The sequence below is a fragment of the Felis catus genome, chromosome B3, assembly GCF_018350175.1.
Source record: "Felis catus isolate Fca126 chromosome B3, F.catus_Fca126_mat1.0, whole genome shotgun sequence".
In the NCBI taxonomy this organism is placed as follows: Eukaryota; Metazoa; Chordata; class Mammalia; order Carnivora; family Felidae; genus Felis; species Felis catus.
This window is the reverse complement of record NC_058373.1, coordinates 72,237,769-72,381,947: the sequence shown is the minus strand read 5'-3', so window position 1 is coordinate 72,381,947 and position 144,179 is coordinate 72,237,769. Positions and strand designations below refer to the sequence as shown.

Below are 144,179 nucleotides of genomic sequence, written 5' to 3'. Positions count from 1 at the left end.
TTTATTTCATTCTCTTCCCACTTTCCCCTTTGGGTAATAATGCCTCTGATGGTTTACAAGTGAGCTGGAAAAGAATCCGTAGGAAGACTAGTTGTTGATGGTTTAAACACTAGAATCAAGGGGCGCCTGGGTGGTTCAGTCGGTTAAGCTTCCGACTCTTGATTTCAGCTCAGGTCATGATCTCACAGTTTATGAGTTCAAGTCCCAAATCAGGCTCTGCACTGACAGCATGGAGTCTGCTTGGAATTCTGTCTCCCTCTCTCTCTGCCCCTACCCCACTTGTGCTCTCTCTCTCTCAAAATATGGAAGTATATAACTTTTAAAAACTAAAAAAAAAACAAACAATAGAGTCAAAACACCAATATAAAAGGTAGGGTTTTCAATACACCACACATATACTCTTCAGTGAACTGAAAAGAACCTCCTATATGACCAAAGGGAATTTTCTGTCTCTTTCCTGTTTGCCAAAGCAATGACAGGGCTATACACTTATTCACTATTTCTTGAGCAACAACAGTATACATGGCACTGTGCAGGACTCTTAAGAACACATGGTTCTTCTTCCCAAATATTTTGTTTGGTTAAAAACATAAGACAACACCCTTTTAAACAAGCAATCACTGAAAATAGAATATGCCTAAAGAAGTGTTACTAACAATATGTTAGTAACAATGTGCCAATTCATATTTGTACCCAATGGCGATATTTAGGTGTCATTAAATTTTGGGGTTCAGATCCAAGCTATTTAAGACATCTTGGTAAAACTTTATGATATTTCGGGGCACCTGGGTGGCTCAGTCGGTTGAGCATCCGACTTCGGCTCAGGTCATGATCTCACAGTCTGTGAGTTCAAGCCCCGCATCGAGCTCTGTGCTGATGGCTCAGAGCCTGGAGCCTGCTCCGGATTCTGTGTCTCCCTCTCTCTCTGCCCCTTCCCTGCTCATGCTCTGTCTCTCTCTGTCTCAAAAATAAAATAAAAACATTAAAAAAAAAAAAAAAAAGAAAGACTATGCCACTAAAAAAAAAAAACAAAACTTTATGATATTTTCTATTACTAGAATGTTCCTTTCTTCTGTGGTCAGCAATCTGCCCTTTACTTTTTGTTCCATATAATATTCTGGTTTCTCTTCAAATCATATATCTTTCACTTTTTACTTTTTGTTCCATATGTAAACACCTGCTGAACACCTACTATGTAGGCAAACACTGGCACTGTAGGGACCACTTCCTGAAACACTTCCTTATTAATATAATTCCAAGTGCAAGGAAGTAGAGAATAGTGGTTAAAACCTCAAGACCTGGGGTCCAGAGTCCAGGATTCCCAGATCAAACTTGACTGAGCAGCGGAATTACCAGAGAGATCTTTATGGAAAATACAGTCTCTGGGCCCCAGCCCTGAAAACAGATTCAATTAATCTGGAAAACAGCAACCCCCCCCCCCCGCTTTCCAAAAGTACAGATACTTCTGATGAAAAGGTTTAGAAAACACTGGCCTACCCTCAGGCATCAGTCTATAAAGTGAGAGGGTCATATCTGGGGTAGTAAGACTAAGATAATTTAACAAGGATATGGGAAGAATAAATTACAACTTCCATTCATATCTATTTTTACATTAAATATCAGGAAAGAGATTGAGTTTTACAAATAGTGTATACACTGGGGCACCTGGGTGGCTCAGTCGGTTAAGCGTCTGACTCTTGGTTTCAGCTTAGGTCATAATCTCACAGTTCCATGAGTTTGAATCACGCATCTGGCTCTGCACTGACAGCATGGAGCCTGCTTGGGATTCTCTCTCTCTCTCTCTCTCTCTCTCTCTCTCTCTCTCTCTCTCTCTCTCCTTCTTCCCCACTTGCATGCTCTCTCGGTCAAACTTATAAAAAATAAAACTTAAAAAAGAGATAGTTTATACACTGATCGACACTGGCATCCTCACTGTGTCTGTATGTTAGATTCTAAGCAAGATACCCAGATGGCTGGATTAAGGTTCCACACTCCGGCCTGTTGGTAGAAACTACTCACTCATTTATTCCATTTCCACTTCTTATGATATTATCCAGTGTCAACTAAACTATTCTTTTTTCTTTTTAATGTTTATTTATCTTTGAGAGAGAGAGAGGGAGAGAGACAGAGAGCATGAGTCGGGGAGGAACAGAGAAGAGACACAGAATCTCAAGCAGGCTCCAGGCTCCGAGCTGTCAGCACAGAGCCCAATGCGGGGATCAAACTCACGAACTGTGAGATCATGGCCTGAGCTGAAGTCAGATGCTTAACTGAGCCACCCAGGCGCCCCTCAACTAAACTATTCTTTACAAGATGGACATATGTCTTAAAAATATTCCTGCAAAGAAGCAGAAGCTGGCAGATAACATTTAAAGGCAAAAATAATCTAGTGAGATCTCAAAAGAAAATCCTCACAAGTGTTTCAGTTATCCAGAAAACTGTTTGAAATATGGATCTGCAGCACCATTATTGAATCACCCCCCACAAGCATATCTTCCCATGTCCATCTGCTCTCACATAGTGTGTCTGCACTCAAAATGTTTTCTGATAGTGCCAAGTGGACATGCTTGGGGCACGCTGAATCAGGGAGGAAAGCAGTTATGGCTCCCCTCTTTTCCGCCTCCTGCAAAGGCTGTGCCCCTTCCTGTTTCTGCTCAGCTCTTCAGAGGCTCCCTGCCTCTGTGCCCTCCAGAGCACAATAGTAAGTGGCAGCATCTTCCACCTGCACCTGGGGGATGAGCAGCAGTGAGGAGAATCGCTCATTTGTCATGTTGTAGCGTCCCTGCTGAGAAGACCTGGAACCCCGAACCAGGAGTCTCGGAGCGTGTCCTGGGATGTGAAGGTACCAGAAGAAGGTGTAAGCATTGGATATAGAGTGATTGCAGGAGATTTCCACCACAGCGCCCTCTGGAGAAGCCATGCCAGGAGGCTGAAACACTTGGTCCTTGCTCTCTGCAACTGCAGGAAACAAATAAAGAAGGGTTGTGATTTTTGTGCTGCTATCGGGCTTGCTGATTGCCCCTGTGGCGCAGTGAGTATTAACAAAGCTGGTTTTTCTGTTTTCTTTTTTAAGCGAACCCAAATTGGGGCACCTGGGTGGCTCAGTCGGTTAAGTGCCTGACTCTTGGTTTCAGCTCAGGTCATGATCTCACGGTTTCATGAGTTCAAGCCCCACATCGAGCTCTGCTCTGACAGTGTGGAGCCTGCTTTGGATTCTCTCCCACCCCCACCCCACCCCCGCCCCACCCCTCCCACATCTGCATCTCTGTTGAAAATAAATAAAAACTTAAAAAAAAAAAAAAGTGAGCCCAAATTTAAAACAGTGGCATATGTTTTCCCAAGACCAGCTGGGGAAGGAGCCTACTCACGCTTCCAAGGAGAGCTGAGGAGGACCCCCAGCCACACTGCCTCCAGAGCACTCTGCAAAACCATGGCCAGAGTGCGGCTGGTCTCACGCCCCAGCTGGAAGTGTGATCCTCGCCAGGAAGCTGATGTAAGGCTGCCTATTTTGCATTTTCTTCTTTGTGTCAGTGACATCATCAGCTAGAATCTGCCAAGTGTAGAAGAGTGATTCCAGCTGTAAGGCTACCTAATAGCGACTTGAACGGAGCTCTTTTCTGAGACAGTGGTCTTATAGGGAAGGTATCCTTCTGGAGGTCACCATAGTTGGGCATATTCATTCTAGAACCTTGCTTTCCTTCTCTCAGGGTGTCAGAAGGACTCCCATAGTTGATGAAAGATGGCTTCATCATTCAAATTAAAGTGAAAGGGGTGCTTGGGCAGCTCATTCAGTTAAGCATCCAAATTTTGATTTCGGCTCAGGTCATGATATCGCCATTCATGGATTTGAGCCCTATGTTGGGCTCTGTGCTAAGGGAGCAGAGCCTGCTTGGGATTCTCTGTCTCTCTCTGCCCCTCCCCTGCTCATGGGCTCACTCTCTCTCACTCGCTCTCTCTCTCAAAATAAATAAACATTTAAAAGACAAAACACAAATTAAAGTCATGTATTCCCACAACAAGTATGCTGAACTTATCACATGGGGTACAATGACATGCGAGCATATTAAAATAATGATCAGGAGGGGTACCTGGGTGGCTCATCAGTTAAGCAGCTGACTTTGGCTCAGGTCATGATCTCACGGCTTGTGAGTTCCGGCCCCACATCAGGCTCTGTGCTGACAGCTCAGAGCCTGGAGCCTGCTTCAGATTCTGTGTCTCCCTTTCTCTCTCTGCCCCTCCTCCACTCTCTCTCTCTCTCTTTCTCTCTTTCTCTCTCAAAAAATAAATAAACATTAAAATTTTTTTTAATTTTGATCAGGAATTTTTTTAAATAATTTTAAATATTAAATTTAAATATTAAATTTAAAATTAAATTTAAAATTAAATATTAAATTTTAAATATTTTTTAAATAATGATCAGGAAATCCTAGTAACTGTGATGGATGAGAATTGAGTTTTTTAAGGCACAAAAATTCCTGTGCAAACATATTCATCAAAACATGATTTTGTGCATCCAAGGTTGTCTCTAAAAAAGTATGGAAAGAAATGCTCAGTTATACATTTCTGTAACCAAAAGAAATTGGATCAAGGAAACTCCAAAAGCTGCATTTCGAGATGACTCTTTCGGATGGTACCTATTCTCATTTTGTAGCGTGAGACTGTGTCCTCTGTGATGAATGCAAGACTTAATAGCTCTCCCCCTGGTTTTTATTGTTTTATACAGATTTTCTTGGAGTTTTATTTTTAAAAGAAGAGTAAACAAGGTTTGTGGCAATACGAGTTTATACAGTAAAGAGTTTTATGTGCACAACCACCACCTAGTGGATGATGTGGGAACTGATAAAACATCATTTCCCACCCTGCGGCCTGTCTTTGTAGCTTCTCACATCTTGAGGTGATTTCATGCCCTTTGTTTTGTTCAAATTCTTCATCTTTATTCAATTTCCATAAAGATATAAAGGTTGACCAGAGGAAATACCTACATCCTGGGAAGCTTTCTGGTTATTAAAAGATGTTCTCCATTCAGGTGAGTAGTTATTTAACACATACTTCCATGGAATGAAATATGTCTCTAAAGATGGTTGCTTTATTCATTTCCTTTTTTCTTTTTTTTATAGTCTCCCTTTCAGGTCAGGGGAATCTGTTCCTTCCTTAATAGTATCTCATTTTTATACTGGGAGATTCTTTAATAATGATAAGATAATTATTTAGGCCCAACAGAGAAAATTTATTAATATTTTTGACCCCAAAAGGTTTCCAAATAAAACACAGAATTCCAATATGACTGTAGAATTAAGATGGGAAAATAAAACATAAGTGCAAGGACTAATATAGCTACTGGGTTTAATTTGAGCTCTGAAATTCCTGACAAGTGAAACATAAAAGGAAACACAAAGGGAATACAATTCTACAAAGAAACGAATTAAGTGTTCAAGCAGCTTTTTCCTGAAGCCAAGTGACATATAGATATAGATAACTTAAAATTCTTTTTCAGTTACTGATTACATACTCCCAGTTCAAAGTTTCCCACAACTGCACAGTATTTTTGTGTGTGCTTCCTCCACATTTACTTATACAGTCCCTTAGTGGTGGACTCATAGGCTGCCTCCAAGTTCCACCAACATAGCAATGAACATATTTTGATATTTCCCCCTACGAAAGATGCAAGAATTTCTTTGGGGCATGTAACCAGCATGGATTGTGCAAACATATTATATACACACGCTCAATTTCAGTAATTAATCATCCAAAGCAAGGGCACCCCGGTGGCTCAGTTGGCTAAGCATCCAACATTTGATTTTGGCTTGGGTCATGATCTCACCTTTCGTGGGTTTGGGCCCCATGTCAGGCTCTGCGCTGACAGTGTGGAGCCTGCTTGGGATTCTCTCTCTCCCTCTCTCTCTGCCTCTTGCCAGCTTGCTCTCTCTTTCAAAATAAATAAAATAAACTATTGAAAAAAATCATTCAAAGCAGCGATAGCCATTTATACTTCCACCAGCAGTGCATGAGCATTCCAGTCTCTCTACATCCTCAACAGCATTTGGTATTTTTAAAATTATGAAAAAATTTCATAAAACTGTCTAAATTTTGCCAATATGCTGAGTGTGGAGTTTCATTTTAATTACCATCACCCTTTACTAGTGAAACTAAGCCATTGGTCTTTTCCTTTCCAATATTTCCTATTCAAATGGTTTGCCCATTTTTAAATTAAGTCTGTAGTTTTTTCCCAGTAAATTATAGGAGTTCCTCATAGATGAGTACCTTGACGTGTTCAACATCCCAAATACTTTCTTCTAATATACCCCTAATCTATTAACTTTGTGTATGATGTCCTTTTTTTAATGGAAATCCTTAACCTTGATGAAGTCAAAGTTATCACTTTTTTTCACTTATGATTTGAGGTTTAGGGACTTTGACTTAGAAATCATTCTCCACCCTAAGGCCACAAATGTATTTTCCTCCATTTTGTTTTACCATCATACACACACACACACACACACACACACACACACACACACACACATATATACACACACACACACACACACACACACACACACATAGGTTATTTTATATTTTGGTTTTAATTCATCTGAAATTTTCATGTATATATAGTGTAAGAGGAAAGGCAACTTCATTTTTCTCCATAGAGCAAGTTTTCCCAACACTATCTACTAAATAATGCACCTTTCCCCCTCAGATTTGTGGTACCATCTTTATTAAATATTAAAGTTATCTATTAACTTGGTTTCTTCCTGAGGTTTATATTCTGTTTCATTAATCTAGTTGTTTCTTCAGCAACACTACCATACTGTGTTTATTATCTTAGCTTTATCAAGCAATGTGCTTTGTCAAGATTCCCCTTTCATCAGTCAGAATTCTAGATACATTTCAGTGAGATCCGCTCTAGCCATTTGAAACAGAAAAAGAATATATTAAGAGATATTACATAGATCACAGGCTCTCCAGAAGAGGCAGAGTGTGAAATAGGGTTCAATGTTATACAGCCAGAAACAGTGCTCACACACACCACAGGGAACACTCTAATCAAGCAATCAAGCAATCAGATATCATCACTGCTCAACACCAATACTACAGACTCACTCAACCAGCTACGAAGGCACTCAGTACTGAATATACGAAGCTCTTAGATTGCTACCCTGCTAGGCACAGTCCCTGCTGCACACACCAAAGGATACATCTGCGCACCTAATACTAGAGGATGATAATGAACAGAGGTAGTAGTGGCCCATCCCTGTCTTGCTTGTGACATAAAGAGAATGCATTTAAATATCCCCATGAGAGAGACTTCTTTCGTAGTTTAGGATATGCTCAATTTTGAGACTGTTCCATGTGGATTGGAAAAGAGTGCACTTTCTGCACATCTCACAAAGTTCCCTTTGAATATACCTCTATCAGCTTCTACTTCTAAATGCCTATCTCTACAGGGAGCTTAAAATCAGTACAAGAAGACTAGCGGAGGACAGATGCTATGCTTTCCCCCTCCACTCTTCTCTTTACTTTAGCCCCTTTACTCAGTAAAATTTTCTCTTTCCTCTCAAAACTAAAAAAAAAAAAAAAAAAAAAAAAAAGTCTCATGTTTATGAATGGAAAAAGAGGAATTCAGGTGTGGAAAGGAAGGAAAAAGAAAGGAGGAATAGGGAGATAGTGTTGATTTCATGGATAGTAGCCAGCCAGAATGCCTTGGTATAGACTGAACAGATATTATGAAATGATCTATATATATATCTCATCTAAGAATAACTTAAATATAATATTTATAACAAGATAAAATTATAGTCCTTTTGAATTCTTTCTAAGAGAATTTCAAGTGTTTAGGGTAGTGATTAAAGAAAACAAATAACACTAAGCAGGTTACAAAGAGGAAAGAATGTGCTTATTAGTTACAGAGAAGGGCACATGATGGTGGAGTGAGAGATAATAACTAAAGGGAAAAAGAGAAGGAAATAATGGTGAAGTCTTCAGATTGCAAAAGGCAGCATGCATGCAATGTGACCTTATCTGTGAATTCTTCAGATTCTTCAAATAGATTTTTATAAAGTCTATTAAAAATTAATTACTTATTGTAATTTTGTTTGGTAGAAAGTGCTGAAGAGACTGTGCTCTGTGACCCAGGTTGACTGAGTCACAACAAAACAGCATGAGTGAGGTTGGTGGAAATGGCAGGGTAAAGACCTCCAGAAAGTCACTCCTTAAACAATGAGAACATCGGTGAAAAAAAAAAAAATTGTCAAATTGAATTTTTTTGAACTCCGGAAGTAACCTAAGCCTGGCAACCATTGAAGGAGCATTTGTTAAAGAAAACTGGCTGACCTTTGGTAAGAACAGGGAAAAATTTAACAGCACTTCAACTTACCCTTCTCCCCAGCTCTGCAGTAGCCTTGAAAACCAAAAACCTCCCAACGTGGTGAAAAACAGCAGCCTAAAAGTCAGTGGAGAAATTAACTGAAACTGGTTTGGAACTCTCCAAAAATGTATTCTCAGAGAATTGTCATTATTTGACCTGTTTGGCACATCCCTAAACTTCTAGTGGTAGGACTTGCATTTACTTGACCTGACTCAGAGTTCATTCATTTCAGGCAAGTTTTTTCCCAGGGGCACTTATTGAAAATAATCAGTTCCAATTGCTTAATATTGCCATTGTCTGAGAAAATGACAACAGGGGGACAAACAAGAAGCTGACCAAAACACTTACAGAGAAAAAGTGAGAAATAAGATGTCTATGGGGGCCCTGAAAACTCCAACATAGTCCTGGAAATCTACAAGGCCACACACAAGCATGGAGAAGCCCGTGTGAGTGCCAAGAACCATGTGAAGTCCCATGAAAGACCTAAGGAGGCCCTAATCTTTCACCTAGCACTGATCCGAAAGCTCCGTAAAAGCTAAAAGTGAAGGCTAAGAAAGAGTTGTACGCTACCCAAATATTGAAAGAGTACCCAACCGGCACACAAAGCCCATTGGCAAAGGGTAGGAAGCCTACTGGTTCCAGGCATTTAAGAATCTCTGTCCAGTCATTAGCTGACGCTTAAGCTTAATTGGGCAGAAACGTCAGCAGCCACATATGACAAAAAATACAGACTTCACAAATTAGTTCAGAACAGTGAATAAACAAACCCATAACAAACACAAAAAATAACAACAAAATCTGATTTCCAGTGTTGCTATATTACATTATTTTAAATGTCCTGTTTTCAATTTTAAAAAGTGATAGCACATGCAAAGAAACAAGGAGGTATGATTCATACAGAGAAAAAGAGGAGTCAAAGAAAAAAAGAGCTAGAGGAGGTTACACAGTAGACTTCCCAGACAAAGACTTTAAGTTAGCTACTTTAAATATCTTCAAAGAATTAGGAAAACCACGTACAAATAATTAAAGAAAACTCTAAGAATTATGCCACACCAAATAGAGAATATCACTTAAAGAGAGGGAAATTGTAACAAAAGAACCAAAAAAAAACCCCTAATAAATTTAAAAGGATTAAAATCATACAATTTCCTTTTATCACAATGGAATGAAATTAGAAATCAATAAGAGAAGGAAATTTGGGATATTCACAAATATGTCAATATTAAACAAGACACTGTGAAGTTAAACTGTCAAAAAAAATCACAAGGGAAATCAGAAAATAATTTGAGGGGCATGTGGGTGGCTCAGTTGGTTAAGCATCTGACTTCAGCTCAGGTCACAATCTTATGGTTCATGAGTTTGAGATTCCACATCAGATGAGCTCAAGCCCCACTTCAAATGAGCCCTGCTTCTCTCTCTGTCCCTCTCCCTCTGCCCCTCATGGGATTCTCTCTCTCTCTCTCTCTCTCTCTCTCTCTCTCTCTCTCCCTCCCTCCTTCCTCTCCCCCTCGCTCTTCCCCTCACTCACTTGCACTCTCTCTCTCAAAAAAGAGAAAGAAAGAAAGAAAGAAAGAAAGAAAGAAAGAAAGAAAGAAAGAAAAAAGAATTTGAGATGAGTAAAAATAAAAACATAATAAAATCCCACAACAAGAGGTGCTGGGGTTGCTCAGTTGGGTAAGCAACTGACTCTTGATTTCAGCTTAGGTCATGATCTCACAGTTCATGAGTTCAAGCCCCAAATCAGCACTGTCAGCACAGAGCCTATTTGGGATTTTCTCTCTCCCCCTCTCTCTCTACCCATCCCCCAGTCAAATTATCTCTCAATAAATAAATAAATAAATAAACAAACAAGGTTTTTTTAATCCCACGACAAAACGTGTGGGATACAACTGAAGCAGAGTTGAGAAAAACTTATAACTAGAAACACCTATATTATAAAAAGAAAAAATCTCAACAATAACCTAACTTTCCACCATAAAAAAAAAAACTAGAAAAAGAAGGGCAGACTAACCTTAAAACAAGCATAAGGGGGAAAAAACAAGTATAAGGAAGGAAATAATAGAGTATATAAATGAAATAGAGAATATAAAACAAAAGAGATTAACATACAAAACCAAAAGTTGGTTCTTTGTAAAAATGACCAAGAAAAAAGCAAAAGAACATTACAATTATTAAATTTTGGAATGGGAGCATTACTACCAACCTTACAAATGTAAAAAGGACTATAAAGGAATGTTATGAACAATCATATGCCAGTAAATAACCTATATGAAATGGACAAATTCCTAGGAAGATACAAACTACCAAAAACAACTCAAGCAGAAATAGAAAATCTGAGTAGACCTATAACAAGTGAAAAGATCAAGTTAGTGGGGCTCCTGGGTGGCTCAGTCAGTTAAGCATCTGACTCTTGATTTCTGTTCAGTCATGATCTCACAGTTGGCGGGATCAAGCACTGCGTCAGGCTCTCTGCTGACAGCGTGGAGCCTGCTTAGGATTCTCTCTCTCCCTTGTGTGCTTGCTCTATCTCTCTCTCTCTTTCTCTCTCTCTCAAAATAAATAAACTTAAAAAAAATAAAAGATCAAGTTAGCAATAAAAAAATATATCCCAGAAATAAAAACCCCAACCCAGATGGCTACTTAAAGAATCAATTCCAATCCCGCACAAACTCTTCTAAAAAACAAAACAGAAGGGAATGCTTTTTTCCACGTCATGATTATGAAGGAACAATGCTGAGCACTCTCATGATGTTGCCCAAAGCTAATTCTCCTAAAACTTCACAGACTATTCCTTTTTAGTCTCTTTCCCTGACTTTTCTTTCTTTTCCTGGGCATCTGATAAGATCCCATTCCCAGACCTTTACCTCCTGCCTTTATCTCTTAGCAGTATCTGTATCTCTGGTAGTTATTTCAAAGACAAAACTTTGGGGAAGTAGGTAAACTATTTTTTTTAATGTTTATTTGTTTTTGAGAGAGAGAGAGAGAGACAGAGCAAAAGCAGGGGAGGGGCAGAGAGAGAGGGAGACACAGAATCTGAAGCAAGCTTCAGGCTCTGAGCTGTCAGCACAGAGCCCCACGTGGGGCTCGAACTCATGAACTGTGAGCTCATGACCTGAGCCGAATTCAGACGATTAACTGACTGAGCAAGCCAGGCGACCCTATTTTATTTTTTTAATTGTTTAAATGTTTATTTATTTTGAGAGAGAGAACAAGCACACACAAGTGGGTAAGGGCAGAGAGAGAGGGAGAGAGGGAATCCCAAGCAGGCTACACACTGTCAGTGCACATCCCAAATAGTGAGATCATGACCTGAGCTGAAATCAAGAGTCGGACACTTAACAGAATGAGCCACCCAGGTGCCCCGATTTTTAAATAACTGTCTAATCTGACAGGGCTCTGTATATGATCATGTAAGTGTGCACGGCCAACCCCCAGGAGAACTATTCACATCACAGACCTAGAGATGTGTGTCTCCATTACAATTTTTCAGCAAATGGGAGTAAAGCAGCTTGATTTCACAAAAATCAGTAATCTCAACCACCTTATAACTAATTGTAATTCACATGCAAAGGCCATGATGACCCTGATTTTGATATTCCTAGTGAGTAAGGACCACAAAGGAAACTAATTATCTTTTTTTTTTAATTTTTTTTAACGTTTATTTATTTTTGAGACAGAGAGAGACAGAGCATGAACGGGGGAGGGTCAGAGAGAGAGGGAGAGACAGAATCTGAAACAGGCTCCAGGCTCTGAGCAGTCAGCACAGAGCCCGATGCGGGGCTCGAACCCACGTACCGCGAGATCGTGACCTGAGCCGAAGACGGCCGCTTAACCGACTGAGCCACCCAGGCGCCCCATGAAACTAATTATCTTTTAACAGAAAAACTTGATTCTCTTTACTTAAGACACATTATTATTTTTTTAATTAATTTATTTTGTAATTGACATCCAGGTTAGTTACCACATAGTGCAACAATGATTTCAGGAGTAGATTCCTTAACGCCCCTTACCCAAGACACAGGACTATTACTAAACAAGCCAAAATCTAACATCCTTTTCACGCAAAATCTGACTCCTTTCTGGACTTTCAATTTCTGTAATGGTTTCCTGAGCTGACCAGCCTCCCCTCACAGCAAGGAGTTTTACTTTTGCCCCAGTAATCTATTCTAAAGCATCACGTACAAATTCTACAAAGAGATTTTAATTGTCTGTCATTTCGTGTTGAGTGTTTTTGAAATCAAAGAAATAATTCTCAGGGTTCTTTTTTCATTTTTCTCCTGGAATTCATCTTTACACACTAACGGGTGTTCTCCTCAGTGTGACGAGGCTTTATGATTCTCTGCCTCCTGCATACATTCCGTGTGCATAGCTTGGTTCATTGGCCACACTGATTCATTTACATAAGTTAATCACCTTATAACCGCAACAGTTTTAATAAGGTCCACTGGGGAATCCAGCATGCCTTTGTTAACTACTTAGTCTTACCACAGAGAAACATTTAGAGACAGAGAGTAATCAGTGAGACAAGTGTTATAATGAATCGCCAGAGGCATCCTCTAGTCTTATCTGTGATATTGGCAGAAGCCATAGGAACACAGGAGATTAATTAAAAAGTTGGATTTTCCTCTGGGTCATCTTAAGAAGTGGTCCCTATTGACCTGTAATTTGTCAAAAAGTAACCAAACTCTAGGCTTCTCCCTTGCCTGAACTTTGCGCGTGTTTGGATTATAAATGCCTAACCTCCTGAGTGCCATTTGACCCAGCAGAGCAGAAGCAAATTAGTACCCTACAACCATATTCCTTTGTGCACACCTCCCTTCATTATGAAGAGAAAACACAGTGTGCATAGAGAATTGTCCATCTCGATTAGAGTTGAATACTTCACCAGGGCCCTGTGTGGGTAGTTAGTCCATGCAATTCACTTACTCTTGTCATTTCCAGCTGAAATGATCTCTTGCCTTAGGTCCAGTGAGGGAGGAAATTCAAGATAATAAATTCTTATCATCTAAGAAATGTAGAACTGGAAGAAGTCATAGTACCTGCTTTGTCCATTCGTTTTACAGGAGAGAAAGCAGATGCTGCAGAAGTTTGTGATTGAACCAGGTCTAGACCTCAAGGTTTCTAGGTCAGCGTTCTCCCAATGAAAATTGTAAGAGTGTCTGCTTCCTGAAGACAAGTCTGGAAAAGAATTAAGAGATTGCTTTAACTGAACTGTGGTTAGGAAAATATGATGCCGTATTATTTCTTCCTTTGAAATTTTGAAATCTACTTCATAGTTTCCCTTTCTGTTCTATTCTTATTGCCATTGTTCTTATTAACTCATTCTCCTAATGCTACCACAGGCTCCTGCTTTGGCTTCTATATGGGAGTCATTCCTATTTCTAATCTAGCCTGCATATAACTGCCAAATAATCTTCCTAAAAATAGATCATGTCCCAATCTATTTAATAAAATAAACTGTCTAAGAGTGCCTGGGGTGGCTCAGTCGGTTAAGCATCCGACTTGGTTTCAGGTCAGGTCATGATCTCACAGTGTGAGTTCAAGTCCCACATGGGACTCTGCATTGTCCCTGTGGAGCCTGCTTGGGATTCTTTCATTCTTTCTCTCTCTCTCTCTCTCTCTCTCTCTCAAAATAAATAATAAAAATAAAGTGAAATAAAATAAAGTGTATAATCTTAAAGTCTTTGCTCTTTTTTCTGCTTCATTAATTTCCATAAGTTTGTCCCTATATCACTGATTTTTCTGCTCTGCCTCATCCATCCTTGCCTCTGCGGCATCCATTCGAGATTGCAGCTCAGTTATAGCGTTTTTTATTTCATCCTGACTAGCTTTTACTTCTTTTATCTCCACAGAAAGGGATTCTAATCCATTTTTGACCCTAGCTAGTGTTCTTATTATCATGAATCTAAATTCTGGTTCAGACATCTTGCTTGTATCTGTGTTGATTAAGTCCCTGGCTGTCGTTTCTTCCTACTCATTCTTTTGGGGTGAATTCCTTCATTTCATCATTTTGAAGGAAGAAAAGGAATTAATAAGGTAAAAAAAATAAAATTAAAAAATTAAAAACACACACACACACAAATCAAATAAATGATGCTAGATTCTAGGTGTGTTTTTGTCTGGGTGTTGAAAGGGGTTTGATAAATTAGAGAAAAAAGGGAAAAAAGAAAAAAAAGAAAAACGTTTGAAAATTTGAAAAAAAAATGAATACAATGAAAATGAATAAAATGAAATGATGGAAGTAAAATAGAACTTGAAAAATTTACAAAAAAGTAAAATATATAGTAGGAAAAAATTTTAATATTTTTAATAAAAATTGAAAATGAAAATAATTTTTTTCTCTTTCTGTAATCAAGAAGAAATGAAAAAGAAAAGAAAAAGAAAATTGAATAGATGGACCAACAAACAGACTGAAATACGATTGAAATTACATCATTTTCCCCTAGAAGTCAAACTATGAAGCACTTTGTAGTCTGTAAACTAAGCAGGCCGAGAGTCTTGTGCTCCTGAAGAGCAAGGTTGGCCCAGTTGGGCAGGACTTAGTGTAATGGCTGTGTTCTCCACTAGATGGCGCTGCTTAGCTTACTGGGGTGGATTGTTGCTGTGCTTGTAGGTGCGTGTGCGTATGCGCATGCGCAGGAGTGGGGAAAATGGCGTCACGCAGCTACATGTTCTCTAGTATTGCAACTGTGCTCTCCCCAACCAGCAACCGAGCACCCGTCCTTTGTCTTCGGCTTCGGTCCACTCCCTGCTTTTACACAGTCCGTAACCAAGCCCCAGGCAGCACCTCCCTCCTGAGTTTTGTCTCAGATGCAGCTGTTTTCCCGGCCCCTTATTTCTGAGGGACTGCAGTTTTGACCCGTTCTGCCTCTGCAGGAGGGTCGCACCGAGAAATGGCCAGTTGCTTGCCACACCCAGGAACGTTCATGGGATTGTGCTGCTGCCGGTGCCCAGAGACTACAGCTGGGGGCCAGCCTGCCCAGAAAAATTTCATGCGATTCTGTAGCAGAAGGATTTCAGGGATTATGAAAAATCACGACACCCATCTGGCACCAGGCTTCATCCTTAACGACCTTGTTCCAGCACCAGCAAATGTGGTTCTTCTCTGGGGCCTGCTGGGGTGGCCATGGAGACTCTACCAAATGTCCCCCAGCAGGAGAACCGCCTCTCCCCATGTGGTCTGAGGACCTCCCCAGACTCCATTCTGCTCCTGGGGATTCACCCTTCCCACCAGAGCACCACCAGGTATTGGGCTGCAGAGTTTCAGACTCTGTGCTCTCCATTTATAGAGTCTTAATAGAATTTAAACCCCCTCCTTTCTCCTTTCTCCCTTTTTTGTTCAGTCCTTGCGGCTGTTTCCACTTTTCCACTTTCTCTCCAGGTGCTTTGGGGTGGTAGGTGCTTTTCCCGTACTCTACCCTCCCCCCATCTCCATCCTCTCTTCACAAGCAGAAACAACCCCCTGCCCTCCGCAGCTTCTCTCTCCCCCAGTTCACCTCTCTGTTCCGTGTACCTGCTGACTTCTGTGGTTCAGGTTGTGCAGATTCTTGTGTTAATCTTCAAATCAGTTTTCTAGGTGTGCAGGATGGTTTAGTGTTTGTCTGGCTGCAGTTCATGGATGCAAGATGCAAAAAAACTTCCATGCTGTTCCATCATCTTGGCTCCTCCTGCAATGAAGTTTTTCATAACTGTTGCCATGAATGAAGTATCTTTTAATATATTTAAAAACCATTTTTATTTCTTTTCTTGAACTATTTAAACTTTCTCACTTCCCTTTATTCATTTGTACCTCAGTTTCCTCAGAGGACCACTGTAAAGATAGCTTATCTGCATACAATGTCAAATACAGTGCCTGGAATGGAACCAGCATGATATATAAGTGGTCATCATCGTCATCATCATTTGTTTGTTTATATCCTCTACCCATGTCTCTACTGGGCTGTTGACCTGTCTTATTGCTTTTGAAAGAACTATTGAAGTGTAAGAAGGGTGAACATACACCCCACTTTGTTTGAAAAGTCCTAGAGTATGCCTATTACCCTATCATAATAGTGCCCCTTTGCACTTCAAGTAGGTTGTGGTTTGAATGATATGTTCACTATCAGTTTGCCATTTGGTTCTCAGACTTTGTGGTGGTTTAGGCCATGAAGAACTTATTCTGTTTAAATGTCATTGAATTTGTCACTCTTTTCTTGCATAGCTTCTGAACTATGGGTCTTTTCTAGAAAAGCTTTAGGCTTCCAAGATTACAAAGATGGGTACTAAGGAGAGCACTTGTTGGGATGAGCACTGGGTGTTATATGTAAGTGATGGATCACTAAATTCTACTCCTGAAACCAATATTGTGCTGTATGTTAACTAACTAGAATTTAAATAAGAATTTGAAAAAAATAGTAATAATTGCAAAAATGGTCAGAACCAACTTTTTCAGAACTCCAGATATTAAACAAAGACTTGTAGTAACCCTAGGAGAAAAAAATATTACAAAGCAATTCTTCCATGTTTTCTTCCTGTATTTTTGAGGTTTAATTACCCACATTCTTTTATTCATTTGGGAATTTTTAATTAACAGTTTTATTGAGGTATGATTCACATGCTATACAGTTCACCCTTATAAGGTCTAAAATGTGGTAGTTTTTACCATATTCACAGAATGATGCAACCATCATCACTTTCTAATTTAAGAACATTTCATCACCCCCTCAAAAAAACCCTGAACTCATTAGCAATCACTCCTCATTCTCTGCTTTCCCCAGATTCTGACAACCACTAATCTACTTCCTGTTTCTCTCATTTGTTTGTTTCGGATGTGTTCATTGCTAGGGCTGTCATAACAAAGTACCACAGACTGAGTAGCTTAAACAACAGAAATTTATTTTCTCACTATTCAGGAGGCTAGAAGTCCAAGATTAAGGTGTTATCAGGGTTAGTTTCTTTTGAGGCTTGTTTCCTTGTCTTATAGATGGCTGTATTCTCCCCATGCCTTCACCTGGTCTTCTTTCTGTGCATGAGTGTGTCCTATGCTCCTCTTCTTATAAGGACAACAGCCATAAGAGGCAAACCATAAGAGTCTCTTAAATACAGAAAACAAACATGGTTGCTGGAGAGGAGGTGGGTGGGGGAGATGGGCTAAATGGGTGATGGGTACTAAGGAGGGCACTTATTGGGATGAGCACTGGGTGTTACATGTAAGTGACGAATCACTGAATTCTACTACCGAAGCCATTACAACGCTATATGTTAACGAACTTGGATTTAAATAAAATGTAAAAAAAAAAAAAAAAAGGACACCAGTCATATTGGATTAGGGTTCACACTACTGGCCTCATTTTAACTTAGTTGCTGCTTCAAAGACTCTGTCTCCAAAGACAGCACTGGGAATTAGGACTTCAACATGTGAATTTTGAGAAGAGACAATTTAGCCCACAACATTGTACAATTCATTTAAATGAGATTGTACCATAAGTAACATTTCGTATGACTTCTTTCGCTTAGCATGATGTTTTCAAGGTTCATCTGTGCGGTAGCATATATCAGTACTTCACTCTTTTTTTTGTATTTCATTATATGAGATATATTCCATTGTATGATATACTACATTTTGTGTATCTGTTCATCAGTTGATGGGCATTTGTGTTATTTCCACTGTTTGGCTATTATCCATAATACCACTATGAATGTTTTACTTATAGGTTTTTGTTTAGACACATGATCTCAATTCTCGAGGACTAGAATTTCTGGATCATATAGTAATCCAATGTTTAAGTTTCTGAGGACTGCCAAATTATTTTCCAAAGTGGCTGCACCATTTTACATTCCCTCCAACAATGTATAAGAGTTCCAATTTCTCCACATCCTTGTCAATGCTATTACTGTCTGTCCTTTCTATTATAGCCATCCTAGTGAGTGTGAAGTGTTATCTTATGGTTTTCAAATGCATTTCTCTGATAACTAAATATGATGAGCATGTTTTATGTGCTTATTTGCCATTTGTATATCTTTGCTACAGAGCTGTCTATTCAGATTTAAAAAACTTTTAATTAGGTTGTCTTTTATTGCTGTGTTGTAAGAGTTCCTTATATACCCTGAGATACCAATTCCATACCATATATATGACTTGCAAATATTTTCTCCCATTCTGTGGGTTGTCTTTTTACTTTATTGGTGGTGTCTTTTGAAACAAAAAGTTTTTGATCTTGAAGAAGTCCAAGGTATCTATTTTTTTTCCTTGTGCTTTTTGGTGTCCTAAGAATCCATTGCCAAATCCAAAACTATAACGATTTATTCCTATATTTTCTTCTAGGAGTTTTATGGTTTCACCTCTTTCATTTGGGTCTTTGATCCATTTTGAGTTAATTTTATATTTATGGTATGAGGCTGCGGTCCAACAGCATTCTTTTTTTTTTAAAGTAGGCTTTACACCAAGTTCAGCGCCCAATGTAGGGCTTGAACTCACCACCCTGAAATCAAGACCTATGCTAAAATCAAGAGTCGGATGCTGAACCAATTCAGCCACCCAGGTGTCCCCAACAGCATTCTTTTGTATATGGATATCCAATTGTTTCAGAACCATTTGCCAAAAAGACTATTCTTTTCCTCATTGAAAGACTCTGGCACCTTTGCTGGAAATTAGTTTACTAAGGATGAATCGGCTTCTTTCTGGACTCTCAATTGTATTCTGTTGATCTTCATGTCTGTCTTTATGCCACCACCCCACCCCACTGTTTGGATTACTATAACTTTGTAGTAGGTTTTTAAATCTGATAGTCTTCCAACTTTATTTTTCTTTTTCAAGGTTTGTTGGTCCTTCTGAGTCCCTTGAAATTCCATATAAATTTTAGGATCAGTTTTTCCATTTATTCATGAAAGGTTGTTGGGATTTTAACAGAGATAGCTTTGAGTCTGTGAACCATTTTGAATAACATGGCCACCTTATGAATATTAAGTCTTTTAATCCATGAACATAAGATATCTTCACATTTATTGAGATGCTGTCTAATTTCCTTCAGTGATGTTTTGTAGTTTTCTATGGTCAAGTCTTATACCTCTTGGGCTAAATATTTTCCTAAGTAATTTTTATGCTATTGTAAATGGAATTATTTTGTTAATTTCATTTTCAGATTGAAGTGTTTTGTATAAATCCTGTGTTGATTCCTTTTTAATATTTATTTTTTTATTTTTATTTTTTTAATATGAAATTTATTGACAAATTGGTTTCCATACAACACCCAGTGCTCATCCCAAAAGGTGCCCTCCTCGATACCAATCACCCACCCTCTCCTCCCTCCCACCCCCCATCAACCCTCAGTTCTCAGTTTTTAACAGTCTCTTATGCTTTGGCTCTCTCGCACTCTAACCTTTTTTTTTTTTTCCTTCCCCTCCCCCATGGGTTCCTGTTAAGTTTCTCAGGATCCACATAAGAGTGAAACCATATGGTATCTGTCTTTCTCTGTATGGCTTATTTCACTTAGCATCACACTCTCCAGTTCCATCCACGTTGCTACAAAAGGCCATATTTCATTTTTTCTCATTGCCACGTAGTACTCCATTGTGTATATAAACCACAATTTCTTTATCCATTCATCAGTTGATGGACATTTAGGCTCTTTCCATAATTTGGCTATTGTTGAGAGTGCTGCTATGAACATTGGGGTACAAGTGGCCCTATGCATCAGTACTCCTGTATCCCTTGGATAAATTCCTAGCAGTGCTATTGCTGGGTCATAGGGTAGGTCTATTTTTAATTTTCTGAGGAACCTCCACACTGCTTTCCAGAGCGGCTGCACCAATTTGCATTCCCACCAACAGTGCAAGAGGGTTCCCGTTTCTCCACATCCTCTCCAGCATCTATAGTCTCCTGATTTGTTCATTTTGGCCACTCTGACTGGCGTGCAGTGATACCTGAGTGTAGTTTTGATTTGTATTTCCCTGATAAGGAGCGACGCTGAACATCTTTTCATGTGCCTGTTGGCCATCCGGATGTCTTCTTTAGAGAAGTGTCTATTCATGTTTTCTGCCCATTTCTTCACTGGGTTATTTGTTTTTCGGGTGTGGAGTTTGGTGAGCTCTTTATAGATTTTGGATACTAGCCCTTTGTCCGATATGTCATTTGCGAATATCTTTTCCCATTCCGTTGGTTGCCTTTTAGTTTTGTTGGTTGTTTCCTTTGCTGTGCAGAAGCTTTTTATCTTCATAAGGTCCCAGTAATTCACTTTTGCTTTTAATTCCCTTGCCTTTGGGGATGTGTCAAGTAAGAGATTGCCACGGCTGAGGTCAGAGAGGTCTTTTCCTGCTTTCTCCTCTACGGTTTTGATGGTTTCCTGCCTCACATTTAGGTCCTTTATCCATTTTGAGTTTATTTTTGTGAATGGTGTGAGAAAGTGGTCTAGTTTCAACCTTCTGCATGTTGCTGTCCAGTTCTCCCAGCACCATTTGTTAAAGAGGCTGTCTTTTTTCCATTGGATGTTCTTTCCTGCTTTGTCAAAGATGAGTTGGCCATACGTTTGTGGGTCTAGTTCTGGAGTTTCTATTCTATTCCATTGGTCTATGTGTCTGTTTTTGTGCCAATGCCATGCTGTCTTGATGATGACAGCTTTGTAGTAGAGGCTAAAGTCTGGGATTGTGATGCCTCCTGCTTTGGTCTTCTTCTTCAAAATTCCTTTGGCTATTCGGAGCCTTTTGTGGTTCCATATGAATTTTAGGATTGCTTGTTCTAGTTTCGAGAAGAATGCTGGTGCAATTTTGATTGGGATTGCATTGAATGTGTAGATAGCTTTGGGTAGTATTGACATTTTGACAATATTTATTTTTCCAATCCATGAGCAGGGAATGTCTTTCCATTTCTTTAAATCTTCTTCAATTACCTTCATAAGCTTTCTACAGTTTTCAGCATACAGATCCTTTACATCTTTGGTTAGATTTATTCCTAGGTATTTTATGCTTCTTGGTGCAATTGTGAATGGGATCAGTTTCTTTATTTGTCTTTCTGTTGCTTCATTGTTAGTGTATAAGAATGCAACTGATTTCTGTACATTGATTTTGTATCCTGCAACTTTGCTGAATTCATGTATCAGTTCTAGCAGACTTTTGGTCGAGTCTACGGATTTTCCATGTATAATATCATGTCATCTGCAAAAAGTGAAAGCTTGACTTCATCTTTGCCAATTTTGATGCCTTTGATTTCCTTTTGTTGTCTGATTGCTGATGCTAGAACTTCCAGCACTATGTTAAACAACAGCGGTGAGAGTGGGCATCCCTGTCGTGTTCCTGATCTCAGGGAAAAAGCTCTCAGTTTTTCCCCGTTGAGGATGATGTTAGCTGTGGGCTTTTCATAAATGGCTTTTATGATCTTTAAGTATGTTCCTTCTATCCCGACTTTCTCAAGGGTTTTTATTAAGAAAGGGTGCTGCATTTTGTCAAAGGCCTTTTCTGCATCGATTGACAGGATCATATGGTTCTTCTCTTTTTTTTGTTAATGTGATGTATCACGTTGATTGATTTGCGAATGTTGAACCAGCCCTGCATCCCAGGAATGAATCCCACTTGATCATGGTGAATAATTCTTTTTATATGTCGTTGAATTCGATTTGCTAGTATCTTATTGAGAATTTTTGCATCCATATTCATCAGGGATATTGGCCTGTAGTTCTCTTTTTTGACTGGGTCTCTGTCTGGTTTAGGAATCAAAGTAATACTGGCTTCATAGAATGAGTCTGGCAGTTTTCCTTCCCTTTCTATTTCTTGGAATAGCTTGAGAAGGATAGGTATTATCTCTGCTTTAAACGTTTGGTAGAACTCCCCTGGGAAGCCATCTGGTCCTGGACTCTTATTTGTTGGGAGATTTTTGATAACCGATTCAATTTCTTCACTGGTTATGGGTCTGTTCAAGCTTTCTATTTCCTCCTGATTGAGTTTGGGAAGAGTGTGGGTGTTCAGGAATTTGTCCATTTCTTCCAGGTTGTCCAATTTGTTGGCATATAATTTTTCATAGTATTCCCTGATAATTGTTTGTATCTCTGAGGGATTGGTTGTAATCATTCCATTTTCATTCATGATTTTATCTATTTGGGTCATCTCCCTTTTCTTTTTGAGAAGCCTGGCTAGAGGTTTGTCAATTTTGTTTATTTTTTCAAAAAACCAACTCTTGGTTTCGTTGATCTGCTCTACAGTTTTTTTAGATTCTATATTGTTTATTTCTGCTCTGATCTTTATTATTTCTCTTCTTCTGCTGGGTTTAGGCTGCCTTTGCTGTTCTGCTTCTAGTTCCTTTAGGTGTGCTGTTAGATTTTGTATTTGGGATTTTTCTTGTTTCTTGAGATAGGCCTGGATTGCAATGTATTTTCCTCTCAGGACTGCCTTCACTGCGTCCCAAAGCGTTTGGATTGTTGTATTTTCATTTTCGTTTGTTTCCATATATTTTTAATGTCTTCTCTAATTGCCTGGCTGACCCACTCATTCGTTAGTAGGGTGTTCTTTAACCTCCATGCTTTTGGAGGTTTTCCAGACTTTTTTCTGTGGTTGATTTCAAGCTTCGTAGCATTGTGGTCTGAAAGTATGCATGGTATAATTTCAATTCTTGTATACTTATGAAGAGCTGTTTTGTGACCCAGTATATGATCTATCTTGGAGAATGTTCCATGTGCACTCGAGAAGAAAGTATATTCTGTTGCTTTGGGATGCAGAGTTCTAAATATATCTGTCAAGTCCATCTGATCCAATGTCTCATTCAGGGCCCTTGTTTCTTTATTGACCATGTGTCTAGATGATCTATCCATTTCTGTAAGTGGGGTGTTAAAGTCCCCTGCAATTACCACATTCTTATCCATAAGGTTGCTTATGTTTATGAGTAATTGTTTTATATATTTGGGGGCTCCGGTATTCGGTGCATAGACAATTATAATTGTTAGCTCTTCCTGATGGATAGACCCTGTAACTATTATATAATATCCTTCTTCATCTCTTGTGACAGCCTTTAATTTAAAGTCTAGTTTGTCTGATATAAGTATGGCTACTCCAGCTTTCTTTTGGCTTCCAGTCGCATGATAAATAGTTCTCCATCCCCTCACTCTCAATCTAAAGGTGTCCTCAGGTCTAAAATGAGTCTCTTGTAGACAGCAAATAGATGGGTCTTGTTTTTTTATCCATTCTGATACCCTATGTCTTTTGGTTGGCGCATTTAATCCATTTACATTCAGTGTTATTATAGAAAGATATGGGTTTAGAGTCATTGTGATGTCTGTACGTTTTATGCTTGTAGTGATGCCTCTGGTACTTTGTCTCACAGGGTCCCCCTTAGGATCTCTTGTAGGGCTGGTTTAGTGGTGACAAATTCCTTCAGTTTTTGTTTGTTTGGGAAGACCTTTATCTCTCCTTCTATTCTAAATGACAGACTTGCTGGATAAAGGATTCTCGGCTGCATATTTTTTCTGTCTAGCACCCTGAAAATCTCGTGCCAATTCTTTCTGGCCTGCCAAGTTTCAAAAGAGAGATCAGTCACGAGTCTTATAGGTCTCCCTTTATATGTGAGGGCACGTTTACCCCTTGCTGCTTTCAGAATTTTCTCTTTATCCTTGTATTTTGCCAGTTTCACTATGATATGTCGTGCAGAAGATCGATTCAAGTTACGTCTGAAGGGAGTTCTCTGTGCCTCTTGGATTTCAGTGCCTTTTTCCTTCCCCAGTTCAGGGAAGTTCTCAGCTATTATTTCTTCAAGTACCCCTTCAGCACCTTTCCCTCTCTCTTCCTCCTCTGGGATACCAATTATGCGTATATTATTTCTTTTTAGTGTATCACTTAGTTCTCTAATTTTCCCCTCATACTCCTGGATTTTTTTGTCTCTCTTTTTCTCAGCTTCCTCTTTTTCCATAACTTTATCTTCTAGTTCACCTATTCTCTCCTCTGCCTCTTCAATCCGAGCCGTGGTGGTTTCCATTTTGTTTTGCATTTCATTTAAAGCGTTTTTCAGCTCCTCGTGACTGTTCCTTGGTCCCTTGATCTCTGTAGCAAGAGATTCTCTGCTGTCCTCTATACTGTTTTCAAGCCCAGCGATTAATTTTATGACTATTATTCTAAATTCACTTTCTGTTATATTATTTAAATCCTTTTTGATCAGCTCATTAGCTGTTGTTATTTCCTGGAGATTTTTCTGAGGGGAATTCTTCTGCTTGGTCATTTTGGATAGTCCCTGGCATGGTGAGGACCTGCACGGCACTTCCCCTGTGTTGTGGTGTATAACTGCAGTTGGTGGGCGGAGCCGCAGTCAGACCTGATGTCTGCCCCCAGCCCACCGCTGGGGCCACAGTCGGACTGGTGTGTGCCTTCTCTTCCCCTCTCCTAGGGGCGGGATTCACTGTGGGGTGGCCTGGCCCATCTGGGCTACTTGCACACTGCCAGGCTTGTGGTGCTGGGGATCTGGCGTATTAGCTGGGGTGGGTAGGCAAGGTGCACGGGGGCAGGAGGGGCAGGCTTAGCTCGCTTCTCCTTAGGTGATCCACTTCAGGAGGGGCCCTGTGGCAGCGGGAGGGAGTCAGATCCGCTGCCGGAGGGGTGGCTCCGCAAAAGCACAGAGTTGGGTGTTTGCGCAGAGCGAGCAAGTTCCCTGGCAGGAACTAGTTCCCTTTGGGATTTTGGCTGGGGGATGGGCGGGGGGAGATGGCGCTGGCGAGCGCCCTTGTTCCCCACCAAACAGAGCTCTGTCGTCAGGGGGCTCAGCAGCTCTCCCTCCCTTTGTCCTCCAGCCTTCCCACTTTCCAAGCAGAGCTGCTAACTTATGTCCTCCCAGACGCTAAGTCGCGCTTGCTGTCGGAACACAGTCCGTCAGGCCCCTCCGCTTTTGCCAGCCAGACTGGGGGGCTCTGCTTGGCCGGCGAGCCGCCCCTCCACCCCGGCTCCCTCCCGCCAGTCCGTGGAGCGCGCACCGCCTCGCCGCCCTTCCTACCCTCTTCCGCGGGCCTCTCGTCTGCGTTTGGCTCTGGCGACTCCGTTCTGCTAATCCTCTGGCAGTTTTCTGGGTTATTTAGGCAGATGTAGGTGGAATCTAAGTGATCAACAGGACGTGGTGAGCCCAGCGTCCTCCTACGCTGCCATCTTGACTAGAATCTAGAATATTTATTTATTTTTGAGAGACATAGTGCAAGCAGGGGAGGAGCAGAGAGAGAAACAGAGACACAGAATCCAATATAGGCTCCAGGTTCTGAGGTGTCAGCACAGAGCTCAATGCGGGGCTCAAACTCACAAACCATGAGATCATGACCTGAGCCAAAGTCAGATGCTTAACCAACTGAGCCACCTAGGCACCCCTGTGTTGATTCCTTTTTAAATAATATTCCTCTTTAAATTAAGGGAGTTCTTGTTAGTCAAGCCATTTTTTGGAAGCTAGTGTGGGAAAAGCCTCCAAGAGTATTCTAAGCCATCAACACACAGTGCTGCCACAGTGATGCCATGGGTAGCACATACTTTGTGTCAGTAAAACTGCAAGGTGATCTGACCTTCCCTTGTGATTGGTTAATAAAGGAATAGCTGTAGAGCTGCTCGCCACACAAGATTCTCCTCCACAGGTGGCATGGTTGCAAAGATAGTACTTTAAGTTTTCTCATTCAACTCTGACTCTTCTGTCACATTGTGATGCCAACCAAGTAGGTTACAGAGATTCTTACAGCCATTTCTCATCATGTTCCCAAAGAGCAGGCAATTGTTAGCCTCTGTGGAGAAGTTTATGCCTTGCTGCCTCTGCCCCAACTCTGTAATGCTGTCATCCTGGCATCGTCCCTTACCCTGATCCAATTTCAGATGCACTGATTAGCATTTCTCTGTATGTTTTTGCATTTTGAGCATTCCTTTTTTAATTAAAACAGATGACGTTCCCCCTTTTTTCTAATTGTCCTTGTACTCAGTTGATCTCAGAGAGAAAGACAATGAGCAAATAAGCCTTTAGCCTTCATCTTCCATTTCTAATTTTTGAAAGCTAACATTTGTTGAATGCATAAATATGTTCTATGGCTGTGCTAAGATTTTACATGCATTATTTATTGATCCTAATTACAACTCCATGAAATAGGCATTGTTATTACACCAACTTGGCAGATGAGGAAACTAAAGCTGAAAGACATTAAACAATTTGCTCAAGGTCACACTGATAGGAAATGGTGGAGTCAGGGCTTGACCCTGGATGCATTGAACTCCAAAGACGTTCTTAATTACCATGTTTTTTACTCCCACATGTTGTTATCATCTCCCTCCTATGTCTGCCTTCTGGAGTTATCACTGAGGAAATCCAAATCCTACTTAGCAAGCTGTAGGACCAAAGGTCAGATTAAAACTACAGATGACTATTGCTTTCCTCAAACAATGGGTTTTAAATGCTTTTAATCAATTAACAATATTTTTTAACTGGGCTATTTTTCAAGCAACTCAGGATTTCCACTCTTCGAAAAATCAGAAGATCTAGTAGGACAGGAACTATATATTCACAGAGCAACAGTTAGTTTGTCCTATGTAGTACCCATCCTTTTTAGAAGGTGCATTCACTGTCTGGTGAGCCATAGCCCCCACCCAGTTCCCTTGACTCATTTGTACTATCTGCCTGGCACCTGGCTCATCTGAGTTTGTGACCTTTTGTCTCATTCCTCTTCCACAAGAGAAACCTCAAAATGTTTTTGAATCTCAAATTCTTCTCATCTTTGTAGGAAATGTCCCCTCTTCCTACAATCATTTTTCACATTGCCTCACTTCCAGACCCTTCATCTTGCTCATTTCCATCTACTGGAATTTCAAAATTTGTGAATATACTGGAGGCAAACTCATGGGGACAGAGTAACAGAATTTCTATCTCTCGTTGGACTACGAAAGAAGACCATGCACATTCTCCACCAGAATTAGTTAAGCCCAACTCTGCCAAAACATCTTCCCAAAGAGACTTCCAGAAGCTTTGGACAAATCGAAATTCAAATTCTACATTCTAACAAAATTCTTCTGAACCAATTGTTCTAAAAGCGTGGTTCCCAGACCGGCATGAACATTACTTGGGAACTTGTTAGATATACGAATTCTCAGGCCCCACCTTAGACCTACTAAATCAGAACTTGGTGTTTTAACAGGTCCTCCAAGCGATTCCAATGCATGCTAAAGTTTGGGAGCCACTGTTCCGGACTGCTGCTTTTGTTGTTGTTGTTTTTCTATTTTTTTTTAAATCTTTTTTTTCAACGTTTATTTATTTTTGGTATTTTTTAACATTTATTCATTTTTTGAGAGAGAGAGCACAAATGGGGAAGGGGCAGAGAGAAAGAGGGAGACACAGAACCCAAAGCAGGCTCCAGGCTTTGAGCTCTCAGCACAGAGCCCAATGCAGGGCTCGAACCCACAAACCGTGAGATCACCACCCGAGCTGAAGTCGGACGGACGCTTAACCAACTGAGGCACCCAGGTGCCCCCTGGACTGCTGTTGTTTGAAGAAGCTGGTAACTAACAAAGCAAAGATTTGAACTCAGCTCCAGCATGAGCCCTGACCACAAACTTGCCTTCTCCTTTCCACTACTCCTTGGCAGCAGTCACTACTTTCTTATTAAATATCATAAGTCCTCATCTAGTGGATCCATATAGAAATGCAAAAGGGACTGATATCAAACCATGTGTGACTTTCTCATTAAAACTTCTGACATTTTTGAGTTTTGAGATATGTTTCCAATTCAAATCTTCTCACATTTCTCTTATTCTCCAGGATTTTTCAAAGATAAAAACAAAAGCCTCTTCCTCCTCAGAATCTCCCTTAGGCCTCCAGCGGCATGACCATCTGTCACCTGGCTCAGGAAGCTGACCAGCCACCAGACGGGCCACCGGCCCAGCAAAGCCAATGCCAGACACCATCCTGAGTGGCTACCACCAGCTACCACACTTCCGAAGGTGTTCAGGCTCTTCAGAGACCCTTCCCTCCCCACCCTACTGTGTCCCACCCCTTGGACTAGGAAGCTGCAAGGAGCAGAAGCGCTTGTGTTCTTTTATGTCAAAACAGCCAAACACCAAAAAGGAAATTGAGAGAACCCTGTTCTTTACTATCCAAGCCACAGATGAGCTTTCCTGATGTCCAGTTAACCATGTGCCTTGCATCAAATGGGAAATGAACTGTCAGCCAGGAAAACAAAAAACAAAAAACAAAAACAAAAACAAAAAAAACCCAAAAAAACAAAAAAGCAAAAACAAGCCAGAACAAAACAAATGTGCTTCTCTGCAAGCAAGCCCAGTACTCTGGGATCTATTTAATCTAGGCCTGGTGACATAGAACAATTTTCTCTTTTTTGTTGTTTATTTATTTTAAGAGAGACAGAGCATAAGCAGGGGAGGGTCAAGGATGGGGGGCGGGGGGGGAGCGGACAGAGGATCTGAAGGGGGTTCTGTAATGACAGCAGCAAGCCCCATGCAGGGCTGGAACTCAGGAACTGTGAGATCATGACCCAAGCTAAAGTCAGATGCTTAACCAACTGAGCCACCCAGGCGTTGCAGGGCAATTTTCAATGGATAGGCAGTCTTAGAGTATCTCTCAACACAAGTGCCCTCCTTAACACCCATTCCCCACCCACGTCCCTCCATCAAACCTTACTTGTTCTCTATAGTTAAGAGTCTCTTATGGTTTGTTTCCCTCTTTTTCCCCCCTTCCTATATGTTCATCTGTTTTGTTTCTTAAAGTCCACAAATGAGTGAAATCATATGATATTTGTCTTTCTCTGGTTGACTTATTTCGCATAGCATAATACACTGTAACTCCATCCACATTGTTGCAAATGGAAAGATTTCATTCCTTTTGGTGGCTTAGTAATATTCCACTGTATATATAGACCACATCTTTATCCATTCATCAGTCCATGGACACTTGGCTCTTTCCATAGTTTGGCTATTATTGATAATGCTACTATAAACATGCATGAAGGGTGCATGTGCCCCTTTGAATCTGTATTTTTGTACCCTTTGGGTAAATACCTAGTAGTGCAATTGCTGGGTTGTAACATTTTACAATTTTCAGTTTTAGAAGGATACTCCTGAGTTAGAGAAGTGTTTCCTAAATTTTTGTACATCATGTACATGGAGAAAATTATATTTGCACAGTGCACAGGAACAAACAGATACAACCAGGAATACCTGGTACAAGGATTCCAGCCAGCCTGGACCTCACCCAGCTGCCCCTATGGCAAAGGGATCAATATTTCAGAACCTTTACAACACATTGAGGTACTTCATGTGGGAGGGCACCTCAGGAGTACAGCTCTGACATAGAAGATGGAGCTCAGGCAAGATTAATAAATTATGCCAAAGCTTATCTCTTCTTATCTGTAATGAGTTTTACTTTGGTTTATTCTATATTAAACTTATTCTCTTTTCACAGCTTCAGGAAATAACCCCATAGATACATTCTTGGTTACCTGTGACATCCTTCAAGTACACACACACATACACACACACACACACACACATTTTGCCTTTTAAAACCTGATCTTAACAGGGGCTCAGTTAACCTGATCCTGGGTGGCTCAGTCAGTTAAGCATCCTACTTCAGCTCAGGTCATGGTCTCATGATTTGTGAGTTCAAGCCCCACATTGGGCTCTGGGCTGACAGCTCAGAGCCTGGGGCCTGCTTTGGATTCTGTCTCTGTCTGTCTGTCTGTCTGTCTCTCTCTCTCTCTCTCTCTCTCTCTCTCTGCCCTTTCCCTGCTTGTGCTCTCTCTCTCTCTCAAAAAATAAATAATATAAAAAAATCTTTTTAAAATAAAAAAATAAAAAATAAAATAAAATAAAACCTGATCTTAAAAGAGAAGCACTTACGCAATCATATGGTTGATATCTTTAGGTGTTTCTGCCTTTTCTTCCTTTATAAGACTGTCAAATTCCCATAATTTCTTACTACTTTCTTAATTTTTCAATTAGCTTTCCTCATTCCCAGGAAACTGTATCAACACCATAGGGGCCAAAGGCAGACTGCCCCAAAATGTGTGGCTTCTTTGGCATATTGATTATTTATTTTTATGATTTTTTCATTTTTTTTAATGTTTATTTATTTTTGAGAGAGCGCAAGCAGGGAGGGGCAGAGAGAGGGGGACAGAAGATCCAAAGCAGACTCTGTACTGACAGGTGACAGCAGCAAGCTTGATGAGGGGCTCAAACTCATGAACCACAAGGTCATGATCTGAGGCAAAGTTGGACACTCAACCGAGTCACCCAGGGCCCCTCGCATATTGATTCTTTAAAATAAGTTACTTAAGAGACAGTCTATTCAGGAAGAACAAACAGACCCTCCTCTGTTCCCTGGAAAGCAGGAAATACACCTCCCATGTGAAAGGCACCCTCTCTGTTCCAGGACGTAAGGAAACATCCTTATCACCAGAGATAAGAAATTAAGAGCCAAGAAGGCTGCATAAACAACCCTTGTTCCTTTTTACTAATCTACTACCCCAGCCCAAGTTCTGTTTAGAATTCCTTACTAACTGAAGCTCCCAAAGTTAAGTTTTCTATGCCTTACCAATTCCTCACAGATTTATTGTCTTTTTGCCTAAAAAGTATAAAAACTGCCTGCCTTGGTCATTTCTTTAGGTCTCAATTTCGCAATTTGGCCTCCATGTACTCCTAATAAAACTTTGCTTTTTTTTCCTCCGGCCAATCTGTTTCATGTAAATTTAATTCTAAATCCAGCCGGAAGACCTTGGGGGTAGAGGAAGAATTTTTCCTTCGCTTCAACACATGATCTCTTCTAAGATTCTGACACTTTCCATAATGTGTAAGCTTCTGATTGCTGCTATAGCAAATTACCTTGGTTAGTGGCTTAAAGCCATACAAATTTATTATCTTATAATTCTGTAGATCAGAAGTCAAAAACAGGTTTCATGAGGCTAAAATCAAGATGTCAATAGAACTATATTACTTCTGGAGACTCTAGGAGAAAATCTGCTTGAGTTTTCCAACTTCTAGAATGTACGTACCCTACATTCCTTGGCTTGTGGCCCCTAACCAGCAATCTTGTCATTCCTACCTCTGCTTCTGTCCTCACATCTCCTTCTCAGACTCTGCTACTCCTGCCTCCCTCTTTCCCTCGGGAAGACCCTTGTGATCACATTGGGCCCACCCCACTATTCCGGGACAATCTCCCCACCTCCAGGTCTGTTACCTAATCACATCTGCAAAGTCACTTTTGCTGTGTAAGCTAGCATATTCACATGTTTCCCAGATTACAACATGAACATCTTTGGGGAGATTATTTTGCCCACTATACAAGACATTAAGTTCTTTCTTATCTACAAGAATTAAACCCAGAGTAGCTTCTGGGTTTAATTTATTCTTCACTGTCTCTAAGACATTCTTGACAATAAAATGGTCAGTGAGTCAAAATTTATCAAATGTTTTATCACTCAGGATGATTTCAGTTATGGGGAACAGAAATCTTAACTCAGATTGAGGGAGATTTATTGTCAAAACTTAACATGGCTGCTGCAAGAGGAGTAGGGCTTTCAGGGAAAGCGTAATGCAACAAAAGTCAATGACTGCACTTACTGACGTAGGTCAATTAGGCCTGTTACTGGAGCTGCGGAATGAGAGCAATCACTCAGTTCATTTATCCAAGCTTCATGATATAGCACAATAGCCCCAGACACCCTCCACCCCTCACCCAAGAGAAGCCTATGACTGCTTGCCTCTATTAGGGAACAAACTAGCCGTACCTTCACAGAGCTAGTGACTCCCTTGGATAATCTTGATTCAAAACTATTTTTTAAGGGGTGCCTGGGTGGCTCAGTCGATTGAGGCTCCGGCTTCAGCTCAAGTCAGGATCTTGTGGGTTTGTGAGTTTGAGCCCTGCATAAGGGTCTCTGCCCACTATCACGTGAAGTCTGCTTTGCATCATCTGTCTGTCTCTCTCTCTTTCTGCCTCTCCCATGTGCTCTCTCTCTCTCTCTCACTCAAAAATAAATATTTAACAAATATATTCATTAATACTTCCTACTGTTTTTAAAAAACAATTGTTAAAGGTTGTGCTATTTCAGCCTTGAATTTACTCTTAAAATATCAACTTCTCCCAGAAATCAAATCATTTTTTAAAATGTTTATTTATTTTTGAGAGAGAGTGAGGTAGAGAGAGGGAGAGAGCAGGGTAGGGGCAGAGAGCAAGGGAGTCTGGGGATCCGAAGCCCAAAGCAGGCTCCACTCTGAGAGCTGAGAGCCCGACATGGGACTCAAACCCAAAAGCCAAGAGATCACAACCTGGGCCCAAGTCAGAGGCCCAACTGACTAAGACACCCAGGCGCCCCTCACCACTTGCTTTTAATTCTAGCCTTCTAAAGTAAAACAACTAAAGTTAATAGTTTCCCTCCTCTTTCCATTTCTTTCTCTAGATTCATACATACATACAGATTAACATATTATATTCCTTTAGATTAAATAAAAATATCTGATTGCTGGTAGTAAAATTATCCCATCTCTTCCACAGTGCTACAAACACCACCATCACCATCCCTACCCCCTCTCCCCCCCAACACACACACAATGTGCATAACCCATGTCTGATCACACCCCTGTTTCCATATTCTCCTGCCTTGGGAGAAGAGAAACTCTTATTATGGAGAAATGGACCACTTCTGCCTCTCCCTGTGTTATTCTTCCCACTTGTCATCTCTGTTCTTTACACAACATTCTACTGTTCAATGTTCACAGAATCTCCTGGACTACAACCTATGGATTCACCAGTAGAAAATGTTCCTGTGAGGACACTGCTCTAAGGGAACCCACAACTGCTTAAAGGAAGCTTAAAGTCACCTGTCAAGAAAGGAGCTTCCCACCCTGGTGTTTCTTCTGGGTTTTGCATCCAAATTGGGTTTTCCTCCCTCACCCCTAGGGACCTTCTGCTGCCGGTTCCAGTGGCTCGGGCACCTGGGATGCGAGTACACACACACACACACACACACACACACACACACACACACGTGCAAGCAGGGGAGGGGCAGAGAGAGTAGGAGACAGAGGACCCAACGCTGGCTCTGCATTGACAGCAGAGAGCCCAACGCAGGGCTGGAACTAACGAACCCTCAAGATCGTGACCTGAGTCAAAGTCAGAGGGGCTCAACCAACTGAGCCACCCAAGCGCCCCCAGAAATCAAATCATTTTTAATGACTAGATTCATTGCCTTTGCCTGGACCTGCCAAATGACAAATGATAAAAGAATAAATGTTTATAATGATAGTAGGTATGATTTTGACTTAGTATATGATTTCAAAATAATTTTAAAATGAAGAGATTCTTTGGCCACTATCAAATAAACAGAGAGGTGCCTGGATGGCTCAGTCATTAAGCTTCTGACTTTGGCTCGGGTCATTATCTCACAGTTGGTGGGTTCAAGCCCCCCGTCGGGCTCTGTGCTGACAGTTCAGAGGCTGGAGCCTGCTTCAGATTCTGTGTCTCCCTCTCTCTCTGCCCCTTCCTTGCTCACGGTCTCTGCCTCTGTCTCTGTCTCTCTCTTCTTTTCTCAAAAAGGAAAAAAAAAAAACATTAAAAAAAACTTTTAAGTGAACAGAGAGATATATGTTGCTATTTTATAAGAAGAGAGATGTAATAAAAGTGCATTTAGCAAAAATGCTTCACTATATTGTCCAAATAACAGGTAAATTGGCAAGGATATTTAACCAACATAGTGGAATACCTTTAAGGGTATAGCTAAAGATATTTCCTATGCATGTTCTATATTGCAATGACATCATTCTGGCAAGATTATAAAAATAGGATGTGGAAAGAGTATGAACCAAGGCCTCAAGTTCCCTTTTGAACACCTTCAAATATTTTTTATATAAATGCCTACACATTTTATATAGATGGCCTATCAATATGTTCTGCTTATCGTTGTTTGTTCTCAGGATGAGTTGATGCTTTCCTTGCCATGTTAAAGAGATGTGGTCCCAATTGTTGCCAAAGTTGCTTGGTTTTCTTTTCTCCTATCTGGGAAATTCCAACTTATCTTCCTAGTAACATAGTCACCTATTTCACTGGTACCATTATCAAAAAATTGTAATGCTTTAACTTTTACTCAAAACTCCACTACCCTTATCAACCACAAACTTCAGGAAAAGTAAAGAGAACCAATGAAATTATAAAACTAAAATTTGCACAGCTCTCAAAAACACTGGAACTTCCATTAGTCTTGACAGCAATGAGATTGACCTCTACCTTCTCTGGTCACCTCCTGCTGAGCGAATAACAGGCTACTCCATTCATTTGAAAATCTTCCTTCTACACCTAGATGTTACCCTATTTCAGATTCATGTGACTAAAAGCCACAAAATATTCACTGAACAGGTTCTACCTGCATTCCTGAAACCCCCACTACAAGATCTGAAATCTGGAGATATAGTCTTCTGGAAAAGATATCAGAGAAAACTGCCCTGGATCTTCGATGAAAAAAACCTTTGGCAGAGAATGTTAACTGACACAAGAGCAAAATGTTAAGGTGTTGGAGTCGTGCTTCCTAATGAAAAAAGACACATCTGTTTCTCGTGACCCTAGAAATACATTCAATTGAATGACCTCAAACTGAGGATTCTTATAAATGCTCCAGAAGCTGATTGCTATAGAAGTGGATAGCTGCTTCCCAAAACTAGGGAACAAGCCAGAAGTAAATAGTTTCCACCAAAGACAACAAAAATCAGGTTAATTTTCTGATTCTTCACGCTTTTTCTTTCCCTTTCATCTACCATTAATCTTGCCTATTATTGTATTCTCACGCCCTCTATCAGCTGACTAAAAGCTTCAATACGATCTCTCCTATCTTCACGGGATGGTCTTCTATCACTTAGGAAAAACAAATAAAATTCTTTGGTGTGTTTTTCTTAGACTATAGCTATCGCTCTGATTCAACTGATTGTCAGATTTATAATCCCTCACCTAATCCTACTGACAAAAATGTGTAAAGTGTGCCTTTAGACACCTCAGAGAGTAAATTTCCTTCTACATCTTTGCTCTGGTATAAGTTTTTCTCACACAAGTAACCTCAAATTTCAGCCTTGTAAAAATTGTAAAAATTGGATTTTGATATTGTGTCAACAAAACGGTTCTTCTGAGGTCATTACAACAACAAAACTCAAACCAACAGAGATGGAAACTAATATTGGGGCTCTCTTTGCTACAATACTTGGTTTGTTCTCCTTAGAGACCTTCCAGCCTACTTTGCAGGAACTGTTTAACCACATTTTAAAAAATCTTCCTACCTGACGATAATACCAATGATTGTCTCATTCCTGTTGAGTTAAATAATACTTATATTCTCAACAGAGCCTGTGCTCCTCTAAATCAATACTGTTTATGAAAACATGACCTATGTTCTGGAATCCCAAAAGGCAGTTTCAATTTATATTCATTAGCCAGAGTTTTCATTCATAAACACATAACTCAACTTCCTCTTGGCTACACAAGGAAAATTTTATACTATAGCAAACACTTTTCATGCATCTATATAAATAGTACAAGTCAAGCAAAACAACTTGTGGCTATGCTAAAAGGAAAAACCACTGGTTCTCTGGAAAAGACCAACTGGACTTTAAGTTATGTTCTCACTGCCTGAGTTTGAGCAGCTTCTGTCTTCAGGATTTATTACAAGTACTAATAACCATTTTGTTCTACGTAATTGGTTGCATTGCCATTAACCAGTGCACACTGTCTATATCCTTACATGCTACTGCAAATCCATTGTCATGTCAATGAAGTCAACAACTTAGTATGCAACAGGAGTAAGAGAAACTAATCCTAGTCCAACTACAGAAAATATTCTCTGGACAACCTCTTGATGAACAAAACAACAACTTCTTAGTGTGGCTAGTAAGCCATAGTGATTTCATGTTAAGCATAAACAATTTCCCAAGACATCAATAGCCGTTGAGGCCACTCTGCACCATAATGGAGTGAGATAAAAACAAGACCATTCCATAATCATGTCTGAACACAGACAAAAATGAAAATACATACCAACCACAAAATAACTAAATATTCCTCTACCTTGACTATATGAATAACTGTTGATTTTTAAACAATTAAAATTTTAGGTTTTCTCCATTCCTCCTGCTTTCTAGATGAGAATGATCAAGACACCCAATTAGAGAATTATCCCCATGTCCTGACAGCATTCATTTCCAAGGAAAGCCCTGCTTCCTTGAACCCTTCCCATTATCATCTAACCAAGGCCAAATCCTATAGTAAGTCCTTTCTAATCTCCTCTTACTCAGACTCCCCATGTTACCTATAGTGTGTAGTCTCTCTCACTGAAAGGAATCAGTAAACCCAGCTTTGTTTGGTGGTCATCAGCTGAAGGCCATTGATGGCAGAATTAAGATTTGGAGAGTATTCCTTTTTGGCAATGTGATCAAAGAAGTCTTCTCTCAAGAGCTGATTTTTTTTTTTTTTAATTGAAGGCTAACAAAAATGAAGCAGAGAGCCACAGAGGTAGAAAAGCATTCTAGGCAGAATGAATAGCTAACACAAAGGCCATGAGAAAAGATGTTTCTTGTGCTCAAGGAACACCAGGGAAGCCAGTGTAGCTAGAGTTGAGAGAGTATGAAAGAAGTATAGGGGTGGAGCACCTGGGTGGTTCAGTTGGTTGGGTGTCCGACTTTGGCTCAGGTCATGATCTCATGGTTCGTAAGTTTGAATCCCGCATCGGGTTCTGCGCTGACAGCACAGAGCCTGCTTTGGATCCTCTGTCCCCTTCCCTGTCTACCCCTCCCCCAGTCTCTCTTGCATGTGCGCACTCTTTCTCTCTTTCCATCTCTCAAAAAGAAACATTAAAAAATAAAAGGAATGCAGGAGTGGCTCAGTCTATTAAGCATCTGACTTCCATCTAGGTCATAATCTCACAATTCGTGAGTTAGAACCCCAATCAGGCTCTTTGCTTTCAGAGCCTCTCTCTCTCTGATCCTCCCCTGCTCATTCTCTCTCTCTCTCTCTCTCTCCCTCTCTCTCTCTTTCTCTCTCCCTCCCTCTCTTTCAAAAATAAATAAACATTTTTTTTTAATTTTTTTTTCAACGTTTTTTATTTATTTTTGGGACAGAGAGAGACAGAGCATGAACGGGGGAGGGGCAGAGAGAGAGAGGGAGACACAGAATCGGAAACAGGCTCCAGGCTCTGAGCCATCAGCCCAGAGCCCGACGCGGGGCTCGAACTCACGGACCGCGAGATCGTGACCTGGCTGAAGTCGGACGCTTAACCGACTGCGCCACCCAGGCGCCCCTAAACATTTTTTTAAAAAGAAAGAAGAGTAGAGGTAAGCAATGACCTTAGGGAGAAAACATATATAATCTAAAACAAAGACTTTTTTTAACTTTTATTATGATGAAAGGAGGGTTTTGAGCAAAAGAGAAATGTGCTTTTAAATTTTTTTTTCAACGTTTTTATTTATTTTTGGGACAGAAAGAGACAGAGCATGAATGGGGGAGGGGCAGAGAGAGAGGGAGACACAGAATCGGAAACAGGCTCCAGGCTCCGAGCCATCAGCCCAGAGCCTGACGCGGGGCTCGAACTCACGGGCCCCAAGATCGTGACCCGGACCGCGAGATCATGACCTGGCTGAAGTCGGACGCTTAACCAACCGACTGCGCCACCCAGGCCACCGAGAAATGTGCTTTTAAAGAATGAATCTGGCTGCTGTGTGGAGAACAGGTTGTAGTGGGGCAAGAGTGGAAAAGAGATATAAATTAAGATGCAATCACAGTAATTATAGAGAGAAATGATGGTGTCTTACACTACAGCTGAGTAGTGATGTTCAGAATATGTTTGGAAGGCAGAAAGCATCTGTGTTTGCTCATGAATGAGTGGATGTGGGATATGAGAGAAAGAAAGAAGACAAGAACATATACAAAGTTAATTGCTTAAGCATTTGGGTGAAAGGTAATGCCAAGTTACTTAAAATGAAGAAAGATAATGACTGTATCACGTTGGAGTAGCATGAAATTAAGACTTTGGGTTTATGGTCTAGTTTTGTTTTGTTTTTAATTTTGGACACTCATTAAAAATCCCAGTAGACCACCGGGTATATAAAACTATAGCTCAAAGAAGTTGAGGCTACAAATAAACATTTGAGTTTTCAGCATAAATATGGTATTAAAACAATAAACTTGAATGAAGTCAATTAAAGCATAATCAGAGAAAAACAAAAGTCCAAGAACTGAGCTTGGGGCACTTTATTTACAGGTCAGAAAGGAAGGGGGTCCAGCAAAGGACATTTAGAAGGAGCAACTAGGAAGACAGCAGAAAAAATAGGAGAGTGTGGTGTCTTCTTTGGAAAAGAAGAAAGTAATTGACTATGTTAAATAATGCTGAAAGGTTAAATGAGACAAAGACCTAGAACTGCCCATTGAATTGGCAATATGAACATCGCTGCTAAAAGCGGTTTTAGTGGAGCGATGGAGGCACAAAGACAGACTGGAGTAGGTTCAATAAAGAAATGATAAGGGGTGGAGTGGAGACAGTGAGTATAGGTTATGCCTCTGAGGAATTTTATTATAAAGAACAGAGAAATCAGGTGGTGGTTGGAGAGGAATGTGGAGTCGAGGAAGGGCTCGTCAATACTGGAATCATTATTGCATGTTCGTGTGCTGTCGGGAATGATCCAACAATGGCAAAATTTTGATGATGCAGGAGACAGAGAACTGCAGAAGCAAAGTCCTAGAGAGACATAAAGAGTGGCATCCAAAATCCAAATGGTGGGGCTGGCCTTGGGAAGAAGAGGATATCCATTATAAGAGTGGGCAGAGTTTACAAGTTCAGATGCAAATCAGTGGATGGCTTTAGCAGTGGAATGGGGTGAAAGTTCTCTCTGCTTACTTCTATCTCTCACTGAAATAATAAGGTGAAATAATTACAGGTGAAATAATAAGCAAGTCTTTAGCTAAGATTAAAAAAGTAGAAGGGGTTATTAAAGACAGTGTAAAATAGTCACCATGGAGTAAAAAAAAGTAACTTGACTCTGGAAAATGTAGTAAAATTGCCTATTTGAGGTAGTGGTCCAAACTTTAAGGTGAGACCATCTATACTGTCGTGTGGTTGAGGTGAGGTGGAGATCAAAGAACCGGGACAAGAGTACTGTATGGACCATCTCTGTACAAGATGACAAGTGCCAAAATGTTTGGAAAGACAGAGGAATGGCCAAGATGGAAATTGAGGATACAACAAGAAAAAGTTACAGGTGGAATAGTCTGAAAAAATTTTCTTCAATGGATATGAATTGTTGCAAGGGAGAAAAGACAAATTATCTGAATCAACAACTGTAAAAAAAAAAAAGGGGGGGTGGGCACCTACTAAAACTTGAGGCCTGGCATAGGAGAAAAAATGTGCACTACTTAAGAAGGCTTAGAGCAGGAATACAAAGGTCATGTACAGAAAAGAGGTTGAGGATTCTACTTGTAAAATGCTAGCTAGAGAGCATAATGAAGTGTTTGCAGGGTCAGAGAAGGATATGAGCTTGATTCAGAAAAGTACCAAGTCCTAAAGAGATAAGGGTATGTAGGGTCGAGCAGAAGGTTCCAACATGCTGTGAATTGAAATGAGTAGGTAGACAAGAACTGATGAGATTAGACTGGCTGGTCTCTTTTGAGAGGGGGTAGAGAGGTGATGAGTAGCTTCCTTCCAGGGTCTGATTTCTGCACAGTTGTGTGAAGGACAGAATGATGGTCTCACTCGGAATATGCACGTTCTGTTGATTTGAAGGTTGAGAAAGAAGTTCACTTTAGGAGCACCTGGGTGGCTCAGTTGGTTAAGCGTCCAACTTTGGCTCAGGTCCTGATCTTACAGTTCATGGGTTCAAGCCCCACATCAGCTCTGTGCTGACAGCTCGGAGCAAGGAGCCTGCTTCAGATTCTGTGTCTCCTTCTCTTGTGCTCTGTCTCTCTCTCTCTTTCAAAAATAAATTTTAAAACATTAAAAAAAAAAGTTCACTTTACATCACTAATTTTTATTTCATTTACTGACATCACTTCAAAGTTTTTTTCAGTGGGTTTCTTTGAATCCTAGGATAGAAGTCATCTTAATTCACTATATATATATAGTAAGTTCCTTATAGGAACAAATCATTGTTCTTATGGATCTTTTTATCTCATACTATTATAAGTATGATATTACATATACCCTGGGTTATTGACTGCTTATTGATTGCTTTTAGCAGAGAGTCAGTGATCTTTTATAAGTGAGGACCATATCACTTTTCAAATGATCTTTTCCTTTTTTTTTAATTTTTTTTAATGTTTTTATTTATTTTTGAGACAGAGAGAGACAGAGCATGAGCAAGGGAGGAGCAGAGAGAGAGGGAGACACAGAATCCGAAGCAGGCTCCAGGCTCTGAGCTGTCAGCACAGAGCCCGACACAGGGCTCGAACTCACGGACTGTAAGATCATGACCTGAGCTGAAGTCAGATTCTCAACCGACTGAGACACCCAGGCGCCCCTCAAATGATCTTTTCAAATGAAGAGAATAAATAGAATGGGAAGAAGGAAAGAATCAGTAAGATCAAAGAATACCAAATAGTCCTCTTTCCCCTACACTGATGAAAAATCTCTATGTGATTCAACAAGCACATCTTTTAAGTGTTGCTGCTCTATGAGGTACAGTATCCAAGTGAGGTAATAGAGTAAGTTATCAAATTCAACAGCAGAAGACCTGAGCTCAAGCCCTGGTTCAGGTGCTTACCTAACATGTAAACTCTGTGAAAATCACTCAGTGCCAAGTCTAATTTTTCTATAACGCTCTTACCTCATGGGGATATTGTGAAGATCAAATGAATGAGTGCAAAAGAGATTTGCAAGCTCTATAGTGCTAGGCAAGTGTAAACAATTCTTTTCATTTATTCTGCAGAGAGAATGGGAACACACAGTGTTGGAGCATTGAGGGACTTCCAGGGAGGAAAAGCCTGGGAGGGACACTTAAGTGGCAGAGAGGGAAATAGTGGGCCAGGGAGACAGGACTACCAAGAAGGGGGAAAATACAGAAACTGTATGTTAGGAGGTCAAAAATGAATTTCTTAACCTTGCATGTTATCAATGACAGTGGCTAAAGTAATTGCCCTATAATCAATTGAACATCATTTTCTGTATTATCCTTGGTATATTTTACCTATGATAAAGTATCTCAGTTCCAAAAATACTTGAGAATTAGTACGGTAAGTATATCCCTCTTCCTAATGCATATCATAATTGTCAAAGTGACAGTATAATACAAGCCCCTCACTGACAAAGTAGCAATATCTGTAAGTTCTGGAAGCTCTGGGTTTTTCGATGCAGTCAAGTCTGGCCTCTGATCAATGGCAACAAATTCAACAAGAAAACTGGGGAAAAGTAGCCCAAGCCACAAGTCCTTAGGAATAAGAATTTTTGGTAATTTCTGACACTGTTCCTCCTATTCCCATCGTCTGTTCTACACACTGTTACATGAAGAGTCCACTATAAGGCTTACTTCTAACTCCACACCCTGGATTTCATACATCCTAACCATCCCAGAAAAACTATACAATCCTGAAATTCAAACTCAAAGTATGGGGACACCTGGCTGGCTCAGTCAGAGGAGTGTGTGGCTCTTGATCCCACGGTTGTGAGTTTGAGCCCCATGACGGGTGTAGAGATTACTTAAATAAATAAAACTTTAAAAAAAAAAGACTCCAACTATGATCTTCATTCTTCTTCTTTGGATTCTTCTTTCACCAACTTAAACTACCAAGCTCTTATATCTAAACAGAGAAAGCCAAAGGGTAATTAGAGCAAGAGGTTCTACATTTTCATTGTATACAAAACAATGAATAAATGTTGCCAAAAGAGTTGGCTGTTAGTCAGTGGTGGCTTTTTTGTTTGATTGTTTGAATTGCATATTGCATAATTGTATTAACATAGGCAACATATTTGCCAAGTGCCAGGTGCTTTGCAAAAACTTCAAGAGTTCTAAAAAAAAATTACCATTGCTATTCATGTTTTATGGATAAGACACTGAGGCCCAGAGAGGTTAAATAACTTGCCCAAATGCATACATCTAGGACATTGGAATCTGCACTCAGACAATCTGACTCTGAAGTTCAAACACTTGACCTCTCTGGCAGAGAGCCGATTAAAATCTTAACTCCATGGCCCATCCCTCATTTCTGTGTTTTTATATGGAGTAAATAAGAAAACACAAGAGCCCCTCACCTAATACTTAGCACATAGAAAGCAATCACTAAATAGTAGTTCATTTAATCATGTATAAACACATCCTAAAAATTTAGAGGTAGAAGTCTTGCTTTCCCATTAAATTCCCATAGTGACAATTGCAAGGTCTGTAACTTTTGTCCCCACAGAATTAACTTTTTCTAACTAGTGACTATAGCAGGCTGATGTCATTGCTTTAAAGGTCCCAAGGACATAAAACCTAAATAATTCAGTTTAAAAAAAACACCAACACTGCAGCTGCCAGCCCCAGCTGTTTTCTTCCTGGACAGATTTCCCTTCAGTCCTTGGTGGAATAATCCATCTGACGCTAGCAATATAAAACTTACACATAGAGCATGTGCTGCAAAGGAAACAGAATGCCTCAGTCACACTAGTTCTGAATAATTAGGTCCAGTTCTGTGTTAGAGGTCTCCTGGTAAATTAGCACGGCCCGCAAAAGTGGTTGGTAGCTACTTTTAATCATTCTGCCATCAATATTATCTGAAAAAGTGCAAAAAACATACCATGCTTACATCACATCTTCAGTTGACCAGAAACCAATTCTAGAAAATCTTAGGGCAGAGTTACATGCTCTACTTACTGAAAAATATGATAATAATATAGGTACGAAGGGATGATTTTTGCAGAAATATATTTACTGTGACTTACTAGCACTGAACAAAGCCCGAGGGAACTTTAAGGATTCTGGCCATCCTCATGGAAAAATCAGAGTAAATGGGGTTATTTGATTTGTCCAACTTTAAATTTGTGCTATTTCTACTAGAAAATAATTTGATATTGAAATTACAAGACCGTGACGATTCAGTTCTCTTTGGAGATGCTGGGAGCCTCGGAAACAACCCAGGGTGAGTGTTTATAGACATTTTTGTGTTATTCTGTTTTTGCTCTTAATTGTTTTCCTCCATGTTTCTGAAACGTATGCAATAGACATTAGATTTTCCTTCTGTGCACTGTATTCTCGACCTAAACCAACACCAAATTTCTACTGCAGTTGGGCACATCTCCATTTTTCAAAGCATTTTTTTCCTATGGCTCCAAAGAAATAGAAAAACGATGATGATGATGATGATGAAACAAATGTCTTTAAGGCTCTCAATCTGCACACCCTTTGCTATCTGTGCAGGTGAAATTCTCCATGTTGATTTTTTTTTTATGTATGAGCTTTAAATTTTTTTAATGTTTATTTATTTTTGTGAGAGAGAGACAGAGCTCAAGCAGGGGAGGGACAGAGAGAGAGGAAACACAGAATCTGAAGCAGGCTCCAGGCTCCGAGCTGTCAGCACAGAGCCCAACGCAGGGCTCAAACCCACAGACCGTGAAATCATGACCCGAGCCGAAGTCAGAGACTTAACCGACATAGCCACCCCAGCGCCCCTCCATGTTGATTTAAAATAAACTCCTGGCTCCATTCTTGCTCAGTTCTTCAGCTTTCAATTTACAATCCTCCTTTTGGAACTTAATAAATTAAAAAGATAACAGATGTAAATCATTCAACGTAGCTTTCTGGAGCAGAAGCTTTAAGTGAACACTCTAAGAAAAATTTCTAAATAGTAAAGTTAATCCATAACTACATTAAGATGTTACTATAAATATTACTCTAACTTCTAGACACCACGAATTTAATTTAAATGTTACCTGAAATACTTCTCCTGCCCCAAAAATGCTTTCTTTTCCCATGGCTCTACTTCGCTAGTTCCCTAATTTGATACTACCACAGTCTTTCCTCTGATATAGACAATGAAAAGGGCCACTGTCAGCAGACCAGCAGGATGAGTAATAGGAAATAATTGAGAAGAAAGATAATTAGAAGCAGAAGAGAAAGCGTTCTCTAGTCTTTTTTCATAAGCAATGTGGAGTTGATTTATTTGTCTGGCAGAGAGCCTGGCCTTGAGGAATGAGGTAAAGCACCAGCAGTGATCAGTGATGGGAATAAGGTAGCACAGGATTACAGGGCCTAAGGAACCATGAGGGCGGCTTGCGTGGGTGGGCACCCTCGGCAGGCCATGCATGGAGGCAGCAGCATGAAGACAAGGGAGAGAAGAGAGACTCCCCACAGATGCCCAACCAAGCTGCCCTAGGGCACCAGAGAGAGGAAGAGGCAGGTCACCAAGACACATTCCACTTAGCATCCTAATTATCACATAAAGGAGTCAGGTCAGAGTAGGGGCAGAGAGAGCCTGAGCTCCAGGCACAGCTCTTACTACAGTTCTCTGTGAACTTGGGCCAGTTGTTTTACCTCTCTGTGCCTCATTTTCTCTACCTGAAAAATGAAAAAAAAAAAGAAAAAGAAAAAGTGTCCATCGATTGATGAATGGATAAAGGAGATGTGGTATATATACACAGTGGACTGTTATTCAGCCACGAAAAAGAATGGAATTGTGCCATTTGCAACAACATTGGTAGAGCTGGAGAATATAAAGCTAAGTGAAAAGTCAGAGACAGACAATTACCATATGATTTCACTCATATGTGGAATTTAAGAAACAAAACAAAGGACCAAAGGGGGGAAGAAGAGAGGGGGGAGACACCAACCAAGAAACAGACTCTTAACTATGGACAACAAACTGATGGTTATTGTGGGGCAGGGGGGCGGGGGGAATGGCGAAATAGGTGATGGGGATGAAGGAGTGCACTTTTTGTGATAAGCACAGGATGATTAAATTTTTAAAAATTCTAATGTTTATTTTTGAGAGAGAGAGACAGAGCACAAGCAGGGGAGGGGTACAGAGAGAGGGAGACACAGAATCCAAAGTAGGCCCAGGCTCCCAGCTGTCAGCACAGAGCCCAACGCGGGGCTCAAACCCACGAACTGTGAGATCATGACCTGAGCCAAAGTCGGATGCTCAGCCTACTGAGCTACCCAGGCACTGCCCTAAATTTTTTTAAATAGTGAGGCCTGGGTCAAAGGGAAACTAATTTAAAAGAATATAAAAGAACCACGTTTTACTTGTGGGTCAGACAACGGAATTGAACTTTAAGAAGAGCTGAGGATAATCTAGTGAGGACGGTGAGGCTATTGGTCCCGGACCTTGATCTGCAGCTGAAGAATGAGCAAGTCTGCCCTCATCTGAGGGGTGGAGCAAAAGCAAGCCTCCATCACTCTCTCCAGATTCTCCAAGGTTTCCTGGGTTTTATCCAGCCTCCCCTAAAGAAATTGCCATATTGCTGCTTGTCCATCAGCTTGGTGAAAAGCCTCTGCCTTCTGAAAACCAGATCATTCCCATTACAGTCCCAGGGCATCACGGCAGAAGCCAACAGAGGAGCAAGTATTTTGCGGGAGTGAAGAATGCAGGCAACGGGCAATAAAGAAAACTGCTCAAAGCCAGGATTTGTATGAATTTGAGCAAGTTATTCTCTTGGGGTAGAAAAATCTTAATTTTTTCTCCTATAAAGATTTATAACTAAACATAAGTCCTCCCCTCTCCAAGGTTGTTTTATATCTCTTGGTGAATCATGATTCTACACACTATTATTCCAAAAACGTGTGGACCTACTATGTGTCCAGCATGATTTAAGGTGCTGAATAGGGATTTTAAAATAAGATACTGATGGAGGAAAAAGTCAAACAAAGAAGAAATTAAGTGACCAAATGATTGATGCAGATGCTAAGTGTTAATTTTTTTTCCTAATTCTTGACAGAGTGTCCAACAAAGAGAATGGAAGAGGCCGGCCTACTCAATCAAACCTCTTCCATCACATATATACGACTTAGAGGCTTATCTGTAAATCAGAAGGTGCAGATGGCTGTGTTTGCCATGTTCCTCACTTTCTATGTCCTGACACTGATTGGGAACATCCTCATTGTCATAACTATTACCTATGACCGCCGGCTCCATACCCCTATGTATTTCTTCCTCAGCAACCTGTCTTTTATCGATGTCTGCCACTCCACTGTCACAGTCCCCAAGATGCTGATAGATACATGGTCAGAAGAGAAGCTCATCTCCTTTGATGCCTGTGTCACTCAGATGTTTTTCCTGCACCTCTTTGCCTGCACAGAGATCTTTCTCCTCACCATCATGGCCTATGATCGGTATGTGGCCATTTGCAAACCCCTGCAGTACATGACAGTTATGAACTGGAAAGTATGTGTGCTTCTTGCTGTGGCCCTCTGGACAGGAGGAACCATCCACTCCGTCGCACTGACCTCCCTCACCATCAAGCTGCCCTACTGTGGTCCCGATGAGATCGACAACTTCTTCTGCGATGTACCTCAGGTGATCAAATTGGCCTGCACGGATACCCACATCATTGAAATCCTCATCATCTCCAACAGTGGGCTGATCTCTGTGGTCTGTTTCGTGGTCCTTGTGGTGTCCTATGCAGTCATCCTGGTTAGCCTGCGGCAGCAGCTGTCCGAAGGCAGGCGGAAGGCCTTATCCACCTGTGCAGCCCACCTCACCGTGGTCACATTATTCCTGGGCCACTGCATCTTCATCTATTCCCGTCCATCCACCAGCCTCCCTGAGGACAAGGTGGTGGCTGTGTTTTTCACCGCTGTCACCCCCCTGCTGAACCCCATCATCTATACTCTTAGGAATGAAGACATGAAAAACGCCTTGAACAAGTTAATGGGAAGGTTGGAGGGGAGAGGGAGAGAGAAAAAATAACTATTTTTTTAAGTTTATTTATTTATTTTGAGAGAGATCAAGCAGAGGAGGGACAGAGAGAGAGGGAAAGAGAGAATCCCAAGCAGGCTCTGCACTGTGAGCCCAGAGCCCGACATGGGGCTCAAACACACGAACCGTGAGATCATGACCTGAGCAAAAACCAAGAGTCAGACGCTTAACCAACTGAGCCTCCCAGACGCCCTTCAGTGTCTAAGCTCTTAATATGCCCGGTGTTCCTAATCAAAGAAATGCCTTGCAAAGAATAAGGTACCTAACGTTCATCAGGCTAGATGACTTATGAAATTGTCTTCTGGCCCAATATCTGACAGCCATAACAGTAGTTAGGATTTTTAATATCTTCCATATCCTGGAAATTGTTCTAGGCACTCTGCATTTACTCCATTCTCAGAACAACTTATGAGGTAGGTGTTATGCCTGTTTGCAGTGATGAAACTAAAGCTCAAAGAGAGCAGACAGCATGCCCAAGGTCACCCAGCTAGGAAATTATGGAAGCAGAATGGTAAGTCAAGTGTATCAACATGAACTCATGCTATTTTCATTACACCATGCCACCTTTTCCTGCTTTTGTCTTGGGGTGATAAACAAAGTTTAAACAAACCTTCAGATTGCTGAGTAGCACTTGACCACATCATTCACTCAGAAGCTTGCCTCAATAGCTTGGCAAACACTAGTGAATCAGGCAAAGTGAGTTTCCTTATGACTTAGTGATGTAGAAAGAAGACTTGAGCCATTGAAGTTATTGATATCCTCAGGTGTTCAGGAAAAATCTGCCATCAGAGCAATTGAATGGGGATATCTTATTTATTCATTTGATAAATATTTACCAAGCACCTGGAAATGCAAGCTGGTGCAGCCACTCTGGAAAACAGGATGGAGATTCCTCAAAAAGCTAAAAATAGAACTACCCTACGACCCAGCAATTGCACAACTAGGCATTTATCCACGGGATACAGGTGTGCTGTTTTGAAGGGATACATGCACCCCCATGTTTACAGCAGCACTATCAACAATAGCCAAAGTATGGAAAGAGCCCAAATATCCATCGATGGATGAATGGATAAAGATGTGGTATATATATACAATGGAGTATTACTCGGCAATCAAAAAGAATGAAATCTTGCCATTTGCAACTATGTGGCTGGAACTAGAGAGTATTATGCTAAGTGAAATTAGTCAGTCAGAGAAAGACAAAAATCATATGACTTCACTCATATGAGGACTTTAAGGGACAAAACAGATGAACGTAAGGGAAGGGAAACAAAAATAATATAAAAACAGGGAAGGGGCAAAACAGAAGAGACTCATAAATATGGAGAACAAACTGAGGGTTACACGAGGGGTTATGGGAGGGGGGATGGGCTACATGGGTAAGGGGCATTAAGGAATCTACTCCTGAAATCATTGTTGCACTATATGCTAACTAATTTGGATGTAAATTCAAAAAAATAAAAAGTAAAACAAGTTAAAAAAAATATTTACCAAGCACCTATTATGTGCTAAGGGCCTCTTTGACAAAATGACATTGAAGCTAAGATCTGAAAGATGAAAAAAAGCCAAGCATGAAAAAAAGAGAGTGATGAACATTCTAGGCAGAAGAAATGGCAGGTGTAAAGACATATGTTGGAAAAAACTCTGGCGTGGTCCAAGAAATGATAGACCAATGTGGTTATAGTTTAGACTCTAAGGCAGAGAATGGTGACAGATGATAGTGAAGAGGTGAAAAGAATACTTTTATGTCCTCTCAAGGCTCAACTGACTTAAAAAGGTAACACAATGGGGAAACAAGTCTTTTTAAACGTACTGTATCAACTAGGTTGGTGGGAAAACAAATCTCAACCCTTATCTTGCATGATATATCAAAGTAAACTTACAGTGGACCACAAACCTAAAGTTTAAAGCTGAACTATAAAATTTCTAAAAGAAAACAGGAGAAAATCTTTGAGACTTTGGAGTAGGTGAAGATTTCTTAGGACACAAAAGGCATCAATCTTAAAAGTAAAAAATTGATAAATAAGAACTTAATCAAAATGTAAACTTCTGCTCTTCAAAATATATCATTTAGAAAATAAAACAGCAAGCCACGGAGTGAGAAAAAATATTGCCAGGACAAATGCAACAAAGGTCTTATATCCAGACTATACAAAAAATACTGTTGTATACTCTTACAGTGACAAGAAGACAAAAAAATAATAAATGATCAAATATCTGAAGAGACACATCACAACAAAGATATATTAAAGGATAATAAGCAAATTGAAAGGTTCTCAGCATCATCAGTCATTAGGGAAATGACAAGTAAACCACACACTCATGAGAATGCCTAAAATTAAATACCAATTTGTTGGATGTTAAACTCATATACTTCTGATGAGAGTATCAAATGATACAATCACTTTGGGGGCACCTGGGTGGTTCAGTTTGTTAAGCATCTGACTCTGGATTTTGGCTCAGGTCATGATCTCACATTTTGAGATCAAGCTCCGCATGGGGCTCCTCTCTGAGCATAGAGCCTGCTTGAGATTCTCTCCCTCCATCTCTCTCTGCCCCTCCCCTGACTCAAAAAAAATTTTTTTAATTAAAAAAATAAAAATTAAAAAATTCATACAACCACTTTGGGGGCACCTGGCTGGTACAGTCAGTGGAGCATGAGACTCTTGATCTCGGGGTCATGAGTTCAAGCCCCACAGTGGGGATAGTGTTTACTTAAAAATACATAAATAAAGAGGTGTCTGGGTGGCTCAGTTGGGCGTCTAACTTTGGCTCAGGTCATGATCTCACATTTGGGAAGTTCAGGCCCCATGTCAGGCTCTGTGCTGACAGCTTGGATCCTAGAGCCTGCTTCAGATTCTGTGTCTCCTTCTCTCTCTGCCCCTCCCCCGCTCATGCTCTGTCTATCTGTCTGTCTCTCTCTCTCTCTCTCTCAAAAAGTAAATACACATAGGGGTGCCTGGGTGGTTCAGTTGGTTAAGCGTCCCACTTCAGCTCAGGTCATGATCTCACAGTCTGTGAGTTCAAGCCCCACATCGGACTTTGTGCTGACAGCTCAGAGCCTGGAGCCTGCTTCAGATTCTGTGTCTCCCTCTCTCTCTGCCCCTCCCCTGCTCATGCTCTGTCTCCCTCTGTCTCAAAAATAAATAAAAACATTACAAATTTTTAAAAATAAAAACAAAATAAATAAAAATTAAAAATTAAAAACAAGCAAATAAATACATAAATACTAAAAATATTTTTATTTTTTTAAGTTTATTTATTTTGAGAGTGTGTATGCACATACATGAGCAGGGGGAGGGGCAGAGAGAGAGAGAGAGAGAATCCTAAGCAGGCTCCATACTCAGCACAGAGTCCAAAGTGGGGCTCATCTCACAACCATGAGATCATGACCTGAGCTGAAATCAAGAGTCGTTCACTTAACCGACTGAGTCACCCTGATGGCCCCTAAAATACTTTTAAAAGATCATACAACATCTGTGGAAAACAGCGTTGTAGTTTCTTACAAGTTAAACATACACTTACTATATGATCCAATTACTCTACTCCTAGGTATTAACCCAGGAGAAACAAAGACACGAGGCCAAAGTAACTCGTAACTAAACATTTATATCTACTTTATTCACAATTGTCAGAAACAGACAACATCCAAATGTCCATCAATAAGTGAATGAATAAACAAAGTATGGTATACCATAAGGTATTACTCAACAATAATAAAACATAAGCTACTAACACCCACAAAGACATAGGTTAATCTCAGAAACAGCATGCGGAGCAAAAGAAGTCAGGCACAGAAAAAGTTCATACTGTATGAATCAATTTATATGAAGCTCTAGGAAAGACAAATCTAATTTATAGTGACAAAAATCAGATCTTTGGATGCTTGGGTGGGGATAGAAGGATTGGCTGGGAAGGGACTGCGGAAACTTTCTGAAGTGATGGAAATGTTCTACATCTTGATTGGAAAGATGGTTACATGGGTATATATATATATATATATATATATATATATATATATATATATATACCTTTGTCAAAATTTCTCAAACTGTACATTGAAAATGCATGCATTTTATGTAATTAAATTTCACCTCAAGAAAGCTTATTTTAAAATAAGTTCTTTATACATTTCCACCTTGATTTTATCAAATAAAAGTCCTATGAAAAATACAAAATAGATCCAGGAATAATGAGAGAATCACTTTCAAAGTAACAACTCAATTCAATATAAATCAGTGAAGGCTTAAATAAACACACTGAAAATAAATCTGAAAGCAAGCTTGAAACCACTATAATTTATAAAACATAGGTGTGATATATATTGCTTCCCAGAGGCAATAGCCCACAGAATCCACAAATCAAGAAAATGTGTTCTCTCACTACTGTACTTGTTCCTGAAACTGAATCCATGCCCCAACTTGTGTTCTTTTACTAGTGAAATCAGAAGCCTTCTTGGAACTTTTCCAGATTCTTTTTCCTTACCTGTTCCACCATCATCTTTTCCTTTATTTAAGTAATAGTTAATAAATCCTTCTCTTTAATACAGAAGTCTGCCCTTCTCTGTGCCATTTTATTTATTTTTTAAAGCTATCATCATAAAACTTTGACACTTTCTTTTTTGTTGTTGTTGCTGTTGTTTATTTATTTATTTGCGGGGGGGGGGGGGGCAGAGACAGAGGTAGAGAGAGAAAATCCCAATCAGGCTCTGCACTGCCAGAGAAGAGCCCAATGTGGGGCTCAACCCACGACTGTGAGATCATAATCTGAGCCGAAACCAAGAGTCCAATGCTTAACTGATTGAGCCACCTAGCCACCCCAACGTGTCATTTTACCTATTAATTTTGTTCTTTACTTTTACTGTTAAAGATATGGCCATAATCATATTTGTAATTCCAAACCCATCATGTACCTGACTTCATGAAAAAACCTGTCTGTCTGAGATGCTTCATGGCACTTTTTACCTCCTCATTTCTCAAGGTGTAAATGAGAGGATTCAGCAAAGGAGTGACCACTGTGTAGAAGACAGATACCACCTTGTCAATGGAGAAGCTAGTGTCTGGCCGAGTGTAGATGAAGATACATGGTCCAAAAAAGAAGGCTACAACCATGAAGTGGGCTGAACAGGTAGACAAGGCTTTCCGGCGCCCTTCAGCTGACTGTTTTCTAAGAGAAACCAGGATGACCGTGTAAGAGGTGACCAAAGCCAGGAAACAGGTGAGGGAGATGGTTCCACTATTAGACACAATTAGCATTCCCGTGAGGTATGTATCTGTGCAAGCCAGCTTGATGACAGGGGGCACATCGCAGAAGTAGCTATCAATAATGTTGGGGCCACAGTAAGGTAGACGAATGGTCAAGAAGGTCTGCACCAGAGAGTGAACAGTAGCCCCCAACCAGAGAGCAAAGACAAGCTGTACACAGACCCTCATGTTCATCACATTAGAATAGTGCAATGGAGCACAGATGGCTACATAACGATCATAAGCCATAATGGTCAGCAGAAAGATCTCAGCACAAGCAAACAGATGTAGGAAGAAGAGCTGTGCAATGCAATTATCAAAGGAAATAGTCTTTATCTCTAAAAGCAAGCCCTCTAGCATCTTGGGCACAGTGACAGATGAGTGGCAGATGTCAATAAAGGACAGATTGCTCAGGAAGAAATACATGGGGGTATGGAGGCGTGGAGTAAAGACTATAGTAACTATAATGAGAGTGTTTCCCAAAAGGGTTAATACATATGTGATGGAGAATGCCAGAAAAAATAGTATCTCCAGCACCCACTTATCAGTGAGTCCCAAGAAGACAAATTCAGTCACTCTTGTTTGATTTAGAGCATCCATCCAATGAGTTTCAAAAGGACCTTGCAAGGGAAAAAAAAAGACATGAAAGCTAATTTAGCTTTAATAGTATACAAGTAGAATTAATTGAAGTGACTACATTCCCATATGAGTTGTTTATTTATTATCAAGGCATATAAAATATAAGACCAACTTAAAAGCAATTGTTACAATATACCCATGATATATCAGGAGTCATTCCAGGCACTTTATATACACCATTCTATTTAATCACAACTGCACCATGGCATAGGCATTATTGTTTCCGGCTTGCAAACGAGATAAATGAACCTTACAGGAATAAACAAGTTGCCCAAAACGCTTAGCCAGTAGTTAGCTGGCTTTTTCCATTTCAGTCTAATCCACAGATAATGCCAAATTAATCTTCCAAAATACGACTCCCAACTAAAATCTTTCACCATTTCCCCCTTCCTATCAAATTAAATGTACATGCAAAGCCTGCAACAGTCTGCTACCTATTTATTTTTCCAGTCTGGGATCCTCCTTTTTCCCCCTATGTATTCATCTCTCCAGGCAAGCAGGTTATTACGCTTCGGCCATGCTACCTCCTCCTTTAAGAAAACTTTGCTGATACAACCAAATCCTATCTCTTCTCTTTCATACCTATTTGATGGTACTGAGCTGTAAAAGAAAAGAAAATAATACATTTGTTTCTGTTCCCCCATTAAATTGAAATTTTCTTAAAAAGCAATAACTACATAAGAATCATCCTTTGCGGCACTTGGTACAGCTTCTTGCACACAGCAGGTGTTCGAAAAAAACACTTTTATTTGAACTGAACCTACCTTCTTAGATAACCTGGAAAAAAATATAATTCTTCCTTCACCATAAAGCTAAAAAATGACTTAAGAAACTTAATTTTTTTAATTCTGTAATATGATTTGTCCTCTAGGAGATATTGTTGTCTAAATACTAAAGCTATTTTGCCCCTAATTTTCTATATTGATTGGCCAGCCAAAAACTGTAACAGAGTTTAAGAAATAATTACCACAACCATAAAAAATATTTATATTCTTGATCCAACTACTTCACTTGTAGGAGTCTCCTAAGCATCCAAACTGTCAAAAAAGGTAAATGCAAGAAAATATTAATTACAGCATTATTTAAAATAACAGTCACTGGATTTTTTTTTTGAAGCTTAAATGAGTAGAGTGGAAGTTGAATAGAATTACACGCAGCCATTAAGAATGGTAGTAACAACAGATTGCCAATATGAAAAATTTTGAAATATTATGAAGAATAAGACATGAGATAAAATTTGTTTATGCATTCTCAACAGTTTAAAATATATACAGCCTGGGTGGCTCAGTCGGTTAAGCATCCGCCTCTTGATTTTGGTTCAGGTCATGATCTAACAGTCATGAGATCAAACCCCAAGCTGCCTGGCAGGGAGCCTATTTAAGATTCTCTCTCCCTCTCTCCCTTCCTCTCCCTTGCTTCAGTGTGTGTGTGTGTGTGTGTGTGTGTGTGTGTGTGTGTGTGTGTGTTCTCTCATATGAGTGTCAGGCCACAGGGCACCTGGGTAGCTCAGTCGGTTAAGCATCCAACTCTTGATCTCAGTTCAGGTCTTAATCTCAGGATCATGAGTTCAAGCCCTGTGTTGGGCTCCACACTGGGTGTGAAGCCTACTTAAAAAAATTTTTTTTTTTGCTAAAATATACCAATGCCATATAAATTATCAAAATTCAAAGAGTAGATTAGAAGAAAATATTGTAACATATATGACCAAAAAAGGATAATATTCCTATTATTTAAAGAGCTCTTAAAATATGACAAGACAGAACAAATGACAATTAAATATGGGCAAAAAGTATGAAAGGGCACATCACAGAAAGAGAAATGCAAATGGCAAATAAGTATGAATAAGAAAATACTCAACTTCAGCAGTGAGTTAAAAAAATGCTTTCTGTCTCTCTTCAGATTGGCAAAGGAATAAGAAGCTGAGTATGCTATAGACTGCTATTAGAAGTAGATATTATCAAGACCTTTTTGGAAAATGACCTGCCAGTACCTATCAAAATTCTAAATGCCCATACCTCTAACCAAGAAGCCCACTGCTAGGATTGTATTTCATGGAAATAAAGGAATAAGTAATTAAGGATAAATGTTAATTGAAGCATTTTTAGCAAAACAAGGAACTGGAAACAAATTGAATATTTATTAACAGAGATATAAGTAAATAAATTTTAGTACAGCCACAATTTGGAATATTATCTAGCCATTAAAAAGAAAGAATGAGTTGCATTGAGCACACTGACTTAAAGCGGTGGTTGTCGATATGGCCATACATTAGAACCACCTGAGGCGGGTGGAGCGGTGGGGGAGGAGGGGGGTGGAGCTTGAATTTTGCTGCACAGGCCTCACCTGAGACAATTAACGCAGGCTTTTTTAAGGGTTGGACCTGTCAGTACTTTTAAAGCTCTTTGGCATTTCCAACATATAACCGAGATCACAAACTATTAACTTCAAGGTATGTCAACAATATATTTTTAAGTAAAATGGGTGCATTATGAATATAATATGAACCAGGAGGAGAGGGAGGGAGGGAGAGAAGGAGGAAGGGAGAGAAAAAGGAAAGAAGGAGCAAACAAAGGAACAGAGGAAGGAGGGAATCAAGGGATGTGTGTGTGTGCGCATAGGCTCAAACGTATATACACACACACATACACTTACATATTCATGAATTATGTGTGCGTGTATTTATTCTTAAAAGAATAGAAAATAGGTGTGGAAGAATACACAGTTATTTTAACATTAGTTACTTGTGGAAGTATCAAATTGAAAGGAATAGTAAGATTTTATTAATTTTTATATTATACTCTATACCTGTTTAGGTTTGTGTAATAAGCACGGATTACTTTGTTGAAAAAGCAAAGTGGTAGAATCATGTGTCTGGGAAAAAAGGAAAGGAAATGAAAATGCTCACTTCATGGGATCATGAGCACATTTCTCCTTCTCCACGTCTAAGAGTTTATAATCTGGTTATGTGTTTTCTAAGACAGTATTCTTAAAATGGGGAGGATCTTTCCCATAAACTCCTGGTCAGCAATGCCCTAGCAGCAGAGAACCAAGAGCTGTTCTGCTTTCCGCGAGGAAAAAGAGGAAAGAGGCTTGTCACAACAGCACATTCAACGAATTCAAATAACTGTGACCTTTGGCCTTCACCTCCCTAAACCTCAGTTTTCTGAGCTATAAAATAGGAACTAGGTGCATCTCTTATACATGATTAGATGTAGCAAATATGCAGGTCTCCTGTTGAAAAGACTAAAAGAGAAGCAAGGAGATGGGAAGAATCTCTAGCTTCATTAGGGGCTCTGTAGCACAGAAAATGGTCGTTAAAAATTGAAGCTCATAGGTACATTTTACTTTAGAAGAATCTAATGAGAGGCACTGAATCTTGGGATTGGCTGAAATTCGCAAAGCCAGGATAATTCCCTTGATGGCCTTAGTCTGTTTCCAGGGGCAACAGATGGTAGCTGCTGCATTTTCAGACCAGAGGAATCTACACTGTGCTCGGAAAAAGAGTTTTTGCTGTTTTTTTTTTTTTTTAAGGTGGGATAATGGGGTCCCTGGATGGCTCAGTTGGTAGAGCTTGTGACTCCTGATCTCAGGGTTGTGAATTCAAGCTCCATGTTAGGTGTGGAGATTACTTAAAAATAAAATCTGGGGCGCCTAGGTGGCTCAGTCAGTTGAGCGTCCGACTTCGGCTTGAGTCATGATCTCACAGCCTGTGGGTTCAAGTCCCACATCAGGCTCTGTGCTGACAGCTTAGAGCCTGGAGCCTGTTTCAGATTCTGTGTCTTCCGCTCTCTCTGACCCTCCCCTGTTCATGCTCTGTCTCTTTCTGTCTCAAAAATAAATAAAACGTAAAAAAAAAATTTTTAAACAAATAAAATAAAATCTTTTTTAAAAATTAAGTAAATAAAAAGAGGTGGGTTGAGGTTTTAACTCTGGGATTAAGTCTCTTTAGAAAAATTAGCCTCCCTGAGCTTCAATTTTCTCATTTGTGCAAACTCAAATTATGAACCTATTTCACAGAACTGTTACAAAAGTGTTACTACATATTGCCTGGCACTTAAAATGTATATATAAAAAGTCCATTCTTTCCACTGATACCTACCAATCTCTGTGAGAAAATATCCCAAAAAGACCAGAGAAAATGTAGGTCATGTGTTTACACAACCTAAAACAAAGACCACAAAAAAGTTGATGAAAGAAAGCGAGGAGTCACTGATCAATCAAACACTATTTAGTGAATGCCCCAGCAGGATCTGTACCCAAGGAACATTCTTCCCTCAGACCTTGTCATGGCTTTTTCTGTCTCATTTTAAGTTTGTTTGTTTGTTTGTTTATCTATTTATTTTTTAGTAATCTTTACATCCAATGTGGGGCTTGAACTCACCACCTCCAGATCAAGAGTCACATGTTCCACTGACTGAGCCAGCCAGGCACCCTTATTATTCATTAATAAGGTCTTATCTCAAATATCACTCCCATGTGGAGGCTCTCCTGATGCTTATACCTAAAAGAACACTCTCTAATTACACAGTCTCCTAGTGCATCTCCTTTGTAGCACTTATAAATACCTGAAATCACCTGAATTATTTACATCTCTGTTTATCGTCTGCCTTTCCAAATATAAACCCCTTGAGGGCAAGGACTAGATCTGCCTTGTTTACTGCTACATACCCAAAACTTGTGCTCAACAATGAATGAGATCCCAAAACCCAACCCACACTATGTTGAGCCATGAGACTAAGACTTCCACGCTCCAAAACAACAGAGTCCCTCAAGAAATGCTAGGCAGTTTCTGCCCTAAAGGGTCCATAAAAACAAAAACATATGTGATTAAAACTAATAAGTATATTAAAAATAATAGTCATAAGTAATAATAATTAACTTTGAAAAGAAAAAGTATACAGTGCCTACTGGAAGTAGGAGATTTAGCTCTCTCCTGATTTTTAAAGATTCCATTCTTTTTTCCTTCTGAAAAGAAGCAGAGGACCTCCCTCAACCTTCTCAATATGTCTTTCTCTACTCCTCTCAAGCCTTTCCCACTCCTTGCCCACCATCATGCTGGTCTATTGTGTCATATCTCTTTTCTTCTCTTTTTCCCATTCCCAAAAGGAAGAGGGAAAAAGTCTGGAGAGCTTAGGAAGCATAAGAAACAATGTGGACAAGTGAGGCACATTGTAATGGCCCAATAAACCTGAAGGAAAGAAATGTACACACAGAGATGTTATGAGTGATACCTGTGCAGTGCTCATTTGCTATAAGCCCACCAAATTTCACTCATTCCCTGAATAATCCAGTAAACTCACAGATGGACTGATCCATGAATAATTTGGCAGATGGGGACTTTCAAGTGCAGAAAAAAGGACTCACGGCTTGCAAACTAAAGATGTCAAGTAGAAAATACTGAATTCAAATTATAGAGGTCAAATGAAAATTAGTTTTTAAATGCGTCTTTTATCGACTTAGTAGTGGGCTTTTTTAAAAAGAAAATTTCTTGAAAAAAGAGCTTTTTTATCTGTCGAAAGTATCAAGATTTAAGGCTTGAGGTAAACTTTTATTTCTAATTCAAAGCTTTCATCATTTACTTTTTTTTTAAGTGGGCTCCATGCCCAATGTGGGGCTTGAACTCAGGACCCTGACATCAAGAGCCACATGCTCCACCAACTGACCCATCCAGGTGTCCCCAGGGCTTTCATCGTTTAGTCTACTAATAGATCAAAAGACTAGTTTTTTAATAAATGGAGTGTTGAGAAATTAATCACAGAGATAAGGTGGCAGTAAAGTGCCCACATTCTGTGAACACCAAAGAAAATTAGAGAAGAATGTCTACTTCCTCTGACATGATTACAGGTCCTTTTAGGGGTACATGCAACCTTTAACAAGAAGTACAGTGGTGGGAATAATTGTTTTCAGGCATCCCTTCTATACAAGCCCTGGACCCAAACCTCCACACAACCAGGAAGTTATGATGGTTGTACTTCTTTCTTACGCCAACACTGATTTGTCATGGAGTCTTTCCTAGAATTACAGAGATTTGATGGGATATTAGAAAGAGAAGTGTGGAAACCCACAAAGAAACCGAAATGATACCTCTCTGACCTTATCTACTACCACCCTCCCCTTCATTCACTCAGCTCCAATTACATGGACTCCTTGCTATTCCTCAAACGCTTGGAGCACATTCGCACCTGATAGCCTTTGCACTGGTTGCTTCCTCAGCTGGGAACCTCTTCCCCTAGATACCGTAGTCAATTCTCCCATTCCCTTAGTGCCTTTCCTCAAATATCACCTTCTCACTAAGGCTTATGCTGATGACCCTACAGAAAACTGGAACTCACCCAGAATCCCCAGCATGCCTGATCCCATTTACTCTGATCTACTTTTTTATTTTTTGAAAGCATTGATCAACTTCTAACATACTATATGAATGATCTACTTAATTAGTCTATTGTTTCTTATTGTCCATCTCCTGCTCCTAGAATGTCAACTCCATGAGGGCAGGAACTTTTGTATGTTTTGTTCAATGAAGTATCCAAAGTATCTGGAAAATTACATAGGACATAGTATTAGTTCAATAAATACTTTTGAGCGATTATAACCTCTCCAATATTTTAACTTAGTCCTTTAGGAATTGATCATTAGAAATGAACTTACTGGGGTACACGGGTAACTTAGTTGGTTAAGCAGCCAACTCTTGATTTTAGCTCAGGTCATGATCTCACAGTTCATGAGTTCAAGCCCCATGTTGGGCTCTGTGTTCACTGTGTGGAGCCTACTCCAAATCTCCCTCATTCTGGCCCTCCCCCCACTCTGTCTTTCAAAAATAAATAAATATTAACAAAAACGTTTTTTAAAAAAGAAACGAATTTGCTAGCTTAAAGATTATGACTCAAAATAGTGTTGCCAAACTGCTTTCCGTAATGTTTGCAGGGTTAAGTAATTCACTCATGGTCACTCGGTTAGCAGTTGGTTGAAATGGGATTTGAACCTTTCAAGGCCTACACTCTCAACCACTGTGTCATGCTACGTAGAAGAGATTGAACCAATAAACATCAAGTGGTCTTTAAAGAACAAGAAGTTACAACTATGCACCCCTTGAAGGGAGGGAAATATCTCATTCATTTTTGTATCCACATAGCAAAGTACCTGGCACAAAAGAGGAACTCACTAAATACTTGTTGAATCAATTGACAAAAAAATACTTTTAAAAAGCAACATTGCACATAATAAACATGAAAAGTCTCAAAACTTAGGGGGAAGTTGATCTGTGCATTAAAATCATTGCCCAGGTTTTTATTTTTTATTTTTTTTCCAGTTTTTATTTTTTTTTATTTTTTTTTAATATATGAAATTTATTGACAAATTGGTTTCCGTACAACACCCAGTGCTCATCCCAAAATGTGCCCTCCTCAATACCCATCACCCACCCTCTCCTCCCTCCCACCCCCCATCAGTTTGTTCTCAGTTTGTTCTCAGTTTTTAACAGTCTCTTATGCTTTGGCTCTCTCCCACTCTAACCTCTTTTTTTTTTTTTCCTTCCCCTCCCCCATGGGTTCCTGTTAAGTTTCTCAGGATCCACATAAGAGTGAAACCATATGGTATCTGTCTTTCTCTGTATGGCTTATTTCACTTAGCATCACACTCTCCAGTTCCATCCACGTGGCTACAAAAGGCCATATTTCATTTTTTCTCATTGCCACGTAGTACTCCATTGTGTATATAAACCACAATTTCTTTATCCATTCATCAGTTGATGGACATTTAGGCTCTTTCCATAATTTGGCTATTGTTGAGAGTGCTGCTATGAACATTGGGGTACAAGTGGCCCTATGCATCAGTACTCCTATATCCCTTGGATAAATTCCTAGCAGTGCTATTGCTGGGTCATAGGGTAGGTCTATTTTTAATTTTCTGAGGAACCTCCACACTGCTTTCCAGAGCGGCTGCACCAATTTGCATTCCCACCAACAGTGCAAGAGGGTTCCCGTTTCTCCACATCCTCTCCAGCATCTATAGTCTCCTGATTTGTTCATTTTGGCCACTCTGACTGGCGTGAGGTGATACCTGAGTGTGGTTTTGATTTGTATTTCCCTGATAAGGAGCGACGCTGAACATCTTTTCATGTGCCTGTTGGCCATCCGGATGTCTTCTTTAGAGAAGTGTCTATTCATGTTTTCTGCCCATTTCTTCACTGGGTTATTTGTTTCTCGGGTGTGGAGTTTGGTGAGCTCTTTATAGATTTTGGATACTAGCCCTTTGTCCAATATGTCATTTGCGAATATCTTTTCCCATTCCGTTGGTTGCCTTTTAGTTTTGTTGGTTGTTTCCTTTGCTGTGCAGAAGCTTTTTATCTTCATAAGGTTCCAGTAATTCACTTTAGCTTTTAATTCCCTTGCCTTTGGGGATGTGTCGAGTAAGAGATTGCTACGGCTGAGGTCAGAGAGGTCTTTTCCTGCTTTCTCCTCTACGGTTTTGATGGTTTCCTGTCTCACATTTAGGTCCTTTATCCATTTTGAGTTTATTTTTGTGAATGGTGTGAGAAAGTGGTCTAGTTTCAACCTTCTGCATGTTGCTGTCCAGTTCTCCCAGCACCATTTGTTAAAGAGGCTGTCTTTTTTCCATTGGATGTTCTTTCCTGCTTTGTCAAAGATGAGTTGGCCATACGTTTGTGGGTCTAGTTCTGGGGTTTCTATTCTATTCCATTGGTCTATGTGTCTGTTTTTGTGCCAGCCCAGGTTTTTAAAGAAGTCAGTAGAAACCTTATCAACAAAGGGACAATTGAACTAAAAGGATCAGAATCCCCACTGGACATCAATAGTGTGTACATTAATGTGTGTTGTGTACACTGGGATTCTTCATGAAAGACTAAAGGACATTGAAAATCTGTGCCTTTCTGCCCTTTGCTCTTTCCTCATACCTTTCACTCAAGGGCTGGGCAATGCCCACAGCAGCTTCACAAAGTAGATAGTAACAACTTGCCCCTTTTTGAAATCACTGCTCTGAAGAGTATAGTGATTTGCTGGGGATCCAACGTGATGAGCAGCAGAGTTGAATCCTTTACCTCCTAACTCCTTAATTTCGGCCTCGTCATCTCTGCCATTTCCTCAGAGACACCCCAAGTCTTTTCTCTCTGTTTCCATCTGACTGCTATTTCAGGACTGCAGGCTCAGACCTTGGCAAAGACACGCTTAGAGAAGGCTCCTTTCGCTGAGAGGAACCTGAGTTTTCATCTTACTAGACCATCACCATTTCAGCCTCAAATGGATTTGATCTTGAGCTACCAAAATCTTTTTTTTAATGTTAATTTATTTTTGATAGAAAGAGCATGAGCAGGGAGGGGCAGAGAGAAAGAGGGAGACACAGAATCCGTAGCAGGCTCTAGGCTCTGCACTGTCAGCACAGAGCCCAATGCAGGGCTAAAACTCATGAACCATGAGATCATGACCTGAACCGAAGTTGGACACTTAACTGACTGAGCCACCCAGGTGCCCCCGAGCTGCCAAAATCTTGCTTAGAGGGATCTTGTAGGAGGGAACTCCTTGGCTGTGTCAACTGAATGCCAGGGGCTTAAACCCTAAAGAAGAGACAAGGTAGAAGCTCTTGGAACACACTGAAGTATGACAGCTTTATTTCTCTAATAAAATGGAATATGGTTAAGTTTCAGAGATACCTTATGGCTCGCCCTACCTTCGCATGGCAGATCGGAATTCTGTCCCAAGTCTCCTGCCCTTAGATTTTTCCACTACTCGGCAGTTGCCTCTAGAGAGCTGAGGTAGATTAACTCCTAAATCTCTTTCAGTACATTGTACTTAGTTTTTATTTTTAAGATTTTGTTCTTTGGAGTTTATCATAGTATTTATTTTTTTTTTAAGATTTGATTCTTCATAGTATATTATGATCTTATCTACTTGGTTGCCAACCAAAACAGGAAAGAACCCTCTGAGAAAAAAAGTTGCTCTGAGGTTTTTAAAGGTGGAGAACCAAATGGTGTCTTCTCTGCATACAGAGAAAGCACTCGACAGCGCTTCCCCCATAGGTTACAGGTTTACACAATCTGCACACAGAGTTACGTCCCAGTGAGTGGCACTGGATTGGGAAGCCGAAGGGGAGCAGAGCTCTCATGCTTCAGCTGTACTCTTCCATTTCTTCTCCAGAACAGCCCAAATCTAATATGTATGCTGACTTTCAGAGCACCAGAAAGATAGGCTTTCTCTGGTGGTAATGAGGACTCTGTTGCTTACACAAACAAGCAAAGACTGAATGACCATCTGCCAGTAGAAGAGACTCATTCTTTCTTTGAAAGATTGTATCATATTCAACATTCATTCCACAAACATTTGTGAATGCCTAGCAGGCACTGTGCTAGGCAGAGGGAAGTGATGGTCTAAATCCCTCTCAATCCCAATGGCTTTTTGATGACTAGAAAGAAGGAACAGGTGCTGTGGCAAAATCTAAAAGGTGACAAGTCATAATCCTAGACATTTTGAAGAACCTTGGAGGGTGTATGTATTTGTGGCGTTGAGGGTGCCTTTGTAGAAAGCAACACAATGAAAAAGTATACTGAGTCCTGAGACTGAAGAGAGATTAAAATAATTGTCATAAATTAAGAGTCCTTCTACTAGATGTATAAATACCACACCAAGTAAAGAGGTGGTAAAACTCACCAATTCTCTCCAATTACACAGGGGTGATTTGGCTGGCTCTTAAAATGTTCTTTCTTCCATTTCTTCCATAATCCCTTCTGAAATGAAACAGAAAGAAAACAAACTGATTTGGTCATTAGCAGCTGGTTATCTGTTTAAATAGTCTCACCCTTTTAATGTTGGTCTCTGGATTTTTTTTAATCTCTTTCCTTCTCTGTAAATTTTGCATTTGTCCTTTTCAATACTTCTTCTAACCAAGTATGGTAGAACTAAGCCTACTTGACCTTTCCACTTTAATCAGTAACTACCATGGGCACCATTAGAACTATATTTGAACAGGTTCTAAAATCTTCCACTCAGGAGCGCCTGGGTGGCGCAGTCGGTTAAGCGTCCGACTTCAGCCAGGTCACGATCTCGCGGTCCGTGAGTTCGAGCCCCGTCGGGCTCTGGGCTGACGGCTCGGAGCCTGGAGCCTGTTTCCGATTCTGTGTCTCCCTCTCTCTCTGCCCCTCCCCCGTTCATGCTCTGTCTCTCTCTGTCCCAAAAATAAATAAACGTTGAAAAAAAAAAATTTTTTTTAATAAAAAAAAAATAAAACCTGCCACTCAAAACCATTCCGTCATTCAACAAACAGTTTTATGGAAGGAAAGTACTTATTTTTTGTTAATATAAATAAATTGTATACTTTATGAGATATAAGCTAATATGAATTTAAAGCTTAAAATTTTTTATCAAGAAAATATAAATGTTTTGATCATGGTACTCATGTCACAATGTACACATATATCAAATCATCACATTGTCACTTCAAGTGTATGTAATCTTTACTTGTCTGTCAATTACACCTCAATAAACCTGGGGGGCAGGGGACAGAAAATAGAAAAGTTTCTGTGGAGTTGTGTCAAGTCAAAACCAGTTAGTCTTAGGTTCTATTGTTGTCCTGCTGAACTAACAAGCATTATTGAGTAAAGACCTATTTTGTGAAATAATATATCTAAAAATTTGAATTCTGGGGTGCCTGGCTGCCTCAGTCAGTAAGAGTATGTGACTCTTGATGTCACGATCATGAATTCAAGCCCCGTGTTCCTCATGAAGCCTAAGAAAAAGAAAGGAAGAAAGAGAGAGAGAGAGAGAGAGAGAGAGAGAGAGAGAGAGAGAGAGAAAGAAAGAAAGAAAAAAAGAAAGAAAGAAAGAAAGAAAGAAAACTAATAATAATTTTAAAAATTAGAATTCTGCTCTTTTTTTTCACTCCTTTAACAAACTGATCTATCATAATCCTGGGTACACTTACACAGGTCACTTGACTTTATTTTCGTTATCTGGAACATAGGTACTAATTTGATCTCTTTAATTATTGCGATAGTTAATTTTATATGTCAACTTGGCTAAACCATGGTACCCACTGTATGATCAAATACAGGTCTAGATGTTATTGAGACGGCATGTTTCAAATGCGGTTACCATTTAAATCAGTAGACTTTAAGTAGATTACCTTCCATAATTGGGTGTGCCTCATGCAATCAGTGGAAACCCTTTAAAGAAAAGACTGAAATCCCCAGAAAAAGGAATTCTGCTTCCAGACTCAAGACTGCAAGACTGACGCCTGCCATTTTCCAACCTGCTGATCTGCCATGCACACTTCAGATTTGCCAGGTCCCACAATCTCATGAGCCAATTCCTTAAAATAAATCTCTGTCTCTGTCTCTCTCTCATTCTCTCTCTCTCTCTCTCTCTCTCTCTCTCTCTCTCTATATATATATATATATATATATATATATACATACAATTTAGTTTGATGATAGATGATAGATCAATTGATCGATAGATAAATAGGTAGGTAGGTAGATAGATAGATATGCTATTAGTTATGTTTTTCTGGACAACCCTGACTAATACAATGACCTCCCTTGTAATTGTCTTAAAGATGAGAATGTGGTTTAGGTTTAGGAAAGGTTACATATATAGGAAGACCATTATACCTTTGTCACTCCCAGGAGATAAACTTCTCCTGAAGATCTTATTATATTCTCTCTCCCTCCCTCAACATCTATCTTACCTAAACAACAATAGTCATTATTACTTTACAAAGATGAGACAGATAGAGGGTAGGAAAACTCAGGGTCATCAAACCAAATCAATCAACCCACTTACTTTATGAAACTCTGACTCTCTTTAAAAGACCAAAGCAATATTCCTCAACGTATAATCAGTAACATTCATTCATAGTCTTATCTTGCTTGTTTGAAACAGATTTTCCACTGACATGAAACACTTACCACCTACTCCAAAACCTCCTCATTATTCAGTTGTCCTCTTATACCCTGTTACAGAAGCCCAGGATGGAAAATCCTAGAGCACAAAATTTTACACAGGGTGGATTTCAGGCTTGAAAGCTTTGGGATTTTTATCTGTCAGACATAGGATTTTGAGGTGCTCATTGGATGACTATAATTGAACTTGCCATCAATGAATACTCAGGGGAACTATTATAAGTTTTCCATTTCAATGAATTTCTTGTTATTAGTCTCATTCATTTAGCAGTTTAATAAGTGGACAATAAAACCAGCAGCCTCCAAATGTTGAAGAGTGCCAAACTTTTGGCAATTAGTATGACATCAGTTTGTTTAGCCACCGTACTAATGATTGCAATACACATCAGAGATTCAAAGTCCATTGACAAATGAACCTCACCCATGAATACTAAACAAATTAGTATCAATCCATGGGCTCCCAAAATACCCACTATGCAGCCTGGAACTCACTTAGTTTCCAGAAATAACTGACTCAACACCTCCTCATTTGTCTTTTCTATTGCTTGAGTAAAAAAGTCAAAGCAAAAAAAATACAATCTGCTCTGTACAGATTATCCACATAAGATAACCTCTTTATGTAAGGCAAAAATATCAAGATGTTTGGAACCAGCTAGTTTTTAAATCTCCTTAAAAGATTTTTGACTACCTAAAGGAAAAACAATAATGCATGGTGGAATTTATAATACGCAGAAATAAAATATACAAATATAATAAAAAAGGCTGGGAGGAGGAAAATGGAAGCTTGGAAGGTTCTTATGTTATACAGGCAGTGGTATAATATTATTTTATAATATACTGCTTTAAAGAGTATTCTCTCAATGCTAGAGAAACAGTAAAATAAAGTGGTATCGTTAATAATGTAATAGTAGAGATGAAATAAAATATTTTTAAAAACTGAGTTAATCCAGGGCACCCGGGTGGCTCAGTCAGTTAAGCATCCGACTTCGGCTCAGGGCATGATCTCGCTGTTCATGAGTTCGAGCCCCATGTTGGGCTCTGTGCTGACGACTCAGAGCCTGGAGCCTGCTTCAGATTCTGTGTCCCCCTCGGTCTCCACCCCACTCCTGCTTGTTCTCTGTCTCTGTCTTTCAAAAATGAATAACCATTAAAAAAAAAATCTCACTTAATCTAAATGATAAAAAGAAAAAGAACATAAGAAAAATTAGGTTGGAAAACAAATAGCAAAACGGTAGATTTAAACCAAACCCCATCAATAATCACATTAAATGTAAATGGTCTACCTTATATCTAGAATATGTAAACAACTCTTACAACTCAACAATAAAAAGACAAATAACCAACCTGAGAATGGGCAAAGGATTTAAATTGACATTTTCCCAAAGAAGATACACAAATGGCCAATAAGCCCATGAAAAATTTTTCAACATTATTATCCTTCGGGGAAATGCAAATCAAAGCCACAAGATACCACTTCACATGCACTAGGATGACTATAGTCAAGAGACAGAAAATGACAAGTGTCACAAAGGATGTGGAGAAATTAGAACGCCCAGTAATAATTGGTAGGACTATAAAATGATGCAGGCCTTTTGGAAAATAATTCGGCAGCTCTTCAAAATGTTAAAGACAGGGGCGCCTAGGTGGTGCAGTCGGTTAAGCGTCCGACTTCAGCCAGGTCACGATCTCGCGGTCCGTGAGTTCGAGCCCCGCGTCGGGCTCTGGGCTGATGGCTCAGAGCCTGGAGCCTGTTTCCGATTCTGTGTCTCCCTCTCTCTCTGCCCCTCCCCCGTTCATGCTCTGTCTCTCTCTGTCCCAAAAATAAATAAACGTTGAAAAAAAAAAATGTTAAAGACAGACCTATCATAACCCAGCAGATCCACTCCTACACCCAAGAGAACTGAAAACATATGTCCACACAAAAATTTGTACGTATTCATTGCAGCATCATTCATGCTATCCAAAAAGTGGAAACAACTAAAATGTCTATCAATTGACAGAAGGTTAAAAAAATGCGGTATGTTCATAAAATGGAATATTATTCAGTAATAAGAAAGGAATGAGGTACTGATAGGTGATACAACATGTATCCACCTTTTGCAGTGTAGGAGATGAAGAGACTATGAAGTTTGATGACGTTGAGGAGAAAAGAATACCGAGGCAACAAATGTCACGGGCCCTGGCAGAGTTCCATCATCGCAAAGTCAGTAAACACACAGCAGGCTCTAACCATTTACAGATGCTTCGCCATTACCAGAATCACCAGAACAGTGAGAGTAGGAAAAAGAACAAGGGATGGGTGAGTGCTCCCGAAGTCCAGGCCCAGAAGCACCACCCCTACCTCAGGCCATGGGTGTCACCTTACTATATGTGTAGATTCCATGGGCCTTGACCGGACGATTCCAACGCTCTGGTGCAGGAAGTGATGGAGGATACTGACAACCAGGGTGCAGGACAGCAACGTGGACCAGTAAGACAGAATGTGAATCAGACCTATAGACCATAATGCTTCAGGGCCCCTCTTCACCAAACACAGCCTAGTGAGGACAGCACCGAAAGGGAGATGAGAGCCAAGGTCAGCAGCCATATCGGGGTCAGTACCACAACTTCAGTTACCTCCTCAGATGCCCAGAAAACCCTAAACCACAACATGGCAAAGAGACAAAAGCAGTTGATCCACCAGCTGGAAATTCATCTGTTCCTGAGGCTGAGCAAGGTAGCGCTGAGTAAAAGCCAGCTTAGGACCTCTGCCAAAATCTAGTTTACTCATCCAACCAAAAGAAATGAATATAAAATTCCAGTAAGAAGAAATTTATAAAATATTGGAGCTGATGCTGTAAGTGCTTGCTTTTTTGTCCATGGACCAGATAACTAGAACTATCTGCATTATCTGTGCAGCTTGGGGTTTTTAATATTTTTACCTAAAGCCCTTTACCCTATCTTTTGGGTAATGACAAACAAGTTTTTTTGTATTTGTTGTTTTTTTTTTTTAATGCCTGGTTTTTCTCAATACATCTTTAAAGGTTTTTAAATTGTGGGGTGCCTGGGTGGCTCAGTCAGTTAAGCATCTGACTTCGGCTTGGGTCATGATCTCACCGCTTGTGGGTTCGAGCCCCGTGTTAGGCTCTGTGCTGACAGCTCAGAGCCTGGAGCCTGCTTCGGATTCTGTGTCTCCCTCTCTCTCTCTCTGCCCCTCCCCTGCTTGCACTCTGTTTCTCTCTCTCTCTCTCTCTCTCTCTCTCTCTCTCTCTCTCTCTCTCTCTCAAAAAATAAACATTAAAAAAAAATTTAAAGATTTTTAAATTGTTTCTTATCTGGCCAAGTTGAAATGACTAGGAATCTCACTTTGACTCTGTAACAAAAGTTTGTAACTTGATTTTTTAAGTTAATTGTAATATTGTGATTTATATTAAGAAATACATATTTGGTCTTCATCCCCTTTCCAAGCACAGAGCTCCAAAAATCCTAGGAATTTCCTAAGTGATGAGAACGATAAAGGTGTCTTTTGTATGTTACTAAGGTAACTTTGAAAGCACCGAAGGAGAGGGGAGCTGGTTGCCAGGAGAACCAACCTCGGTTTTTTTGTTTGTTTGTTTCTTAAAGTTTATTTATTTATTTTTGAGAGAGAGAGAGAGAGAGAGGGAGAGGGAGAGCATGAGCTGGGGAGGGACAGAGAGAGAAGGAGAGAAAGAATCCCAAGCAGACTCCATACCGTCAGTGCAGAGCCTGACTCCAGGCTCAATCCCATAAGATCGGGCCCTGAGCCAAAACCAGTCTGACACTTAACTGACTGAGCCACCCAGGCGCCCCAGGAAAACCGACTTTGTAATTAAAGATTTGGAACTTTCAGTACCACTCCCTGACCCCTGGGGAGTGGAGAGGGGCTGGAGGAGCAGGAGCAGGGAAGGGACAGAGAGAGAGGGAGACACAGAATCCAAAGCAGGCTCCAGGCTCTGAGCTGTCAGCACAGAGCCTAACACGGGGCTGGAACTCGTGAACCATGAGATCATGACCTGACCCAAAGTCAGACACTTACCCAACTGAGCCACTCAGTCACCCCTCAAGCTTGCCTTTTTTTTAAATGAGAGCTCACAAATGGAATTATCAGGTAAAAGAAATATGAACATATTAATGGCCTTGATTTGTAATGTCAGATTATTTTCCAACAGGATTATGTCCATCCAAATTCCATCTCACAAAAGTTCATTTTAGGCACCTGGGTGACTCAGTTGAGTGTCTGACTTCGATTCAGGTCATGATCTCATGGTTCATGAGTTCAAGCCCCACATCATCAGGGAGCCCACTTCACATCCTCTGTCCCCCTCTTTCTCTCTGGCCCTCCCCCACTCATGCTTTCTCTCAAAAATAAAAGCATTTTTTTATAAAGTTCATTTTAGGGGCACCTGGGTGGCTCAGTTGGTTAAGTGTCTGACTTTGGCTCAGGTCATGATCTTACAGCTCATGAGTTCCAGCCCTGCATCAGGCTCTGTGCTGACAGCTCAGAGCCTGGAGCCTGCTTCCGATTCTGTTCTCCCACTCTCTGCCCCTCTCCCACTCATGCTCTGTCTCCCCCTCTCTCTCAAAAATAAGTAAACATTAAAAAGGTAATTGAAAGCAAAGAAAAAAGTTCATTTTATTTATTTATTATACTTATTGGGGGTGGGGTAGAGAGTGCATGCATTCAAGTAGGGGAGCAGCAGAAGGAGAGGGAGAGAGAGAATCTCAAGCAGATTCCATGCCCAGCACAGAGCCCCACGTGGGGCTTGATCTCATGACCATGAATCACGACCTGAGCCAAAATCAAGCGTCAGATGCTTAAAGGACTGAGTCACCCAGGTTCCCCTCAAAAGTTAATTTTAAAAATCACAATGAAAACTCACTTCTACCTCACCCAAAGACAATTCTGTTTAATCTTTGATTCCAAACAAATTGTATAATACATGGCTAACTATATCTTATATTAACTTGGAGCAGCCCTCACTTTTGATTTCCAAATAACCTACAATCTGAGCCTCGGAGCTCTGGTCAGCCTCATCGTGTGTGGGGACAAAGCTACATCAATAATCATTTATTTTCTTTTTTTTTTAATTTTTTTTCAACGTTTATTTATTTTTGGGACAGAGAGAGACAGAGCATGAATGGGGGAGGGGCAGAGAGAGAGGGAGACACAGAATCAGAAACAGGCTCCAGGCTCTGAGCCATCAGCCCAGAGCCTGACGCGGGGCTCGAACTCCCGGACCGCGAGATCGTGACCTGGCTGAAGTCGGACGCTTAACCGACTGCGCCACCCAGACGCCCCAATAATCATTTATTTTCTAATCTAGCTAACAGTAGGCTATAATGTTTAACAAACTTCATTGAAAATTTGAAGACAATATAAGGGAATTACAAAGCAGGAAAGGAAAATCTTAAAACTAACTAAAGATTTTTATGATTCTTAATGTCCAATGACCATGCCTTGCCATAGGAATCCCCTACTGGCTCTCTTTCCTCTCCTTGAATTGCAGGATATTGCCTATGCTTATTTTCCCCCCATCTTCTATGGGTGATTATATCCCTGCATTCAAGTGCAAAGCCCTACACCTCATTTCTACCCTGCCTGATAAACTACTAAAGTATATTAAGATTGTATCAATTTCTCAGGAAAGCATGTAATATCCTTGCAAAATCAATCAGAATATTTTTTTTTTCAGCGTTTATTTATTTTTTGGGACAGAGAGAGACAGAGCATGAATGGGGGAGGGGCAGAGAGAGAGGGAGACACAGAATCCGAAACAGGCTCCAGGCTCTGAGCCGTCAGCCCAGAGCCCGACACGGGGCTCGAACTCACGGACCGCGAGATCGTGACCTGGTTGAAGTCGGATGCTTAACCGACTGCGCCACCCAGGCGCCCCTCAATCAGAATATTTAACATCTCATTTTGAAGCATTTGGATCTGGATTTCCAAAGTTCAGGGTCTCCCCAAAAAGACTGAGTATCACCACAGTGGTCTCTCCTGAGCAAATAATCTACCCCATATACAAACTCCATCTTGCAGCCTTTAATCCACAACCAAGAGTTGTCAGGATTTCGCCTTCCACAAACCAGAGAAGAGAGAAATACTGAGATCCAGTCCCAGAACCCCTGGCACATAACATTTAGTGAAAGTTCAGGATTAGAAGTGAAATACCTAGGGACGCCTGGGTGGCTCAGTCAGTTAAGCATCTGACTCTTGATTTTGGCTCAGGTCATGATCTCACAGTGATGGGATCGAGTGGCGCATCAGGCTCAGTGCTGGGGGTGGGGCCTGCTTAAGATTCTCTCTCTATTCCTTCTCTCTCTCTCCCCTCTGGCCCTCTTTCGTGCTCTCTCTCTCTCAAACCAAAAACAAAAAGAAGTGAAATAGCTAACACTTATATACCGCTGAGTATGTAAGTTACATGTTACCTAGGTAGGTAGGTAGAAATAGAGATAAACATACATAGTTATAACTCACAACAACCCATGAGCCAGGGACTATTACTATTACTATTCTCATTGTATAAGTGAGGAAACTAAATCAAAGAGAAAGTGACTTACTCAAGACCACCCAGCTAGAAAAAAGCAAATTCAAATCCAGGCAGTCTACTCCCAAAGTCCCCAGTCGTAACTCACAGCAGGCATCCACTCAGGAAATACAGTTTCTCACTGCCACGGTCACCTGTGAAGTTGGGTGCCGCTGAAGAGGCCTCGTAGCCACCGCGTGTCTCACGGGCACAGAGGGCAGAGGCAGAGTCTGTCCTCTGCAGCTCGGCCAGGAGGAGGTAACTGGATGCATCAGAGCCACCAAGGAACGAAGGAAAACCACCTCTCCTCTCCCAACCATCCAGAACACTTCAGACACACGTGTGGGGGCTCCGCTGCCACGTTGCTGGTACCAATCCGGCCCGCCCAAGCCAGACGTCCGGTTCGTGCGCTTGGCCCGCACAGAGGCTCCTTCCAGAGCCGTCCCCTCCGTGGGCTGCTGAACGCCTTGTCCCGCAGCGCCTGTGAGAACACGCGGGTCCTTGGCAGGGCAGCGCTCCTGGGAGCCACAGCGTTATTGAAAAGGAGAACACTGCCACCGCTGGAGGAGTTCCTCAGACGGACACAAGTGACAGTGAAGCGGCAACGGTAGTGATCTTAGTCGTAGCAGCAGCCACGGTAGCAGTAGTAAGATGGGGACGGTTAGCACCACTTCAGGAAAATGTGGATCAGAAAAGACTCCTTCATTACAAAGACCAGAGGTGGCAAGCATTCAGCCGGTAGAAAATTATTTTGAAACCCCCCTGCAGAGTTCGCTACTGACTCGAGCCTTCCTTCCCACCGTCAGGCAAACATGAAGAAGGAAATCTCCCCACATCTGCTGCGGGACACCCCGGGCCAGGCACTGCATCCCCGGTGCCTGAGCCGCTGGAACCGGCGGCAGAAGGTCCGTGGCCTCCCTGGGGCTGAGGGAGGAAAACCCAATCTGGATGCAAAACCCAGAAGAAACACCAGGGTGGGAAGCTCCTCTCTTGACAGGTGACTTTCAGCTTCCTTTAAGCAGTTGCGGGTTCCCTTAGAGCAGTGTCCTCGCGGGAACGTTTTCTACTGGTGAATCCACAGGCTGTAGTCCAGGAGATTCTGTGAACACTGAACAGTAGAATGTTGTGTAAAAAACAGAGATGACAAGTGGGAAGAATAACACAGGGAGAGGCAGAAGTGGTCCATTTCTCCATAATAAGAGTTTCTCTTCTCCCAAGGCAGGAGAATATGGAAACAGGGGTGTGATCAGACTTGCGTTATGCACATTGTGTGTGTTTGGGGAGGTGGGGGGAATAGGGATGGTGATGGTGGTGTTTGTAGCAGTGTGGAAGAGATGGGAGAATTTTACTACCAGCAATCAGGTATTTTTATTTAATCTCAAGAAATACAATATGTTCATCTGTACATATGTATGAATCTAGAGAAAGAAACAGAAAGACAAAGGAAACTATTAACTTTAGTTGCTTTACTTTAGAAGGCTAGAATTAAAAGCAAGGGGTGAGGGGCATCTGGGTGTCTTAGTCAGTTGGGCCTCTGACTTGGGCCCAGGTCGTGATCTCTTGGCTTTTGAGTTTGAGTCCTGTGTCTGGCTCCCGGCTCTCAGCATGGCACCCACTTTGGGCTTTGGATCCTCTGTCTCCCTTGCTCTCTGCCCCTACCCTTCCTTCTCTCTTCCTCTCTCTCTGTCTCTCTCTCTCTCTCTCTCTCTCTCTCTCTCTCTCAGTAAATAAATAAATAAATAAATAAATAAATAAATAAATAAATAATCTTTTAAAAAATCATTCTTTTAAAAAATTTTTTTAATGTTTATTTATTTTCGAGAGGGAGAGACACAGAGTACAAGCAGAGGAGGGGCAAAGAGAGAGGGAGACACAGAATCTGAAGCAGGCTCCAGACTGAGCTGTCAGCACAGAGCCTGACGCGGGACTCAAACTCACAAACAATGGCAACGACCTGAGCCAAATGAGCTCCCAAAAAATATTCTTTTAAAAAAAGATAATACTGTCATCTTGTGGCCAGATGTAACATTGCAACTTTATACACACGTGCGCACACACACACACACACACACACACACGCACTAAACATTTTCTTCCTTATTAATTTAGAACTAAAAAGAATCTTAGAAATCATTCCGTCTCTGTTCAGACCCATCATTTTACAGTGAAGGCTCTTGAAGTTTATATCCCTCTCCAGGCTTCATTTCTTCACATTTAGCCAGTTGCCCAGTATTACTCAGATTAACATTAACTTTTATAAAATAAATACATAAATATCCAACGTTATTCGCACTGGCGTATGCTGCCAATGCCTGCACCTGCATGTGAGAATCAATATGATAGCAAATCAACTTTTGGTAACTTTAAATCTGAGATTCATGTTTGAAAGCATGGCTTTTTTTCTCTGTCCATAGTATTTAATACGTGTGGTAGTTTCTCTTATTCATTCATTTTTTAAGTTATTTATTTATTTTGAGAGAGAGAGTGCATGCACAAGCAGGGGTGGGGGGCAGAGACAGAGAGAGAGACAGAGACAGAGAGAGAGAGAGAGAGAGAGAGATAAAGAGAATCCCAAGCAGGTTCCACTCTGTTAGAGCAGAGCCCAATGTGGGACTTGAACCCACAAACTGTGAGATCATGCCTGAGCCTAAAACAAGAGTCAGAGGCTTAACCGACTGAGCCACCCAGGCACCTCTCTTATTCATTCATTTAAAAGTATTCGTTGAGAACCTACTATGTACCAGGCACTGTGCTAGTGTTAAGGATCGCACAGTGAGCAAAACTCTCGCCTGTCATGGAGCCTACATTCTAGCGAAGGAAGACAAACAATAAATAAGCAAATGAAAAATACAATAGGAACAGGTGGGGAGGATCAAGAGAGACCTCACTGAATAGATGACATTGGAACAGAAACCAGAAGACATGACATGGGTCCCCTGATGGATATTTGGGGGAGAGAGCTGATCAACTGAGACTTCATAACACCACTAAGAAATTGGAGGTCATTCAAAACTATACTGACAAGGTTATTCCCCACAGCCCCCTTTCCCGAGATCTAAGAGAAAGGTTTCCTGCTCTCTCTCAAAATAACCTAATGAGGATTTGGGGAGGGAAGATCTCATTAGGGAAATACCTTAGAGCAAGATTTCCCCTGAGGTTGGAATTTTTTCTTCATATCTCTTAACAGCGTGCGGGTTTTTTTTTTTCCTTCTAATCAAAGCTGCAGAGCCAATAGCTGATGAAAACCAATGTAAAATATGACTCAAGAGGTATAGGAGTCACACTCATCAAAGAGCCCGGAAAGGCAGCGGCTCTCAGAGATTCTGAACACTTATTTGCCAGGAAAAACTCCTGAAAGATTCCTAAAGCCTTCACCCAAACAGATGCAGAGCCCCTTACCACAAGCCAGACTGACTGTCTGAAGCACAACTCCCTGGCTGCTGGACCATTCGGCTCGAGGACAGCCAGCCTTCTCCACAACTTTGTAGCTCCGTCCAGTGAATCCAAGCCGATGGAAAAGCAGTCCTAAAACCCGCTCCATTCAAACTACAGTCACCAACTAATCTTGGAACTTTAAGATTTTCTATTATTTCACCAAGTGTTAAATCGATCAGTTTCTCCATCTGCGTCCTCAATTCTTTCCCAAACTGCTAGAATCAAGCTCCTTCTTTCCAAATGTAAGGAATTTCTTTTTGCGATGAGAAAAATACTCAGAAGAATCTTAACAACATTTTCTTTTCATTTTCTCTTTTTAGGGCACAGCTGGGCAGTGACAGAGTCACAGAGGTCGTGAAGAAGATTCTTTGGTAATTGTGCAAACATAAGCCAGATTCGTGACCTTTCTGTTCTTCGGGACACCAGGTACCTCGCCTTAAGCAAGGCTTGTTTTTAAAAATCTTTGGGAGAACAGGATGCACTGCTGTGAGAATAGATAAAATATGCCAAGGCCACCCCAAACTCTCTGCAGTTCGCCTGCTCTGCTCTGGCTCTACCAGAATGTCTAACTGTGCATGAGTATAAAGGAAGAGGAATCTTTTCCAGAAACAGATTTGGGTTGGGTCTTGTCCCAAGGGTAAAGGTCCTTTGATCCTAATTGTGTCTGACACAACACTACCAGTCTTCATTCCTCATCTTCAAGAATTTCCTAACTGTCCCCTCCTGACCCAAATCCCAGAGCTAGCTAGCTAGAGGCTTGCCCTCCCCTGAGCTGCTGCTCCAATGGAAAGGCACTCACTGCAAGAGATGTGCTCACAATGGGGCGCCTGGGTGGCTCAGTCAGTTAAGCGTCTGACTTCGGTTCATGATCTCACGGTTCATGAGTTGAGCCACCAGTCAGGCTCTGTGCTGACAGCTCAGATTCAGACTGTCCCCTCTCTTTCTGCCCCTCCCCCCACTCACACTCTGTCTCTCTCTCAAAAATAAATAAACAAACGTTTAAAAAATTTAAAAAAAACAAACAAACCATAGAGAGAGACGTGCTCACACCAAACTGGCCTGATTTGGGGGCTAGCGGGAGGATACAGAAAGTAGCCCATCCCATGATCCCACAGCTCCATAGAATTCTTACCCCACCTGTCTTTATCTTCTCAGTGCCGCTCTTTCACCCCATGGCTTCTGAGCTGACAGCACAGAGCCCAACCTGGGGCTCGAATTCACAAACAGTGAGGTGATGACCTGAGCTGAAGTCAGACACTTAACCAACTGAGCCACCCAGATGCCCCTAAAACTGGGGAAACTTTAAAATACTTTGCTTATCGGGCTCCTGGGTGGCTCAAGTCAGTCGAGGGTCCAACTCTTGGTTTCAGCTCAGGTCATGATCTCTCCCTTTTGTGAGTTCGAGCCACTCACCCGGCTCTGTGCTGGCAGTGTAGAGCTTGCTTGGGATTCTCTCTCCCCTTCTCTATCTGCCCCTCCTGCACTCTCACTGTCTTCGTCTCTCTCAAAATAAATAAATAAACTTAAAAAAAGTAAAATAAAATACTTTGCTTATCTAATTAGCTAGGGTAGATGCGGTGAAATTGTTTTTAATTTTTTGAAAAATTTTCAGTCCGCCACTTCCCTTACTTTAAATAACCTAAATTTCCACAGCTGAAAACAGGAGTGGACCCAAAGCAAAATGACACAGAAAGCTGATGGGGTAGAGGGTGAACGGGGCGGGGGGGGGGGGGGGGGTGGAGGGGGATGGAGTATGGCCAGACTATTTTCCTCTCGCTCGTCAAGAGATCTGATCCTTCTTCAAACTTACTTCCTGTTTCTCCAAAAATCCACTGGAAATCTACTCAGCCAACCTCTCTGCACCACAGATTGCCCACCTCTGCAACCTCTGACCACCACACCCCAAGTCAAAACCACCATCCTCTGTCTTGTCTGCCTAGAAAAGTAACCCCCTTTCTAACCCACCAGCTGTAACACGCCTCAGTTTCCTGATCTCACCAAGCAGAGCCCCCAGAATCTAGAGACCAAAAGGTTACAGCAGGGCACCTGGAAAAAGTGGAGCCTGGTTTATGCACAACAAATGAGAAAAATCAGACTAGCAAGGCAGATAAATTAGAGAGGATTTTTCACTATACATAAATATGCATTATAGAAATCCGTTAAATAAATCCCCCAGTGGCACCATTCTATTAATTATTTATACAAAATTTTACTTTCATTTAAAAAATCTCAGGATTACATCACTTGCCTAAGTGGCAGCACACTAATATTATGTCTGTATTGACAACAAAATTACTTTGGCTCATAATTACTGTTTTATGTGTAATCTTAATCCCAACTATTTCTATCTTTTCTGTATACTCTACCCAAAAAAAGAACTAGTCTTCCCATTTATTTTCAAATAAATCAAGGCGCCCTCCTAAAACTCAGGCAGTAAAAATTTGATATTTCTTCTTTCTCTGTGGGCAGAGGGCACGCTTAACATTTTCTATGGACCCTGAACTGAAGAGCCAGGTATATTAAGTATTATTATTACTATTAATAGCTCCTAAATCTTAATATGTGAATTAAGTTACTTTTAAAAATAACCAAGATAAAATCTCTCGGGGAAATTTCCTGGTGGAGATTAAAGGATTAAACTTGTTAATACTCACATGTTATTTATAATTAATCTGTTACCATTTAAATTGCTCTCTGCAAATAGTCATTTAAATTACAAAGATACTATAGTTAAATGGCAGATGAATCCATCTCAAACCTGAGTGTGGGGAGAAAAATCTTTATCAAATAGTCTCTTCAACAAATACGTGTCATGCCTCTATCTTTTCTTATCATCTGGACCAGGAACTTCAAATTCTCTCAAGGTCTTTAGAGAGAGTTACTGTACAGTTGACTTTATATATATACACACACACACACACACACACAAATATATGTGTATGTATATATATGCATATAAAATATATATGTATATATATTATATATATTATATATATATATGCCATGTATATATTCACACACATACACACTAAAGATCAAGTCCTGCATTAACCAATGCTATTATAATAAACAATAAAAATTACTCTATAACCCCATACAAAAACATACAATTCCAAACCAATGGACCACATCAATCAACCAATAAATCTAAATAATATCCTAGAGCAATAAAAAACAAGAGTGGCCCTTGGAGTTTGTTATAATAAAACTAAACGCATAAGAATGAGATGTTCGCTAGTCAGTGGGTGGGTCCAAGGATTAGACAAACAAGATACAGCAGAGAAAGAAACACTATGTCTGTTCGGTGGGGTTTGGCAACATCCATTCCCATTAGCCATTCAGTCATTCAGAAAATAAATGACCACGTTTACTGTGTTAGATGGGATGACTAATAGGGGAGACAAATAAGAAACTGGACAATAGTAGTAGAATGTGATCCATGCTCTGAGAAATATAAGCATGGTCCTCAGGAATCGGGAAAGTCTTTTTGCAGATAAGAGTCTCCCAACTTAGTCCTGAAGGGAAAGTGAGCATTACCCAGGTGAAGGGAACAGAGAAGGTATGGTGTGCATAGGCTCCCAGTCCTTTGAACTGAACACTAAGAAGGAATTGCAAGGGGTGTGACCGAGTGGCAAATAAGGGACATACAATGAACATGTTTGCATGCTATGGTGAGGAGATGGGATTCTAGCTGAGGCACTGCAATGATGGGAAGTGGAGGGAAAAGTAAGTTTGGTCATTGTGGGAAATGTCTTCCACACTGCTCTGCCTTAACCTGACTCAGCCCCTCTTCAGTGGTTGGGCTTTTTGTTTGGAGTTATTGGTCCTTCTCTATCATTCACATGTCCCCCTGTGCTTTGATCTGCCGAATTCTGCTCTCAGTATCTCCCAATCAATCAAAGATTCCATCCATCTAGGAAGCTAACCAGTCTCTGGACAGTTTCTTTTATAAAGTGAACCAAAATAGTTGATGGCAACGCCACCTCTTCTTTAAAATAAAAATAAGTAAATAAAAATTGTTTAAAAGTTGTGGCAGTTTCCTGTTTATCTCATTACTCAGGCAGGCATTAACCATCAGATGAAACCATTCTCTCACCACCTCCTGTGGATATTTCCCTGGTCTGACTTCACCACTCATCCCGACATACTACAGAAAGACATGAGAGAGACCAAAAACACATCCCTGGACACCGTCGTGACAGGCTTCATTCTCCTGGGCTTACCTCACCCCCCCAGTCTGAGGACCCTCCTCTTCCTGGTCTTCTTCATCATTTACATCCTGACTCAACTGGGGAACCTGCTCATTCTGCTCACCGTGTGGGCTGACCCAAAGCTCCACGCTCGCCCCATGTACATTCTTCTGGGCGTGCTCTCATTCCTGGACATGTGGCTCTCCTCAGTCATTGTCCCTCGGCTAATATTGGATTTTACTCCTGCCAGCAAGGCAATGCCCTTTGGTGGCTGTGTGGCTCAACTGTATTTCTTTCACTTCCTGGGCAGCACCCAGTGTTTCCTCTACACCTTGATGGCCTACGACAGGTACCTGGCAATATGCCAGCCCCTGCACTACCCCGTGCTCATGAATGGGAGGTTATGCACCATCCTCGTGGCTGGGGCTTGGGTGGCCGGCTCCATCCATGGGTCTGTCCAGGCCACCCTGACCTTCCGTCTGCCATACTGTGGGCCCAACCAAGTGGATTACTTTATCTGTGACATCCCTGCAGTATTGAGACTGGCCTGTGCTGACACGACCGTCAATGAGCTTGTGACCTTTGTGGACATTGGGGTGGTGGCTGCCAGTTGCTTCATGTTAATTCTGCTCTCCTACGCCTGCATAGTCCGCGCCATCCTCAAGATACGCACTGCTGATGGGCGGCGCCGAGCCTTCTCCACCTGCGGCTCCCACCTAACCGTGGTCACAGTCTACTATGTCCCCTGCATTTTCACCTACCTCAGGGATGGCTCCAAGAGTCCCCTGGATGGGGCAGTGGCTGTGTTTTACACTGTTGTCACTCCATTACTGAACCCCCTCATCTATACCCTGAGGAACCAGGAAGTGAAGTCTGCTCTGAAGAGAATAACAGCAGGTGGAAAGGCCACCAGAGAAAACAAGTAACTACAGGCCCAGGGACTTCCTGCCTCACCATTGCTACCATACCTCTCGGCTTCTGCTGCGTGTGGCAAACGTTCCATAAACTGCTACCTTACACTGAACTGAATTTAATTCTATTGAGAAGAGACTTCTGAACTCCTTGTATTCATAATCTTTTCTTCTCATTAAATTGGTTCAAATTGTTTGACATTATTTGTTTAGAAACAAATGGACGCATTACTTCTACCCCTTGGCTACCTTGTGAGATATGAAAATGCTTTAGGAAAGGCTGAAGAGGATGAGAATGTGACAACAACTTTGGAAGTCTGTTCTGCCAGAAAATTCGACATTCTCTTTGCCCCTAAACCCTAGACTTCTATAGCTTCAATGTTTCTTTGCTTATGCATGGCATTAACATTCCCCAGCACTTCAACTTGAAAATACTGGATCATGTATGAAGTTCCCTTCCTGTTCCTCACTGTCCCCATGTGCTGAGACACCAAATTCTGTCCCCTCCACTTTTACAATGTCTCTCTTGATGTCCTGACTAGTCTTTTGTCTTCTTCCTCCTCATCCACACCATAGGGAAAATTACTCTTCTGAAATGTACAAGCTATAGGACTCTCCAGTGAATGTAAAAATAAAGGCAGGTTCCTCAATCTGGAGTTCAAAGTGCAAAAAATCTGAACCCAACATACCTTATCTCCCAAGATGTCTCTACCCTCTCTTCCCTCCCCCATCCTGACTGATTTACTGCAGGCCTCAAGCATGCCCAGGGCTTGCCTGCCACAAGCTTTCCCCTCTACCAAGAATACACACCCATCAAAATTCATATTGTCCAGTCTTTTAAGGACTTTTTTTAGAGAGTGTGAAGCTATGTCATCCAAATTTTAAAACTCTTCTTTTTTTAATTAGAATATTTGTACCTTCTTTTTTTGTATTTGAATGTAGTTGACACACAATGTTACATTAGTTTCAGGTGTACAGCATAGTGATTCAAGAAGTCTATACATTATTCTGTACTCACTGTGAGCATAGCTCCCATCTGTCACCATTCAGCACTATTTCAATATCATTGGCTATTCCCTGTGCTGTGTTTTTATTCTCATGACTTTTTCATTCCATAACTGGAAGCCTGTATCTCCCACTCCCCTTCACCCATGTTACCCATCCTCCCACCCCTTCCCTCTGGCAACCATTAGTGTGTTCTCTGTGTTTATAGGTCTGATTCTGCTTTTTGTCTGTTTGTTTACTCATGTGTAAAACTCCTCTTAATGAAGATCTTGGCCTTTATGTTTCTTCCAACCGACCTCCCTCACCACCCTGTACCCTTCAAAACACATGCAAAGAACTCTTAAGACATTTGGATGGATTATACCAATTTCCCAAAAGGAAATGGATGGCCCACTCAAAACAGGATAATTTGAGAAGGGTTTCTTGACATAGGAGCTATTTACAAAGATACGGGAGTAGAGGAACCACAAGGAAAAGCTGATGAACCTGGGGCTTAGTAACACTCCAACTATTTACCATCCCTAGGCAAGAAGGGACAAGGGAGGGAACAATTAGGAGAACCTGGAAAAAAAGGGTCACATAACTCACACATGCCTTCTCCTCTGGAGTATTAACACACTTGTAGATATCCCTGTAGACACTAGGTTTTCCTAACAATGTACTCTTGTTGATGATACCATTTTACACCACCTGAGGTAGGGTGTACTCTTGTTGGTGAGAGCATTTTCCTCCACCACTCATTTGGTTTATTTTTCTTAGGAACTAAAACTAAAGAGAGGTTAACTGCCACCATGAGAACATACTCGAGACATCTGAGTATCAATGTGGTCCTAGAAACTCCACAAACATGAGGACTAAAAAATAACTGGACAATAGGATGTTGTATCTTGAGGTGCTTGGGTGGCTCAGTCAGTTGAGCATCTGACTCTTGATTTAGGCTGAAGTCATAATCCCAGGGTCATGGGAATGAACCCTGCATTGGGCTCCACAATGAGTATGGAGTCTGCTTGGGATTCCCTCTCCCCCTCTGCCCCTTCCCTGTGCTTGCTCTCTCTCTCTGTGAAATAAAAATAATAATAATAAAAAACTTAAATTTTTTTTTAATTTTATTTTTTATTTTTTAAATTTACATCCCAGTTAGTTAACATATAGAGCAACAATGATTTCAGGAGTAGATTCCTTAGTGCCCCTTACCCATTTAGCCCATCCCCCCTCCCACAACCCCTCCTGTAACCCTCAGTTTGTTCTCCATATTTATGAGTCTCTTCTGTTTTGTCCCCCTCCCTGTTTTTATATTATTTTTGTTTCCCTTCCCTTATGTTCCCTTATGTTTTGTCTGTTAAAAGTCCTCATATGAGTGAAGTCATATGATTTTTGTCTTTCTCTGACTGACTAATTTCACTCAGCATAATACCCTCCAGTTCCATCCACATAGTTGCAAATGGCAACATTTCATTCTTTTTGATTGCCTAGTAATGCTCCATTGTATATATATATCACATCTTCTTTATCCATTCATCCATCGATGGACACTTGGGCTCTTTCCACACTTTGGCTATTGTTGATGGTGCTGCTATAAACATGGGGGTGCATGTGTCCCTTCGAAGCAGCACACCTGTATGCCGTGGATAAGTGCCTAGTAGTGCAATTGCTGGGTCATAGGGTAGTTCTATTTTTAGTTTTTTGAGGAACCTCCGTACTGTTTTCCAGAGTGGCTGCACCAGCTTGCATTCCCAACTTTAAAAAAAAAAATTTTTAAAGGAGCATTGTACCTTGTTCAACAAGGAGTATAGAAAGCACAAAAGTTCCAAAGCAAAGGACACAGAAGCTGGGTTCATCCTCAAGTACTTGACAAGATCAAGAGATGCTCAAAATTCAGAGCTCAGGAAGCTTCACTCTAAACATCATGGAAGATACTCAGACAAGATGCACTCCAATTCTTCTCCACCCTGAGAACATGTTTTAGACTGTGAGATTGTATCAGAACATCCTGTGGAGCCAGGGTTTGAACTTGGAATTATCTGATTCCCAAGTCCATACAAAACTAGTGTTCTTTGAATGTGACAACTGAGCTGAGTTCCCAGTTGGACCCACAGTACAACAGTTTCCTCTCGGACTGCAGGTCCAAGACCCCCGGTGGATGCCTGAAACCACAGATAGTACCAAACTCTATACATATATTTTTTCCTATGCAGACATACTATGATAAAGGTTAATTTATAAATTAAGCACAGTAAGAGATTAACAGCAATAATAAAATAGAATAACAACAATATGCTCTAATAAAAGTTATGTGAATGCATCTCTCTCCCTCTCAAAATATCTTACTGTACTGTGCTCACCCTTCTTCCTCTTGTGATGATGTGAGATGATAAAATGCCTACGTGAAGACATGAAGTGAAGGGGCTGAGGTAGGCATTGTGAGGTAGCATTAGGCTACGACTGATCTCCATACAATAAGTCAAAGGGAGGATCATTTGCTTCTGGACTACGGTTGGCTGCGGGCAACTGAAACTGTGGGAAGTGAAACTGTGGTTAAGGGGTGGGGGATGAGTATAATTCTAAATACCTTGGTTCTCACCGTCTGGTAATGGCTTACTCTAACCTCTAGCACCCAACCTTCATCCAAGTGGAAATGGAAGCTGTTAGGTCAGATAGAGGATGGAAATCCTACTGGAAAAGATATAAAGTATAAGAGAAGTGATCAGGGAACCTATGTGGCTCAGTGGGTTAAGTGTCTGACTTCAGCTCCGGTCATGGTCTCATGGTTCATGAGTTCAAGCCCCACGTGGGGCTGTCTCCCGTCAATGCAGAGCCTGCTTTGGATCCTCTGTCCCCCTCTCCCTCTGCCCCTCCCTGACTTGTGCTCACTTTCTCTCTCTCTCTCTAAAAAATAAATAAGCATTAGATCAGTGACTTTAAAAAGAAAAAGAGGGGCACCTGGGTGGCGCAGTCGGTTAAGCGACCGACTTCAGCCAGGTCACGATCTCGCGGTTCGTGGGTTCGAGCCCTGCGTCAGGCTCTGGGCTGATGGCTCAGAGCCTGGAGCCTGTTTCCGATTCTGTGTCTCCTCTCTCTGCCCCTCCCCCGTTCATGCTCTGTCTCTCTCTGTCCCAAAAATAAATAAACGTTGAAAAAAAAAATTTTTTTAATAAAAAAAAAGAAAAAGAGAAGCACTCTTTCATCTTGACCACAGTGGGCTGCGGGCAAGCGTGGTAGAAAAATGTGTGGTTTAGAAACTTCTGACTTTTAGGGAAAAGTAGGTATAAAAACAAGGTCAGAATGAATAAACCCATAGAAGCCCTTATGGATATTCCTCATAGTCACCAAATACAAAAATACCATACTGAGTGAGGAAAGAATCGATAATTTACATGTCTTAAAATGTTAAATATTCATTTCTGTTTACCAGTCACTACTTGCTAGTTTTTTTTTTATTTTTTAATGTTTTAAACTAAAAGGTTTTTAGACTCTATCTCCCTCATAGTTTCAATGAGGCACCTAAATTTTTATTTTTCATTTTTACGAATAATATACATATTAAAGGTCATTTACTTCAGTGTGAGATCCTGTATTTAAATGTTGGGTATCTTTGATTTTATGTGTTGGGACTCCTCTCTGAACCCGGATACATTTGAGTCATTTGAAAGATTGAGATTCTCTGTTTGTTTTTTATTTTTTTTTTTATTTTTTTTAAACATTTTTTTTTTCCAACGTTTATTTTTTTATGGGACAGAAAGAGACAGAGCATGAACGGGGGAGGGGCAGAGAGAGAGGGAGACACAGAATCGGAAACAGGCTCCAGGCTCTGAGCCATCAGCCCAGAGCCTGACGCGGGGCTCGAACTCCCGGACCGCGAGATCATGACCTGGCTGAAGTCGGACGCTTAACCGACTGCGCCACCCAGGCGCCCCCCCTCTGTTTGTTTTTTAATATTAATGTTGATGAGTAGTGGTTTTAAATGTATTTTTGTTTATTTATTTATTTATTTTTAATTTTTTTTTATGTTTATTTGAGAGAGAGAGAGAGAGACAGAGAGCAGGGTAGGAGCAGAGAGGGGGAGACACAGAATCCAAAGCAGGCTCCAGGTTCTGAGCTGTCAGCACAGAGCCTGACAGGGCTTGAACCCACAAACCCTAAGATCATGACCTAGCTGAAATCAGCCACTCAACCAACTGAGCCACCCAGGCTCCCTGAAAGATTGAGATTCTTTGGATAACTTGACTTGTAGTTTTGTAGTCATCCAATGTTTTATAGCTCTTACTCATTTCATGACTGATTTATATTTAAAACATAAAACAAGCACATGATATCAGCATTGCTTTCAGACATCATACATTTCTCCCTCTAAAAGGCAATGAAGTCCAGTTCTAAGGGTCACATTTATTTTCCCTTTATTTTCAAAGACATGTTTTATAAAAGGTCTACCCTTTCTCTGTCTTCACTAGAACATAAGCAGGACATGCAGGGAATCTTTTACTCACTGATGGCACCACAGCAACTGAAAGAATGTCTAGCACATATTAGGTAGGCAGTAAAACATTTGTTGAGAGAAAACCATCCCTTTTTCCTTTATTTCGTAGTCACCACCGCTAAGTCCCTCTTGTTCTGTGTATGCCAAAAGACTGACTCAAAATTAGCTGATAAAAGAACATAAACATCCAATGCTAAGGAGAAAAAAACATGGAAACAGATAAAATCTCCTAAAATGTAGAGAAAGAGGAACTCATATATGAGAAAAAACTTCTGCATTTCCCTCTATACTCAAAATGAATAGGCTACAATGTTGAACAAATGCCAAAGACTTTGGGATAGCATACAAGAGTTACAATCCAAGGGGTGCCTGGGTGGCTCCATTGGATGAACCTCCAACTCTCAATTTCAGCTCAGGTTATGATCCCAGGGTCATGGGATCAAGCCCTGTGTCAGGTTCTGAGCTGAGTGTAGAGCCTGCTTAAGATTCTCTCTCTCTCCCTCTGCTCCTCTTCTCTGCTCACACACTCTCTCTCTCTCGAAATAAAAAAATTAAATTAAAAAATATGTTTAAAAAAAGAATTACAATGCAACACAAGAAAATCTTTAAATTGGATATTAGATTTTACTGTCTGTGCCCATCATCCAGCGCTTTCCTGGGCATTCCCTGCTGTCTGTCTCCTTCCCCACCCGCCCTCAGCCTCATTGTATGACCTCACTCCTCCTTTCCAAATAGGGGGGTTCTCTGTGATCTTCCCTTCACTCCCTAAGTCCACAGACCTTGCACTCTCCAATGTGCTGGATAAGTCCACTTAAAAGTTAAATAATATCAAAATAAGCCCTCCGAGAAATACAAAAATGAGGACACATTTCACAGAATTAAAAGCAACATTAACATCTCAAGCTGAGACATTTGCATTTGCTTCACCAATTTCAGAACCTCCCAGGGATAAACGAATGAGTACATGACTTACTATTTTGCATAAACAAAAGTACTCGCCAAGGGATCCTTGCTCTGAATAAAGAGCCTCCCCCAAAAGCAAATTCTATCTTCAACTCTTAGGGGGATCTTGGAAGTGCAAATAAGCAGAAGGAGGAGGGAAAGCAGAAGAAAGAGAGAAAAAGAGAGTAGTCAGTGGTTCAGAAATACTAGGATTCACTTTCGGAGTCCTCTGTTACATTCTTCCAAAGATTAAAATTAGAGGTGTAAGCAGGCATCCACTCAGGAAATACAGTTTCTCACTGCCACGGTCACCTGTGAAGTTGGGTGCAGCTGAAGAGGCCTCGTAGCCACCGCGTGTCTCACGGCACAGAGGGCAGAGGCAGAGTCTGTCCTCTGCAGCTCGGCCAGGAGGAGGTAACTGGATGCATCAGAGCCACCAAGGAACGAAGGAAAACCACCTCTCCTCTCCCAACCATCCAGAACACTTCAGACACACGTGTGGGGGCTCCGCTGCCACGTTGCTGGTACCAATCCGGCCCGCCCAAGCCAGACGTCCGGTTCGTGCGCTTGGCCCGCACAGAGGCTCCTTCCAGAGCCGTCCCCTCCGTGGGCTGCTGAACGCCTTGTCCCGCAGCGCCTGTGAGAACACGCGGGTCCTTGGCAGGGCAGCGCTCCTGGGAGCCACAGCGTTATTGAAAAGGAGAACACTGCCACCGCTGGAGGAGTTCCTCAGACGGACACAAGTGACAGTGAAGCGGCAACGGTAGTGATCGTAGTCGTAGCAGCAGCCACGGTAGCAGTAGTAAGATGGGGACGGTTAGCACCACTTCAGGAAAATGTGGATCAGAAAAGACTCCTTCATTACAAAGACCAGAGGTGGCAAGCATTCAGCCGGTAGAAAATTATTTTGAAACCCCCCTGCAGAGTTCGCTACTGACTCGAGCCTTCCTTCCCACCGTCAGGCAAACATGAAGAAGGAAATCTCCCCACATCTGCTGCGGGACACCCCGGGCCAGGCACTGCATCCCCGGTGCCTGAGCCGCTGGAACCGGCGGCAGAAGGTCCGTGGCCTCCCTGGGGCTGAGGGAGGAAAACCCAATCTGGATGCAAAACCCAGAAGAAACACCAGGGTGGGAAGCTCCTCTCTTGACAGGTGACTTTCAGCTTCCTTTAAGCAGTTGCGGGTTCCCTTAGAGCAGTGTCCTCGCGGGAACGTTTTCTACTGGTGAATCCACAGGCTGTAGTCCAGGAGATTCTGTGAACACTGAACAGTAGAATGGTGTGTAAAGAACAAGAGATGACAAGAATAGGAAGAATAACACAAGGCAAAGGCAAAAAGTAATCAATGTGACAATGTTAATAGTTTCCCTTTTGCATGACACAATAAAATAGGAATCATCTTCAGGTGGAGTGCGTGTGTAAGCACATTGAACATGTGTTTGTGTGTCGTATATGTTTTGAAAGTTAAAGAGAGGGGCACCTGGGTGGCGCAGTCGGTTAAGCATCCGACTTCAGCCAGGTCACAATATCGCGGTCCATGAGTTCGAGCCCCACGTCGGGCTCTGGGCTGATGGCTCGGAGCCTGGAGCCTGCTTCCGATTCTGTGTCTCCGTCTCTCTCTGCCCCTCCCCCGTTCATGCTCTGTCTCTCTCTGTCTCAAAAATAAATAAAACGTTAAAAAAAAAAAGTTAAAGAGAGAAGGGGGGGCGCCTGGGTGGCTCAGTCGGGTGAGCATCCAACTTCGGCTTGGGTCATGATCTCACAGCTGGTGGGTTTGACCCCTGCATCAGGCTCTGTGCTGACAGCTCAGAGCCTGGAGCCTGCTTGGGATTCTGTGCTTCCTTCTCTCTCTGCCCCAACCCACTCGCATTCTGTCTCTGTCTCTCTCAAAAATAAATAAACATTTTTTTGAAATTTTTAAAAGAGAGAAGGGAATTTGGCTATGCTTTAAGTATTTTTGCAACAGCTAATATAGAAATAGTCTTCAAAAAATTCAAGAAGGGGGCACCTGGGTGGCTCAGTCGACTGAGTGTCCAACTCTTGATTTCAGCTCAGGTCATGATCCCAGAGTCATGGGATCAAGCCCCACGTAGGGCTCTGTGCTGAGTCTGGAGACTGCCTAAGAATCTTTCTCTCTCCCTCTCTACCCCTCTGCCCCTCTGTCCCTTTGCCCCTATCCCCCTCTGCCCCTCTTCCCCGCTCCGGTTTGTGCTCTCTCTCTCTAAAAAAAAAAAATTCTAAAGCCAGTTGCAGAGTGAGGGTGTTAACTGGTCTTATCTTTATCAATATATGTACTATATACATGTTTTTAAGTTTTATTGATTTAAGTGATCTCTTCACCCAATGTGGGGCTTGAACTCATGACCCTGTCAAGAGTCAGATGCTCTTCCCACTGAGCCAGTCAGGTGTCCCTTATACATGTATTTGTGTGTGTGTGTGTGTGTGTGTGTGTGTGTATAATACGTATATATATATATGTATATATATATATATACACTAACGTATTATATATATATGTATTATATATACATATATACGTATTATACATACATATGTCACTATAATGTATATTATAATTATAATATATATTATATGTATTATATTATATACATACATATATAATATTATATATATACTTTTTAAAGGTTTTACGTGTATATATATAATATATATACATATTATATATATATACATAATATTTATATATATACGTAAAACCTTTAAAAAGTGTAGGACACACTAATAACATGGGTTACGTTAGGGGCTCCACTGAGAATGGAATGAGGAAAGATTTTTTTCCCTGCACACCTTTACTACTTAATGTGAAAATGAATAAGCTTCATTATTTAATTTAAAAGACAGATCTACGGGTACTTGGCTGTCTGAGTCAGAAGAGCATGGGACTCTTGACCTTGCGATCGTGAGTTTGAGCCCCACATTACATACAGAAATTACTTAAAAAACAAGAACAATGGGGCGCCTGGGTGGCGCAGTCGGTTAAGCGTCCGACTTCAGCCAGGTCACGATCTCGCGGTCCGTGAGTTCGAGCCCCGCGTCGGGCTCTGGGCTGATGGCTCAGAGCCTGGAGCCTGTTTCCGATTCTGTGTCTCCCTCTCTCTCGGCCCCTCCCCCGTTCATGCTCTGTCTCTCTCTGTCCCAAAAATAAATAAACGTTGAAAAAAAAAAATTTAAAAAAAAGATCTAATCTCTAAAAAAAAAAAAAAAAAAAAAAAAACAAGAACAACAATTTTAAAAAAGAGAGAGAACTGAAAAGAAAGAAGAGAAGGGGGAAATCAGGGAGGAAGAAAATGAGAATTAAAGAAAAAAGAAAGGAAAAAGGAAAAACTTCAACCATATCTTAAACCATTTACCAAGATACCTCAGAAAGAAATTTCCTGTGATCCGATAATATTTTTCCGAACCTATTGGCCTCTCACGAATATCATTTACTGTCAAAGGCAGCAATAATAAAAAAGATGGATGGGTTTCCTGGGTGACTCAAACATCTGACTCTTGGTTTCTGCTGGGGTCTTGATCTCATGGTTCATGGGTTTGAGCCCCACATCAAGCTCTGTACTCACAGTGTGGAGCTTGCCTAGAATTCTCTTTCTCTGCCCTCCTTTCTCTCTCTCTCTCTCTCTCTAAAAAATAAGTAAATAAACATTTTTAAAAAGATGGGCAATAACAAGTGTTATTGAAGCTGTAGAGAAATTGGACCCCTTGTACATTTCCAGTGGGAATGCAAAATAATACAGCCACTGAGAAAAATCTGGCAGTCCCTCAAAATATTCAACATAGAGCATATGACCCAGGAATTACACTCTTATGGATATTCCAAAAGAAATAAAACCACGTGTCCGCACAAAAATGTGCATGTGAATGGTCATAGCAACATTATTCAAACAGCCAAAAAGTATAAAAACCAAAATGCCCATCAACTGATAAATGGATAAACAAATTACGGTATATCCATAAAATGGAATAGCATTCAGCCATAAAAAGGAATGAAGTTCTGATACCTGCCACAACGTGGATGGAGCTTGAAAACATTATGCTAAGTAAAAGAAGCCAGACACAAAAGGCCACATTTTATACGATCCATTTATATGAAATGTTCATAAAAGGCAAATCCATAGAGACAGAAAGTAGATTAGTGGTTACCAGGGGTTGGGGTGCAGGAGGGGTAAGGAAGGAAGGTGAAGAGATATTACTAGGGGAGCCTGGGCATCCCAGTTGGTTAAGCGTTCGACTTCAGCTCAGGTGGTGATCTCACAGTTCATGAGTTTGAGCCCTGCGTTGGGCTCCTTGCTGACAGCCTAGAGCCTGGAGCCTGCTGCGGATTCTGTGTCTCCCTCTCTCTCTCTCTCTCTCTCTCTCTCTGCCCTTCCCCCACTTGTGTTCTCTCTCTCTCTCTCCCTCTCTCTCTCCCTCTCAAAAATGCATAAATAAGCATTTAAAAGAAAACAGAGAAAGGCTGCTAATAAGTATGGGATTTCTTTTTGGAGCGGTGAAAATGTTCAGGAATTGGTGATCAACACACAGCCTTGTAAGCACACCAACAACTACTGAGTTGTACACTCTGAAAGGGTGGTGAACTGTATTTGAATTAACCTCAGTAAAGCTATTCTTTTTAAAATTTATTTAAACCTATGTTGATAGATGTTGGAGAATTTCACTACACTTAAGATCGATGTATTATGCAAAAAAAGGGGGGGATATTTATTGAGCCCTGCTGTGATCACAGTTTTGTTTTTGGAATCTCCTGTCTGACTGGGAATTTGAATCTTTGCTGCTCGTTCTTGTCACACAGGGTCAGAATCATCTTCCCTCATGGATGGCCTGTGGAATGAAGATTGTTAAAGCTACTGCTGAGCCCATGTTGACTACAGGCTTTCCTTGATTTCGTAAGTGTGCGTTAAAATTCCTGTGTACATGGAATTAAGTCTCTTGAACAGCAGCAGGCTTTTGTGCAACAACAGATGGAGAGCAAATGTGTAGGGGTTGCCGCCTGCCTCCTCACCTTACTCGACTTTGTCCAAACAGCATGTTTGTTCATTTTTCTCATGTTTTCTAAAACCTGGTAGAAAACGGGAAACAAATTATTAGTGTCAGTGATGAGAAAATTGTAATAAACTTCATGCAACTGGGATAAAGATGAAAATAAACAAGCTGAAAGCAAAAGAAAAAGTTAAAGGCAATTTGTTTCCCTTGTGAATGCTCTGGAATAATTATTTTCTACTTACTGCATGTGGGTGGAATATAGTGCCTAGTTATAATAGATATAATACTGCCATCTTGTGGCACCATAAAACCATTGCCATTTTATTTACACACATTCTCACCTATGTCCCCAAATGATTAATATGGTTTTTCTCTATCAAACATATAGAAATTTAGGGGTGCCTGGATGGCTCAGTCAGAAAAACATATGACTCTTGATCTCAGGGTCATGAGTTTGAGCCCCATGTTGGATATAGAGATTACTTAAGTAAATAAAACTTCAAAAAAATTTTAATATAAAAATTTAGAAGCAAAGCTTTAAAAGCATCTAGTCCTCTTCAACTATCTCATTTTACAACTGGCATCATGTAAAACTTGGCAAAGTGGCAAAATTCCTTATGAGACTCTGTTCCTCTATCTGAAACTAGCTTTCTTTCTTACCAAACATTGCTCAAAATATGATTAACCCCTTGCTAAATAAATAAAGCCCTGATACCATTCATCTAGGTCTATGCTTTATTAAGTGGTCCAGATGAGAAGCAGCAGGTGACGGGTAGAGAGAGAGGAAGAGAGAATCCGAAGCAGGCTCTGCACTGTCGGCACAGAGCCCCACACGGGGCTTGAAGTCACAAACCGTGAGGTCATGACCCAAGCCGAAATCAAGAGTCAGATGTTCACCCACTGAGCCACCCAGGAACCACAAAATTTTCAGGGTTTAAATACTCCTACTATAGTCAATTTCAAACTCCAACATGACACCATTGTGTATAAAGTTGGTAAGGGCAGTACACCATTGTATGGTGTTTTCCACCATAAAGATTGGATAGATGTGAATAACCTCACAGATACTAGTAAACATAGAAAAATGGGGAGCCTGATTGACTCAATTGGTAGAGCATGTGACTCTTGATCTAGGGGTTAAAATTCAAGCCCCATGTTGGGTGTAGAGATTATTTAAAAATAAAATCATTTTGGGCGGCGCCTGGGTGGCTCAGTCGGTTGAGCATCCAACTTCAGCTCAGGTCATGATCTCACGGTTCTCGAGTTCAAGCCCCACGTCGGGCTCGCTGCTATCAGCGCAGAGCCCGCTTTGGATCCTCTGTCTCCCTCTCTCTCTGCCCCTCCCCCACTTGTGCTCTCTCAAAAATAAATAAAACATTAAAGAAAATTTTAAATAAAAATAAAATATTTTTAGTGAAATCTTTTTTAAAAATTTTAAAGAAAAATAATTAGAAAGTGATAATTTGAGTATTATTTCATTTCTAATATATTTAATTGAAAATACATGTCCAATGGCAAGTTTATATTTAAATTTAATTGCAAACTTAAAGAGCTCATAAAATTTTTGAAAATTTAGCGGTAGGGTATTGGAAGCCAGTACAAACCAACTTCAGCACACAACTGATGCCAAATCAGTCTGAGGAGAACAAGTCACGCCACGTGCAATTCCAGATGGGGACATCTTCACCTGCGTGGTCCAAGGAGCCTAGCAGAACTGCCACACCCCCACAAAGTCAAGAGCAAATATCCAAGGAGCACTCCAACAATTTGAAACCATCCTCTTTCTCCATGCCATAAGAAGAACGGGATCATCCAAGACATCAAATGATGGTGACTAAACTGTATTTAACTGACCTAAATTCAAGGGATTTTTTTTTCTGTCAGTATCTAGAGAGGTGGGAACATGTAAGAAAAATCAGCTCAATCATTAAAAATTAAGCCCATTTTCTTTTTCTTGTTTTCTTTTTTTTTTTATTTTTTTTAACGTTTATTTATTTTTGAGACAGAGAGAGACAGAGCATGAATGGGGGAGGTTCAGAGAGAGAGAGAGACACAGAATCTGAGACAGGCTCCAGGCTCCAAGCTGTCGGCACAGAGTCCGATGCGGGGCTCAAACTCACAGACCCTGAGATAATGACCTGAGCCGAAGTCGGCCGCTTAACCGACTGAGCCACCCAGTCACCCCTCTTTTTCTTGTTTTCAAGTAGGCTTCCCATCCAGCACATAGCCTGATGCGTGGCTTGAAATCACGACCCTGAGATCAAGGCCTGAGCTGAGATCAAGAGTTGGACACTTAACTGACTGAGCCGTCCAGGCGTCCCAAAAGTTAGGTACATTTTCAATGCATTTCTGAGTATCATGTGGATAAAAGTGTGATCCCAACACTTCAAAGAAAGGAATCACAGAAATTGGAGGTCACCCTAACAGATCACATTCTTCACAGCTCACTTTCTACATGTAGAAATGATTCCTGTTTGCTGTCAAAACAAAAACTAATGAGGATCAGGGGAGTGTAGCTCTCATGGGGGCAATGTTTCAGGGTAGAACTCCCAAGAGATAAATAGTTCTTTACAAATCTCTCGATAGTGTCTAAAAAACAAACAAAAAAAAAGAAAGAAAGAAACCCTCAGTCAAGGAAGATCTGGCTCATAATGCAATTGATGTAAAGTTCAAGACACTTGAGTAGAGAAGTCTCAATCTGTAAAGAGCGTCCAAGGGCAGAGGATCTCATAGGCTGTTAGAAGGGTCAATGTTTCGTTCCCCTGGAAGATTTTAATCCCATTCCAAAGCAGAGACCTGGTTACCTATCACCGCAAGCCAAGGGGATGCTCTGAAGGACACCTTCCTCACACACTCATTCGACCAGAGAAAGACCAGCCTCCTCCAATGTTTTGTTGTTGTGTCCACGTGAGTCCAACGAGGGAAGCATTCTAATAGCAGGCCAATTCACAATGGGAGCAAAGACTTAATTTCCACACATTAAGGGTTTCAGTAACTTTGTCAAAACCTGTATGTAATGTGTCTCTTTCCCCCACCTTCTTTCTTACCTCACCCTCTAGTCACAATGTTAACACATTAAGCATATTAATGTTGAATTAAATCAGCCTTTCTCCAGATTTGGGAGCTTTCTTCTCTAAATTGAGAAAAAGAGTTTTAAACATTTGTCTTTTCTATATTTGGGGAGAGATAATAAAGTAATATAAATGCTGTATCAGTGTTACTGAGCAAACATAGTCAGGAATGGACATGTTAACCCTTTTTCTCCCAGTGGTGAGCACACACAGTCAACTTCTTCGAAGGCTGGAAGGCCTTCCACTGCATACCTTTTCTTTTCTCTTCTTTTCTTTTCTTTTCTTTTCTTTTCTTTTCTTTTCTTTTCTTTTCTTTTCTTTCCTTTGCTTTTTAGGATAACACTTTTTTATTTTTTATTTTTTTATTTTGGAGAGAGAGAGCACACAAGCAGGGTAGAAGGGCAGAGGGAGAAGGAGAGAGATAGAAAGAGACAGAGAGAGAGTCTTAATCAGGCTCCACACTCAGCTTGGAACCCGACTTAGGGCTCCATCCCACAACCCTGTTTCACAAACTGAACAGAAACCAAGAGTCAGGCACTCAACTCACTAAGCTACTCAGGTGCCCTGATACAAACTTGTTAAAGTTTCTTAACAAACACACTTGTTTGTTTTTTGGTTGTTGTTTTTTGTTTCTTTGTTTGTTTTTTTCATTTACAGTGGAAGGATGCTGATGGGATAATTAGAATAAAACATGGGTTATGTCTCCCCACTGCACCCATACTCTGTTCATTCTCCATGCTCTGCCTCTGCCCAGGCTGCCTCATGGCCTCAAAGGGCTGTGGTCTGAGTCTTGTCCTAAAGGCAAACAAGGATGAACAGCTCAAATCTGGGTCATTCCTCATGCCTCAGCCTTAGTGATGTGTATCTGCTCTGCTTGGAGAAGGTCCTCAACCCTAGGGTGCCCTATACAGAACCCCAGTTCAGTGTAGGCATGCGAGAAAGAGGCCAAACCTCTGAAATAATCTGATTTTTTACAAATGAAAGAGGCACTGTCTGAAAAGGCCTCAAAGTGAGTTTGCTTCCTAACAACCTATGACTTCCTGTCTGATCCTGTAAGGAAGATGACTTCCACTTGACCCTGGAAAGAGGGTTGCACCCTCCCTGACTTGGCTCTCTTCATGCCGTCCTCTTCCATTCCATCCCTAGAAGCCTTTCCCTTGAATTTCCAGACCAAAGCCCCTGCACCTAATTATTTGCTGCTTTAAATATTGATTATATCAGTGATATCACTAGCTTCTTCTTTTCTTTAATTATATATTTTTGATATTAGAGTGCAACTATGTTAGAGATGCCTAGGTGGCTCAGTCAGTTGAGCATCTGATTCATGATTTCAGTGCAGGTCATGATCTCATGGTTCACGAGTTTGAGCCCTGCATCAGGCTCTATGCTGACAGCGCTTAACCTCTTGGGATTCTCTCTCCCTCTCTCCCCCCCCCCCCCGCCCGCCCTTGCCTCCCCAGCTCTCTCTCTCTCTCTCTGTGTCTCCCAAAATAAATAAATAAATACTTTTTTAAAGTTTTAAAAGCAGCACCTGGGTGGCTCAGTCAGTTAAGCACCTGACTTCTGCTAAGGTCATGATCTCACAGTCCATGAGTTCGAGCTCCATGTCAGGCTCTATGTGGACAGCTCAGAGCCTGGAGCCTGCTTCGGATTCTGTGTCTCCGTCTCTCTCTCTCTCTCAAAAATATTAAAAAATTTTTTTAAGTTTTAAAAAAATAAACATAAAAACTAAAGTGCAACTATTTTATATGATGGCCTTAACAATACCAAAAACTATTTAAAACAGGAAATGTTTTAATCTATATCACATTAGCCACCATGTGGATACTTAAAATGTTTTTAATTGATGAATCTTAGCTTGCTTCACTCCTCAATTTAAATAGCTTAAGTGACACAACTTCAAAAAATTAACAGCTCTATGATAAAAAATCACAGATAAATTAAGAGGAAAAATTATTCAGTTAGTTTTCTTCTTTTTTTTTCTAGGCGGGCTCCTTTATCTCTAGAAAAGAGAAAAAAGGGGCACCTGGTTGGCTCAGTCCGTTAAGTGTCTGACTCTTGGTTTCAGCTCAGGTCATGATCTCGTGGTTCATGAGTTCGAGCCTCACATCGGGCTCTGTGCTGACAGTGAGGAGCCTGCTTGGAATTCTCTCTCTCTCTCTTTCTCTTTCTGCCCTTCCCCTGCTTGTGAGCACGCTCTCTCTCTCTCTCTCTCTCTCTCTCTCTCTCTCAAAATAAATAAATAGGCTTTAAAAAAAAAAAAGAAGGGGCAGCTGGGTAAGCATCCTACTTCAGCTCAGGTCATGATCTCATGTCTTGTGAGTTCAAGCCCCATGTCAGGCTCTGTCCTGACAACTCAGAACTTGGAGCCTGCTTCAGATTCTGTGACTCCCTCTCTCTGTCCCTCCCCTGTTCACATTCTGTCTCAGAAATAAATAAACATTTTTTTTAAGTTTTTAAATATTTTTTAATGTTTATTTATTTTTGAGAGAGAGAGACAGAGTGTGAGCAGGGGAGGGGCAGAGAGAGAGGGAGACACAGAATCCAAAGCAGGCTCCAGGCTCTGAGCTGGCAGCACAGAGCCCGACACGGGGCTCCAACCCACAAACTGTGAGATCATGACCTGAGCCGAAGTCAGACGCTTAACTGACTGAGCCACTCAGGCACCCCTAAAAAAGTTTTTAAAGGGGGGTTGCAACTGCATGGCTCAGTTGGTTAGGCCTTCAACTTCGGCTCAGGTCATGGTCTCACAGGTTGTGAGTTTGAGCCCCGAATCAGTCTCTCTGCTGTCAGTGTGGAACCCACTTTGGATCCTCTGTCTTCCTCTCTCTCCACCCCTCCCCCACCTGCTCCCTCTCTCTGTCTCTCTCAAAAAAAAATAAGCATTAAAAAATAAAAATAAATGAAATTTGGAAGGAGGATTTGAAAAATAATAATAGTAATAAACACATAAATAATTAAAAAGAGAAAAGGCTGTTCTCTTTTCTAAAAGTCTCTCTTAGTGCTTCTGCAGGCAATCCCTGCCTCTCCAAGAGATTCTACCTTACGCCACCTCAAATCAAAACCACTGTCTTCTGCTGACTCTGCCTGGAAAAGGAGCTTCTCCCTCAGACCCACCACTGCAGCCCCCCTGTTCCCATGCAGGCCAGCCAGAACACCCAGAGCCACACAGAGAGAGGTATGCCTTCCAGCCTTCTCCCAGCAGGTCCTTTGGGAAAGTGCATCGAGATGTGTGCACCACAGCTGGGAGAAGAAAGATGAACTAAGGTTTTTCTTTTTTTTTACTATCCATAGAGATTCATTATGGATGTTCTCCAAATAACTTTTTAGTATAATGCTAATATGAATTGATTTATGAAAATTTGATTTTCATAAAAAATTCTAGAAAGACATCATTTGCCTAAGATAGGAGCATATCTGTAATATGTATCTCCTCTAGCTGACACAAAATAAGGTTTCATAATTGGTATCATACACATGCTCTCAAATTTTGTCTTCCCTTTCTGTTCTAGCCATAGAAAGTACCATCCATCCTTCCTGAAAGAAATTATTCTTCCTTCTGAAAATCAGGTAATAGCGAATATATTTTTCTCTTTGTGGGCAAAGTCTATTATTAATATTTCTATGGATTCTATAGAACATGAGACATTGAGTAATATTAATCACTACCAGATATTATTATATCCACTTAGTTCTTTTTAAATAATGATGAAGATAAAATATGTTTGAGACTGGGGGTGCCTGGTGGGGTCTGTCAGTAGAGCATGCAACTCTTGATCTCAGGGTTGTAAGTTCAAGCCCCATGTTGAGCTTAAAGCCTACTTAAAACAAATAAATAATAAATAAATAAATAAATAAATAAATAAATAAATAAAGTCTTCAAAATAAATAAAATAAAATCTTTACATATATGTATGTATATGTTGAGATTAATGTTTATAAGAGCATTTTTTACATTTTTTTTTGACATTTATTTATTTTTGAGAAGAGAGACAGAGCATGAACGGGGGAGGGTCAGAGAGAGAGGGAGACACAGAATCTGAAACAGGCTCCAGACTCTGAGCTGTCAGCACAGAGCCCGACGCAGAGCTCAAACTCACAGACCACAAGATCATGACCTGAGCCGAAGTCGGACGTTTAACCGACTGAGCCACCCAGACACCCCTACATTTTTAACGACATTCCAGCAGTTAGATCTGTTGATGTTCCCACCTCCGTATAACTAGCCTCTTAACCTCCTATCAGTTTAAATTTTTTTCTTTGTTATTTCTTAAGAATTACAAGATCTTTTAGTTTAAGCCTAGGTAAAAATACCTAAAACACTATTTGGAGAAAAAAACTTTTTTTTGAACAAACCATTCATCAAAGGGGGGTTTTAAATAATATCGTGCTCAGGTGTTTAATACCTTTAAAGTGTTTTTGAGAATCTCATTTGTTGAAAGTCAAATAAGATCTTAAAATAATAACACACCAAAGGTGAAATCCTATAAAAATCAATCTGTTATAATCCAAATCACCAAAACCAATAAACTACTGAGGTCAATCAATAAAGTTAAATAACATTCTAAGGCAAACAGAAAACATGGGTGATGCCTTTGACTTTGTTTACGCTGGGAACAGACTCACACTGCTGAAGTATGTGGCCAGTCCCCTCACCCGTCAGTGCTGACTTTGTGACACAAAGCAGGAGAGATGTGATCACACAGGGAAACAGGATGCAGGACTAACCTGAGTTGGCAAAAGCCATTCAGTCAGACAATCAGCCAACATTTATTAATTACCTTACTGTTGCCAAACACTGTGGCAGGTGCTGCAGATACAGTAAAAGAACAAAAAAGACTTGGTCTTTGCTCTGAAGGAGCTTATAATCTAATAGAAGAAACCAGGGAGCATTCAGGCAAATAGCTCTCATCACACTGTGCTGCAACTGCCGTTTACAATATAAATTTGTATCTCCAAGAAGATTGTCTTCTAAGGGAGAAAAACTCTTCCCAAAGGAAGCGACAGCCAAGTGAGTCCTGAGGAATGAGACTGTGTTGAGATGAATCAGTATACTCCAGAAGTGGGGCCAGAAGGTCCTTGGTGCTCTGAGGGAACCAAAGAAAGAAGATTATAGAAATATATAAGGGTTAGATTTCAAAGATTCTTGTAGATCTACAAGAGACATTTTGAGAAGTCCATTCCAACAATAGGGATGGTAATTACGGAGTAACTGGTCCACATTGCTCCAAAATCCATTTCTCTGTGGTCCCCCTTGGGGTTACAGACCCATCATATTCACTAACACTGTTATTAAGACATAACCTTGTGCCTTGGCTTCCAATACTTGAAATAGTATCTCCCATAGAAGGAGCATGTCTGGACATCTAGAAATCAACCAGCCTCTGAGGGCTTGTCTTGCAGAGCAAACCCAGATGACTGATGGCAAATGCTTTCTACTTTAAAATAAAGAAGTCCGAGGTTACAGTGGGAGAGAGCCAAAGCATAAGAGACTGTTAAAAACTGAGAACAAACTGAGGGTTCATGGGGGGTGGGAGGGAGGGGAGGGTGGGTGATGGGTATTGAGGAGGGCACCTTTTGGGATGAGCACTGGGTGTTGTATGGAAACCAATTTGACAATAAATTTCATATATTAAAAATAAATAAATAAAAATAAAAAATAAATAAAATAAAGAAGTCCTCTGTATCCCCCCTAGACCCTGGTCATGAGATGAAACCATTCTCTCACCACCTCCTGTGGATACTTCCCTTGTCTGACTCCACCACTCATCCCGACATACTACAGAAAGACATGAGAGAGACCAAAAACACATCCCTGGACACCGTCGTGACAGGCTTCATTCTCCTGGGCTTACCTCACCCCCCCAGTCTGAGGACCCTCCTCTTCCTGGTCTTCTTCATCATTTACATCCTGACTCAACTGGGGAACCTGCTCATTCTGCTCACCGTGTGGGCTGACCCAAAGCTCCACGCTCGCCCCATGTACATTCTTCTGGGCGTGCTCTCATTCCTGGACATGTGGCTCTCCTCAGTCATTGTCCCTCGGCTAATATTGGATTTTACTCCTGCCAGCAAGGCAATGCCCTTTGGTGGCTGTGTGGCTCAACTGTATTTCTTTCACTTCCTGGGCAGCACCCAGTGTTTCCTCTACACCTTGATGGCCTACGACAGGTACCTGGCAATATGCCAGCCCCTGCACTACCCCGTGCTCATGAATGGGAGGTTATGCACCATCCTCGTGGCTGGGGCTTGGGTGGCCGGCTCCATCCATGGGTCTGTCCAGGCCACCCTGACCTTCCGTCTGCCATACTGTGGGCCCAACCAAGTGGATTATTTTTTCTGTGACATCCCTGCAGTATTGAGGCTGGCCTGTGCTGACACGACCGTCAATGAGCTTGTGACCTTTGTGGACATTGGGGTGGTGGCTGCCAGTTGCTTCATGTTAATTCTGCTCTCCTACGCCTGCATAGTCCGCGCCATCCTCAAGATACGCACTGCTGACGGGCGGCGCCGAGCCTTCTCCACCTGCGGCTCCCACCTAACCGTGGTCACAGTCTACTATGTCCCCTGCATTTTCACCTACCTCAGGGCTGGCTCCAAGAGTCCCCTGGATGGGGCAGTGGCTGTGTTTTACACTGTTGTCACTCCATTACTGAACCCCCTCATCTATACCCTGAGGAACCAGGAAGTGAAGTCCGCTCTGAAGAGAATAACAGCAGGTGGAAAGGCCACCAGAGAAAACAAGTAACTACAGGCCCAGGGACTTCCTGCCTCACCATTGCTACCACACCTCTCAGCTTCTGCTGCGTGTGGCAAACGTTCAAAAATATATGTTGGCTTAAGCTGAACTGGATGTAATTCTACTAAGAAGCTTCTAGTGCTATATTTAACCGCAATAAATTGGCCAGAGCTGTTTTATACTTTTCCGATACACCTCTCAGGAGAAAGCACACTCTACACAAATGTTGAATATGAGGAGTAATGCCCTATCTAGGAGGAGGGGGATTATTCCAGAAAAATTGGGGAATACCAGTATAATGCTACCCTACCACCCTCCATCCATTGCTTCAGTCATAATTTCCCAGGCCTCTAGGCACTTGGATCGCTTTGCTCACATCAGGGAGATGAATCACCTACCAACATTCACTTCGGAATTTTAAGTGAGAAGAAAATAAACCTCTAATCCTTTAAATCAAGGATTTGTTAATGGATTACTTTATCGCAGGAGCCTTACCTCATCCTTATTAATATTTCACTCAATCAGCAATTTTTTAAAAATTAGAACCAGGAAAGACTTTCAAACTACATCTAAATTGTCCAAAGTATCCAGAAAAAACTCTTGGCCAATTATCATAATGCCAAATAGACAAAGATCTGGAAGTCACCTGGTTAGTGATTCAGTGGACCAATCAGTTAATCACACAATATCCCTCTGACCAGGCCAGGGTGATAGAAATGACCTTGACTTACCCACTGTGACCTGTCATGGTCTTATCTAGAAGAACAAGAAAATATGGAGACAGAGGACTCAGTTGCAATATAAGAGAAAGTGTCAATAGCTCTTTTAGAAAATGAGGGACCAGGTAAATGTGTTCTTTCATTTACTCACAGTTTTTTCACTCATTTAGATGTGCGAGGTCATGCTAGTCCAATTTTCTTTTGCAGATATTTTTTATTGTGGTAAAATACACATAACAGTTACCATCTTAATCATTTTAAGTGTATCCTTGTGTGGTATTAAATACATTCATGTTGTTGGCAACCATCACCACGATCCATCCCCAGAACTCCTTTCATCTTTTAAAACTTAAAAGATATGCCCATTAAACAATAACCATCCATTGTCCCCTTCCCCCAGCCCTGACAACAACCATTCTACTTTCTGTCTCTATGATTTTGACTCTTCTAAGTACTTTATATAAGTGGAATTATACAATAGCCATCTTATGTTATTGGCTTGTTTCACTTAGCTTAATGCCCCCAAGATTCATTCATGTCATAGCATACTGCAGAATCTCCTTCCTTCTTAAGGCTGACTAACAGTCCACTGTATATATATGCATGTATACACACACACGCACACACACACACATATATACATATATATACATATATATGTGTATATATCCCATTTTGTTTATCCATTTATCCATCAATGGACTCTGGGATTGCTTCCATGTTTCTCTATTATGAATAATGCTACTGTGACTATGGGTGTTTAAACATCTCTTCAGCATCCTGCTTTCAGTTCTTTGGGTATATACCCAGAAGGGAAATTACTGGACCATGTGGTAATTCCATTTTTAAGTTTTTGAGGAACTGTCATATTGTTTTCCACAGTGGCTATACCATTTTACATTCCCACCAAGAGTGGATGGGAGTTCCCTTTTTTCCACAGCATCAACAACACTGGTTGTTTTCTGGGTTTTTGATAGTAGCCATCCTAATGGGTGTGAGGTGGTACCTCATTGTAGTTTAGGTTTGCATTTCCTGAAAAATGAGTGATGTGGAGCATTCTTTCATGTGCTTGCTAGCCATTTGTATGCCTTCTTTAGAGAAATGTCCATTCAAGTCCTTTGCCCATTTTTATTTTTTTTTCAACGTTTATTTATTTTTGGGACAGAGAGAGACAGAGCATGAACGAGGGAGGGGCAGAGAGAGAGGGAGACACAGAATCGGAAACAGGCTCCAGGCTCTGAGCCATCAGCCCACAGCCCGACGCGGGGCTCGAACTCACGGACCACGAGATCGTGACCTGGCTGAAGTCAGTCGCTTAACCGTCTGCGCCACCCAGGCGCCCCTTCCCATTTTTAAATAAGGTTGTCCATTTTTGTTGTTGTTGAGTTTTAGGAGTTCTGGATATCAACTGTTTATCAGATATATAATTTGCAGATATATTGTCTCATTCTATGGATTGCCTTTTTATTCTGTTAATAGCATTTTTAATGAACATTTTTAATTTTCATTAAGTCAAATTTGTCTATTTTTGTTGTTGTTGTTACCTGTGACTTTGGTGTCATATCCAAGAAATCATTGCCAAATCCAATGTTGTGAAGACTTTGTCCTAAGTTTCCTCCTGAGAGTTTTATTGGCTTAGGTCTTATGTTTAAGTCTTTGATCCATTTTGAGTTAATTTATGTATATGGTGTTAGGTAAGGGTCCAACTTCATTTTTTTGTATGTGAATATCCAGTTGTTCTAGCACCACTTGCTGAAAAGACTGTCCTTTTCCCCAGGGAATGGTCTTGACACCCTTGTCAAAAATGACGTGACTATATCTGCAAGGATTTATTTCTGGAATCTTTAAAAAAAAAAGTTAGTGTTTTATTTATTTTTGAGAGAGAGAGAGACAGACAGCAAGCGGGGAGGGGAAGAGAGAGAGACACACACAGAATCTGAAGCAGGCTCTAGGCTCTGAGCTGTCAGCACAGAACCTGACACAGGGCTTGAACTTGCAAACCGTGAGATCATGACCTGAGCCCAAGTCAGAGGCTTAACCCACTGAACCACCCAGGTGCGCCTGGAATCCTCGTTCTGTTTCATTGGTCCACGTGTCTGTCTTAACGCCAGTACCACACTTTTGAATACTGTAGCTTTGTAGTAAGTTTTAAAATCAGAAAGTGTGAGTCTTCCAGTTTTATTCCTTTTTGTAGGAGTGCTGATAATAGTAATTCCGTCTTTTTCATGCTCAGTGACCTCTTGGGGCTACATGTTCCAGGCCCCATAGAAGTTAATGTATGCCCTGACCAAAACTCAGGAAGGTTTGTTCTGATCTTTCCTAAAGTGGAAGACAGAAGACTCCACTTCAGGTAACTAGCAGAGATCCTCTTGCACACAGATGATGCCACTTTAGATAACTACGCTGTGATCTCACCACCCTGCGCTTCTCCATAAAAGCTGGGAATTAAGGTCTGGACTGGGCAGGGAATCACAGCAGAATGAGGATGGAGAATGGCCACGTACCGTTGTTGAACTTACAGATCCCTCCTTGTTGGTAAGTTACCCTGAATAAAACTGTAACAGTATTAAGTGACTTACTTCGTTTTTCAGGTGTTTTTTTTTTTAACGTTTATTTATTTTTGAGAGAGAGGGAAAGAGAGAGAGAGCAGGGGGAGAGGCAAAAAGAGAAGGAGACAGAGACTCTGAAGCAGGCTCTCCACCCTGTCAGCACAGAGCCCAACATGGGGCTCCAACTCACGATCCGTGACCTGAACCAAAAATCAAGAGTTAGGCACTTAACTGGCTGAGCCCCAGTTTTTCTATTTGTGCCAAAAAACAAAAACAAAAACAAAAAAAAAGTCATTGGGGGATTTTGATAGGGACTGCACTGAGTCAGTAGATTAGTTTGAATAGGACTGACTTTTTTTGAGTACTGACATTTTAACAATATTATATCTTCCAATCCATGAACATCAGATGTGTTTCCATTTATTTGTGAAATTAAATTGATTAAGTTTCTGTAAAATTCACCAATTTCTTTAGACAATGTTTTGTAGTTTTCATTGTAAAAAACCTCTCACCTCCTTGGTTAAGTTCTAATTCCTAAACATTTATTCTTTTTGATGCTGTTATAAATGAAATTGTTTTTGTCATTTCCTTTTCATATTGTTCATTGTTCGTGTATAGAAATGTAACTGACTTTTATGTGCTGAGTATATTCTGCTAATTTGCTGAATTCATTTTGAGTATTTCTAACCATTTGTTTATGTGGAATCTTCAGGGTTTTCTATATATAAAATCATATCTGCAAACAGATAATTTTACTTCTTCCTTTCCAGTTTTGATGCCATTTATTTCTTTTTCTAGACTAATTATTCTGGCTAGAACTTCAAGTACTTTGTTGAATAAAAGTAGTGAAAACAGAGGCACCTAGGAGGCTCAGTCAGTTAGTGCCTGACTTCAGCTCAGGTCAGGTTAAGCGCCTGAATTTGGTCTCACAATTTGGGAGTTCTAGCCCTGCATCAGGTTCTGTGCTGACTGCTCAGAACCTGGACCCTGCTTTGGATTCTGTGTGTGTGTGTGTGTGTGTCTCTCTCAAAAGTAAATAAACATTAAAAAAAAAATTTTTTTTTAGTAGTGAAAACAGGAACCCTTGCCTTGTTTCTGACCTTAGAAGAAATGTTTTCAGCTTTTTACCATTGAGTATGTTTGCTGTGGATTTTTGATATATGGCTTTTATTGTTTTTTTTCTATTCCCAGTTTGCTAAGTGTTTTTCATCAAGAAAAAGTGTTGAATTTTGTCAAATGCTTTTTCAGAATCTATTGAGATGATCGTGTCCTTTTTTTTCTTTCATTTTCTTGATGTGGCATAATACACTGATCAATTTTCATATGTTGAATCATTCTTGCATTCCAGGAATAAATTCTATTTGGTCATGGTGTATAATCGGTTTTTTTTTAATTTACATTAAATTTACATGTGGGTCCATTTCTGGGTTCTCTATTCTGTTCCATTGATCTGAGTGTCTGTTTTTGTGCCAGTACCATACTGTCTTAATGATTATAGCTTTGTAAGACAGCTTGAAGTCCGGGATTGTGATGCCTCCTGCTTTAGTTTTCCTTTTCAAGATTGCTTTGGCTACTCAGGGTCTTTTCTGTTTCCATAGAAGTTTTAGGATTGTTTGCTCAAGCTCTGAAGAATTCTGGTGTTATTTTGATAGGGATTGCATTGAATATATAGATTGCTTTGGGTAGTATTGACATTTTAACAATATTTGTTCTTCCTATCCAGAAGCATGGAGTATTTTTCCATTTTTTTGTGTCTTCAATTTCTTTCATAAGCTTTCTGTAGTTTTGAGTGTATAGATTTTTCCCCTCTTTGGTTACATTTATTCCTAGGTAGTTTATGGGTTTTGGTGCAATTGTAAATGGGATAGATTCCTTGATTTCTCTTTCTGTTGCTTCATTGTTGGTGTATAGGAATGCAACTGATTTCTGTGCATTGATTTTATATCCTGCAACTTTGCTGAATCCATGGATCAGTTCTAGTAGTTTTTTGGTGGAATCTTTAGGGTTTCCCATATAGGGTGTCCTGTCATCTGCGAAGAGTGAAAGTTTGACCTCCTCCTGGCCGATTTGGATGCCTTTTATTTCTTTGTGTTGTCTGATTGCTGAGGCTAAGACTTCCAATACTATGTTGAATAACAGTGGCAAGAGTGGACATCCCTGTCTTGTTCCTGACCTTGGGGGGAAAGCTCTCAGTTTTTCCCCATTGAGGATGATATTAGCATTGGGTCTTTCATATATGGCTTCTATGATCTCAAGCTATGATCCTTCTACCCCTATTTTCTTGAGGGTTTTTATCAAGAAAGGATGCTGTATTTTGTCAAATGCTTTCTCTGCATCTATTGAGAGGACCATATGGTTCCTGTCCTTTCTTTTATTGATATGATGATTGTTTTGCGGATATGGAACTGGCCCTGCATCCCAGGTATAAATCCCACTTGGTCATGGTGAATTACTTTTTTAATGTGTTCTTGGAGCCGGTTGGCTAATATCTTATTGAGGATTTTTGCATCCATGTTCATCAGGGAAATTGGTCTATAGTTCTCCTTTTTAGTGGGGTCTTTGTCTGGTTTTGGAATCAAGATAATGCTGGCTTCATAGAAAGAGTTTGGAAGTTTTCCTTCCATTTCTATTTTTTGGAAGAGCTTCAACAGAATAGGTGTTAACTCTTCCTTAAATGTTTGGTAGAATTCCCCTGGAAAGCCATCTGGCCCTGGACTCTTGTTTTTTTGGCAGATTTTTGATTACTAAGTCAATTTCTTTACTGGTTATGGATCTGTTCAAATTTTCCATTTCTTCCTGTTTCTGTTTTGGCAGTTTATATGTTTCTAGGAATTTTTCCATTTCTTTCAGGTTGCCCATTTTATTGGCATATAATTGCTCATAATATACTCCTGCTATTGTTTTTATTTATGTTGTGTTGGTCATGATCTCTCCTCTTTGATTCTTGATTTTATTACTTTGGGTCCTTTCCTTTTTCTTCTTGATCAAACTGGCTAGTGGTTTATCAATTTTGTTCATTCTTTCAAAGAACCAGTTTCTGGTTAATTGATCTGTTCTGCTTATTTGGTTTAAATAGCATTGATTTCTGCTCGAATCTTTATTTCCTGTCTTCTGGTAGTTTTGGGTTTTATTTACTGTTCTTTTTCCAGCTCTTTAAGGTGTAGGGTTATGTTGTGTATCTGAGACCTTTCTTCCTTCTTTAGGAAGGTCTGGATTGATCTTATGACTGCTTTGGTGTGTCCCAGAGGTTTTGGGCTGTGGTGTTAGCATTTTCATTGGCGTCCATGTACTTTTTAATTTCCTCTTTAACTTCTTGGTTAGCCCATTCCTTCTTTAGTAGGATGTTCCTTAGTCTCCAAGTATTTGTTACCTTTCCAAATTTTTTCTTGTGGTTGATTTTGAGTTTCATAGTGTTGTGGTCTGAAAATATGCACAGTATGATCTCGATCTTTTTGTACTTTTTGAGGGCTGATTTTTGTCCTAGAGTGTGGTCTATTCCGGAGAACATTCCATGTGCAGTGGAGAAGAATGTATATTCCACTGCTTTAGGATGAAATGTTCTGAATATATCTGTTAAGTCCATCTTGTCCAGTGTGACAATCAAAGTCATTGTTTCCTTGTTGATTTTCTGTTGAGATGATCTGCCCGTTGCTGTAAGTGGGATGTTGAAGTTCCCTACTATTATGGTATTATCAATGAGTTTCTTTATGTTGGTGATTAATTGATTTATATATTTGGGTGTTTCACATTTGGAGCATAAATGTTTATAATTGTTAGGTCTTCTTGGTGGATAGACCCCTTGATTATGATATAATGTCCTTCTTCATCTCTTGTTACAACCTTTATTTTAAAGTCTAGATTCACTGATATATGTATGGCTACTCTGGCTTTCTTTTGTCGACCATTAGCATGATAGATGCTTCTCCACCCCCTTACTTTCAATCTGAAGGTGTCTTTAGGTCTAAAGTTGGTCTGTTGCAAACAGCATATAGATGGGTCTTGTTTTCTTATCCATTCTGTTACCCTATGTCTTTTGATTGGAGCATTGAGTCCATTGACATTTAGAGTGAGTATTGAAAGATATGAATTTATTTCCATTATGACGCTTGTAGAGTAGGAGTTTCTGGTGGTGTTCTCTGGTCCTTTCTAATCTTTGTTGCTTTTGGTATGTGTGTATGTATGTATGTATGTGTATTTTCATCTTTTCTCCCCTGAGAGAGTCCCCCTTAAAATTTCTCACAGGGCTGGTTTAGTGGTCACAAACTCCTTTAATTTTTGTTTGTCAGGGAAACTTTTTATCTATCCTTCTATTTTGATGACAGCCTTGCTGGATAAAGAATTCGTGGCTGCATATTTTTCTGATTCAGCACATTGACTATATCCTGCCACTCTTGTCTGGCGTGCCAACTTTCTGTGGATAGGTATGCTGCAAACCTGATCTGTCTTGCCTTGCTGGCTAAGGACTTTTTTTCCGCTTGCTGCTTTCATTATTCTTTTCTTGCCTGAGTATTTTTGAACTTGACTATGATATGCCTTGTTGATGGTCGGTTTTTGTTGAATCTAATGGGAGTCCCCTGTGCTTCCTGGATTTTGATGTCTGTGTTTCCCCAGGTTAGGAAAGTTTTCTGCTATGATTTGCTCACATTACCCTTCTACCCCTTTTTCTCTCTCTTCATCTTCTGGGACACCTGTTGTTCCTTTTTAATGAGTCACTGATTTCTCTGATTCTTAAATCATGTTCTTTTGCTTTAGTCTCTTTTTCTGCTTCATTATTCTCCATAAGTTTGTCCCCTATATCATTGATTTTCTTCTCTGCCTCATCCATCCTTGCTGCTGTGGCATCCATTCAAGATTGCAGCTCAGGGGGCGCCTGGGTGGTGCAGTCGGTTAAGCGTCCTACTTCAGCCAGGTCACAATCTCGCGGTCCGTGAGTTCGAGCCCCGCGTCAGGCTCTGGGCTGATGGCTCAGAGCCTGGAGCCTGTTTCCGATTCTGTGTCTCCCTCTCTCTCTGCCCCTCCCCCGTTCATGCTCTGTCTCTCTCTGTCCCAAAAAATAAAATAAACGTTGAAAAAAAAAAAAGATTGCAGCTCAGTTACAGCATTTTTTATCTCATCCTGACTAGCTTTTACTACTTTTATCTCCACAGAAAGGGATTCTGATATATTTTTGACCCCAGCTAGTATTCTTATTATCATGATTCTAAAATCTGGTTCAGACATCTTGCTTGTATCTGTGTTGATTAAGTCCCTGGCTGTCATTTCTACCTGCTCTTTCTTTTGGGGTGAATCCCTTCATTTCATCATTTTGGCAGAAGAAAAGGAATTAATAAAGTAAAAAATTAAAATTAAAAACAACACACACACAAAATCAAATGCATGATGGTAGGTCCTAGGTAGTTTTTGTCTGGTTGTTGAAAGAAGCTTGATAGATTAGAGAAAAAAGGGGGTGGGGGAGAAAAAGGAAAAAAAAGGAAAACGTTTTGAAAATTTGAAAAAATGAATACAATGAAATAGAATAAAATTAAATGGTGGAAGCAAAATAGAATTTGAAAATTTTACAAAAAAGTAAAAAATATAGTAGAAAAAAATTAAAGAAAAATATTTTAATAAAAATTGAAAATAAAAACTTTTTTCTTTATTCAACAAAAAAAAATGAAAAAAAAGAAAATTGAATAGATGGACTACTGAACAGACTGAAATATGATTGAAATTACATCGTTTTCCCCTAGAAGTCAAACTATGAAGCACTTTATAGTCTGTAAACTAAGCAGGTGGAAAGACTTGTGGTGTTCCTGAAGCGTGAGGTTGGCCCAGATGGGCGGGGCTTAGTGTAACAGCTCCGTTCTCCACTAGATGGCACTGCTTAGCTTACTGGGGTGGGTTGTGGCACCTGTAGGTGTGTATGCGCATGTGCAGGAGAGGTGAAAATGGCATCACCCAACTACCCAGTCTCTAGTGTCAGAACTCTGTTCTCCCTGACCAGCAATCACACACCTGTCCTTTGTCTCCAGCTTCCATCCACTGCCCACTTTTACACTGTCCATAACCAAGCCGTCAGGTTGCCAGGCAGCACCTCCCTCCTGAGTTTTTTCTCAGATGCAGCTGTGTTTCCCAACCCCTCATTTCTGAGGAACTGCAGCTTTGACCCTCTCAGACCTTCTGGGGGAGGGTCTCACTGAGCAATGGCCAGGGACCGGCCCACCCCCAGGAACGTTTGCAGGACCATGTTGCTGCCCATTCCCAGAGACTGCAGCTGGGTGCTAGCCCGCCCCAGAAAAAGTTCACACGATCGTGTAGCAGCAAGATTTCAGGGGTTATGGAAAATCACAACACTCACCTGGCATCATGGTGTATAATCTTTTAAAATGCTGCTGATTTCTGCTGCTAGTATTTCATTGAGGATTTTGCATCAATGTATATATAAAGGACATTGGTTTGTAATTATCTTGTAGTCTTTTTCTGGCTTTAATATCAGGGTAGTGCTGGCCTCATACAGTGAGTTAGTGTTTCCTCCTCTTCAATTTTTTGGAAAAGTTTGAGAAGGATTGGTATTAGTTCTTCTTTAAAATGTTTGGTAGAATTTACCAGTGAAGCCATCTGGTCCAGAGCTTTTCTTTGTTGGGAGATTTTTTTCATTACTTATTTAATTTTTTTATTAGTTATGGGTCTTTTCATATTCTCTATTTCTTCACAAGTTAGTCTTAGCAAGTTTTGTATATCTAGGAATTTGTTCATTTCATCTAGGTTATCCAATTTTTTGGTATACAATTATTCATAGTACTCCCTTATAATCTGTTTTATTTCTGTAGAAGTAATAGTAATGTCCCCACTTTCTTTACTGACTTTATAATTTGAGTCTTTTCTCTTTGTTTTAGTCCATCTAGATAAAGTTTGTCCATTTCTTTTATCTTTTCTTTGGTTTCATTGACATTCTCTACTGTTTTTCTATTCTCCTTTTCATTCATCTGTGTTCTAATCTTTTATTATTCCTTTCCTTCTGCTAGCTCTGGGTTTAGTATGTTCTTCTTTTTCTAGATCCTTTAGTTTTAAAAGTATGTTGTTGATTGAGATCTTTCTGGTTTTGTTTTGGTTCTGCTTGTTTGTTTAAGTAAACTCTATACCCAGTGTGGGGCTCCAGCTTGCAACCCTGGGATCAAGAGTTGCATGCTTCTGGTGCCTGGTGACTCAATCAGTTAAGCCCCCAACTCTTGATTTCAGCTCAGGTCATGATCTCATGGTTCATGAGATTGAGCCCTGCATCAAGCTCTGTGCTAGCCTAAGATTCATTCTCTCTCTCTCTCTCTCTCTCTCTCTCTCTCTCTCTCTCTCTCTCTGCCCCTTCCCTGCTCACTCGGTCGGTCTCTCTCTCTCTCTCTCTCTCTCTCTCTCAAAATAAATAAATAAACATTAAAAAAAAAAAAGAGTTCCATGCTCTACCAACTGAGCTAGCTATCAGTGCCCAGGGATTCTTTTTGTTTTTTAAAGTAAGCACTTATAGCTCTAAGTTTCCCCTTAGCACTACTTTCACTGTGTCCAAAAAGCTTTGGTATGTCATATTGTTTTTTGTTTTGTTTGTTTGTTTTAATTTTTTTTAACGTTTATTTATTTTTGAGACAGAGAGAGACAGAGCATGAATGGGGGAGGGGCAGAGAGAGAGCGAGACACAGAATGGGAAGCAGGCTCCAGGCTCTGAGCCATCAGCCCAGAGCCCGACATGGGGCTCGAACTCATGGACCGCGAGATCGTGACCTGAGCTGAAGTCGGACGCTTAACCGACTGAGCCACCCAGGTGCCCCTGTCATATTGTTTTCATCTTTAAATATTTTCTAAGTTCCTTTGCAATTTCTTCTTTTGTCCATTGGTTGTTTAAAAGTATATTATTTGGGAATGCCTGGCTGGCTCAGTCAGTAGAGCATGTGACTCCTGGTCAGGGTCATTAATTCAAGCCACATATGGGGTGTAAAGCTTACTTTAAAAAAAAATTGTGTTGGGGCTCAGCCAGTTAGGTGTCTGACTTTGGCTCAGGTCATGATCTCACAGTTTGTGATTTTGAGCTCTGCATCGGGCTCCCTGCTGTCAGTGCAGATCCCACTTCAGATCCTCTGTCCCCTCTCTCACTCTGTGCCTCCCCTGCTCATGTTCGCTCTCTCTCTCAAAAATAAACATTTTTTTAAAAGTGTGTTTAACTTCAACAATATTGTGGATTTTCCAGTTTTCCTTTTATTAACTTCTAACAATCTCATTATAGTCAGAAAACATATTTTGTAGCATGTCTATTTTTTTAAATACATTGAGACTTAATCTGTGGCCCAATGTGTGGTCTATCCTGAAAAATGTCCCATGTGCACTTAAGAATGTGTATTCTGGGGGCGCCTGGGTGGCGCAGTCGGTTAAGCGTCTGACTTCAGCCAGGTCACGATCTCGCGGTCCGTGAGTTCGAGCCCCGCGTCAGGCTCTGGGCTGATGGCTCGGAGCCTGGAGCCTGTTTCCGATTCTGTGTCTCCCTCTCTCTCTGCCCCTCCCCCGTTCATGCTCTGTCTCTCTCTGTCCCAAAAATAAATAAACGTTGAAAAAAAAAATTAAAAAAAAAAAAAAAGAATGTGTATTCTGTTTTTTGGGTAGAATATTCTGTATATCTCTGTTAGGTCTAGTTGGCTTATTGTTGTTTAAGTCCTTTATTTCCTTATCTTTTGTTGTTCTATCCATTGTGGGTGGTATATTGAAGTCTCCAACTATTATTGTAGATCTATCTCTCCTTTCAATCCATCAGGTTTTGCTTCATATATTTCGATCTGTCATTAGCTGTATAAACACTAATCATTGTTATATCTTCTTGTTGTATTGAATCTTTTACCATGTAACGTCCTTCTTTGTCTCTTGTAACTTTTTGTATTTAAATGTTTGGTCTGGTGTTAGTATAGTTACTCCTGTTCTCTTTTGGCTACTATTTGCATGGAATATCTTTTTCTGTCCTTTCACTTTCAGCCTGTTTGTGTCTTTGGATCTCAAGTGAGTCTCTTACAGGCACATATAATTGGATCATGTGTTTTTTATCTGTTTTGCCAGTCTGTCCTTGATTGGGAAATTTAACCATTTGCGTTTAAAGTAATTACTGATAAGGAAGGACTTTTGTCATTGAAATTTATGTGAAATTCAAATGTCAGTGTCCACAAATGAAGTTTTATGTAATACAGCCATGCCTATTTTATGTGTATCATTTATGGCCACTTCTATGTACAATGGCAGACTTGAATAGTTACAACAGAGACTGTATGGTCCTCATGGCCAAAAATATGATCTGGCTTTTCCGGAAAAAGTTCACCAACCTCTACTCTAGACATTTCAATTCCAAGGCAACTTAGGAGCTATAGAGATCACCACAAAAGCCTGCAGGCAGGTGAAACAGATCACATTTAAGGTATTCTCTGAAGACCTAGACCATCTCTAGACATTTGAGGGGAAAAAAAACGGAAAGGGGGCTTCAGAGAATTCCAAAGATCAGACTAGCAGAAAATAAGTAAGACCAATCTCAAAGTATTCAAAACACAGAACCAAGAAATATTAATAAAAATCATTGCTCAGTGAACATCACTTATGGTATTATATATGACAGCTAGATGACAGATTGGATGACTTTCCATGTTCCTCTACCCTGAGAGTCTGTTTCTCCTTCACTATCAGATCTATGTTAGCACCTTAGTAATTCTAACATATGACTTTCATAAAGTGTGAATGTGCCAATAAGAAGATATCATTGACCAGTAACAACCACACTAGCTTTTTTTTTCTCTCCAAATTTCTTTTTTTCTTTTTTTTTTGGAAGAGTAAAGAAATCACAGACATAAAATCAACAACAAGCCTTATTAAGCCCCACAGATTTTGTCCCTGCTGATGTTACAAAATTGGGAAAAGCTGGAAACTAAGGGGGTATCCCAGGAAACAAACCAAGATACTGGTCTTGGCTTATCACAGGGATCCCATTACAACAGTCCCCAAGCTGCAAGTCTCACACACTGTAATTGACTCTAGAGAAAATAAAAGAAGTAACAGAACACGAGAGAGACCAACCTTAGCAATTACCTTCAGTGGGGGCCAAAACTCTTCCCCCAGTTAATAAGGCAACTGGAAGAGGACGTCTACAAATAAACAAGCAAATAAATCAGGTTTCAGTAATTTGGTCCTTCACTTTGTTCCAACCAGAACTGACTATTCAGGTCTTCTGTCGTGAGCCCTTCACAACAAAATCTGCTGACCCTGTGGGATCCAAAGTCACTGAAATCTCTCTAGGAACAGATTTATATACCTTATCTCAGATTGAAAAAGGAGTTTCTGTGGATACTGGCACCACCAGGTGAAGCACCTGCCCCCGAGTAGCACCTGCCATTGTTCTATCCCATTTTCCAGAATTAAACATCACTTACAAGATCACTGGTGCAAAGAAGTTCTTAAAAGAGAGGAAGATATTCTCAAATATAGATGAACACAGAGTAAGTTTCAGATATATATAAATGTTCAGTCCAAACACCGTGCAAAGGATTTCTCCACACTCACTTCATCTCTCCATGTCTTCCCTTGTCTAATCATTCAATATGTTTGTTTATGCTCTCACAGAAAGACTATGCAGCTACCATTTAGCTACTTTATATCAAGATAACACTATTTCCACAAGACTTGTATTGGCTACAATTCATCCAAAGCTACCTTTCTTAAGAGGTTCATTCACTGCCTGGATTGCATACCAACCAGAGAAGGTAAGAGTATCTTAGAGTTCTGTGGTGGTTCCATCTCTGCACCTTGCTGTTTGTTCCTTATCAGATCCCTCCCCCGACCCTTAAGGCAGTTTCTTTGCCCAAAATGTGAAGGATGGATATGAATAAAATTGTAATCTGATTTCTATGTTAGTGAGTATGTTACATGCTTCAAACTCATTACTCTAATAAGGGTTTTATGTTAATGGAAATGTTTTTGGGTTTTGGGTTTTTTAATATTTATTTTGAGAGAGAGAGAGAGAGAAAGAGAGAGAGAGAGAGAGAGAGAGAGAGAGAGAGAGAGAGAGAGATGAGCAGGGGAGGGGAAGAGAGAAGGAGAGAGAGAATCCTAGGCAGGCTCCACATTCCCAATGCAGAGCCAGACATGGGGCTTGATCTCATGAACCATGAGATCATGACCTTAGCTGAAATCAAAAGTTGGATGCTTAACCGACTGAGCCAGGTGCTCAGCATTAATAGAAATGCTTTATCTCCTTTCTCAGACTTAGTAAATCAAAATTTTCTCATGTCCTTATATGTGTTCATTCCAATGTTATTCCTCCAAATAATTTTACAATTTATATGTCTTATTGTAAAATTCAGAAAATGGCAGCAGATCATCTAAATTTTCTAAATATTTGAGATGCTTTTTACAAATTAAAAGAAAGTCTAATCTGATTTAGTTGTATTAAAAAACTTTTTTAAATACGTATTTATTTCATGGCCATTTGAGAGATAGGTGACTAGAGTTAGGTATGTATTTGGGACCAGAATTAAGCAAAAGTCATCTGCTGAAATGGGGTCAAGACTGTGCCCTTTATCTCCTTAGAAAAGATACCTGATCCCCTGGGCAAATCAGTCACTAGCAAATTTTTGATGATCAAATTTATAGATGTATAATCATTTTGTGATCCACTAATGATTCCCATATCTTTCTTATAACATGCATGTACTAAATAACTTTTCATATTTGATATCATATCACAATTCAAAAACATACTGCATCGGGGCTCCCGGGTAGCTCAGTCAGTTAAGCATCCCACTCAGACTCAGGTCATGATCTCACAGTTCATGAGTTTGAGGTCTGCATCAGGCTATGTGCTGACAGATTCTCTGTCTCCCTCTCTGTCTGCCCCTCCCCTGCTTCCTCTCTCTCTTTCTCTCTCTCTCAAAAATAAATAAATAAACATAAAAGAAAAGCATCCTGCATCAATACCTTCACAGTCGAAATCTCTGTAAAATGAAAATACTGCTAAGCCCCCAGGCAATGATCTACTTCACAAAGACATACTCAGTGCACTAGAATCCCAGACAGAAAGGAGATGGTCCACTTCACAGATTCATGGTAAGAAATATTAACTCTTGTTTAACTTTAAAACTTGCACTTAATTCTACATTTAGGTTTAGAAATGGAGCAGCAGCTCCCATTTAGAGTCTTTGACAGAATAAACCATCAAACTCTTAAAATTGTTACTCAGATCACAGACAAAGCTATGGCCTCAGGACACCAGGATTAACATTGCCAGTGAATTTTGAAAACTTCTAATGATTTAAAATCCTGAAATCAGCCAAAATAATTTAGTAAATCATATTATTTGTAGGAAAAGAATGTTAAGTAAAATGTAGAAAGAATACTGAACAGGAGGGGCGCCTGGGTGGCTCAGTCAGTTGAGCATTCAACTTCAGCTCAGGTCATGATCTCGCAGTTTATGAGTTTGAGCCCCACGTCGGGCTCTGTGCTGATAGCTCAGAGCCTGGAGCCTGCTTCAGATTCTGTGTCTCCCTCTCTCTCTGCCCCTCCCTGCTCATGCTTGCTTGCTCGCTCGCGCTCTCTCTCTCTCTCTCTCTCTCTCTCTCTCTCAAAAATAAACATTAAATTTTTTAAAGGAAAACTGAACTTAAAACCATAAAATCTAGTTGGGGTCCTTACTCTTGCACCATACAGCTATAGGACTCCTCTGTCATTTATCTCCTCTGAGGATCATGACAGCACTACACAGATGTAAAATACCATTGTTCTGTGAGTTCATATCACCCTAGTCCATGGAGGTTTCATCCGTGTCATGTTCCTTTCTCCTTGTGCCATGTTCCTCTGTCCTTCCCTGCAGTTTTATTATTGAAATGATTAAATGTGTCTCAGAGCCACATCTGGGATATTAATGAATCAGAGCAAGCAGAAGTGTGTTCATCCAGTAAACACCAAGCTTCATTCTTGGAGACCTATGATAATGGCAGTACCACAAGGAAGACGGTCGTAACAGATCTGAGGCGAAAAGGAAGTTGTCCCATTTATTATCTTTATAGCTAAATGAGGGAAAACTTGTTAAAGAAATGGAGGAAATTTTCATTGCAACTGGAATGAGAGCACACCTAATAAGGACAGTATTACAAATAAGACTACATCCCATCCCCTCATCGCTCCCATTAAGATGGGTCTAGGCACCTGGCTGGCTCAGTCAGTAGAGTATGCAACTCTTCATCTTGGCATCATGAGTTCAAGCCCCACACTGGGCGTAGATCTTGCTTTAAAAAAATTAGGGAAAGAAAAAAAGATGGACCTAAAATCCAAGGGCAAGATAATGAAATACTATTCTCTCTGATTGAAAACAAGAATCAGCATACCCTGTGTGGACTGGAATTCCCTATTTACAGCAAATTTCCCCAAAGAAAGAACAGTTCCTAGAGAGTAACTCAAAGAACAGAGAACATTCCCTAATGCAAACAGGAAAACAGTATGGAAAACAAAAGAGAAAAAATGACTAGGGAAATTAAATTTAGAAAGAAAATTAATAAAGTAAAACTTTATCAATGTACCCCCACTACTTCCTGAAAAAAAAATATTGTATCTGGAGGCAAGATTAAAGAATACTTCTAGATGGGGCGCCTGGGTGGCGCAGTCGGTTAAGCGTCCGACTTCAGCCAGGTCACGATCTCGCGGTCCGTGAGTTCGAGCCCCGCGTCGGGCTCTGGGCTGATGGCTCGGAGCCTGGAGCCTGTTTCCGATTCTGTGTCTCCCTCTCTCTCTGCCCCTCCCCTGTTCATGCTCTGTCCCAAAAATAAATAAACGTTGAAAAAAATTTTAAAAAAAATACTTCTAGATAAACGTACTGTGTAATTCACCAGGTATAACTCATTGAGTTACACCTATCACAGCCTCAATTAAGTGTGCCCCATCATAGTCTCTTTGCTCTGATTCAAAACTTAGAAATATGCATCCGATTCCTAATTTGATTTCCCGAGATCTTAATATTAGTCAGTGGTTGCCCTGGGTAGTAAACACACTATTTCAGTCATGGGAATGAGATCTCCCACTGTAAATTAACAAATTGGCTGTTTGGTTTACAAGTCATTCTCTCAGGTATTGAATAGCATGAATTGGTTTCCCAGTGTTGATTCCTCTAAGGAGACCTGACCAAATCAGGCTTCTAAATCTGCAGAGTTTAACATCAGATTTCTGTGACCCCGGGGAACTATAGCATCCTACAACAAGCACCAGAGAAACTACCTGAACTCATTCAGGCCAGGGCTGCTGGGGGGCTGTTATGAATTTGTCAAGGAAACTTGTAACCCTCTGCAGTTCCTGAAACTGGGAAATGGAAGGAATGGGCCTGGTTTTGTAACCCTGACTTCCAGAAGAGCTCTGTAGTCAACTTTTGAAGTTCAGCCATCACTGTTTTTAAATATTTTTTTTTGAAAAATCACAACTGCTGTTCCATTCACTTGCAAAAAAAAAAAAAGCAATATGACAGGGGTAGAATGATGTACTGGTGCCTTTTTACAATTCTATAAGAGATGGTAAAATTATGAGGGCTAAGCTTTGACAGGGCATGGATATAGCAGTTTTAAAATTAAGTGGTTTTTTTTTTTTAAGTTAAGTGTTTAATGTAAGGGTTGAGTATAACCACCCACTCTTGGTCACTATGTGTCAGAATTGGGTCCAGAGTTTCGTTCCCCATCCTCATAACCTCAATAAGGAAATGAGAACCCAACAGAGCTGTGAAACTTTTCTGGGAGCCAAGAAGCAAGCTGATGACCCAGATTCATTACAATATTAACATTTAGGGTTTCCAGCCAGCAGCAGGACCATCTGTCCATAATGTCTTTCTCAAAGGTTGTCACTTCCCTGCTCTTCACATTCATTTGAGCCAAAGCACAAGAGTGAAGCTGGAGGGAATTATTAATCAGAGAGTTCCTGACTTCTCTGTTAATCTCACTCTCTTCCTTCTGAGTGGATGTGAATCATTCCAGAGCAAAATCAATGAATCAATCCATTTCAATTTCTTGGACATCCCACCTCAACCCATAAGCTTAGATATTAGCGAATTGTACAACTGGTGAGTTTTAAAAGCTCATTAATCAACCTTTTTCTTTAGGTGGGAAATGCCAATCAAGAGGTTGGACCAAAAACTTAAAATAACTCTTCTACGCTGAAAGCCATTTGCCCTGCTCTTCTCTCATCCTCTCCAGTCATCCTTGCTTTTTCTCTCATCTCTGATGTCTCACTACAGACATCCATCTTTGCTTCCTTTTCTCCTCTCTTTCCTTACTGTGTCGCAAGGCCACACTATTATATACAAAGAAACAAAATACATAGCAGCAAGTACCAACTGTAACTTTATTTACATGCTTACAGCCTCATGGACTTCCTTTCATTGTAAAGAACTTGGAGAGTAGACTCACACAGCATCAAGATATGTCACATACAACTAGCCATTTAATCACAATTGTGTTCCATTCTCTCTACTACAAATGGGTACAAAGAATTTTCTCATTCCCTTTCTGCATACTCCCCACTCTACGTATAAGTTTATGTACTGGCACGATAAGAATGAGTCAGTGGATTCTGGAGGTTAAAGTGGCAGAGCATCTAACAAAACAAGTGTCTTTTCCCACACATGTTGCTTCCAGTAAACCCTTAATCTTTGGCAAAAGTGTTCCAGGTACAAACTCCTAGGAGCAAGCTTTTTCTGTAAAAGCCCAGAGAATAAATATTTTAGGCTTTTCAGGACAAATGCAACTACTTAACTCTGCCATCATAGCACCAAAGCAGCTACAGACAACACATAAGTAAATGAGCATGGCTGTGTTCCAATAAAACTGTATTTACTAAATAGGCCATCTCTTGCCATAAAGCATACTTCTCCCTATCTGTCATCTCCCCCACATAAAGAAACTTCTCCATCATTGCCCTTCATTTTTTACAAGCTCTTTCTCTAGGTTTTCCTCACTTCCTTCTCACTTCCATGCTAACTCTTCTCTTGTCCATTCTCTAGGTAAGATCTCCAGAGGATGGAAAGAGTCAACAGCACATCGTTGACTGAGTTCATTCTCACAGGAATTCCCTACCCACTCAGACTAAGGACATTTCTGTTTGTGTTCTTTTTGCTAATCTACATCCTGACTCAGCTGGGAAACCTGCTCATTCTAGTCACTGTCTGGGTAGACCCGCAGCTCCATGCCCGTCCCATGTACATCTTTCTTGGTGTTCTCTCCGTCATTGACATGGGCATCTCTACCATCATTGTCCCCCGCCTCATGATGAACTTCACTCTAGGCATCAAACCCATCCCCTTTGGCGGCTGTGTTGCTCAACTCTATTTCTATCACTTTTTGGGTAGCACCCAGTGCTTCCTCTATACCTTGATGGCCTACGATAGGTACTTGGCAATATGCCAACCCCTGCGCTACCATATTCTCATGAATGCTAAGTTGAGTACCTTGCTTGTGACTGGAGCTTGGGTGGCAGGATCCACCCATGGGGCCCTCCAGGCTATCCTAACCTTCCGTCTGCCCTACTGTGGGCCAAACCAGGTAGATTACTTCTTCTGTGACATCCCTGCAGTTTTGAGGCTAGCCTGTACTGATACAACAGTCAACGAGCAGGTGACCTTTGTGGACATTGGGGTGGTGGTTGCCACTTGTTTCTCCCTGATCCTCCTCTCCTATGTACAGATCACTCAGGCCATCCTGAGAATCCGCACAACTGATGGGCGGCGCCGAGCCTTTTCAACCTGTGGGGCCCACGTAACCGTGGTAACCGTGTACTATGTGCCCTGTGCCTTCATCTACCTGAGGCCTGAAACCAACAGCCCCCTGGATGGGGCAGCTGCCTTATTTCCCACAGCTATCACTCCTTTCCTCAACCCCCTCATCTACACTCTGCGGAACCAAGAGGTAAAGCTGGCCCTGAAGAGAATGATAGGAGGCCCTGGGACTAAGAGTGAGGTTTGAAAGTGTCTGTCCCCCACTGGTGAAACCTTCACAGTTTATCCTAATGCTTACATTTCAGTGAAGTTTTCTTTATTATTATTTTTCTCTTTTATGTAGCCATATAATATCAATACAATAAGAGCAAACACAGTTTCAAGTAAAATACCACTTTCTAGCAGTTCCTTGGTATCCCCTTCAGACAAACAACCTCAGCTACTCCAACAGTAGAAAGTGAGGCTAAAGTCACTCAAAAACTGGCACGCTTCCACATCCAGAGAACTGACAGAACAAAAGCACCTAATGGGCTTTTCAGCCTCTAGGCTTACATTGGCCAAGCTTAAGAAGGACTATAGTTCTTTTGATGGAAGAATGTTCCTCTGTTCTGTTCCAATTGGATATTAACTTCAACAGCTAATGCTAGAAGAGAAACTATAGATGCCGTGCTACATGCATGTTAACAGGCCTGGCTCTGGGGACTTCCTGAGGTCATCATAGGATGTGGGGAGGAACTAAAGTGCTTCCTCTCCCTTGCCTGCTGAAGAAATAACACTCCTCTTAAACTGGTGTTTTCACAAACCAAACCAAATTAAACAATACCTCCCCAGCAAAAAGGCAATGAAGTCTTTTCAAATGTCTCAATAATAAATTCCCCCACGCCAAAAAGTAAAGCTCAATATGAAATTTCCCATTGAAAGAAAATAGGGCAGGCACCTGGCTGCCTCAGTTGGTAGAGCTCATGGCTCTTGATCTCAGGGGTTGTGAGTTTGAGCCCCCATTGGGTGTAGCTATGGCTTAAATAAATAAAATAATAGGACAATTAACCAGGGAACCGAAGTACTTTTCCCAAATGAGTATTTCATATCCATTTAGATTTGTGAGCTTGACAAGCTTTCATTAAGTTGCCTGGGGCCTAATCAATGTGGGCAAACTTGGTGCGGTATCTGTTGTTTCAATCCCTTCACACCTCCAATCTTATTCTGTTGTGATTCTGCCTCATTCTCCAGCTTGTCATAGTGGATGGTTGCTTATCCATGTGATGAATGATATCGTGTTATCTATAAAACAAAGTCTCTTGGGCATAGCCGAGAGTCAGAAGTTTGGGCATGTAAATGTTCATTTCCAAAGGAAATTAGGTTCACCTAATTGATATAGGAGACAAAAAAACTAACCATTCTCCTTTGGATGAAGCTGACTGACACACACAATTTTTCAGCATTTTGTTCACAAAACAAACAATATACTGGATATCAACTCCCTTACACTAAAACATTACTTCTGAAATCTTAGTCTTTCAAAATATTTAATAAATAAAGTGACTAAACTGTGAATCACAAAAATAAACTTAGAGCTACAGCCAATAAGCCAAAAATACTTCCAAAGGCTATTATACATCTTGCTCCTATTTTCCCAGGTGCCTAGCACAATGGTTATCATACCTGTTGTTTTAACAATTAATCAAATAACATTAATAAATGAGAATAATAAAAAATTATTTTTTTAAATCAAATAACATTAAAATGATCTGTAAGTGTATAATAAAAATACAGATCAAAATGGAGTAATTCTGGGGCAAATATTTGTGGGGTTTTTTAATTTCTTTTAACATTTATTTTTGAGAGAGAGACAGAGCACAAGTGGAGGAGGAGCAGAGAGAGAGAGGGAGACACAGAATTGGAAGCAGGCTCTAGGCTCTGAGCTGTCCGCACAGAGCCCACCACGGGGCTCAAACTCACGAACTGTGAGATCATGACCTGAGCCAAAGTCGGACGCTCAACCAAATGAGCCACCCAGGTGTCCCACATTTGTTTAAAAAGTAGACTGGACTCTACTATGAATTTGTTAAATTAACGTGTATTAAGTGGAGCATAGGATGATGGATGGTAATTTGTAGTACAACAGACTACAAGAGGATTGAAATAGAGAACTTTATCACTCACAGGTCCTGGAAGAATTACCCAGCATGCCTCAAGGAGTCACATGGGAGGTCAAGGCAGAAAACAAACAGAGGCAGGACCTGGGGCACATGTCTTTTTTCAGGTCAGTAGGTGGAATGTTTTGGGGTTCCTAAACTAAAGCCAGATTATTCGAACCAAAAGAGCAGGATTTTAGTAAGCCACAGAGGAGTCTTATTTAAAGGATACATAAGGGGGAATTCCTGGGTGACTTAGGTAGTTGACCATTGGACTTTGGCTCAGGTCATGATCTCATGGTTCATGGATTCGAGCCCCATATCAGGCTCTTCACTGGTGGCACAGAGCCTCTGTCTCTCTGCCCCTCCCCAGCTCAAGTGCTCTCTCTCTCTCATTCTCTCTCTCTCTCTCTCTCTCTCTCTCTCTCTCTCTCTCTCTTAAAAATAAACATTTTTTAAAACTTTAAAAAATAAATGACACATAAGAGGAAGGTGCTAGGAGGCAGGGGAGACTGTTGATCACAAAGGGTGTTGGGAAAGTCATATCAGGAACTTACATTTCCTTGTGGCTCTGAGGCTGCTATCCAAGGCATGAGCTTGCAGGAAGGACTAATGTCAGTTTAAGATTCCTGTGGGCTTCTTGGCTGTTGTACAGTAGGATGAACAATGGTGCAGGCACTATGGAAAACAGTATGGGGATTCCTAAAAAAATTATAAGTAGAATTACCAAATGACTCAGCAATTCCATTTCTGGGTACATACCCAAAAGAATTGAAAGCTGGGTCTCCAAGAGATATTTGTACACCCATGTTCATCGCTGCATTGTTCTCAATAGCCAAAAGTGTCCATTGATGGATGACTGGATAAACAAAATGTGATATACACATACATTGGAATATTATACAGCCTTTTATTTTTTAATTTTTTTTTCAACGTTTTTTATTTATTTTTGGGACAGAGAGAGACAGAGCATGAACGGGGGAGGGGCAGAGAGAGAGGGAGACACAGAATCGGAAACAGGCTCCAGGCTCCGAGCCATCAGCCCAGAGCCTGACGCGGGGCTCGAACTCTCGGACCGCGAGATCGTGACCTGGCTGAAGTCGGACGCTTAACCGACTGCGCCACCCAGGCGCCCCTATACAGCCTTGTAAAAGGAGGAAATTCTGACACATGCTACAACATGGATAAATCTTTAAGATATTATGCTACGTGAAATAAGCCAGTCACAAAAAGACAAATACTATATGATTTCATTTAAATGAATTCCTAGAAGAGTCAAATTCATAGAGACAGAAAGTAGAATGGTGGTTGCCGGGGGCTGAGGAGAGGGGAGAGTGGGGAGTTGTTGTTTAGTAGGTAGAGGTTCAGTTCTGCAGGATGAAAGGAGTTCCAGAGATGGTTGCACAAGAGTGTGAATATACTTAACACTACTGAACTGTATGTTTAAAAAATGGTTAAGCTGGTAGGGGCACCTGGGTAGCTCAGTCAGTTAAGCATCTGACCTCAGTTCATGTCATGATTTCATGGCTAGTGGTTTTGAGCCCTGCACTGGGCTTTGGGCTCTGTGCTGACCACTCAGAGACTGGATCCTGCTTTAGGTTCTGTGTCTCCATCTCTCTCTGCCCCTCTCCAGCTCGTTCTCTCTCGTGCTCTCTCTCTCTCAAAAATAAATAAACATTTTTTAAAAAATGGTTAGGCTGGTAAATGTTATATGTATTTAACCACAGTTAAAAAATAAAAATACAGTAAGGAACGGGGCTGGGGAAAGATTAAGGAGAAATATAGATGAAAAACTTAGGCCATATGTTCATTGAAGCTGACTTAACATGAGGTGTCATTTCGCTGCTCTCATTACTCAAGTATGTTTGTAAATGTCCATAATAAAAGACTTTTTGAAAGCCATAGCTATGGAAATCTCAGGAAAAAGTTTTCTGAATAGAGGGAAAGGCTAGTACAAGGCCCTGGGGTGGATAAGAGTTTGTCATGTTTGAAAGGAAAGGGATGTCATTGAAGTGTAGTGTATGGGGGAGAGAGTACACGGTTATAACACAGGTGCAGGCAAGGGTTGGAGCACAGAAAACCTTGGAAACTACGTAAGAAGTTTGGATTTAATCTACTATGATGGCCATTGTTAGTTTTCAATCGCCGTGTAACAAGTGATCACAAACTTAACAGCTGAAAACAAAGCCCATTTATTAGCTCACGGTTTTGTAGGTCAACAATCCAAACACCACATGACTTGGTTCTCTGCTCAGTATCTCACTAGGCTAAAATCAAGGTGTCCCTGAGCTGCATTCTCATCTGGAGGTCAAGGTTCTCTTCCAGGATCACAAGGTTGTGGCAGAATTCAGTTCCTTGCAATTATTGGACTTAGGTCCCTGTTCCCTTGTGGGCTGTCAGGTAGAGGGCACTCTCAGCTTCAAGAAGCTACCCAAATTCCTTGCCACATGGCCTCTTCCATATTTTTTTCTAAGTTGTTTAAGTTTATTTGTTTTAAGTTTATTTTGACAGAGAGGGAGGGAGAGAATCCCAAGCAGGCTCCACACTGTCAGTACAGAACTCCATGTGGGGCTTAAACCCATGAACCATGAGATCATGACCTGAGTAGAAATCAAGAGTCAGATGCTTAACTGACTGAGCCACTGGAAGAGGCATCCCTGGCCTCTTCCATCTTTAAAGCCAAAAACAGAACTCTACCTCACCTAGAATCCTTCTTGTGTCTCAAATCTCTCTCCCAATGAAGAATTCAGTCCTTTTTAAGGACTCACCCGATTAATCTAGGCCCACAAAGGATAATCTTCCTATTTTAAGATCAATTCATTTGGGACCTTTAATTACATTTGCAAAATTCCTTCACATTAGTACCTAGAAGAAATTTTGATTGTGTTTGAATAACTGGAAGTAGGGGCGCCTGGGTGGCGCAGTCGGTTAAGCGTCCGACTTCAGCCAGGTCACGATCTCGCGGTCCGTGAGTTCGAGCCCCATGTCAGGCTCTGGGCTGATGGCTCGGAGCCTGGAACCTGTTTCCGATTCTGTGTCTCCCTCTCTCTCTGCCCCTCCCCCGTTCATGCTCTGTCTCTCTCTGTCCCAAAAATAAATAAACGTTGAAAAAAAATTTTTTTGAATAACTGGAAGTAGGTATATACACCAGAAGGCAAAAATCTAACCCTGGAAGTCATCTTAAGCAGATGCTTAAAAGCTTCTCAACTTTCAGGGCACCTGAGTGGTGCAGTCGGTTGAGTGTCTGACTTCAACTCAGGTCATGATCTCACTGTTCTTGGGTTTGAGCCCCACATCTGGCTCGCTGCTGTCAGCCTGTCAGCGCAGAGCCCGCTTCCAATCCTCTGTCTCCCTCTCTCTGCCCCTCACCTGCTTGCACTCTCCCAAAAATAAATAAATACTAAAAAAAAAAAAAAAAAAAAAAAAAGCTTCTCAACTTTGATACGTGACCAAATGGATGCATTTCTAGAAATCAGCTGCAAGAGATGCCATTACCAGTCTTTGGGACACTTCAGCTTTGAAACCAGGCTGTCCCCCGCCAGTGACTGAGGCAGTGGGGACAGTAAGATCAGGCTATAGTTGCCGGACTCCAAATTAGGCAGTCTCTGCCCCAGGGCTCCCACTGGGCTGCCTGAGACCTCAGAACTGCAGACTGCAGTCTAAACCTCTTCCTACCCACTCTTCTTCCTCATCTCTCTGGGCCTGCTGTTCTGATTCTTAGAGTCTACTTCCTGAAGAATCTGAATTAAAATAGCCGTATAGAAACCTCAATGTCATCTTCCCTTTCCTGAGAGGTGAAAGTTTACTTTCTCACTGGCCGGTCTATACTAGCCTGTTTCCTTCTTTCTTTTTTATAAAGTTCATTGATTTTGAGAGAGAGAAAGAGAACACAAGCAAGGGAAGGACAGAGAGGAAGAGAGAGAGGATTCCAAGCAGGCTCTTCACTGTCAGCGCAGAGCCCAACACAGGGTTTGAACTCGAACTGTGAGATCATGACCTGAGCTGAAACCAAGAGTCAGGTGCTTAATTGACTGAGCCACCCAGGCACCCCTAGCCTATTTCTTTCCTTTTTTTTTTTTAATTTTTTTTTTAATTTTTGAAAGAGCGCACAAGTGAGAGGTAGAGAGAGAGAGGAAGAGAATACAGAGCCTAAAGCAGGGCTTGAGCTCACACAGTGAAATCATGACCTGAGCCTAAGTTGGATGCTTAACAAACTGAGCCACCCAGGCACCTCTGGCCTACTTCTTGAAGAGAGATCCCAGTGGTACCCCTAGGACTGTCATACCAGGCATGTACTCCATTTTGCAATCTTGGGATGCCCTGCTTACCAATTTACCATCCATTATCCACACAAGACTAGAATTGTCAGTGTAACTCTCCTATCATTGCCTCTGTAAGTAGGCAGAGATCTGTCTGGTTTGTTCACCACTGAATCTCCAGCACTAAGAAGAGTACCTACCTGGAGGGGCGCCTGGCTGGCTCAGTCAGTATACCATATGACTCTTGATCTCAGAGTCTTGAGTTCAAGCCCCATGTTGGGCATTGGGCTTACTTCAGTAAGTACTTGTTGAATTAGTGAATGAATATAAGTAAATCTCTTGCCCCTTCACTTTATAAAAGGAGACAGTTAGCACCCCTGCCCTTCTTGCACCTCCCAACTTCTGTCATCTGTACTTCCTAAGTGTCAAAATCAATAATATTTCTATTTTATTCCATAACCATTAGTAGACTTGCCTTACTCTGTTTATGGTGATTCCAAATATAGAAAACCATTACCAATCATTTACCTAAAGGATGTTACATTATGACTGTGTAAATATTGTTCACACAGCCAGTTAAGAATGCTATGACTGGGGCGCCTGGGTGGCGCAGTCGGTTGGGCGTCCGACTTCAGCCAGGTCACGATCTCGCGGTCTGTGAGTTCGAGCCCCGCGTCAGGCTCTGGGCTGATGGCTCAGAGCCTGGAGCCTGTTTCCAATTCTGTGTCTCCCTCTCTCTCTGCCCCTCCCCCGTTCATGCTCTGTCTCTCTCTGTCCCAAAAATAAATAAACGTTGAAAAAAAAATTAAAAAAAAAAAGAGAATGCTATGACTCTACACATTTTAATTGGCTACCTTTCATGTTTTCTTGCTCTCCATTTCTTTATCCTCAAGTTTTGACTAACTCCTAATCATCATTTCTATTCTAAGGAATTCTGTTTTTCCTCTAGAGAACTCCCTTTGAGACCTCTGCCCTCCATCTCAGGCTGTACTGGTTGCTCTCATTGGCTGCCACAACTGTCATCCTGGGTATTTCTTATAGATTGGATCCTTTGTTATCTGACATCTGTGTCTTAATCTTTTTTATTTGTTTGTTTTTCATGTTCATTTTTATAGAATGGATTTTTTTGAGGGGGAGAAAGAGCACAAGCGGGGGGAGGGGGTGGCAGAGAGAGAGGGAGAGAGGATCCCAAACAGGCTCCACACTGACGTCAGTGAGCCCAATGTGGGCCTTGAACTCATGAACCATGAGATTATGACCTGAGCCAAAGTCAGATGCTTAACCAACTAAGCCACCCAGGAGCCCCTATAGAATGAATCTTAAAATAACTTTCTAATAAACAGTACATGGACTGTAAAACTTCTGGATCCTAACATTTAAAAGTGTCCTTGGGGCACCTGGCTAGCTCAGTTGGTGAAGCCAGTGACTCTTGATCTCAGGGTGGTGAGTTCAAAACCCACGTTGGGTGAGACCTTACGTCAAAAAAAAAAAAATATCCTTCTTCTGCCCTTTTACTTAATTAAATATTTGGATAAGTATGGAATTCTTAGCTGAAAATCACTGCTGTCTTTCATGACCTTGTTTTAGCTGTCATCCAGCATCCACTCTTGCTAACCAAAACTCCGATGCTAGTCTAATTCTCATTTCTTTGTTGGTAAACTCTCTGGAGGCTTTTACAATCTCTTTTATATCTTCAGTATTCTGAAATTTCACAGTGTGCCTAAATCTTATTTCATTCCTCCTGCTCTGACTTTTGTGAACACTGATTTTGAAATTTTGTCTCCCTTCAGCTCTGAGAAAGTGTATATTATTGTATCCTTGATAATTTCCTCCCCTCTAATTTTCTTATTCTCTCTAGAATGCCTATTAATCAAATGTTGGACTTCCAGGATTCATTCTCTCTTTCTTTTACACTCTTATTTCTCATCTGTGACTTTTTATTCTTTCTCCTGGGTGATTCGCTTGAGTTTATCTTCCCCTTCCAATAAAATTTTCATTTCACCAAGCATATTTTCATTTTCAAGAACTACCTCTTTTTAAAAAATATTTTATTTTATTTTATTAAGTATATTTATTTATTTTTGAGGGAGAGTACCTGCATACTCGTGACTGGTGGAGAGGCAGAGAGAGGGAGAGAGAGAATTCCAAGCAGGCGCCTCACCATCAGTGCAGAGCCCAACTCAGTGCTTGAACTCACAAACCGTGAGACCGTGACCTGAGCCAAAACCAAGAGTCCAATGGTTAACAGACTGAGCCACTCAGGTGCCCCTAAATTGCCAATTATTTTTTAATACTTTTCTGTTTTATAGAATCTCTATTTCCTTCAGGGTCATGTTTTTCTATTTCATTAATCTTTTTCTGCATAACTTACTCTTTTTTTTTTTTTTTTAATGTTTGATTTGTTTTTGACAGAGCGCAAGCAGGGGAGGGACAGAGAGAGAGAGAGAAACAGAAGATCTGAGAGCAGCAGGCCTAATGTGGGGCTCTAACTCACGAACTGCAAGATCATAACTTGAGCCGAAGTTGGAGGCTTATCCGACTGAGCCCCCCAGGCGCCCCATAACTTGCCCTTCTTTACCCCTGCCAACCTTACTTTGTCCCACAATCATGAACATATCCATCCTTTAGTTCTTCCCTCTTTTATTTTGCTTTTAGCAATGTCTCTCACATTCGTGCATATTAAACAACAAGAGTAGTACATGTTCATTGTAACATGTTTAAAAGCACAAAAGAGGGGTTTTTTTTAAATAAATTTAGCCCCTTTGGGGTGTCTGGATGGCTCAGTAGGTTAAGTGTCCGACTCTAGACCTCAGGCTTAGGTCATGATCTCACAGTTTGTGAATTCAAGCCCTGCAACAGGCTCTGTGCCGGTAGCTCAGGGTCTGCTTGGGGTTCTGTCTCCTTCTCTCTGTCCACAACCCCCCCCCGCCTCCCCCACACAACTTATGCATGCATTCTCTCTCTGTGTCTCTCTCTTTTTCTTTCTCAAAATAAAAAATAAACTTTAAAAAAATAAAAATAAGGAGTGCCTGGGTGGCTCAGTCAGTTAGGCACTCGACTCTTGATTTCCACTCAGGCCATGATCTCATGGTTTGTGAGACAGAGTCCCGAGTCTGGCGCTGCACTGACAGCAGGGTGCTTGCTTGGGATTCTCTCTCTCCCTTTCTCTGTACCCTTCAGCAGCTCGCTCTCTCTCTCTCTCTCTCTCTCTCTCTCAAATAAATAAACAAGGATAAATAAATAAACATTTAAAAACAGTATTTACATTTTTTTCATAAATTAATGAAAAAATTAAAAATAGGGGCTCCTGGGTGGCTTATCCATTAAGTGTCCATCTTCAGCTCAGGTCACGATTTCACGGTTTGTGAATTCGAACCCCGCGTCGAGTTCTGCACTGACAATGCAGGCCCTGCTTCAGATTCTCTGTCTCCCTCTCTCTCTCTGCCCCTCCTCCCTCAAAAATAAACATCTTTTAAATAAGTAAATAAATAAATAAATAAATAAATAAAACTTAACTAATTAATCCCCCTCTCATCTTATTCCCTGAGATAACTATGTTAAAGGCTTGTGGTAGCCTTCCTTAACTTTATGTTTCTAGAAATGTATAGAAATACCAATAAGCATGTATAGATTTTTGTTTTCCTTTTCAAATTTGCTATCAGACTATATACATTCTTCTACAGTTTGTTTTCCCCCTCTCCACATTACAATGTGTAATGCATCTTCCTTCAGGTCAATACATATGGATCCAACTCACTTTTTCTGAATAGCTGCACAAAATGCCTCCGAATGGGTTTCCATAATTTATTTAATCATTCATCTTTGGTGGGTATTTAGATTGCTTTGAGTTTTTGTCACTAAGAACAAAGCTAAAATCAATATCCAAATGCATTTATCTTTAGATATTAGTACTTTTTAAAAGAAAATAGATTTTAGGGGTCCCTGGCAGGCTCAGTTGGTACAACATGCAACTCTTGATCTTGGGGATGTGAGTCTGAGCCCCACGTTGGGTGTAGAGATTACTTAAAAATAAAACCTTAGCGGTGCCTGGGTGGCTCAAGCAGCTGAGCATCTGACTCTTGATTTCACTCAGCTCAGGTTCATGGGATGGAGCTGTATGTCAGGCTCTGCACTGACAGCTCAGAGCCTGCTTGGCATTCTCTCACTCCCTTTCTCTCAGCCCCTCCCCTGCATATTCATTCTCTCTCTCTCTCTCTCTCTCTCTCTCTCTCTCTCTCTCTCACAGAATAAATAAATAAACTTTAAAAAATAATAAAATCTTTAAGAAATAGATTTTAGAAGTTTGAATTTTTAACATCAAAGAGGACATAAAGTTTTGATTTTCTTATAAACACCTTTATTACATCTGTTTTCAGCTACTCTTCTAATTACATCAGAGGAGAGCTGTTACATTCATTCTCTAAAGTAACACTCTTGTCAAAGTAGCTTGCATAAAACACTCATATAAGCATCGTTATATTGGTTTGGGTGAGGTTGGGGGCGGGTAATTGAAAGACATTTGGCATATATAACATTGTGTCAATTTTGGGTGTACAACAAATTGATTTGAGGGGCACCTGGGTGGCTCAGTAGGAAGAACGTGTGACTCTTGATCGCGGGGCTGTGAGTTCTAGCCCCACATTGGGTAGAGAGATTACTAAAAAATAACTTTAAAATATATTGATTTGACACATTTATACACTATATGACTGTCATTGCAGTGATAACTAGCACCTCTATCCTGTCACATAATTACCATTTCTTTTTAGTGGTTAGAATAATTAAGATCTAGTCTCTTAGCAAGTTTGATTATTATAATACAATATTGTTTGCGTACTGTTAATATTAGAAGATAGTAATGTGTTATTTCTCCAAAAGCTATACCAATTAATGCTCCTGATTCATTGTGTTGAATAAAGTTAATATATATTCCACATTATATGTCAACTATATATATAATATAATGTGTGTTTGTATATGTATGTATGAATGCCCATTCTCACCTCTACTAGATCATATCAACTAAGTTTTGCCAATCTGTTAGCTCATCTTTGTTTTAATTTCTCTGATTAGTAAAGAAATTGGGTATCCTTTATTAGGTTTATTTACCGTTCAGAATTGTTCTTCTATCATTTGCCTGTTTATATCACTTACCTATTTTTTATTGAATTGTTGACTTTTTCCTCTCAATTCATAAGAGATCTTTATATGTTAAAAAGTCATCTGCTGATATGAGTACACATATTTTCTTCCAACTGTACCATTTTTTTGTGTTTATTCTGTCTTTTCATTCCAAAATTTTTATTTAAGTGCAGTAATGTTTCTCCTTATGGATTCTGGGCTTCTGTTTTGCTTGAGAAGTTCACCGCAACCCCAAGATTTTCTAATATCCTAAATTTTCTTCTAACATTTTATAGTTTTGTTTTGTTTGTTTATATTTTTATTCCATCTGAAATTTATTTTCACATATAGTACAAGAATCTAGATTTATCTTTAACAGAAAATCATTTGCTACTCAAAGGACAATAGAAAGTGAGCCAAACCAACAGCAAAGACTCTGCCCTACTTAGCCTGAAATTTTCAAATGAACTCATGGGTCCTAAATTTTTCCTTACCAATTTCCTTGTGGGAACTCTAGTAACCAAAAGACCATACAATGTAGGGATGATAGAATGAACATTTTAAATATTACACTGAGGTACAAAGGAATTGATTCTAAAAGCCGAAAGCTCTTTGGAGGAGATAAAATACAGGGTGGCCATCTTCCTACCTCTCTTACCTTTTCCTGCCCCTTCCAGAGTATGGCCACCACCAAATGTTTCTGGAATGCTGGGGATGCTCGGTAGATGTATTGGGTATCTTTCCTCATCCTTCTGGACCAGAGTGTTAGTACCTTGCGGTGACAGGTAGAATGGAACAAGTTAGGGAATCTGCACTTTGTAAGATTTATGCTAATTATGTCCTCTCTGGATTAATTTTCCTGTTCTCTCAGTACTCCGTGTGGTCTTTTCAACATGTCTTCACATCTTCTGCGAAGCCTCAAAGACAGGTGTTCAAAGCAGCACAGCTAGAGGGGATGAGGCAGCTGGAGGGATATCAGAGAAGGGACTGTGCCACTTGGGGTAGGTCCACCCCGGGCCCCATCATTCCTGTCTCCTGACAGGGAGACTCCTACTCGCTGCTGGTATTGACGCCTCTGGGATTTGTTTCTGTAAAGGAAAGTTTCCCCTGCAAACCCCTCTCTGTTAGCTGCCCTCCCTCAGATGAGAGGATGCTGGAAACCCAGACACAGAGTCATTCACGGCTATGCCCTTGAGAATTTTATTAAAGCAGCAGGTGGGAAAATGGGCTCAGCACATCCCTGGGGGTGTAACTGCGTGCACCAGGCTCACAAGCCTCCCTCTGACCTTCTCTTCCAACTTAGTAGCCTGAGCCAAAAAAAGGGCCAAATCCCAGGAAAGTATTTAGCATCAGCTCGCTTTCCCAACAGGACAGGGCAATCAGGACAAGCACTAATGGTCCCAAAGGGAGCTCATGATAAGGCCATCTCCCCTCTCCCTCTAACAAATATCCAGGACAGATGGTGAGAATAAGGATCAGGGGATAGGACCAAGGAACAATGAGGCACTCCAGGTTCTGAGGGAGAGGGGAGAGTTCAAACCAGCTAGATTGAGCAAGACCTCACAGTGGGAATCAGGGGAGGGGCGTGGGGCAGAACAAGCAGACACCCTCGAGGAGAGGGTGCAGAGAAGAGACTATTCTTCCAAGCAAATTGGATGTTTCCCCACACAGACCATGAGCACATCCCTCCAGAAGGTAATACCAAGAATAGTATCGGTGCGGGGGCAAACCTCTAGGTCAAAATGGTATTAAGAGACTTAGAAGAAAGGGGGCTCCTGGGTGGCTCAATCGGTTGAGTGCCAGACTCCTGGTTTCGGCTCAGATCATGAGATCATTGTTCGTGGATTCGAGCCCCACATCAGGCTCCATGCTGGCAGTGTGGGAGCCTGCTTGGGATTCTCCCTCTTTCCCTCTCCAACTGCCCCTCCCCCGCTTGCTCTCTGTCTCTCTCAAAATAAATAAACTTTCAAAAAAAAAAAAAAAAGAAAGAGAGAGACTTACAAGATGCTGAAGTGGCACTTGTAAAATTCACGCTTCCTTACCCATCTCACAGTTGGGCCCTCACAGAGGCCCCCTGTGCTGGGGCACATGCTGTGGGTATAGGTCTTGTTCTTCTTACAGCTCTTCTCAGTGGGCAGCCCTGGAACCTTCTCCATCACATCACAGCAATATTTGTATTCACCAGAGACCTTTGCTTTGAGCCTGTCAGCATGATGACAGAGGAGGCTGTGGGCCCCAGAGAAGCCAGGATGGCCCAGCAAGAGGAATGTCCATGTCAGAAGCACGTTTTCTGTTACAAAAAGGGGAAAGGTAGCGAAAGAGAAACCCGTCTCCTAAACTAGAAATCTAAATCTTCATGTGCTCAAAGCCCACCCCCCTCCCTGCAGGATTACAGACGCTCTCTACTTGTCTCCAAGAACACTCGGTCCCCTGCACTTATCCCAGAAAATCATTTTAAGTAATCTTTCTCCCAACATGCAACTTTCTCCTCTTCTCTCCAGTTCCTCCCATCCCACTGCTAGGGCCCAGTACATGCTTTTTTTTTTTTTTTTTTAAGTTTATTTTGAGAGAGAAAGAGAGCAGGGGAGGGGCAGAAAGGGAGAGAGAGAGAGAGAGAGAGAGAGAGAGAGAGAGAGAGAGAGAGAGAGAGAGAATATGAATCCCAAGCAGGCTCCATGCTGTCAGCACAGAGCTCAATTCCACAAACCTTGAGATCATGACCTGAGCTGAAATCAAGAGTCAGATGCGTAGCCAACTGAGCTAACCACACACCCCTCTTAATTATCCTTCTTAAAACTACACTTATTAAAGAAATTGGGGTAGAGGGTTCAGTCACTCAAAGAGGTGGGCACCCCCCTGGTTCTTTACGGCCTTTTATAGGAGAGCAAAACTGAACCCCAAGTGATATTTGGTTCTCCCTCAAGCAGTAAACTAATTTATAGAGTGTTCTATAGTGATGCCTTTAAAAGTTTAATATGCATATAAATCTCTGGAGATCTTGTTAAAATGCAAGTTGCGGTTCAGTAACTTGGAATGGGACCTGAAATTTTCATTTCTAACAAGCTACTGGGTAACTTTGATGCTGTTGGTCCAAAGGCCACACTTCAAATAACAGGGCTTTGGAGTTTACAAAGACCTCTTACTTATACAAGATCATTATCCTATCTGTGAGGTAAGACAGTTATTCTGGTAGCCCAGTTTTTATTGACTGTTCAAAAAAGTTAAATTAATTGCCCAAATCATACAACATCATGGAGCGAAACTCAAACCTTAGAACTTTTTGGGCCAAGGAAAAGTGTCTGCTCTGCTCCAATTTAGTTTAACCTGCTGGCCCACTATATTATCTACAAATATAAAGCCCTTCCATTGGAAACCTGCTTCATATCTGTACAAAAAGAAGAAGGAGGAAGAGGAGGAGGAGGAGGAGGAGGAGGAGAAGAAGAAGAAGAAGAAGAAGGAGGAGGAGGATGAGGAGGAGGAGGAGGAGGAGAAAGAAAAGAAAGAAAAGAAAGAAAAGAAAGAAAGAAAGAAAGAAAGAAAGAAAGAAAGAAAGAAAGAAGAAGAAAGAAGAAACAGCAGCAGCTTCACCAGCCTCTCCTTTCTCTTGTGCTTATTCTGCCTTACTCATAAGAACCTCACTGGGGCTCCTGGGGGTCTCAGTTGGCTAAGCATCAACGTCAGTTCAGCTCAGGTCACGATCTCCCACTCTGTGAGTTTGAGCCCCACATCAGGCTCCATGCTGACAGCTCAGAGCCTGGAGCCTGCTTCGGATTCTGTGTCTCCCTCTGTCTCTGCCCCTCCCCTGCTCGTGCTCACGTGCTCTCTCTCTCTCTCTCCCTCAAAAATGAATACAAGTTTTTTTTTAAATTAAAAAACAAACAACAAAAAAAAGGACCTCACTTGGTTACTCATGCACTCCTATTTTCCCACTCTTCTCTCTGGAGCCAACAAAGGGTCACCACAGCTACCTCCAGTGAAATATGTCACCCCCTCCTCCCCCTCCAGTGAAATATGTCACATACCAGGTCTCCATCCTACACATGCTCCTTTACCCAGCCCCAGGCTGATGCTCCTGAAGAGTTAGGTCCTGAACACTCTGTGGCTGGAGAGGTTCTGCAGCCTCTCTCCTCTTAGCCTGTGTTGTTAACAGCACCTAACTCTAGGGGGTTGGGGTTGGATGGGATGGGATGAGTAACTTGGGTACTGACCGATCCCTTCTGGATGCTACAAGACGCTGAGACTTTCTGGCCTGACACCCAAAGCAGACCTTTTTCTATGTTCCATTTAATGAATCCAAACATCAAGAGCAGAATTTTCCTGCCGAATCGCTATCCTCTATACCTGAAACTAGCTATACTGGAAAATAAATAAATAAATAAATAAATAAATAAATAAATAAATAAATAAATAAAGATAAAGGACAGAATTTTTCTGTGGAAAGAAGACTTCACACAGTATGAAGTGTGAAGAGAAGCAAAGGGAAAGAGCCTGGATGGCTGGGCCCCCAAAGCCACTTTGTCTCCACTCTCTGGACCTCTCTTTGCCAAAAGGTATATCGAGAAGGGGTCCCTGTTCCCTCTACGGAAAAGCGAGGCAGCTCTGAAGGACACAATACAGCTACGGCAGCAAAAATCCCTCCTTCAACTTTGACCCAGCACAAGCAAAAAGACAGCCTCTGCCACCTCGACTCTCCCCCAACCTCCAAGCCCCCTAGTAGCCTTGAGGTCCTCTGACTGGAGGATCTGGCAATCAGAGGGTCTGGGGAAAATATTGTTTATAGTTTTCCAGAAAAGGGAGGACAGCAAGAAAGAAGTGAGTGGGGGCTGAGAGACTCTTGGAGCAAAAGGGCAGGGCCTGAGGTCTGAGGGAAGAAAGAGGAGGCTGGTGATGTTGGCAGCCTATCTTTACTAGCCTCCCAGCTACTATGACTTAAGATGCTGACCCTCAAAGACCTCTCTTCCCTCCATCCACAGCCATGGCTTTGTTTTCCGAATGTTTGCCCTGGAACCACACTCTAGAACTCTTTGCCTGACCTCTGCAGCCTTTGTCAACCTCCTGGGGTGGCCCACTGTCTTTGTTTCTCTGCTTGTTGGCTATTACAGCCTGACCTCTCAGCCCTTGTGGGCCTCCTTCTTCCATGTTCCAGAACTTCTCATGTGATACAGAGCCCACATGATCTACCACAAGCCAATGGGCAGGGACCATTATTCCCACACTAACTAAAGAGCTATTTACCTAGAAATGAAAAGGTATATGAAGTGGTGGAGGAAAACCAAGGCTTGAAATATGTATAATTTTGCATCATATAATTAAATAAATTGCCCATTCTAGGTACCTCATGTAAGTAGAGTCCTAAAATATTTGTCCTAAGTATTTTTCACTTAGCATGATGTCTTTAGGATTCATCCAAGTTGTAGCATGTATCAGAATTTCATTCCTTTTTAAGGTTGTATAATATTCTGTTGTATGGCTATGCCACATTTTGTTTACCCCTTCATCAGTTGATGACAATTTGTGTTGTCTCCACTCTCTGGCTGTTGCTAATAACACTGCTATCTCCTTAAAGGCCCTATGTCCAAATACAGTCATATTGGGGGTTAGAGCTTCCACATACGAATTTGGGTGGGATCCAGCTTAGCCCACAACAGACCTGTTTACCCAGACCCAAGTGGAGCTTGGTGAGTAGTCACAGCTCCTCTCCGCAGAGAGTACTGGTTCAGCCTAGGAGTCTTCATCTCTGACCCCAGTTCCCTAGGCTCTAAGACCACGCCCCCCCCTTATGTTTATAAGGCTTTCTTAAGGCAGATAAGTGTGCAATCACATAATGTACATGTCTGTTGCCTTAGTCACAAGCACATTCCAGCCTGCTTCCCCTTGCTATGCCCAGTTCTGTGATGCATTTATCTTTCCCAAGTCTCTTCAGACACATACTTCCAGTCTATATGGATCTACAGCTTATCCCACATCTAACTGTGTCCATAATCTGAACATTTTACTAGGTTCAAATTAACCTAGAACTTCATTTTTTTTTTAAGTTTACTTATTTGTTTTGAGAGAGGGAAAGCATAAGCAAGGGAGGAACAGAGAGAGAGTGAGAGAATCCCAAGCAGGCTCCCCTGTTGGTGCAGAGCCCAACTCGGGACATAAACTCACGAACCCTGAGATCATGACCTGAGCTGAAATCAAGAGTGATGCTTAACTGACTGAGCCACCCAGGTGCCCCAACCTAGTACAGTGTAGGGGGGCGCCTGGGTGGCTCAGTTGACTAAACGTCCGACTTTGGTCTAGGTCATGACCTCACTGTTCCCTAGTTTGAGCTCAGAGCCTGGAGCCTGTTTCAGCACCTGTGACCCTCTCTCTCTCTCTCTCTCTCTCTCTCTCTCTGCCCCTCCCCTACTTATGCTCTGTCTCTATCTCTCAAAAATAAACAAACATTAAAAAAAATGTTTTTAATTGTTTAAACAAATAATAAAATAAGGTTAAATAAATAAATAAATAAATAAATAAATAAATAAATAAAAGATAGTGTAGGGGACTAGTTAAGAGCAGATTCAGAGGATTCTAGGACAGCTGGGATTTGAATCCCAGTTCTGCCACTGACTACCTATGTGACCTTAGGCAAGTTAATCTCTCAGTGCCTCAGTTTACTCACTGGGAAAATGGATGTAAGTAATAACTTCATGAGCAGGGCCAGGAGTAAGGTGGAGCAAGAGAGGCACCCAGGGCGCAGAAGTATACCTGTGTGGCCCTGAGTCAGTGCCTCTTGAATGCTGCACCCCAGATGCCTCTCTCGCCTCATTCCTAGTCCCAGCCCTTTGTAAATGTTAAATGAGCATAACACTTAGTGCTTGGCATGGAGTAAGAGATACATAAATGTAATATAGACATTAGCTGCCGGTAGTGGTGGTGGCTGTAGTAAGTAAAAGTATCATTATTTTTAGGAGAGTATTCTAGAGGAAGAGCAACATCGGATCATGACAAAATTGATTTCATTAAAAATTGTTGACCTTTTGCTTCATCGCACCTCTAAACGCAAGATGCATCACCAGCAGCTCTACTGGAACCACCCTTGGAAATTTAGCCCGGGTTCACTCTTGCTACATCTGCTCGAACCGGATGGTCTGCTCCTGAAATACAGCCTCAGTATGTGCAGCCAGGGTTTACGATGGTAGCCAGGGTTTAGGACAGTAGCAGAAGTCCTAAAGGATTCGCCAAGGTGGACTGAGTGAATTTCCCTGAATGGATTATCCCCAACATCTACCCGATGGAAGAAACAATGCTACTTTTTTACACAAAATTTTTGAAAAGAAAAGACTTCAGGGGCATCTGGCTTGCTTAGTCAGTAGAGCATGTGCCCTTGATCTCGGGACTGTGAGTTCAAGCCCCACCTTGGGCGTGGAGCCTACTTAAAAAATATGTGGTTTGTTTTCCTTCAGTTATATAAAAGTATTCATGCTGGGGCCGGAGAGGGTGGGGGGAGTTGGGGGGAGGCATTGGGCGTCTTGCTATAGCACTCTGCTAAATGCTGTGAACAGGGCAAAACAAGTACAACGAGTTCTCTATGCCTGAGGAGCTCCCAGTGCAGCCCAAGAAACAGGTATGGGCTCTACTCTTGATAAAAGGAAAACTATAGTGGGGGCGCCTGTCTCTTGATTTCAACTTGGGTCATGATCTCACAGTTTGTAAAATTGAGCCCCGAGTCAAGCTCTGTAATGACAGCACGGAGCCTTCTTGGGATTCTCTCTCTGCCTTTCCCCAGCTTGCTTGCGTGCGTTCTCTCTCTCTCTCTCAAACTAAATAAACAAACTTAAAAAAAAAAAAAAAAAAAAGTCCAGGGAAGCCCTGACCTCCCCTCTGACTGGAATGACTATTTAGAGTGACAAAGCTAATACACATTGTAAAGAGCAGCAAAAAATGTTACATGTTAGATATGGCCAGAACGCTAAAGGTACTACAGCCTGCCACAGAGGCTGGAGTAGTCAGGAAGGGACATTAGGAGGTACAGAGGTGGCAGGGAATGTGGGACCAGGAGGAGCCTGGCCAAAGAGGGAGGCAAGAGGCAGTGGGTGGTAAGGCGGAGGCCTCAGAGTGAATACTACTGATTGTAATAGCAATTTGAGACCACTAAGAGATGTGGGACAGATGAGGGATGTGATGCAAGTGACATTTAAGAAACAGTTTGCAGGATGGACTAGGGAGTGAAGGTGGTGGTGAAGGGTAGTCTGAAAGTGAGTAAATGGGGGTCGGAGGGTTAGAGGCGGTTCTCCAGAGTGCAGTGCTAACGAGCTAGACTAGGGAGTACCTGTGGTAAACAGAATATTTCCACAGGATTTGATGAAATATAAATAAGAGAAGTATTTTATAGAAAGATTGATCTTTTTTGTTGTTTTGGTGTTTTTTGTGGGTTTTCTGCTTTTAAGAAGGACAGTGGAAGTAAAGCCTAATTAATAGAACAGTAGGGGTGCCCGGGTGCCTCAGTTGGTTAAGTGTTTGACTTCACCTCAGGTCATGATCTCACGGTTCAAGCCCCATATGGGGGTGGGGGCCTCTGCTGTCAGCACAGAGCCCCCTTCAGATCCTCTGTCTCCCTCTCTCTGCCCCTCCCACCCCCCTCTCTCAAAAATTAAATAAACATATAATAGAACAGGCGTATCTTCTACTGAACAGGAGTATCTTCTACTTCTACCTTCTACTGGGAGGTAAAGTTGAGGGACAGAGCTACTTTAAGAAAGAAGATAAGTGTGGCTTAGATATGCTGATATGTGGGCGGGAATCATTGTTTGAGATCAGTCCCCATCAGAGAGACTCTGAATCAAGACTTTTGTCCAGCTTGGCACCCATTATGACTAACAGTTTCTATAATGCCACGAGGCTCTTCCAGAAAAGCATCATACATTCCTTGACTCAAGATAATGCCCAGAGGGGCGCCTGGGTGGCTCAGTTAAGTATCCAACTTCTGCTCAGGTCAAGATCTCATGGCTCCTGGGTTCGAGCCCCACTTCAGGCTCTGTGCTGACAGGTCAGAGCCTGGAGCCTGCTTCCAATTCTGTGTCTCCCTCTCTCTCTGTCCCTCCTCTGCTCACACTCTGTCTCTCTGTCTCTGTCTCTGTCTCTGTCTCTCTCAAAAATAAATAAACATTAAAAATTAAAAAAAAAAAAAACAGAAAACATAGTACCCAGAGCTTTGCTAAAAGGGAAGTAGTGTCACCAACTAGACCCCAAGATCTGACCTTTGTTGCCCACCCGTTTTTACTCACCCACCGTTGTCTCACATTTTTCCTTAAGCTCTTCTTTTCAGCTTATCTCTTAACTCAGGCAAATGGAAACAGAAGCCACCTCTGAAATGATAGCAACTGCCCTGGCAAGACCTCCAGCCAGCCCAAACCACCTAGACCAGTTTGACTGTAATCCCCAAAACTCCTGCTTATGCAGAGGGACAGTGGAGTGACCCCTAGAATGACCAACATTCTACTACCGTTACTTTATGATAATACTAAAATCTCCACCCTTGTAGAAGCACAAATATCATTTATGTACCATACAATGTATATATAGACATGTTTCTGTAAGGCATATGCACAGCCTTATACCTTCCTCTACATAGGATGACAGGTTGATAAGTTTCCTTATCTGAATATTCATAAGGGCACCTGGGTGGCCTAATTGGTTGATTTACCAACTCTTGGTTTTGACTCAGGTCATGTTCTCACAGTTCATGGGATCAAGGTCCACTCTGGGCTCTGGGCTGAGCGTGGAGCCTACTTAAGATTCTCTTTTCCTCCCTCTCTCTCTGCCATCCCTCCACACATGTGTGTGCTTGTGTGTGCACATGTGCTCTCTCTAAACATTTTAAAAACTCTCTCTCCCTCCCTCTGCCCCTCTCCCCTGCTCACCCCCTCCCTCTCTCTCAAAAATAAAAATAAATATTAAATAAATATTCATCCTAACCCTAAATAAAAGGAACCCCTTCACCCTTGCTCGTGGAGTCATGGCTTTTGAATTTATTCCCCATGATCTCCTTATTTGCTGCAAATAAGGTTTTCTTTGTACAACAACTCCACCCGGTGTATCTGTGACTCACCAGGGAGTGAACTCATGTTGATTCAGTTATAATCCTGTGTCTTCAGTATTGATTCAGATTACATTGACTTAACTAATTAATAATGATAATAATAAATTACCCTGAGAGATGTTTACTTAATGGGTCAATGTGCATAGGAACTATTAAGCCCACAGCTCTTACTGGTGAAAAATTGGAGTTAAAGGGCTCAGAAGATGTTAACTAACTGGGATTTAAGTAAAATTAAAAGGAATAAGTAAATAAATGAATAAATAACAAACACAGAAAAAATAAATTAAGAGGAGCTGTGGAATTACACCAAGTGAAATTTGAATCCAAGAAACCC

General features: G+C 41.0%; 5 protein-coding genes, 1 long non-coding RNA gene, 1 pseudogene and 1 gene segment (V, D, J or C); 6 read left to right on the top strand and 2 right to left on the bottom strand.

Annotated features, from left to right (window-relative positions):
- Positions 1-2,284: 2,284 nt before the first annotated feature.
- Positions 2,285-3,562, bottom strand: LOC101100310. The segment is given in 2 exon segments: positions 2,285-2,958; positions 3,369-3,562. Coding segments are annotated over 2 exon segments (468 nt in total).
- A 42,552-nt stretch (positions 3,563-46,114) lies between these two features.
- On the top strand, positions 46,115-47,207 carry LOC101100058 (olfactory receptor 4E1). The gene has a single exon (XM_023255576.2). The coding sequence runs from the start codon at positions 46,215-46,217 to the stop codon at positions 47,166-47,168; it is 954 nt and encodes a 317-aa protein (XP_023111344.2). The 5' UTR covers positions 46,115-46,214; the 3' UTR covers positions 47,169-47,207.
- Positions 47,208-52,081: 4,874 nt separating this feature from the next.
- On the bottom strand, positions 52,082-53,035 carry LOC101099807 (olfactory receptor 1509). Its single transcript, XM_003987440.5, has one exon. It carries the CDS (start codon positions 53,018-53,020, stop codon positions 52,082-52,084), a length of 939 nt encoding a protein of 312 aa, XP_003987489.3. The 5' UTR covers positions 53,021-53,035.
- On the top strand, positions 52,359-103,732 carry LOC109500755 (olfactory receptor 10G2). Of its 2 annotated transcripts, XM_045059663.1 has the most exons (7): positions 52,359-52,394; positions 76,246-76,351; positions 92,258-92,351; positions 94,025-94,278; positions 98,512-98,697; positions 99,032-99,089; positions 101,216-103,732. In XM_045059663.1, exon 7 carries the CDS (start codon positions 101,230-101,232, stop codon positions 102,265-102,267), a length of 1,038 nt encoding a protein of 345 aa, XP_044915598.1. In that variant the 5' UTR covers positions 52,359-52,394; positions 76,246-76,351; positions 92,258-92,351; positions 94,025-94,278; positions 98,512-98,697; positions 99,032-99,089; positions 101,216-101,229; the 3' UTR covers positions 102,268-103,732. The 2 variants fall into 2 exon arrangements, with proteins under 2 accessions (XP_044915598.1, XP_023111343.1); XM_023255575.2 differs by lacking the exons at positions 94,025-94,278; positions 98,512-98,697.
- LOC109501105 lies at positions 67,979-68,887 on the top strand (annotated as a pseudogene).
- Positions 76,246-81,225, top strand: LOC101099559 (olfactory receptor 10G2). The gene is made up of 2 exons (XM_003987439.6): positions 76,246-76,351; positions 79,986-81,225. Exon 2 carries the CDS (start codon positions 80,004-80,006, stop codon positions 81,039-81,041), a length of 1,038 nt encoding a protein of 345 aa, XP_003987488.5. The 5' UTR covers positions 76,246-76,351; positions 79,986-80,003; the 3' UTR covers positions 81,042-81,225.
- A 1,207-nt stretch (positions 103,733-104,939) lies between the features above and the next one.
- LOC123386003 lies at positions 104,940-142,815 on the top strand. 2 transcript variants are annotated; one of them, XR_006599385.1, is made up of 4 exons: positions 104,940-105,512; positions 116,138-116,277; positions 124,424-124,521; positions 140,715-142,815. It is a non-coding gene; the product is annotated as an uncharacterized LOC123386003 (long non-coding RNA). The 2 variants fall into 2 exon arrangements; XR_006599386.1 differs by lacking the exon at positions 140,715-142,815 and adding an exon at positions 134,645-135,562.
- LOC101098305 (olfactory receptor 10G3) lies at positions 120,216-124,057 on the top strand. Its single transcript, XM_045059662.1, has one exon. The coding sequence runs from the start codon at positions 121,564-121,566 to the stop codon at positions 122,503-122,505; it is 942 nt and encodes a 313-aa protein (XP_044915597.1). The 5' UTR covers positions 120,216-121,563; the 3' UTR covers positions 122,506-124,057.
- Positions 142,816-144,179: the final 1,364 nt, after the last annotated feature.

Coding starts and splice junctions, on each gene's coding strand:
- LOC101100058 (XM_023255576.2), top strand. CDS start 46,215: ATGGAAGAGGCCGGCCTACTCAATCAAACCTCTTCCATCACATATATA.
- LOC101099807 (XM_003987440.5), bottom strand. CDS start 53,020: ATGGATGCTCTAAATCAAACAAGAGTGACTGAATTTGTCTTCTTGGGA.
- LOC101099559 (XM_003987439.6), top strand. CDS start 80,004: ATGAAACCATTCTCTCACCACCTCCTGTGGATATTTCCCTGGTCTGAC.
- LOC109500755 (XM_023255575.2), top strand. CDS start 101,230: ATGAAACCATTCTCTCACCACCTCCTGTGGATACTTCCCTTGTCTGAC.
- LOC101098305 (XM_045059662.1), top strand. CDS start 121,564: ATGGAAAGAGTCAACAGCACATCGTTGACTGAGTTCATTCTCACAGGA.